A 134,699-nucleotide genomic window follows, 5' to 3' on the forward strand; every position below is an offset into this window, starting at 1 on the left:
TTTAGTGTGATCTCGTCGCTGAGTTTTTTCTTTGAAAGAAAACGTTGGGGCCTCCCCTGGTGGCACAGGCAGTTGAGTGCAGCGCTGTGAAGCTGCCCGCAGCCTCTGCAGCGTGGGTTCCATCCCAGCCGGCGGGCAAAGGTCCTACCCACATGGCGCTGGGCCCTCTCCTGCCTCCCCGCTGCTCCCCTCAGCAGTGTACTTCGTCAGTCTGCCTGTTCTGTTCCCCGCTGTGTCTCAGGTGAGTCCCACGCATCTGGCCTATACTCCAGTTCTTGTGTGGATAAATAAATAAATCTTAAAAAAAAAAATGTTTCTCTAAAAAAAAAAGAAAAGAAAAGTTTGGATTTTCAGACTCCCGTCTTGCCCAGCATCTGAAGGCCCTCCTGTACCCAGCACCAGTAGCGCAGCCGCAAGAGAAAACACTGTGCCTGATACACCCTACGAGCGCGTTTTAAAACAACCTGCTAGATTAGAAATTAGTCTCCATTCACCACAAATCGCCCGGACCAGATCTGCTCGAGGCGCTCAAACCCGCTTCTGCTGCATTTCTCACCACCTCTGCCGCGGTCACCCCTGGGAGGCCAAGAGGACAGGGTGAGGGGGACAGAAGCAGACGGTCCCTGTGCTCCTTTATACCGCATGGAGGGTCTCAGAACTGCAGCTTTCTCCATAGCTCCAGCAACAGTCTCAGATCCTAAAACACACGGAGTGTTGCTGGCAGAAATCCAAGCTGCGCTGGGCACCCTGCAAGCCTGAGGCTGGCAACAGGAAAGGTGAGTTCAGCCAGAGCAGCTGCACAGGAGGCCCAGGCTGAGCAGTCCGGGCTCAGCGTCCGGCCTTCGCGCCCTGGACGTCCTGCAAGATGCTGAAAGAACAAAATCAAAGTAAACATCCCATCTCCAGCCGGAGCCGGCACCCGAGCCCCAGGGTCTCACGGGACCCCCACACAGGCCCTCTTTGTGGGCGGAGGCCAGGTCTCAGCTTCTACCTAGTCAAACAGTTCTAAGAATGCAGACGGCAAATATGCCCCAAGCAGACGGTGTAGACAAAAACCCCAGCAGCAAACCTTTTCAAACTCAATCCAGATAAAAGCGCTCCAACAATTCTGACCCAGTCCTAAGGCCACCGGCAGTTACCGGTCGCTGATCAGCTTCTCCCCCTTGGCCCCAGGCCCAGCTTTGCTAACTGACACCATCCCTGCTCCAGGCTTGGCTGCACCCCCAGGTGGAGATCAGGGCCAGCCTGACGAGAAGCGTGAAGTGACTGGGGAACCCATCACTGCCATTAGAATTTCTAATTAGACCAGAACCAGCAGAACAAACAAAAGGCCAAAGTCCCAGAACTGAATTTAGCTATCAAAGGGCAGCGCACACAGGAAGAAAACCCTAGCAGGAAGCCGGAGAACAGACCATCCCGGCCAGGCCAGGCGCACCCCCCAAGGCACAGCCCTCCCGAGCGCAAGCCTGGCCAGCGGCAGGCCCAGCCCCGCGTCCAGCAGGCCCGGCCAGCGCTGCTTACAGGTGCGAATCCCGGGAGCCGCCTCCCGCCGGCTTGAGACAAGTCCCTCCTGTGTTGGGCGCCAGGTCTGTTCAGGGTAAGGTGAGGGGCACCCGGGACCCCCAAACCTGCCCGCTCAGAATCATTTCTGCCGCCGCTGCATCAAGACCAGTTGCGACCGCGGGCACGGCCGTCCTCGGAGGGGACGTCATGCGGTCAGAGGGCGCTGGAGAGAAGAGGAAGGATGTCGGTTAAAGTCATTTCCAACTAAACACCCGAAGTCGCGTCCCTCGTGGGTGAACACGCGGCCAAACAGGCCGGGCTGGAGCAGGGCCGCTGGGCCCAGAAGCTGCCCTGCTAAGGCGCCCCCTGGCGGGGGCCCACAGGGAAGGGGCAGGAGGGGCCGGCGGGCCTCGCAGGGAAAGAGCAAAGCCCAACGCCAAGGTAGGAGGAGGCTGTGCTGCCCCCCCCCCCCCCGGGCCTCTCGCTCACACTGGTCTCCTCACGTGGCTCCTTCTTGTCCCCACGGCCCTGGGGCCAGTCCGAGCAAGTGATCTTTCTCCGCCCGTGTCTGCCCAAGCGCATCCGGACCCTGGGCCTGGATCTCGCGGCCGTGTGGACAGCAGGGCGCAGAAGGGCGCCAGGGCTGGCCGTGTCGGGCAGATGTGGCACAGCCCCCAGAACCCGAACCCAGGGCCTCTCGGCAGGGCCTGGGGGAGCCCTGGGGCAGGGGCACCCTCGCCTGCCCGATCCAGGCCTGGGGTCGGCTCTGCGGACAGAAGCTGCACCAGCGGCTGAGGGGCCGGGGAGGAGAGGACCCGGACGCCACAGTCCGCCTGGGTGGCGCCGGTCCCTCCAGGCCGGGTTCTGGACGGCGGGTTCACGCTGGTCCTCCCGTGGGCTCCCCTTTGCCCAGCTTGGCGAGGCCTGGTCAGTGGAGCCACAGCCGCCCAGCGGCCCCAGGGCGGCGCCGGACCTGTTTGGAAAGCAGGCCTGGGTGGGTGTGACTGGTTGGGGAGAGGGCACGCTGGAGCGGGGGTCCCTAAAGTGTGCCCACCTTTTGTATAAAAACGGGAACCCTGACACCGTGTCCACAGCAGGCGCCCCTGTGGAGGGGGCGGGCAGCCGGCACGGGCCGGCCAGGGCGGAGGCCGCCGGGCACCAGCGCCTGGGGCGCTGCTCACGCGCCCTGCGCCCCCGAAGCCGCGGCCCGGCGGGCTGGCTGTGGCGGTTCTGGCGCGAGCGGACGAGCCCCCGGACCCGCGCAGCGCGAGGCCGGCCCGGCCGGGGCAGGGGGTCGGCGCGGGGCCCGGGCGCGGGGGCAGCGGCCGGGCGGCCCGGACGAGGCGGCTTCGCGGCCGAAGGGCTGATCTGCGGAGAGTGTCCAGGGAAGACGCCCGCGGAGGGGCCGGCGCAGGGCCACGTGCGCGGGGACAGCGCCCGGCACCGCCGCGGAGTTTCCGGCGGGTGAGGAACCTTCTGGAATGTCCCGTAACTCGGAGCCGGGCCCATCCCCGGCGGCGCGGGCTGCGGGGCAGGGGCCCCGCGCGGCACAGGGCCGGCTCCGGGGAGGGAGGCCGCGGTGGACGGGCCCCGGGGGCCGCGGGCGGGAGGCGCCTGGCAGGGGCGCGGGGAGCGGGCCAGGCCGCCCGAGGCCGTCCCCGCCCAGCGTGGCCCCGCGGGCCCCGCCGCTGGGCGTCCGCGGAGGCGCCGGCAGGAAAGCGGGGCCGGCGGACACGGGCCTTGGGTCCGGCGCGGGGCGCAGCGCGCGGCCTCGGGGCCTCGGAGCCGCCGGCAGCGGGCGCGCAGCTCTCCCGGGCCAGCTGCGGGCGGGAGGGGCGCGGCCAGCGCCATCAAGGCCTTTGTCCTCCCGGCCAGAAATGAATCCTGCATTTAAGCAGCTTCAAATCCTGGCATTAGGGGGACGGCGGAGGCGCGGCCCGAGCGTCCTTCCACAGTAAACTCCAAAGGGCCGAAGGATCTAGACGTGCGCGGCGGCCCGCGGGCTCAGGGGCTGGGCTCCCTGGGGCGGCGCCGAGACCTCGCCTCTCCTTGGGCCGCCTGAGCCCGGCGCGGACCGAGCGAGTGGCGGTGCAGGGGCCAGGCTGCGGCTGGGGGCGGGGTGGCTGGGCAGTGCCGGCCCGTCCCAGCCCCTCCCTCCCGGCTGGGGCTGTGCGGTGGCTGCGGGGCAGGCCTTCCCCAGGGCCAGCTCCCTGCCCTGGGCCTGCGGTCTGCGGAGAGGCCTCCAGGGCCTCAGGCTGGAGAGGTGGCCCTCGCTCCCCGGCCGGCCTGGATCCCGGTTCCCTCAGTCCCGGCGTCTGTGTGGGTTTCTTTGGAGAAAAGGGTCCAGCCTGGATCCAAGGCTGCTGGAGGCCTTGGGCCGCGGGGATGCAGCGGAGGGCTGAGTGGTCACGTGTGGGGTGCAGACATCCCTGGGGAGCCCCCTGCCTGCGCGGCGGGGACAGCTGGTGCAGGGTTCAGGGGCTGGACAGTCCCTGCACTGGGAAGCCCTGCGACCCATCCCCGGTGTGGGTGCTGCCCCCACCACGCAGCAGGGGGCACTGGCAGCCCAGGCGCGGGGGCTGAGCGGCCTGTGCGTGAGCCCTTTCCTCTGAGCCAGCCAGGGTCACGGGCAGGTCTCTGGAAAGGCCAGGCTCTGCCGCCCCAGGAGCCCGTGCTACAGAGGCAGGGGCGTCCCGGGGTCTGAGTGGGCATGGGCTGAGAGAGCGCGGCCTCCCCCTCAGCTCTGCTGCCCCCACTGGAGCGGCTGACCCCAGGACTCAGGGGGGACGGGAACGGGGGGCTGTGTGCAGCGTGCATCAGCCAGCAGGTGTTTGCTGGTCCCCTCACTGCTCCTGCCCCCAACTGAGCCCTCCTCCTGCCCTATCTTCCCGCCCCCCACTGCTTCCTTCTCCTGCCCCCTGCTTCTCCTGCACCCCCACCTCCAAGAACCAGGAGGCCGCCTCCTCAGGCAGCACTGCTGGGGCTTAGAGCTAGTGTTCACTTTCCAAGATTGACCGGGACAGCCCCACCCCAGGCAAGGCCTGGAACTGCCCGGCAGGGGTGAGGGGGTAGAGGTGGTGCTGGGCAGCTTGAACACTGGCTCCCTGGCTGAAGGGCAGCCGCCCTGCCTGGGGGGCACAGGACGCCTGGCCATGCTCCTCCCCTGTCTGACCACAGGGCACCTGGAGGAGTGCACAGCTGCCCGCACGTGTGTGACGGCCACTGGAGCTGTGGGGCTGGGACCCGGGCTGTCGCTCTCAGCCTGGCCGGGGCCTGCCGTACCACCTGCGGCCTGGGGAGTCTCACGGAGAGTGGGGGAGACGGCCTGGAAAGACGAGGCCGGGGCAGGGCTGGCCGCAGCCCCGATTCACCAGTTTCGAGGAAACTTAGTCACCCAGGGGTGAGCCCGGGCAGGCAGGAGCAGACTCGTCTGTGGACACAGCTGACCCAGATGACACAGGCTGTGCGCCCCGCTGGACAGGGCCTCCGCGCCCTAGAGGGAAGGTGGTGGGGAGGGCAGGCTTTGTGCAGTGCAGGCAGTGTCTGGTCAAGCTGAGTCCAGCAAGAAGCTGGCACCACGTGGACTCACTGCCAGGTCAGCACCACGTGGGTCATGGTCACTGCCGTGGTCATTCACTGCTGTGGTCACGACCATAGTCACTGCCATGGCCACTCACTGCCATGGCCACTCAGTGCCATCACTGCCGGGGTCACTGCCATGGTCGTTCACTGTCGTGGTTGCTGCCACAGTCCCTGTTGTGGTCACTCACTGTCGTGGTCACTGCCATGGTTACTGCCCGTGTCACTCGCTCCCGAGGGCGCTGCCATGGCCACCCCGGGCGGGCGCGCTGTCCTGAGTCTGCAGAGCCGGGTGGGGGGCGTCGGGGCCCGCTGCGGGCGGCGCGGGTGACCGGCCCGCGCTGAGCGACCCTGTTTCTGTCTTGCAGAGGAAGAGGGCGGGGACCTGGCCCAGCCGGGCATCAGCTTTCCGGGGCCGGCGGAGGAGGACCTAGGTAGGCGTGCGCGCCCTGGGGACGCCGCGAGGCTGCCGCGGCCCGCGCGAGTGTCCCGAGGACGCCGGGCCTCCGGGGCTCCGGGGCTCCGGGACGGACCGGGCGACGGTGCTGTGGGCGCAGCGTCCCCGCCGAGGGGCGCCGCCGCGGGCAGTCGGCCCCACGGCCGGTCAGCGAGGCCGGAATGAGCCGGGCGGGGAAGCGGCTGCGCCTCGGGGGCTCCCGGCCGGCGCGGGGTGAGCTGTGCGCGGAGCCGCGGGGACACGCGCCCACCTGCGCCCCCGGCCCCGCCCCCGCGGCCCCGCCCACCCCGGAAGCCCCGCCCACCGGTAGGCCCCGCCCCATCCGGCAGCTCCCCCCACCCGGCAGCCCCGCCCCCAACCGACAGCCCTGCCCCCACCCGGAAAGCCCCGCCCCACCCCGGAAGCCCCGCCCACCGGGCAGCCCCGCCCCATCCGGCAGCTCCTCCCACCCGGCAGCCCCGCCCCAACCGACAGCCCTGCCCCCACCCCGGAAGCCCCGCCCCCACTGCGGGCCCCGCCCCACCCCCGGAAACCACGCCCCACCTGGAAGCCACCCGCCACCGTGAGCCCCGCCCCACCCCGAAAGCCCGCCCCACCCCTGGAAGCCACACCCCCAGCCCGGAAGCCACACCCACCCGAAAGCACCGCCCACCCCGGAAGCCCCGCCTCCGCTGTGGCCCCGCCCCCGCCGGCAGCCGGGGGTCGCCCAGCCCCACGTTCAGCCTGACCGGCTGGGGTGTCCCTTCCGCCCGTCGCTGTCCTCGGGGGCAGCGTGGCCCGTTCCCCCTCGGCCCGAGCAGGCCCAGGACAAGTCTTCGGGCGCCGGTGTCCGCGCCTGTGCGAAGCGCCTCAGCTCCCGCTGTGGTGGGACCCGGGGGGCCGCGGGGGGCCGGGGGCGGGGGAGCTTTGGGGGTGCGCGGGGCAGGGCGGGGGTCGCCGCGGGCCTGTGGGCTCCGCCCCGCGGGGGGCGCCTGCGGAGGGGCGGGTCTGAACCGGGCGCCGGGCGCGTGCCGGGGGGTCCCCTGGTCACCCGCCGGCCTCGCCCGCGCCCCCGCGCAGGAGCACCCCGCAGGCGCCCCGCGTTGCGCAGACCCGGCGGCCCCTGGTTCCCCCCGCGGCCCCGGTTCCCCCGCGGCCCCGGTTCCCCCCGCGGCCCCGGTTCCCCCCGCGGCCCCTGGTTCCCCCCGCGGCCCCTGGTTCCCCCCCCCGCGGCCCCCGGTTCCCCCGCGGCCCCCAGTTCCCCCGCGGCCCCTGGTTCCCCCCCCCAGGCCCCTGGTTCCCCCCTCGGCCCCTGGTTCCCCCCCCCGCGGCCCCTGGTTCCCCCCGCGGCCCCTGGTTCCCCCCCCCCCGCGGCCCCTGGTTCCCCCCCCCCGCGGCCCCTGGTTTCCCCCGCGGCCCCTGGTTCCCCCCCCCCCCGCGGCCCCTGGTTCCCCCCGAGGCCCCTGGTTCCCCCGCGGCCCCTGGTTCTCCCCGAGGCCCCCGGTTCCCCCACCCCCCGCGGCCCCTGGTTCCCCCCGCGGCCCCTGGTTCCCCCCCCCCCCGCGGCCCCTGGTTCCCCCCTCGGCCCCTGGTTCCCCCCCCCCGCGGCCCTGGTTCCCCCCGCGGCCCCTGGTTCCCCCCGCGGCCCCTGGTTCCCCCCCCCCCCCGCGGCCCCTGGTTCCCCCCGCGGCCCCTGGTTCCCCCACCCCCCGCGGCCTCTGGTTCCCCCCGCGGCCCCTGGTTCCCCACCACGTCCTCCCGGCGAGCCGGAGCCCGGGGGTGGCCAGCGGGCCCAGCCTGCTCGGACCCGTGGCGGCGGCCGTGGGCTGCGGGGCTCACGGTCTCGCTGTGGCCTCGGGGCTCGGCCTCGGGCCTCGGGGCAGGGCGGCTCTCTGGGTGCCCGGGATGCTGGGGGGGGGAGCGCGGTCCCGCAACTGCTGAGGCTCCCGCGGGGGCTCGGCTGGTCAGGACGCTCCCTGCGCCCTGCTCTGCCGCCTCCGGCTGCCCGCGCGAGGCCCCGCCAGGGCCCGCCCAAGGGGCTCCCGCCCAGCCGAGGGGCAGCCTGCCGGGCCGCACTCCCCTCAGGCCCGCGCCCGGGGTGGGGGGTCCTGCCTGGCCTCGGGAACAGAGAACCATGTCCCTTTCTGGTCTTGTGTCCATGGCCTGCGGGGGCCTGCGGGCGCATCCCATCCGCCCGGGGCCCTGCACCCATCCTGCCGCAATCACCAAGACTGGCCGCTCCCCATGCCCACACTGCCCAGGGCTCGCCTGGACTTGCATGGTGGCCCGGTGGCTCGAGTGGGCGCGGGCTGGGTGGACGCAGGGAGGGAAGAGGGCAGAGCTGGTGTCGGGGGCGACTCGGAGGCCTCTGGGTGGATTGGCGAGTTGCACCTTGAGAATGTCCAGCCCCTGCCCTGGACGTCTCACCCTTGGACGTGAGGGGCCCACAGTGACCCTCCTCGGGGCTCCATGTGACTTGGGTCTGGGGTCACATGCAGTGACCCTTGGGCTCTCTCTGACTGAGCCTGCATCCCCTGGAGCGGGACCTTGGAGAAGACAGGAGAAGCACCCACTGGGAGCAGGGGGCGGGCTCGGGGACATGGCAGGAAACAGCGCAGAGGCCGAGGTGGCCGGAGGGCTGAGGGAGGGCTGGGCAGACAGGGAGCGTCCCTGCCCCTCCTGCTGCTGGCTCTGAGGGGGCAGTACAGCCCGCACGAGCGGAGCTGGCAGCCCGAGGCCCGTGGGGCTGCGCCGGGTGGTCGGGGCGTGTGTGGGGAGAGCCAGCATCCAGGCGGGTGGAGAGCAGCTGGCCCGGCCTGAGCCTGCTGCTGGGCTCCATGCAGATGTCACCCAGTGCTGACCCCTCTGCTTTCCCCGCAGACCCGCGTTATTCATGGTCCCCGACACGGCCCTACAGCGAGGACAGGTGCTCCCCAGCCCCCAGGAACATGAGGGGTTTGTCTGGGAGCCGCAACCCCCCGCAGCTATGTTCTGGGCACACGTGTGGCCTCACGCCCCCCGACGGCGGTGAGCTCGTGCCGGACCACCTGCACCATGGGCCGGAACCCCGGCCGCCCTACCTGCTCAGCCCGGTGGAGAGCTGCCCACGGGAGCACCGCTGCTCACCCCGCAGCTCCGTGCACTCGGAGTGCGTGGTGATGCCCATGGCGCTGGGCGAGCACATGTCCAGCAGCACCTTCCCACGCATGCACTACAGCGCCCACCACGACCCCCGGGACGACGGCACCATGGCACACGCCAGCGCCAAGGCCAACCGCATCCCGGCCAACCTGCTGGACCAGTTTGAGAAGCAGCTGCCGCTGCACCGGGACGGCTTCCACACGCTGCAGTACCAGCGGGCCTCAGCCGCTGAGCCGCGCAGCGAGAGCCCCGGCCGCATCCGGCACCTGGTGCACTCCGTGCAGAAGCTCTTCACCAAGTCCCACTCGCTGGAGGGCTCCTCCAAGAGCCACATCAATGGCACCAAGGGCGACAGCCGGCCGGACGACCCCCCACATGGGCACCACGCCAAGCACGGCAAGCGGAGCAAGAGCAAGGAGCGCAGGCCCGAGAGCAAGCCCCGGGCAGGCCTGAGCAGCTGGTGGAGCTCCGATGACAACCTGGACAGCGACAGCACCTACCGGGCCTCCAGCGTGATCAGCCGCCACCCCCTGGACCCCCTGGCCCACTGCTACCCCGAGCCGCTCCCGGGCCCCTTCGGGGAGCTCTCGCTGAAGACTTCCAAAAGCAACAGCGACGTCAAGTGCTCGGCCTGCGAGGGCTTCGCCCTGACACCGGATGCCAAGTACATGAAGCGCAGCTCCTGGTCCACGCTGACGGTCAGCCAGGCCAAGGAGGCCTACCGCAAGAGCTCTCTGAACCTGGACAAGCCCCTGGCCCACCCCGACATCAAGCCTTCCTTGAGGTCTTGCCATTACCTCCAGGTAAGGGCCAGGTGGGGTGGGCTGCGTCCACCCTGGCTCTGCCCCCACGGGGCCTGCAGCCCCCCAACTCTCCCTTTCAGTGGCAGGGGGAGCAGGGCTGCCCCTGCGTGCCAAGGCTGCAGAGCCTGCGGCAAAGCCTGCGCCCGGCAAGGTGACGCCTGCTCATCTGCAGAGTGGCCTGCATGTGGGTGCAGCCTGGGCCCTGGCCAGTCGTGGCCCAGCGGGGGGCCCAGCCAGCGGGCAGGAGGGGTGCCACCGCCCCTGGGGAGTGGGCGGTGACCTCTGCAACAGCTTGGCCGGGGGCGTGGCCTCAGGGGCAGCCGTTCGTGCCCAGGTCAACCTGCTGGACCAAGAGTCCTCCTGTTTCTCGTGCCTCCCGCTCCCTGGGCCCACCGGTGCCCCAGCGGCGAGGCCAGGGCCGCCCAGGAGCAGCGGTCACCGCCCGCCGGCCGCGCCCATTCCGCCGGGTCTGCGCCCCTGGCACGCTGCCCTGGCCACGCTGAGGGCAGATCTCCTCGGAGACAACAGCAGCGGCGCGGCGGGCTGTCCTTCCCCCAGGGAGGAGCTGACCATGCTCGCCAGGCGGCCGGGCACATGGCGCACGCCTCCCCCATGTGGGCGCCGCGGGCGGTCAGCCGTCCAGCTCGGCCCGAGCGCCCCAGACTCCACGGGCCCCACCACTGCTGCCTCTGCCCAGCGCCGGCAGGGAGAGGCCGCCCCTCACCTCCTGCCTCCCCCACTCCTTCCAGAGGGTCACAGCTCTGGGGGAGCCCAGAGAGGGGGCCCTGTCCACCACGCACACCCACGAGTGACCAGCGGGGGCGCTGCTGCTCTCACCTGGAGGCCCCCAGCCACAGCTCAGGGTTGGCCCCGCCGCGTCCCCTCCACCCGCCCGATGAGAAGAAACTGGCTGTGGCCTGAGGCCCGCGTTTGGGGTCCAGGGCGGCGTCCAGCAGGAAGAGGCTCAGCGCCCCCAGGGCCGTGTCCGCCTACCCCGGAGATGTGGCTGCCCCGCTGGGGCGGGCTGTGCATAGGCTTGGGGGGGCAGTGCGTGGGCCCGGGATGCCGCGGGCTGCGGTGCGCGGGGCTGGCCATGGGGGTCTCCACCCGCTGACCCAGCTCGAGGTCAGGCTGTCAGGAGCGTCGAGCCAACCAGGCGAGGACTCGTGGGCGCCTCACGTGCCCACGTTCTGGGGTCTGGGGAGGGGGAGCTTGGGCACAGCACCCCAGCTCCAGGGCCCACTCCGACCCCGGATGTTCAGAGGAACTGGGTGAGCAGCAATGAGGCAGCCGCGGCAGACCTTCCCTGGCCAGGGGCAGGCGCGGGTCCAAGTCCTGGGCAGCTTGTCCTGTGTCCACACGACCCCCAGCGTGCTCCAGGCACGGGTGGGGAGGGCAGGCCCTCACCTGCACGCCCTCCACACCCCGTGGTTAGCACGACGTCTGGCAAGGCTCAGGCCCAGAGCGGTGGTTCACACACCAGGCCGCGGGGTCCAGGCAGGGGCTGCAGGCAGCCAGGGTCCAGACAGGGGACAGCGTGGCTGCTCCTCGTGGGAGTCTCTGTGAGCCCAGGAGCCTGGCATCCCTGGGCCTGCGTGGCCGGCAGCTCCCAGGCCAATCCAGAGTGCCCGTGGAGCCCTCGAGGGGTTGCTGCCCACGTGCCAGGCCCTGCTCCGGGCCCACAGGCTGGTGGCTGTTCACTTAGACCAAGAGAGCCGCGTGGACAGGCGCTGGGCGCCCAGGTGTGCACAGGGGCTGTAAACACCACTCCCCTCGCCCAGGTGCTCGCGGGACAGGACCAGCAGAGGCCGGTGGCGCCAGTCCGGGGGACGCACTTCATCCACCGGGGGCCGCAGGGCCGCATGCTGACGGCCATCCCCTGCCAGCCGGCCCCTGCCGGCCCCTGCCGGCCCCTGCCAGCCCCTGCCGGCCCCGCGCGGGCACAGCTGTCTGCCCCTCCATGGCCGGCGCCTGTTTTGCCTTCTTCCTGTTGAAATCTCTTCTGTCAAAGCCCCAAAACTGGCTTCTTAAATCAGAAACAAAAGTACAAGCTGGTTGTATTTGTCAGTTCATCTGCAGGCTGCCGAAAAAAGAAATCTCTGTTTTTTGCAAAATCATGTTTTGAATTCACAAAAATTCCGAGGCTGCCAGTGAGAAAGTGGTCTTTCCTGGGAGGTGGGCTTGGGCTGTGTCCCACTCCCCTTAGCCAGCCCCCCGACGGCCCACTCCTACTTAGCCCCCACCCAGCCAGCACCCCCACTCTGCCCCCAGGCCCTGCGGCGTGGGGCTGGGCCTGTGTCTTGCTGCTGGGCAGACCCCAGACCCCTCCTCCAGGAAACCTTCCCCACTCACTCCCCGTGGACAGCCCCCCACCCTGCTCCATGCCCTGCCCAGCACCCTGGGCCCCTCTGACCAACACATGCCAGTCCCTACTCATGAGCCCGCCCAGGGGGGCAGCGTGCTTGCTGCAGGGGTGAGCTCCGCGTCCCACAGAGGCTGGGGCGACCCACACGCGGGCACTCTGGGCAGCGGCTCTCACACGGCAGGCTGAGGGCAGACAGGCCTGAGACACGGCCCCCAGGCCAACCCCCTCCTGCATCCCCCTCCCCCCCATGGCCACAGGTGCCCCAGCTTCAGCCCCTCCTCAGGGGGAGGTCACCGCGGCCTCTCAGCTTCTGTTTTCGGGGCCATCGCTCTGGACCGTGTCTGCAGGAGCCCCCCATGGGTGAGGCGGGTGCCCTCGAGGCGCCGGCAGGCTGCGGGGGGTGCACCCGCCTGACGCCCATCTGCTCTCCCCAGGTGCCGCAGGACGAGTGGGGCGGCTACCCCGTGGGGGGTAAGGACGAGGAGATCCCCTGCAGGAGGATGAGGAGCGGGAGCTACATCAAGGCCATGGGCGACGAGGAGAGCGGGGAGTCGGACTCCAGCCCCCGCACTTCGCCCACGGCCGCCGTCCGGCCGGAGCCTCTCCTGGTGTCCATGGGACCGAGGCCGCTCGGCGAGCTGCAGACGTAAGCGCCCGACCTGCTCCCTGCACCCTTCTCGGGGCCGCAGTCCTGCAGCCTGGGCGCCCGCCGGGGCCTCGCTCCTGCAGGCAGCCCGTCCGTGGGGCCCGCCTGGCTGGGGCCGGGGACGTGGGAAGGGGCGGCTGCAGCCTGGGGTGCCAAGCAGGACAGGCGTGGTCCCGGACTTTGGGGTCGCCTCTGTGGCTGTCAGGGGCGGTGTCCCGCAGCCACCACTGACAGCACAGGTCTGTTGACGCCCGCCAGGCCCACGGGATGGCTCTGCTGGCCGCCTCGGGCAGTGGGCGGCTGTGCACATGGGAGGCGGGGTCGCTGCGCCGTCCTCCCCACGGGACAGAGCTCCCGGCAGCGCAGATCAGACTCTGACTCGCAGCCCACCTGACTTGTGCATAGACGCACGTCCATCCTGTGGCCTGACCCCATTGGCCACGCGGTGTGGGAAGGCGTGTGCCCACGGCTGCCCTCGAGGGCTCCGGGGTCAGGTCAGGGAGGTTATTGACGAGGGGAGCAAAGCCGACATCTCATCCTGGGGAGTGGAGACTCTGGGGACATTAGGATGGGTAAGCGTAAGCGAGGAAACATGGGTGCAGCTACAGTTGGAAAGTTGGGGGGCCCAGGGCGGCCCCGGACCCAAGCTCCACCAGCAGGACTGGCCCCCACTTCAGGCTCCTCCTCTGGCTGCTGAGAATCGTGGGCTCCCCTGGCCCCTGAGCTTAGCAGGGCCTAACCCGGCGGGGCCAGGTCCAGCGCCTCATGGCCGAGGCGAGGTGTGCAGCAGCCGTGGCGGGTCAGGCGCGCTTTTGACAGCCACGGTCTCGCTTCTCCGCCCCTGCTGGCCCCTGCGTGCTGGTCCGTGGCCTCTGCCCCCACCCTTGGGTGCTCCTAGCCAGGCTGTGTGTCATTCCTCTCCTCATCCAGGGGCTGGCCCCAGATCTGGGCCAGAAATTCAGAAAAGAAGTTAGTGAGTACGTCTTGGAACCCTCGAAACCCAAGGGTGCCCGTGGGAGCCAAGTGGGAGCTAGACTTGGGGTTTAGCTTCCAGTTCTGACCCTGCCAGAGCCACAACCCCTCAGACCCGCTGAGTGGAGACAAGCCGGGGGGCCCTGGGCTCTGCCCTGCACTCTGGCTGCCCTCCACGGACCAGCTGGCCCCTCCTGCAGGTCACTCTCCCCAGCCTTTCCCTGCCTGTGCCAGCCCCACGGACCGGCCCCAGAGCTGGGAGCACAGAAGAAGGCGCCCTTCCAGTGCATATTTGGAGGACGGTGTGGGAACAGCACGTTGCTGGGGCCTGACCAGTCCCGCGCAGCCCACCCCGTCTAGGGTTGTGTAGACGCCGGCGCGGTTCACTGCTCTCACCCTGAAAGATGTAACAGACCCGGTCGCTGGCGGGGTCAGAGCGCCAGCCTTTGTCCAGTTGTGGTGGACACACCTAGGCTGCTCGAGTCCTAGCGGCCAAGCACCTGGGTCTGCGTGTCCCGTGGGTGAGTCCCCAGGGCAGCTCTCTGGGTCACAGCGCTTCTGTCTGGCTTAGCGCTGCGGCAGAAACATGCTTATTTGTCCCATTTGTGATTCTCCAAGCTCTCGATTACCTGAGGTCGCGCCGTCACTGGCGACGGCTGCAGCACACGTCCACGCACTCGGCCTGAGGCCCTCAGGGCCAGCAGCACCCAGACGGGGTGTCTGGCCGTTTATCTGGGACCACAGCCTGGTGGACGGGTGAAGGCAACCCCCATATCAGCAGCAGGAACCAGCAGATTGTCGGGGCGCCCCTCCCGCCTGGACACTGGGCTTCAGTTTTGAAACCAGCTTGGAATTGAAAATGGGCCAATCAAGTTTGAGCTTGCATGGCTGCCAATCAAGCAGAACGGACAGATGTGGGCAGGCCGCTGCCCTGGCGGGGTGTGCAGTTGGCGTGGGCAGAGAAGGCTCCCTCTCCCGGACAGGCCTGGAGACCTTCAGACCTCCACACCTGCTGACCTGAGCGCTGCCCTGCCTGGCCCTGCTCCCCACAGCACTGCTGGACGCCTGACCAGCCTCCCAGAGTCGTGGGCCGCTGGCCTCTAGCCGCATGTGTCCAGGAGCCGAGACTCCGGGCCTGACTGACGCTCCGCCCTCCCATGTCCACCTCCGTGCCCTGTGCAGGGACCCTGCTTTGCTGGCCCAAGCGAGCCTGCCTGCGGCTGCAGGTGTAAGGCCGTGGCCAGGCCCCGCTGTGTGCAGCTTCAGCGCCTGGAGCCCGAGGGCTGGTTTGCTGTTGGATTTTATTTCCTGGTCAAGATCGCCTAGTTTTTCCGCAAAGAACATGTGTGGGTGTGAGCAGATACAGAGGCTGTGGCTTCGCCGCTGCCCCCCACCCCAAGGACAGGCGCCTCCCTCCCACCTGTGCCACCTGTGCCTGGATCTGCACAGCACCCCCACCGCCGTGTCCCGCAGAGGCCGCGGGGCGCTGCCCACTCCTCTCTGTGACACTGCCTGCCCCTCCTGTGACGCGGGGGTCTCCCGTGGGGAGCCGTGGGGTGGGGTGGCCTCAGCGTCTGCTCTGGGACGCGGCTGTAGCCAGATCTGGGGGCGCAGGCGGGCGGCTAGTGCTGCTGGGCCTCGGTCCCCATTGAGGACGGGCTGTGGACACAGCGCAGGGTGGACGCGCGGCGCACGGGCTCTGGGACACTGAGCACACGGGGCGGGCGGAACAGGGAACACGCCCCCCTCTGCCCTCCGCAGAGTGTCCAGTCCCGGGGCAGGGCTGGGCTGTGGGCGGCGGCCAGGCCTGGCTCCAGCACCGGGGGCCCCTCGCGGGCAGAGGAGCGTCCGTCCTTCTCGGGGGAATCCGGGTCAGTCCCAGACACTCTCCTGATGGGAGCCGGCCTTGACCGCGGGCCTGGGCCGGGGCGGGGGCGGGCCGTAGGGTGGGGCCCCGGGGCGGGGGAGGGCGGTGGGCAGGGTCCAGGGGCGGGAGGACCATGGGGAGGGGCCGTCCAGGGGGTGGGGGAGGACGGGCAGGCGGGAGCCCGAATCCTCCCGGCAGCTGAGCCCGAGCGCCCGGCGCCCGGCCCCGCCCGCCCCGCCCGCCCCAGCCGCCCCCAGGCCACGGAGCCAGGGCCGCCTGCGCCCTCGGCGGCTGTTCCGAGGGGAGGGTGGCGTGGGGGGGAGTGTCAGCGCCAGTTTTAAAGCAAAATGGTCACATTTATTATCATTTATAAGTTATATTTTATTACTCTACAAAAATAACTTACTAATTTTAACAAAGTAATGATTATAAATCTACATAAATGAGTTTTGCTTAATCAGAATTTATAACTGAGCGAAGGTGTTTCCTCTGCTGCCCCATTTCTAACGGAGACGGTGAGGACGGGGACCACGGAGAAAGCCCCGCGCCCTAAGAGCTGCCTGGCAAAGCAGGGAACGGGCGGGGGCGGGGCTGTTCCCGGGGCCCCGCCCCGTGCCCGCCCCATCCCCTATGCCCCGCCCCTCGCCCTCCAGGCCCCGCCCCTCGTCCCTCCAGGCCCCGCCCCTCGTCCCTCCAGGCCCCGCCCCATCCCTCCAGGCCCTGCCCCATCCACCCCGGCCCCGCCTCTAGCCCCGCCCCTCACCCGGCCCCGCCCAGCCCGCGTCCCTGGGGCTCAGGCGGCCCCGGACCCGCGCGGGCCGTCGTGTTGGCCTCGTGGCGGCGCCGCGGGCGCTCCCGTTTGCGCGGCCGCCCGCCCCGTCCTCGCCCCCGCGCCTCAGCCCCGCGAGCCCCGCGGTCTGCAGGGCGGGGGCCGGGCGCGGCGCTCCCCCGTGGGGCGTGCGGGCCGGGAGGCCGGGTGGGCGCGGCGGCCGCCGAGAGGGGCGCAGCGTCGCCCCTGACGCCTCCGCCTGTCGCCTCCACAGCCCGAGCTTCCTGCCGGCGGCCGGCGACGGGCCCGGCGCCCACGGCCTGGACCCCTCCCCAAGTTCCGCTCGCGGAACCAGAGCTACATGCGCGCCGTCAGCACCCTGAGCCAGGCCAGCTGCGTGAGCCAGGTGGGTGCCCCCGCGCCCCAAGCCCCAAGCCCCAAGCCCCCCCCGCGCCCCCGCGCCCCGCGCGCCGCAGCCTGGGCGCCCGCCGCCCGCACACCCGGGCCCCTCCGCGCCACGTCTCTGGACACTCGGCGCCGCCCTCCCGCGCGCCCCCGCGTGTCCGGTTCCTGCCGGCCATCCTCCCGCTCCCCGGGGCTCCCGCACCCACGGGGGCGGCGGCCCGGGAGCCCAGGCCCGGCCCTCGGGATGGCCCTGCCCTCACAGGACGCCCCTCGCTGTGCCCCCTGCTGTCCCGGAGTGCCCCCGGCCTGCCCCACGAGGCCACTCCCTCCCGACCCCCGCCGGGCCCTCCCCGCTTCCCGCAAACCGCGGCTGCTGGGCTCGCCTGCTCCCCTGGTCACGCCCCTGCTGAGACCATCCTCGCGGCACATGGCCCCACGGAGCCCACCTGCCCAGAAGCCCCCCTCCCCGACCACCCCCCACCCCCGCAGGCCGCCCTCCACACCAGGCACAGGATGACCCAAGACTGTTGATAGAAATCCACGAAAGCACAGACTCAGAGCAAAGGACCTGGGTCCAGAAAAGGCTTTTGGGAAGCAGGAGGAGTGTTTCTGGGGCGAGTCCCTCCAGACAGGGAGTGTGGGGCCCTCGGGCTGGGGCTGTGACTGTCCCCCGGCGCCCCCACCCAGGCCTGCTGCCAGTCGGGCACTCCCACACCTGCCACCTTGAAGCAGGAAGGTGCAGGTGCCGAGGGGCCCTCACTGTCGGGGACTCCAGGACCCTCTACCACGTCCGGCCAGGCAGGGGCTTCCGGGCCGAGGGCTGCTCTCAGAAGCTGCTTCTCGAGCCTCGCGGCAGCCCGGAACCCAGCATGACTGGAGGAGGCTGTGAGGGTCCGTGGCCCCTGCAGCCTCTCATGCGCCGCTGTCCCCGCAGGTGAGCGAGGCCGAGGTCAACGGGCAGCTGGAGTCGGTGTGCGAGTCCGTCTTCAGCGAGGTGGAGTCTCAGGCCGTGGAGGCCCTGGGCCTGCCCGGATGCTTCCGGACGAGGAGCCACAGCTACCTCCGAGCCATTCAAGCTGGCTACTCCCAGGAGGACGAGTGTGTCCCCATGATGGTGCCCCCCAGCGTCACCTCCACCGTCCGCTCAGCTACAGGTGAGCACCCCCCGGCCCCAGCCCAGGCAGGCGTGTGGGGTCCCCAGGAGGCCTCACGCACACATGCGGGGCTCCCCAACCCCTCTGCCAGCCGCCACGGCATGCTGCTGTGGACATCACCTCTGTGGGTGACCTTTACCTTCCTTAGAGTAAACTCTTAGTCATCAAGGTTCTTTGAAATAATCAGTGGTAACTTTTATAAAGATTAGCGTAGGAAACATACTTTGTTGGGGGGCCCCAGGGGAGCCGGAATGTGGGGGGGGTGAGTCTCCCCTGCGCGACAAGGCCCCAAAGCAAGCGCACAGGGAAGTCCTTTGGAAGGTTACTCACCAGGAGAGTCAGGGGAGCACAGCAGAGAGTGAGGGCCAGGGCCCCAGGCGGCACCAGGCACACGTGTCCGCAGAAGCAGGAACCCAGGCCACCGCCTGCTCTGAGGCCTGCTGGCCGCTCAGCTCTGCCCTGGGTCCAGCAGCCCCAGCCCTGCTCGAGAGTCCAGCTGTGGCTCCTGGGACTGGCACCCTGGGGGACAACTCATAGGGGGCAGGGGATGTTGCTGTTCTCTGCCCCACCAGCGGAGATGCAGCTGGACACCTCTGTGTTGTGAGTGGACATTCAGTAGATGACAGTAGGGCAGTGACCCCGCCTTCCCGGCAGACCGGCCGGCCCGGCGCTTGGCGAGCAGACCCGCAGCCGGACTCGTGTCGGCACCCAGGGTGGGTGGCAGCATCACGAGGCCCTGGACGGCTGTCTGGACACCGACCTTAGCAGGTGCTGGCCACAATGGCACATCACTGCTGTCCAGGGCTGCTGCCACTCCCGCCGTCCGTGGCCGCCCCTTGCGGGGATGCGGGAATCAAGCAGGTTCAAGCTGCACTGCTCAACCCTCCTCCCGCTCTGAGATGCAGCGCCGCCCCCAGGCCTCTGCGTGTGCTGAGGGTGGCCACGGCGCGGGCCTCGGCGTGGCACCCAGCGAGGGCGGTGGCCCAGCCGAGGGGTCGCCACCTCACAGGTCCAGCCTTTGGCGGGTGGGCAGTGCCCAGCCCTGCTGCCCCAGACGGCGGCAGGTGGCCCCAGGCAGCAGGGGTGGCTGGGCTCACCCAGGCCTCTCAGGATATCCTGTTCGCGGCAGAGTCCTGGATGCGTCTCCTCCTCTGCCCTTCATGAAAGAGAAATGCGAGGCCAGAGCAGACGGCAGCTCAGGGACTACGGAGCTTTGCAACCGCGGCATTGCCATGCACCCCCCGGCGGCCAGTGAAGGGTCCTGTGCACATCATGGGTGAGAGTGAAACCCAAACAGACTTCATGGCAATGACCGGGACGGAACTGCCCATAGTTCTCATTCACACCTATCGTTTCACCAAGTGTGCTTTTGTGTCCCCCCAAAAGTGTATTTTTTCAGAGCTTCTACTGAATCTTGGCCTCGCTCTGGAGTCCAGTGCCCGAAGGCCAGGAGGAGGGCCCGGGCGGGCTGACCGAGAATCACCTCCGAGGAGAAAGCCCCCAGCGGGTTACCTGTGGGTGCCACGTTGCCACCTCACAGAAATGCAGCTGCTTCCACTGCTCCCTTTCTCAGTCCTGCCCAGGCGCTGGGCGTCACAGGCTGGTGATCTCCCTTTACCAACTGGCACGGAGACGCCGTCACCGTCTGCTTAATAAGACAGTGAAAAAGCACCAACAAAATGAAAAGATCCAGAGCTGGAAAAAAAGAAAAACAGAAGTCTGGAGGGTCACTCACCCCGCACACCCCGGGCTCCCGCCGGCGGGGCAGGATGACCATGACCTCACCCCGAGCCCCCCGATCCAGGTCCTTGGGGGATGAGCGCTGCTGGTCTGTGCGTGTGTGCGAGACACAGACGGACAGACAGCGGCGTCCCTTTGGACACATGGAACGTCTTTTATGGCTTTAAAACCAGCTCTTGACAATAATTCCCAAAAAGTCGTGTTCGGAAACACCGGCAGTGATTATTTTGAAGAATGAGATTAATTTCACTGCTTCTTTGGAGGACTTGAGAAACCATAGCTGGTGTCGGGGGCTTCGCCTCGCCAGCCGCAGCGTCCATCTAGTGATGAGATCCAAGCTAGGTCTGAAATGTGCTGAAGACTTTGGGATTCGCCAGGGAGTGGCCTCCTTGTCTGAGGGGCCCGAGCGCGTCTGTTTTGCAGGCACCCTGGGGGATGGCAGGACGTGGCCCCGGGCCCCTGCTGGACTCCTGCACAGGCCTGGACCCGCGGTCCCTCCCTCGCTGCCCGCGTGGCGGCCCCGTGAGTGGACGCCTGGTTCTGAGATCATCTCACGTCACTTCACACGTGGTTTCTTCCTCATCTGGGAAATGATTCTCAGACAGATGGACGTCTCTAAATATGCATCTCACCCGACGTTTCTGGGAAGGAAACATTATTGATGTCTTGGAGGAAAGGGCTATAAAATTAGATGGTAATGATTTTTCTCTGGGTCAGAAACTACCCCGCATGTGTCACGACTGAGTCTAGAAGCCATTAAAACAAGGGGAAAATCCACACCAAGCCTGGTCGACGAAAAGCCGGCTGTGCAAGGCCAGGCTCTCCGGGCACCAGCGTGCCACCCCCGGGGTGACCTGAAACAGTGTGGATGGGTGGCTGTGCCAGCTCTCCACTCTTGGGGGCCCAGGGCATTAGGGAGGCCCAGCGAGAGGCCTGGAGTGGCTGCCCCAGGGAGAGGTGCCAGCAGCCCACGCTCCCTCTGGTCTTGAGGGGAGGGGCAGGAGGCTGCGCCAGCTGTCGCTGCCCGAGGTCCAATGCACAGAAGGGGTGGAGGCTCCCGTGAATGCCCCCAGATGGCCTCAAGGGTCCTGGAGAGCGGGACAGGTAGCCTTGGGCTGGCACGCCCTTGGGGCTGTGTACCCCTGGGCATCAACACAAAACATAGGAGACTTTAATGGGAAGGAACTTTAATACAATTAGGAAACAACACAGGAAAGGCAAAGAATATAGTTTCTTTTTTTTTTTTTAAGATTTATTTATTTATACAAGAACTGCGGTACAGGCCAGAGGCACGGGAGGGTGAGAGGATTCACCAGAGACAGAGTGGAAAACACAACGGGCAGACTGACGAAGTACACTGCTGAGGGGAGCAGCGGGCGAGACAGGGGAGGTCTGCCGCGCCATGTGGGATTCTCGACGGCGGGCCGGGATTGAACCTGCGCTGCAGAGGCTGCAGACACCTTTACAGTGCTGCGCTCAACCACCTGTGCCACCGGGGAGGCCCAAAGAACACAGTTTCTAAATCAAGCACCCGGAGTCACCCGTCCCCTCAGGGGTAAAAGTCCACCCAAGCAGGATTGGCCTAGAGCAAGGCCCCAAAGCTGCCCCAAGTCTAAAGCACCTTCCAGTGAGGACCCACATAAAAGCATCAGAAACAACCAGAGAAGTCTGGGAAGAAAAGAGCAAAATCAAAATCAAGACAAAAACTGCCGTTGTCACCTCCTGAGTCACCCACGTCTGTGTCACCCAATCCCTGACCACAAGGCAGCACAATTTCTCCATGTGTCTCTCAGCTCCACGTGCCTCCTCCAGGTCTCCTTCCCGCTCTGTCCTGCTCTTTCCTTCCCAGTCTCCTCTGCAAGCTCCTACTCTCCCTGCTCAGCTCCACCCTCCCTTGGGTGGGGCAAGGAACCTGGAAACTCCCCCTTCCTGGGGACCCCTCTGTGACAGTATCTGGTCACTTGCGTCCCGGTGAGACTTGCACGGCTATCTGGGGGTGTCCGTGGGCTTGCAGACCTGGCACTCACGGAATCCAGCTGAGCTAGACATGGTGCCTGGGCGTGTGCCTGAAGCGCTTTGTGTGCAGGGGCGGGCCATGGGCCTGGACCGGCTGCCGTCGTGCATGGCCATGCCCTGACTGTGTCCACCTTGCACAGTTACCACCTCCCAGACGACCGGATGGAGCAGCTGGGGTCGCCCAGAGTGTGCTCCCGTCCCCTGGACCGCCAGCCTGTGGGCCGCAGCTCTCCAGGAAGCCTCTGCCTTCATGCGCTCAGGTTCTGCTCACCCAGGACGGACAACCGATGCTTAGTTCTTCCGTCATAAAATTCAGGCTCATTCAGCCGGCTGGGCAGCAGGCAGATCTGTTGTCTGCCTGGATAGCCTCCCTGGGGCGGGCCGATGCCTGGAGGCGACTGGCCTTGGTGCCCAGCTGGTGCCTGCGGTGTCTCCAAATCTGTTTCTCTCCCACGTGGAGTGTGTTATCCTCAAGACTTAGGTATTTATTGTTATTTGTTTCTCTTACATCTATGGTTGGGCTTTTGCGGACGTTACAGAGAGATCTGTGAAGAGATAAGGATTTCCGGGGCTTGACTGAGCACCTCCCCCTCAGATCCCGAGGGCAGGAACCCCTCAGAGATGCGGCCAGCACCCCTCAGCCCCTTCCAGATGTCCAGTGTCTTCGAGAGAGGTTGGCTGACCTGAAACGGTGTGGATGGGTGGCTGTGCCAGCTCTCCACTCTTGGGGGCCCAGGGCATTAGGGAGGCCCAGCGAGAGGCCTGGAGTGGCTGCCCCAGGGAGAGGTGCCAGCAGCCCACGCTCCCTCTGGTCTTGAGGGGAGGGGCAGGAGGCTGCGCCAGCTGTCGCTGCCCGAGGTCCAATGCACAGAAGGGGTGGAGGCTCCCGTGAATGCCCCCAGATGGCCTCAAGGGTCCTGGAGAGCGGGACAGGTAGCCTTGGGCTGGCACGCCCTTGGGGCTGTGTACCCCTGGGCACAGTGGTGGGGCAGGAGGGAGGAAAAGCAGGTGTGGCTCTGGCAGGGCACCAGGGTCATCACCCGCTCCTTGTGCATGAGCCCGCCCAGAAGGCACCGCCGTCCCGACTGGGCGGTCGCTGCGAGCTCTGTCCCTCAGTGTCAGCAGGTGCCCGCGAGGCTGCAGACGCCGCCGAGGCACCAGGCCTCCCGGTTCTCTCGGGCAGAGCCGGGCGACTGCGCTGGGCTGGGTGTCCGGGCGCGGGCAGGAGCGCTGGCTGACGAGGTTTTCTTTCCCCAGCTGTCCCGTATACAAACTACAAGAAGACGCCACCCCCCGTTCCTCCCCGGACCACCTCTAAGCCCCTGATCTCGGTGACCGCCCAGAGCAGCACCGAGTCCACGCAGGACGCCTACCAGGATGGCCGTGCCCAGCGGGGCACCCCTTGGGCCCAGGACGGCCGAGGCCTCTACGACTCCACAGAGAGCCTGGACAGCACCAAGGCCCTGAGCCTGGCCCTGGAGACGGCCGCGGCCCAGCGCCTGGAGGGTTCAGCCCGCACCAGCGACAAGGCCATGCTGGCCGCCAAGGCCGAGGCCTTCCTGCAGAGCCGGCACGCGTCGGTGGGCATCCAGGTACCGCCCTCCCGCCGGGCCCTCCCGCGCGCAGGCCAGGCCCCGCCCCGCCCGCCAGGCCCCGCCCCGGCCCCAGGCCCCGCCCCGCCAGCCAGGCCCCGCCCCGGCCCCAGGCCCGCCCTGCCCCCAGGCCCCGCCCCGCCCGCCAGGCCCCGCCCCGCCCGCCAGGCCCCGCCCTGCCCCCAGGCCCCGCCCCGCCCGCCAGGCCCCGCCCCGGCCCCAGGCCCCGCCCCGGCCCCAGGCCCCGCCCCGCCCCCAGGCCCCGCCCCGCCCCCAGGCCCCGCCCCGCCCGCCAGGCCCCGCCCTGCCCCCAGGCCCCGCCCCGGCCCCAGGCCCCGCCCCGGCCCCAGGCCCCGCCCCACCCGCCAGGCCCCGCCCCGCCCCCAGGCCCCGCCCCGCCCGGCCCCGCCCCGCCCCACCCGGCCGAGTCGCGGGGCTGCCCGGCGCAGGGCGGCTCTGGGCCGCGATCTGGTTTCTCAACACTTCTGAGTTCCAGGCCCAGCAGTTGAGGGGAGAGGCCCTGGGGGAAAGCGGTAGAGGAGAGGAAACCCTTTTCGCACAAAACGAGGGTCGCCATGGGCTCAGGCGCCGGGCAGAGGCGCTCCCAGCGGCCGGGGTGCGGCCGAGCGGCCACCCGCGCCGACCTCGAGCCTGAGCCCGGGGGGGACCCGCGGTCCCGCCCGGACTCGCCGGGGGCCTCCCCTGCCTCCACGCGGCCCGCCCGTCGGGGGCCAGAGGCGGACAGTGCCGGGCGGGCACACCCTCCTGCCAGGGACCCGGCCCTGCCTCCGCGCGCTCTGGCCAGGGCCGTGGGCGCCGCAGCCTGCAGACGCGGCCCTCCCTCCTGCACACCCTCGCCGCCCGTGTGGCTGGGAGTCTGACCCCGAACCCCAGGGCCCCGGGGGGGAGGGCGAGGAGCCAGCCGGGGCGCGGGGGCGCGGGGGCGCCGGGCTGCCGCGCCAGGCCCCCACACCGTGGCTCCGTTGTTTTGTCCAGGACTCTGAGCTCCCAGACCACCAGCCATACCCAAGGTCAGATGTAAGTACCAGAGCCACCGCGCCCGACCCGTCAGAGCCCACACGGCCTGTCTGTGCCCTCGCAAGCCTGCGGCCGGGGCCTGTGCTGGGCAGGCCACTGCGGTGGGGCCCGGCCTGCCCCTGGCCTACCCTGCGGACCAGCAGCAGCCCCGGCCCCATGCTGACGCTCCCACACACCAGGAGGGGTACCGGGCGGTGGGCCACACACCCTGCTGCTGCCCCTCGGGCCGCCCACCCGCCCAGATGGAGCAGGGTGCAGTGGGGCATGGCTGGACACCCCAACCGGGCTGCCACGGTGGGGAGCGCCACATCCTCCCGCAGTTCTCGCGGAGCCCGGCCCTGGGCTGACCAGACCTGCTGCCCTGCTGCCAGGCTCCCGCCACACCCAGCACCCCAGGCCCCAAAGCTCTCCCGACGCCACCCCACCTGTCCCCTGAATGCCGGGCTGCACGTTGCCCGGGGGCCTGCCGTGGCCGCTGTCAGGCATGGACGTGGGGAGGCTGTGTCCCCACCGCAAGGAGCTCGTCCCCTACACGGCCCAGTGGGCAAGAGGGCGTCGCCCCAGAAATGTTTGGAGGAAGCAGGGACTCAGGAGAGTGGGGACCCTTTAGGAGGCAAGTCAGGGCCAAGGAGAGGGCAGGGCAGGTGATGCACCCTCATGGGCAGCTCCACATCACGGCTCGTGTGTGCACATGGTGCGTGCCCCACCGGCCCCGGCTCAGTGTGTGCTGCCTGGCACACCTGCGCACACACCCTCCTCCCCTCCTGCCGTTTCCCTCGAGGGCGGGGGCACGGGCACCTCCTGGACGCAGGTCAGCGGCGAGTCTGGGAGAGGTGCAGTGATTGCAGCTCGGCCCTCGGGGTCTCTCCTGGAACCCACCTGTTTCTCTGAACTCTCAGTCCCCTTGGCCGCCCATCCCACGGGGACAGCCTGCAGTGCCCCCTACAGCACACTGCCCGTCCTGCACCCGCCTCCCTCCCGAACTTCATAAGTCACCAGGGCTGCGCACAGGGCGTAGAGTCCAGCATCCCCTGCCACGGAGACGCCCGTCCCCACAGACACATGGGGCCCCAGACACGGGGGGCCGAGCCCCACCAGGCAGGCCCGCCTGAGGGAGCAGGGAGCCCGCCGCCCAGCTAAGGCCTCATCGTTCTGTCCATTTTGTATTTTTTTAAAGATTTATTCATTTATTTATACAAGCACTGGGTACAGTCAGAAGCGCGGGAGGGTGAGAGAATCCACCAGAGCCAGAGCGGGGAGCAGAGCAGGCAGAAGGACCGAAGGACACTGCTGAGGGGAGCAGCGGGCGGCAGGAGAGGTCTGCGCGCCATGTGGGACCCTCGGTGGTGGCCGGGGATCGAACCAGCGCTGCAGAAGCTGCAGGAAGCTTCACAGCCCAGCGCTCAACCGCTGCGCCACCAGGGGAGGCCCGTTCCATCCATTTTGGACGTGGGGTGGGGTGGACTCGGGATGGCTCACTGACAGGCCCCTCGCGTGGCTTGGGCGCCATGGCTGTGCTGGCCCATGCCAGCTCCCCAGCACCGACACCATGTGAATGGGTGTCCGTGTCGGGGCGTGGCCCCGAGTGTGCCCTGCTCACTAGCCCCGTCCCCTCAGCTCCCCTGAGAACAGAGCCTGGAAAAGCCCCACACCATCGTCAGGATTCGGGGCCACCGCATCCAAGAAGTCCCAGTAAGAACCGTGACTGCCCTGGACTCCCCTGGGCGCCCTGTGGCTCCCTATCTGGCGCCCCTGCTAGGACTGGCCCGGCTGGTCGCAGCGACTGGCAGACGGGTCCAAGCGGCACCAGGGAATGGTGCGAGCCGTGCCAGGGCGTCCCTCCCCGGGGCGGGCAGCAGCTGGCCAAGTGCAGCTGACAGTTGGACAGGCAGGACTGGGCGGGTGGCCGTGAGTTGTCCGGGGCACGAGCCTTTAACTCTGCAGCCAGCGCATGGGGCACTTGAGCCGCAGCCTGAGACAGGGGTGGCTGACGCAGGCCGGATCCCTCCTTGGGTCCACCAGCTCCTCTTCAGCCCCAGCGCCGCAGGCACCCCAGCATGGCGCCTGCCGTGAGCCAGGAATGCTCCCGGCAACCACAAAGCCCCTCAACCCCAGCTGCCCGCCGCAGGGCCCAGCACCCTCCTGCCCCGGCCCCGCAGTCAGGTGGTCCTCAGGGCAGTCCCTAGGGCCTCTAAGGGCATCGGACCCTCCCCGTGGCTGTGCCATTTGGGGAGGGTCAGGCCCGGGTAAGACGCCGCCGGTGTTTTCTGTGGGTGATCCAGTGACTGACGGCCCTGCGGTGGCCGACTGGGGGCTCGAGGCTCTCGGGTGCACGTCACAGCGCTTACCACTGAGGCGATGCCACGGGTCCAGGAGACATGGGCCAGGCGCCGTCGCCAGGACGCGCACGTAGGTGGGGTGGGTCTGTGGGCTGCCGCGGCCAGCCCCGCCCGGGGCCAGGGTGGAGACCTGCCGGCGCACTGCCCCTCTCCGTGTCCCTGCCTTGGGCGGCCTGCCTGGCATGGCCGGCACCTTCCCTGTCCGCTGTGGTCGGGGTCCCTGGAAGGCGGCGCCAGCCAGGCCAGCTTCTGCCGGAGCTGAGGGGCGGCTGTGCCCACGAGGGGTTAAAGCCCAGTGCAGCGTGGGGCCCTGAGAGAGGCCAGGAGAGGCTGCGGAGGCCCCATACCCCCCCCACCCCTTCACCCTCCACGGCGGCGCTGCCCGGCCGCACCACGTCCCACCAGGCGTGTGTCGTGCTAATGCGCCTATTTGTGTTGTCCAGGTGGAGACGGCGACCGACTCGGACACGGAGAGCCGGGGCCTGCGGGAGTACCACTCGGTGGGCGTGCAGGTGGAGGACGAGAAGCGGTAACTCGCGGGCCCCGCGTCCTGCCTTCCCGGGCGGCCACGTGGCCGCTGCTGTGGCCCGGCCCGAGTCCGCACCCGCCCACGTCCTGCCTTAGAGCAAGGCGGTGCCCGCTGCGAAGGGACTCCCCACCGGGAGCACCGCGGCCCAAGGGGAGTGGACGCCAGGTGGGCGTCCGCACTCACACCAGGGCACAGCGGGCAGGGCCACTGCCGACAGCCAGCTGCACGGACGGACACTCAACTCACACACACGCACACACACACGCTCACATGTGTGCTCACACACATACACATATGCTCCCTCTCACAGTGTGCACACTCACATGTACATACGCACATCTACTCACGCATGTGCACACCCACATGCATACTCACACGTGTGCACACACATACACAGATATGCTCACAGTGTTCACATTCCACATATACACGTGCATATCCGCTCACACATGCACACCTCCACAGCACACACTAACACATATACACATGACCACATGTACACACGTGTGCACACTCACACACCTGCACACATCAGCTCACCTGCCCATACGTATACACACCCACACACACGTGTTCACACATATGTGCAACCCTCACGATACTCATGTGTACACAAGTGCTCACGCAGAGATGTACATCCCTGCTCACATGTGTGTGCATGTGTGCACTCAGAACATTCACATAACACACAGTCACACGCATATACATAAACACTTCACATGTAACACACGCCTATAACCAGGCACACTCACACCCACACTCAAACCCACAGGCCTCCCCCGAGACTATCCGGTCTCCACTGACAAGCTCATCCCCGCCAGTCCTCTCGGTAACGAACCCTGTGACGTCCAACAGACTGTGCCGATGTTCCAAACGCCTGCGGGGTCAAAATTTGGATTCACTACTTTGCCAAAAGACTTAGAAGGGATCCCAGGTTATTCAGAGAGGAATCCTGTGCTGCCTGTGATAGGCTCGTCCCAAGCTCCGCGGCGGGGACGGACGGTCACTCGGCAGCAGGCCTTACTTTACATGGGAGCAGCAGCCTCGCTTTACATAGGAGCAGCAGGCCGCAGCTTCCATAAGGAGCCACAGGCCTCGCTTTCCATAGGGGCAGCAGCCTCGCTGTTCATAAGGAGCCACAGACCTCGCTTTTACATGAGGAGGCGGCGGGCCTGCTTTACACAGGAGCAGCAGGCCTCGCATTACATAAGAAGCAGCAGCCTTGCTTTACATGAGGAGCAGCAGGCTTCGCTTTACATAGAAGCAGCAGCCTCGCTTTACATAGGAGCAGCCTCGCCTTACATGAGAGCAGCAGGCCTCACGTTGCATACGAGCAGCAGTCCTTGCCTTACATGAGGAGCAGCAGCCTCGCTTTACATAGCGGTAGCAGGCCTCGCTTTAATGAGGTGCAGCAGGTCTCACTTTACAGAAGGAGAAGCAGGCCCTGCTTCCAAGCAGATGGCAGTGGAGCTGCGGAAGGCTCAGGTTGTGCAGGAAGGTGGCCTTTCTGGACAGTCGCTGGGGTCCCGTCATTCATTGCCTCCCACAGTGACCCTAAATCTCTCGGGATTATTTGCACTGAGTTGCCCAAGTGCAACTCATCGGGATGAAAGCCTTCCTCTCCCCAGGTGTGGCGGCCGGGCAGGCGGCAGGGCCGGCGGGCGGCGGGGCCAGGGGATGGCAGGGCCGGGGGGTGGCAGGGTCGAGTGGGGGTGGCAGGGCCGGGGATGACGGGGCCCAGGCCGGCGGGAGCGGGGGGCTGCGGGCCGGCTCTGCATGTCTCCCCTGCTCTGCAGACACGGGCGCTTCAAGCGCTCCAACAGCGTGACGGCCGCCGTGCAGGCTGACCTGGAGCTGGAGGGCTTCCCGGGCCCGGTCCCCACGGAGGACAAGGGGCTGCAGTTCGGCTCCCCCTTCCAGCGGCGCTCGGAGCCCAGCACCCCCACCCAGTACGGGGCGGTGCGGACTGTGCGCACCCAGGGGCTCTTCAGCTACCGTGAGGACTACCGGGCGCCCGTGGACACCACCAGCCTCCCGGCGCCCGAGCCCTGGCTGGAGCCAGCCGTGGAGCCGGTGGACAGTGGCCGCATGTCCCCCTGCCGCCGGGACGGCGCCTGGTTCCTGCAGCTGCTGCACTCGGAGACCAAGCGGATGGAAGGCTGGTGCGCCGAGATGGAGCGGGAGGCGGAGGAGAAGGACCTCTCTGAGGAGAGTAAGCAGCTGCCTTGTGCGGGGTCAGGGCTGTCCAGGCGGGTACACGGCCAAGGCCTCCTGGCGACGGGGTCTGGGCCTCCCAGAGCGCCCTGCGTGGGCCCAGGCGAGCGTGTGGGCGAGCCGGGGCCCAAGGCTGTCCTGGTGGGCGCCGCTCCCTCCCTCCCTCGAGTTCTCTAGCGACTGGATATGTTGGTTTTCTAAAACCGCGTGGCCCCGCATTTGGGGGAGTCGCGCTGGCATCACGCCAGACACCCAGAGGGCGCGCAGCACTTCCGGCCCCGTGCATGGGTGCCCTGGCAGTGGGCCAGGCCCCCCTCGGCTGGAGCCCTATCGGCCAGCCCCTCCCGGCCCAGCGGCCCCTGCTCTCTGCCTGCAGGTCCAGGCAGGACACCGAGGCCCTCTGAGCCCCCCGCCGCCCGCTGAAGAGTCTGCTGCTGGGGGCGGCTCTGCAGGGGCGGCTGCCAGGCACCCGCACCCCACACGGGCCTCTGCCAGGCCTGGCGCTGCCCAGAGGAGCGGGCCCTGAGTGCGCACCCCTCAGGGCCTCTGGGGCCTGTCAAGGCTGCGAGCCATGTCCGACACGGTGCCGTGGGCTCAGCACAGACCCCAGGCAGGCTGGCCTCCCGGAGGGGCCGAGGCGCCGGGCCGGGCTAGCTCTCCCGCGCAGGCTGACGTGTCGCCTGTCCCCGCAGCCCTCGGCAAGATCAGGAGTGCGGTGGGGAGCGCCCAGCTGCTGATGTCCCAGAAGTTCCAGCAGTTTTACTGGCTCTGCCAGCAGAACATGGTGAGTCGCCTCCTGGGGCCTGCCGGGCTCAGCCAGACGAGGTGGCGCCCAGGGCTCCCAGCGGGGGCACGCCCCTACCTGGGGTGGGGAAGCCGCTGAGGGCTCCGGGGCTGGACGGGAGGGCAGGGTGGGCTGTTCCGACCCTGGGCGGGGAGTAAGCTGCTCCCAAGACTGACCAACGTACCCAGCAGCTCACGGCCTGCAGGGGACGTGACGGGCAGCGAGACCTGGCTCCGTGCCCCTGGGCGACTGGTGCTCTGGCCCAAATTCAGCCCTGGGGCCCAGACAGGAGCAAGAGGCCACACAGGTGTGCAGCTGCCTAGCCCTCTGCACACACCTGTCAACATCCATGTACACACACGAGCACAGACATGTATCTGCCTATTTACACGGACATGTGTGCACTGCAGCTGTGCTGGGTCCATGTGTAGATAGAGGTGCATGGCTTGTGTGCCCATACACCTGTGCGCAAATACACCTGTGCTCCCATACACCTGTGTGTATACACCTGTGAGCACACACACCTGTGCTCACATACACCTGTGCGTGCACACTGGCCTTCAGCCGACTGAAGCACGCCTTCATCTGGTATTTTTCCGGGAAATATCTAATCATGCTCACGTGGCTGGTGGTGCTCCGGTGCCGGCTGCCCTTCCCCATGGGGGTGGCCACTTGCCAGCACTTCGGGTCCCAGGAACGACTCTAACAAGTCCCTTCTCTTAGACACGTGGCCCTGCTCCTACTCCCCACATACAGACTCTGCGGTGGGGTCAAGCCCAGAGCCAGAGGCTGATGGTGCCTCCAGGCTGAGGCCGCCCGGGGCGGTGCGGGGAGGGGCTCGGGCGAGGAGGCCGGAGCCCCAGGAGGGACCAGCCCTCTCGGCAGGAGCCCTACCACTGCCCACCGAGGACCCAGGGAGGATGCATCTGTGACCCTCCCAGCCGTGTCCTCCTCCCAGCCCCGGGCCTGACAGGCGCTGCGCGGCGAGTGGACTAGACACGGGGGCGGCCCACAACGGGCTCCCAAGGCCCGGCCCTGCTCACGGGCCAGGCATGCCCCCACCGCTGGCCCAGGGACGCACTGGCCTGGCTGCCCAAGCCTGCTGCTGAGAGCAGTCTGGTGCACAGGAGGGGGAGCAGGGCGCCGCCCTGGGGCACTGACCGGCAGCCGAGGCCACAGTCCTGGGGGGCCCTGGGGGCTGGACGTCCGCGGACGACGTCACTGTCCTGCGGGCCAGGGCGCCCTCCAGCCCCGCCCTGACCTCCCTGCCCCAGCCGCGCCTTTCCTGGGACTGGCGGCGCCTGAGCACAAGGCCTCCTCACAGCGCCGTCAAGTGGACGCTGCTGGGTCCTGCGGGGACGGCACTGTCGGCCGCGGCGGCTCCCAGCCTCAGCCCCCTCTCACTGACCCGCGTGTGTCCCCAGGACCCCAGTGCCATGCCCAGGCCCACCTCCCAGGACCTGGCGGGCTACTGGGACATGCTGCAGTTGTCCGTGGAGGACGTCAGCATGAAGTTCGACGAGCTGCAGCGGCTGAAGCTCAACGACTGGAAGGCCGTCGAGTCCCCGGGGAGGAAGGTGAGCCCGGTGGCATCCCCCGTGGGCGTGAGGCCACGTGTGTCCGCGCGGCTGTGTGTGCTCCTGGCCGCGGGGCTCCACATGTGCGTCCATAAACTGCTGGCTCTGCACGTGTGTCCATAAACTGCTGGCGTGTGCATGCGGACTGTGCACACATGTGCTCACGTGTCTGTCTACACGGCATGGGTGTGTGCACTGTGCACGTGTTCACAAGTGTTCAGCGCACACATGTGTGTTGTCCCATTTGTGTTTCCTTGTTTCGTGTGTTTTCATGTGTGTGTTCATAGTATGTTCCTGTGTTGCCATGTGTGTGGTTCTGCATGTCTGTGTGTGGTGTGTACATGTTTATGCTGCATGTATGCATATGGGTGCGTTGTGTGAGTGCGCACATGCATGAGTGTGCATGTGCCTTGTGTGGTGAGTGCGTACACGTGTGAGCACGTGTGTGTGCACTTGTGAGCACACGTGTTTTGTGTAAGGGCCTTTAAGCTCTTAATGAAAAGCTGGCTGTGGCCCCTGTGTGTCCCGGAAGTTGGCTTGTGGCCTCCTGACCAGGGGAGTGCTGACCAGACCAGGGCCTGGGGGGACCACGGATGAAGGTGGGGGTCCCTGGCCTGCAGAGGCCAGCCAGGGTGCCCCGGCACCTGCCTCGCAGCCGCCGGGCGCCCTGACCCACCCTCGCCTGTGCTGCTTTTCAGGAAGAGCGGAAGATCCCCCCTCCGATACCAAAGAAGCCCCTCAAAGGGAGATTTCCTATCACGAGAGAGAAGTCTCTGGACCTGCCGGACAGACAGCGCCAGGAGGCCCGGAGACGGCTGATGGCGGCCAAGAGGGCTGCGTCCTTCCGCCAGAACTCCGCCACCGAGCGTGCGGACAGCATCGAGATCTACATCCCCGAGGCCCAGACCAGGCTCTGAGCTGCTGCCGCCAGCCCCGGAGCCACCCCATCCTGCCACCGCCCCCTCTGCTGTGTCCCCTGTGCCGCACATGTGCACGCGCGTGCACATGCACACACCACACACCTGTGCAAATACATCACATCTGCACATCACACAAGCACATGGCACACCCATGCACGCATGCCACACTACACCCACACCCACACAACACATACACACGTGTGCACACCACACACCATGCACAAGCCACACCTCCACACGCACAGCCTGTGTGCACACGCCACACGATGCCACTCACACACACAATGCACTGGCCACATGTGCACATACCTGTGCACATGCGTCATGCAGGCGTGCACACACCACACGCATGCACACTCCACACCACGCACACCCGCGAGCCGGTGCGCCCCCGCGCCCGCGCTCACACCACCGCGATCCCGCCCGGGCGCTGCAGGCGGGCGCGGACCCCGCTGCGAGCTCTGGCTCAGGGGACCGGAGCCCTCTGGACACGAGCCCGCCGACATTGGTTATTTATATTTTTATAAACGGTGTGACGCGCGGGGCGAGGACGGCAGCAGCTGCGGGGGGCCGGGCCGGAGCCCGGGCAGCCCTGGGCGCGGGGCGGCGCCGCGGTTTTTACTCCTTTGTCACTTCAGCGGTCGCGCGGCGCGTCCTTTCGCCTGACCGGCCACGCGCGCCCGGACCCGGCGGCGGCCCCAGGCCCCCCGCGGGACAGCGCTGCCCCCGGCCGCCGCCCGTCGGGGCTCACGACGCGACGTGGGCCGAGCAGCCCCTGCCGCGGGGGCGACGCCTCCCCGGGCGCACAGGCCCGGGCGCGGCCCTCGGACACGCATGACCCGCCGGCCGCGGGCCGCTCGCCCGGGCCCGACTCAGCCCCGCGCCCCCGCCCCGTCGCGGCCGCGGTGGACGCGCCTCGGGGCTCGCGGGGCAGCAGCGCGAGGCCGCGCCAGAGCATGTTCAGCTTCAGAGTCTACTTTTCTAAGCCGAGTAGGTAAGAGCCCCGCTAGGACACTGGACACGAGCCTCAGACCCGGTATATGTTTTACCAAACAGCCTTAAAATATATTTGGAAGCAAAAATCAGTACGAATGTATATCCTTGAAAAATGCAAAAAAAAGGCCCTGAACTATTCTTCTATCACGAGCCCCGCGCCCCGGAGTGTCCGAAGCATTTTTCTACCTGAATAAACACCTGAACCGAGTCGTGTCCGGCGCCGGCTGCTTCCCGCCCGCGCCGCGCCCCGGGAGTGGATGGGGGCGCCCCGGGCGCGGATGGGGGCGCCCCGGGCGTGGATGGGGGCGCCCCGGGAGTGGATGGGGGCGCCCCGGGCGTGGATGGGGGCGCCCCGGGAGTGGATGGGGGCGCCCCGGGCGCGGATGGGGCGCTCCGGGTGCGGATGGGGGCGCCCCGGGCGTGGATGGGGGCGCTGAGGGCGCGGATGGGGGCGCTGGGGGCGGCCGGGGGACCCGGGCCTCGCCCTCTGCGCCGCGCCCGGACCCCGCACCCCTTCCCCTCGACGCCCCGGAGACCCCGCGCCTGCAGGCCCGAGGCCGGCCGGGGCTGACGCGGCTCCAGCCCCACGCGGACCCCCGGCCTCGCGGTCCCGGTGCCGGCCGCGGGGCGACCTGCCCCCCCCACCCGGGGCCCCCAGCACAGACGCCGCGTGGCGACCCCGAGGCCGCGGCAGGGCCTGAGGCGGCCGCGGGGCGCGGGCTCAGCCCCTCGGGGTCCTCCTGAGGAGTCGCCGGGTGTGGCCGCGCCCTCCCAGCCGGACCGCGGAGCTGCGGGGCGGGGGCGGCCGGGGCGCGGCCGGGAGGGGGCGTGGGGGGCCTCTGAGCCTGGGCGGGGGGCGGGGGGCGGGGGTCCTCCGGGCCGGGGCGGGGGGCGCGGGGCTGCGCGCGGGGCGGCCTCCGCGTGGCCCCTTCCGTGGCCCGAGTCCGTGGCGGCCGCTGTCGTTTTCCCGGCACGTGCGCACCCCGCGCTGTGCGCAACGGATCCGACTCTCGCACGACCAAAGCGCGGCATTCTGCGGAGCAGGCGTCCGGCAGCCCCGCGCGCGGTCCCCCAAACCAGCCGGGGCCCGGCGCGCCCCACCCCCGCCGGCCCCCGCCGGGCGCCCCGAGCGCCGCCCCCCTCTGCGCCGGGACGGGGCCGCGGGCGGGCGCGCCGGGCCCTGACAGCGCGGGGCGCGGGGGCAGGCCTGGGGGGCGGGGGGCCCGGCCCACCGAAGCCGGGGCGACCCGCCGGGGGAGCACAGGGTGGGCACCGCGGCGTTGCCCGGGGAACGTGCCCAGCTGCGGGTCCTGCCCGCGGCGGCAGCCCCGGGGCCCGGGAGGAGGGGGGGGGGGAGGGGGCCGGGCGCGCCAGGAAGGCCGGGAGGGGCGAGGCCGGGCGTCCCTGCTGTTCGCCCCGGACCCCAGGGGCCTCCAGGTGACGGGAGAACAGAGCGGGGATCCCCAGCTCCCCCCAGGTGGGGCCTCATCGCTGCACCCCAGCTCAGCCTGAGGGGGACAGAGAGTGAACCTGAAGGTGACACGTCGGGAAATTATGGCCTGGAGACTGCGCCCCACGCCCCGCCAGCCCTGGGGAGGCTCCTCCCAGACCCCCTCCGGCCGCGGGGCTCCTCCCAGGCCCTCCAAGGCGGTGGGGACGGTGTTGGTGTCACTGGGGTGCACGGGCCTGAACAGAGGAGCAGCCTGGAGTGGGGCAGCGGACCCCAGGGACGACGGGCCGCGGGGCGGCTGCAGCTGGAGCACCGGGTGCAGGTGCACAGGTCCTGGCTGGAGGGCCCCGAGGCCAGAGGGGGCAGGAAGGCGAGAGGGGGCAGGGCCTGGTGCTCTGGGAGGGGCAGGGCCAGCCCGGGGAGCCCCACTGGGGTCGTCCCCAGAGCACCTCCCCATGGGCCAGGGGAGGCCCCGGGGGCCAGGGCGGTGTCCCGAGGGCACTGGAGGGGCCTGGGTGACAGCCCCTCTCTGGGTCCAGCTCCCTCCCAGAGGGGAGGCCGCTTGGCACCAGCTGGTGGCCAGGAGCCCAGGGACCCTGCCCAGACAGGCGCCGCCCGCCCCAGACCCCGAGTCCGCGCAGGGTGCAGGGGGCCCCAAGAGCCTTCCAGAGCAGCAGGCCTGCCGGGGGGCCCAGACCGCACCCCGGGTCCTGCAGGAAAACCTGAGTATGCTGGGCTCGCCCCGCCCAGCTGGGGGACCCACAGAGGCCAGGGCCCCGCGAGACCTGAGGCTCCAGAGCCCACCCCAGTGCGGCCGGGGCGTGGACGGCCGGACCCGCCTGTGAGCTCAGGGGCAGCCGAGCACCCAGCGCCTGTGCTGCGGGGCCTCCTCCTCACCCACTTTCACAGCTGCAGCCCCCCAGTACCTTCCACTGGGCCTCAAACCAGAACCCCCACCCCTACTCTGTTTCTTCGTTTATTTCAATGCTGCGTTTTATTTCCTGTCTGGTTTCCCTGGTTTTCGCTTGTGAGAGCCCACAAAGGCCTGCGGACTCCAGGGCGCCCTCCTCGGGCGTGGGCGGGGTGGTGCTGGCACGGGACGGTAGCAGTTGGGGCAGGTTGGGGGGGACACGGGTTGGGGGCGCCCAGCAGGGGTGCAGAGAGGTGGGGGTGCGGACAGAGAGCGCGGGTGCGGGGCAGGGAGCCTGGTGTGGGGCGGCGGCCCTGGTGTGTATCAGCGGGATCAGCTCCCGGGAAGGGGTCTCGGGGCCTCGCCCCCCACCAGGGGATCCCGCAGAAGCCTCTGCCAGGCCCGGAGGCTGATAAACAGCCCGAGGTCGGCCTGGCCTGGGGAGCGGAGAGCCTGGATCTGAAGGTCGCCTGCTGGGCCTCGGGCTCCTGGCCGGGGGCTGCTTCCAGGGGCCACGGAGGGAAGTCCAGGCCTGAGGTGTCCAGAACCATTGGGCCTGGTTCCCAGGAGAAGCCTAGTCCTGGGGAGACGTGCTGGTCAGGGAGAGTGCACAGGGCCTGGTCAGCACTTTCCTGGCCACCACGCCCCGGGCAGAGGGACTGCTTGGCCCCCCACGTTCAGAGGGCATCTGGGCTGGGAGTGTCCGCACTCGGGCGGGCCGACCCTGAGCCCCGCAGGCTGCTCTGGACGTGGAGGCCCAGCCCTACCGGGGAGGGGCAGCACGCGCCCACGAGGCTGGCTTCTGGGCTCCTGTGCCGGGCCTGTGTGACCGGCTGTCCGGCCAGGTCCCCCCAGTCAGGGGGGCAGGAAGCCCGCTCCTCCTGTCACCAGGCACTGATCCTTCTGCGGCCTCCCACACCCTCCATCCCCTCGGGTTTAGGGTCCAGCCTGTAGATTCTGGGGGGCGCAGAGTTGCCATCTGAGACTCCACCTGGGACAACATGGACACGGGTGCCGGTCCCGGACCGGGGTCACGGGAGATATTGCGTCATTTCCTGTTTCCATCCCAGTGGCAGTTACCATGGCATCTGACGAGCACGGCTGGAATGGACACGGGAGGCCCCGGGACTTGTGCACGTCCACGTGCGTCCACGTGCGCCCTCGTGCTGTTTTTTCCACCACGGGCACGCGCGGGCGCCTGGGTGCAGGCCTTCCGGAGCATGACGGGCAGGCCCCCATGCGCGGTAACTGAGCTCGGACTGACCAGCCCAAAGCCCTGACCAGCAGAGCTCAGCCGCTCCCTCCTGCTCTCTGCTGATGCCCTGCCTGCCTCCCTGGCAGGACCCGCCCCCCCGCAGGACCCGGCCCCCCGCAGGACCCACCTCCCCTCCAACTGCACCCACCTCCAGGTCAGCCTCTCAGGCTCCACAAGTAACTCCTGTTTTTCAGCAAAACCCTTTGATCACCTAGTGTCTGGCTCGGGCAGCCTCACTAAGACATTGAATAAAATGCCTGCATCTGAAATAGGCGGGAACGGCGCCTGCCGGCCTGGGTCCTGGGGTCCGGCCTCGATTCGCGGCAGGGACTTGCGGAGGCTCAGCGTGGATGGACAGGGGTGTTCCGCAGCAGGACAGAGACGCAGCCTCCCCGGCCTTCTCCACGCATCTTCCAATTAATGCTAATTACACGCTTCGGTTAAGAACTTAATCACTCCACGTGACCCTCCAGTCTGCTCCTTTAGCACAAAACAAAGACTGGGCAGTCCCAGCTTCTGTGAGAATGAAAGGACTGACCAGTGCAGGCCTGGACTGGCCAGCACTCTTGGGGGTCCCACAGGCCCCACGAGACAAAACAGGGACCCTTGAAGCAGCTGGGTCAGGGCAATGGGGAGCCTGGGCCTGGGCGCATCCCAGGCGGCTACGGGCCTGTGCAGCCTCCGCAGCAGCTTCAGGCAAGTCCAGTCACCACCGTCATTTTAAAGAAAAGGATATTGAGACACAGAGAAATTAAGCAACACCCCAGGGCCTCAAGAAGGCACATGCACGTGACAGGCAAGTGCCTGAGGGGGGCACACCCCGGTGGCGCATGAGCCCCAGTGACCGAGCCCAGAGCCCAGGCTGTCACACACCTGCTGGATGCGGCCTCAGCCAGGCCACTGGGCGTTGGCAGCGGTGTCCTTGGTGCCCACCGGGATGCCTATGCACACGTCCCTCCTTCCCGGCACCACTGCGGGGGGCGCAGCCACAGGCCACGGGCCGGCTACCCTCGGTGTCTGCGGCGTCCTGTGCACGGACAGGCTCCAGGCCGGACACTTGCCACGTGGATGCTGCTGCAGGAGCCGGACTGTCCAGACCACGAGGCGGACACTGCAGCCTGTGTCCAAACACGGCCATGATGGCAAAGGCGTGTCCCAAGACAGAGCAAGTTAAATTGTGGAATAAATGCGTGTCCCAGCCAAGCTCGCAGCCACGTGGGGCGCTGGTTCTTGTGTGACGCATGTTGTGTCCCTTCCCTGGCTCTGGGCACCAGTGCCCTCCTGCAGCACCCTGTTGGCGGCCCCTCTCGCCCGCAGAGTGCTCTGGGCAGCCCTTTGGGTTTGCAGGTCTGGCAGACGGGAACCACCTCCCGCAGCCCTGAGGAGCACGAGGGCCTCACACAGAAGCGTCTGCTCCGCGGCTCCCGGTGGCTGGGGGACGTCTGTGGCCAGGCTGGAGGATGGCTCCTTCTCCAGAGTTGCAGGCCTGATCTCCAGCTGTGTTTGGGGCGTGCCTGGGTGTGGGGAGACCAGCGTGGGAGGGACCGGCTTGCATCACACAGAAGCCCTAGGGGCGGGGCCACCCAGGTGGGGCAGGGAGTGAAATTGTTTGGGGTGTAGGAGCCCCTTCTTGTCAGTGCCTGGCCATTGGGGTGTGGGGCAGGGTGCTCTGGGTGCAGGACCCCTAAAGGAGGCCAGTTGGGGGCACGTGTGTCCCATCTGGAGGGGTCCTCCAGCCAGTAGGTCCAGTACAGAAGGTCAGTGGCCCCGTCTCTCCTTCTGGACCCCCCGGGGCGAGGAGGGCTGTCTGTGCTGGCGTTGCCGCTCTGGGGCCGCAGGGCCAGACATCTGTGGGGTAGGGCAGAGGCCGGGCTCTGCCCGTGCACCCTGAGACAAACCGGCTTCTCTGGGGGTCTGTGACACCCACACCCCCCTGTTACTTTGTGTGTTGATGGGGCTGGGCCGGGCTGGGGGGTCTGGAGGTGATGGTTTCACAGTCGATGTCAAGGGGGCACTGGGCCTGGAGCGCACTGTCCCTCTGCCCACAGGGGCCATTCAGGAAGAGGGGGGCTCACCGGCCGCCTCCTCGGAGTGTTGGGGGCTCTGGGCTATCTCCCTCAGGGCGAGGACTCCCCCACGCCAGGCCTGCCCGGCTCACCCGCCTCTCCCCTCCAACGGAGTCTCAAGGACTCAGGCGTCCCAGGGCAGCAATGCCGCGCCCTCCCCCTGGTGGGGGTCGGGGGGTGACTCAGCCTTGTTCATGGGGTTAGCCAGGCTCCTGCTGGGCGGGTGCCACAGCCCGAGCTCAGCACTCGAGGGCAGCGGGGGCAGTGGGGCAGCCTGTCCCCATTCCTCTGTGGCGTCTGCCAGCCGCTTTCACATCCTCCTCTCTGACCCTGAACCGGCCTGGCTGGGAGGTTCTGGTTCTGGGAGGAAGCAGGGCCGCTGGCTTCCCTGGGCTGGGTCACAGCTACGCCAAGTCCGTACACGCTTGGGGGCTGGTGCCTTGAGCCTCGACCGGACACAGCCCCCCGTTTCCCGGTCCCTGTGTCCTGTTTACGTGCACAGGCACTGAGGGGGGAGGGGGTTGAGCCTATAAACTTGTGCCTGAAATAGTCACTGAAGTGAGAGCTGGTGACAGGGACAAGCCCCTGTGGGGGCGGAAGCAGAGCCACCTCCTCAGCACCCCGCCCAGCAGCCCCTGCAGCCTCTGGCACCCCCCAGGCCATGTAGGTCATGGGTCCTCTCCTGAGGGCGCGGGCTTCCCTGCCTGGGGCTAGGGCAGCCGTGGGTGCCTTCTGTGCATGAGGGGGACTGGCCGGCCCCATCCCTGAAGTACAGCTGGAAGGTCCAGTCTGCCCCCAAGGGGTGACCATCCCAGAGGGGCTGACAGGGCCGGCCAGGGTGCCTCCGCAGGCCTGGATGCCCAGCTCAGGCTTGGGGGTCCTCGGGTGCCCCCGTAACTGCAGCCAGTAGCCCCGGCCCTCACTCCCGCAGAGAGAGCCCTGCGTGTCTGAGTGCTGGAGCAGCCTCGAGAGCGGGCCCTGGGGCTGGTGGCTTAAGTGTGTTTCCAGAGGACCCAGTGGACGGGTGTGGAGGCGCCGGGGCTGGGAGGGTCCGCTCTACCCGCTCTCAGATGCGTGTCTTCGCCTGGGTGAGGGGCCGCCGGCTGGGGGCCCTGCCCGCAGCTGCCCCCCACATGCGGGAGGTAGGCAGGGCCACGGCGGAGGGGACCAACAGGGAGCCGGACTCCCTAAGGCCACCCGCCCCGGCCCCTGCAGATTCAGCTGAGGGGAGGGGGCAGGTGAGGCGGGGAAGGTCACTTGGCCCAGGTGCTCCTGGACACGAGACCCGGCCCCAGTCCTGGGCCAGCAGACACTCAGGCTTGGGCCCCGGCCAGGGCCTGCTGCTGGCCGGCGGGGCGGCCTGCACGTCTCCCGGGACGCTGTGCCCTGAGGCGGCTGGGGGGGAGGCAGGGGCCTGACCCCAGGCCTGGCCCTCTCCCCACAAAGGGAGCTCCCGGGTCTCAGCAGCTTCTGCATCCCCGAAGCCTCTGGAAGGAGGACGCGGTGGCCAGGCCCACCACCCCACCATGATGCTCCCACCCGGAGGGCTGCTCTGGGCAGAGGGTCCCCCGGCATTGTGGACTGGGTCACCCCTCAGGAAGCGACTCCTGTCACCACACAGCGGGGCAAGGCTGGTGCCCGGCGCCGCCTTCTCCCCTGGGTGTGGGGCCCGCGGGTGTCCCAGGCCCAGTGTCACGGGAGCTCTGTGAATTTTGGGGCCTCCGTGAATGTCGGGAGCCTCCGTGGGTGTGGAGGGGGCTCCGTGAATGTCGGGGGGGCTCCGTGAATGTCGGGGGGCCCGTGGGCGTGGAGGGGGCTCCGTGAATGTCGGGGGCCCGTGGGCGTGGAGGGGGCTCCGTGAATGTCGGGGGGCCCTGTGGGCATGGAGGGGGCTCCGTGAATGTCGGGGGGCTCCGTGAATGTCGGGGGGCTCCGTGAATGTCGGGGGGCTCCATGGGCGTGGAGGGGGCTCCGTGAATGTCGGGGGGCTCCGTGAATGTCGGGGGGCCCGTGGGCGTGGAGGGGGCTCCGTGAATGTCGGGGGGCCCCGTGGGCGGCGTCCGGCCGGGTCTACGCCGCGGGCCCTGCGGGTCGGGGGCACAGAGGCTGGGTCGCGGCCCGTTTGCCCGCGGACTCTGGGGTCTCGGACTCCCGCGACTCTGGGGTCCGCCTGCCCCACCGCTTCTACCGGAGCCAAGCGTCCAGAGCCTCCCGTGTCCGCGCACCGGCACCCGCCCCGCACCCCTCCCGGCGCGCCCCGCCCGCCCCCCCTCCCGCGTCCCCCCTCCCGCGTCCCCCCTCCCGCGTCCCCCTCCGGCGTCCCCCTCCCGCGCCCTTGTAGCGGCCCGCGCCTGCGCACTAGGTGGCGCCGCCCCCACCTGGGCGTGCGCTTGCGCGGCGGCGGCGGGCCGGGTCAGGGGGCGGGGCCGGCGGGCGGGCCGGGTCAGGGGGCGGGCCGGCGGGCGGGCCGGGTCAGGGGGCGGGGCCTGCGGGCGGCGGCGGCGGGCCGGGGACGCGGACGCCGGCGGGCGCGGGGAGCGCGGGGTGAGCGGGGAGCGCGGGGAGCGCGGGGAGCGCGGGGAGCGCGGGGAGCGCGGGGTGAGCGGGCGCGGGCGCGGGGCCGGGCTCGTCTGGGGGCCGCGCGCGGCCCGGGCGGGCGCCGGGGCCTCCGAGTGAGCCGGGCTGGCGCCGGCCGGGGCGCGGGGCGCGGGGGCCGGGGGGGCCGGGGGGGCCGGAGCCCGGGCCGCTGGCGGGTCCGCGCGCGCCTCTCCGCGCCCTCGGGGTCCCGGGCCCCGCGGCAGCGCCGAGGGCCGCCCGCAGGCCTGGCCGCTCCCGGCCGAGCCCAGCGCCGGCGCCGGCCGCCGCCCCGTGGACAGACCCGCCGGGCGCGTCGGGGCCCCGCGCCTGACCCCGGGACGGGCCGCCCGGGCCCGGGGAGGCCGCCCAGCCGCGGGGCCGCTGAGCCCCGACGAGGGCCGGGGGCCCGGGGGCCCCGGGCTCGGGCTTCAGGGTGCGGGGCGCAGCCCCTGCGGCGCGGCCTCCGCGGTGACCACCAGCTTCTGGGGCGCGAGGAGTGCGTGGGGCCGGGGTGTGTCCCCCACAAGGACACTGCCGGCCTCGGAGGCCAGTAGCCGCCGCTGGGGGGTTGGGGGGGGGCTGGGCTGTCCTTGGTGTCCTGGGGAGAGAGAGGCCCGCCTTGTATGCAGGTGACTCAGGGACTCACCTGCATCCCGCGGCGGGGGCGGGGATGCTCTTGGCCTGCAGCACTGAGAGGCCCAGGACAGGTTGGACCAGAAGGCCCAGCAGTGGGCAGGGGTCAGGGGGGGGGGGGCGGGGGAGGCGGTTGCCCGGCTGGCTCTCCCTGTAGCTGCCTGCCTGGGCTGCCCCGAGCGGCTGTGAAGGCCGGTCTCTGAGGGTGAAAGGAGTGGGGTGCCCCTGCTCAGCACACAGGGGGAGCTTCATGGGACCAGTGCGTGCTGCCCCTCTGCGCCCCTCCCTCCCGCACTTGCTTCCGCACCTGCTGGTAGCGCGGCCCAGACCAGAGCCTGCCAGGCCGGCTGCCCCTGACCCGCTGCTGACCTGACCCACAGGACCGGCTGTACGGCCCACTCCCGCTGGACCAGGCTGTTGTCAGCCGGGGCAGGCTCCGCCCCTGCTGCAGTCCAGCAAAGGGGAACTGACCGGTCTTGTGATGGACTCGTGGGAGCAAAATTGAGGTCTGCGGGAGCAGCACTCATGGTTGCCCCCCTGCTTGGGAGGGAAGCGTCCTTCTCTCTGTGCCCCGGCCGGCCCAACACGCTCAGGGCTGGGTCAGCAGGTAACTCACTGCAGAGCCGGCCGGTCCTGGGTTCCTGATGCGCCAGCGGGGCTTGGCCACAAGGACATGCAGAGGCTGAGAGCCCACAGTCCAGGCCCTCACAGCCCAGGGTCGGGAGGCCTCACCGACCAGGGACTGCCATGGTGGTTGGTGGCAGATGCCTTCCCTGGGGCTCCCAGGAAGGGAGGGGGGCAGGGCGCAGGGCAGGATAGGCAGGTCAGGAAAGGGTGAGGCCTCCTGGGCTGCATAGGCGCGGGTCCTGGTGGTCTGTGGGCCTGCCTCTCGCTGTTGGCCTGCCTGGAGGGGCTGCTCCGTAGCCAGGACGGGTTGTCAGATATTAAGACGTCACAGTACCCGGGGTAGAGAGATGCCCGCGCACACATGTGTGCTTGCACATGCCCAGGTGCTCCCAGGTCCTCTGGTTCGGCCTGGTCTGTGTGCAGACAGGCCCGAAGGACAGCCGAGGGGTGTGAGCCGGGGCTGCAGGTCGTGGCCAGAGTGCACCTGGAGGCCCCGGGCAGAAACCCGCAGCCGCCAATGGACGGACGCCCAGGTGGGCCTGACCCAGACCTGCAGGCACTTGGAGTAGCCTGGGCCCAGCTCGGTGTGGCTGGGAGGCCTGGGAGGTGTGGCCCTTGGGTGTGTGGCACGTGGCCTCCCTCAACAGCCATGTTGTACCCACTGCTTGGACACTGGCCTCCCGGGGTTGCTTCGGTCAGTCCTCCACTACCCTCCGTGTCCTGGGGTGCGGCCCCGCCGAGCCTGGCTCAGAGCCCTCTCTGTGGGCATGGTGAGAGGACGGGGGGCTCGTGCTCCCCTGGCAGGCCGGGTCGGGAGCCTCAGGGGTGGACAGGAGCGAGACTCCGAGGCCGAGGGTCTACTGTGGCCTCGGGAGGGTGAGGGTGGTGGCCAGTGAGGGGAGGCTGGAGTGTGGCAGTGAGGGGCGGGCTGCCGGGCCTCAGCCGTGCTTTCCCCAACCCGTGGCCAATGGGCAGCCCCTGCTGTGTTTGTGCCAGGGCGCATGGGGCAGCCTGGAGGGGGCATGGCCGGGGCCTTGTGTCCCAGTGCCCAGCGAGCTGTCTGCCCCATGCAGGTTGGATGCAAGGCCCCGGGATACGCCGGTTTCTAGGCACCAGCAGCCACGTAGGCCTGAGTCCCTGCCTGCTCCCTTGGTGTGACCCCGGACATGAGCCCCGCCAGCACTGCAGGGGCATCGGGGAGCATCTTCGACCTGGACTACGCCTCCTGGGAGGTCCGCGCCACGTTGGTGGTCGCCGGCTTCGCCTTCTACCTGGGGGTCTTCCTGGTCTGCCACCAGCTTTCGTCCTCCCTGAACGCCACCTACCGCTCACTGGTGGCCAAGGAGAAGGTCTTCTGGAACTTGGCGGCCACGCGCGCCGTCTTCGGCCTGCAGGGCTCGGCCGCCGGCCTGTGGGCGATGCTGGCAGACCCCGTGCTGCAGGCAGACAAGGCGCTCGGCCAGCAGAGCTGGTGCTGGTTTCACGTGGCCACGGCCACCGGCTTCTTTTTCTTCGAAAATGTGGCCGTTCACCTGTCCAGCGCATTCTTCCGGACCTTTGATGTGTTTTTAGTCGCCCACCATCTCTTTGCCTTTCTTGGGTTTCTTGGCTCAGTGGTCAACCTCAGAGCTGGCCACTACCTAGCGATGACCACGCTGCTGCTGGAGATGAGCACGCCCTTCACCTGCATCTCCTGGATGCTGCTCAAGGTGAGTCTCCGCTGCCCCCGCCCCCTGCTCCCCTGCAGCAGCGCAAAGCAGGAGGGGGCCTGGGCCAGGGCTTGTGCCCTGTCGGGGTCTGGGGGGGTGTGCTTGGGAGTGGGGGGGTCATGGCCCTGTGGGGTAGGGGGGCCTAGGGGGAAACAGCCCCACGGAGGTGGGGGGGGCGCAGTGGGGGTGGATGTGGCCCCACCAGGGCTGGGGGTGGATGCGGGGCTGGGGGCTGGCCCCGGGCCGCCCACTGACGTCTCCTCCGTCTCACCACAGGCCGGCTGGTCTGACTCGGCCTGGTGGCGGCTGAACCAGTGGCTGATGATCCACATGTTCCACTGCCGCATGGTGCTCACCTACCACATGTGGTGGGTGTGCCTGTGGCACTGGGCCGCGCTGCGTGCCAGCCTGTACCCGCCGCACCTGGCACTCTTCCTGGTGGGCCTTGTTCTCCTCACCCTGGTCCTCAACCCCTACTGGACCCACAAGAAGACGCAGCAGCTCCTGCATCCTGTGGACTGGAACTTCGCCCAGCCTGAGCCTGGAGGCCGCCAGCCGGCCAAGGCCAACGGGCAGCCGTCCCCGCGGAAGGCGCAATAGGGCCGCGCGCCCCGAGCCCGGAGCCTCCCCTGCCATCGGTGTGACCCGTGGCTCCTCGGGCCTCCCAGCGGGTGGGCGGGGTTCGCATGGGGGCTGGAGTGACTGCAGTCTCCTTGCGCCGAGAGCCCAGCGCCCTCATGGGCCAGGAGGCCGTGGTGCCCAGTGCTGCGGGCAGGCCTGGACAGGACAGCGGCAAGGTGGGTGAGGCGCAGGCTCCCTCCGCAGCGCTGCCCCGGGGCCCCTAGAGGGAGACGTCTAGGCCAGCGGGGACCACTCCCCGCTCCACACCGGGTCTGGAGGGCCGGAGCAGCCGGGGAGGCCCCAGTCCCCGCCCGGGTTGGCCACTGGGCCGTGCTGAGAGCCCCGCAGAGACCCCCGCTTCGCTGCTCACAGAGGGGGCACCGCGGCTGCATTTGCAGGAGATGCTTGGGGGTCCCGGGAGCGGCACAGGCCCCGGAACCATGTTTTGGAGAAGATGCGCAGCTTGGGCCCGACCCACGGCTATACCCTGAGCCTTCCTTGCGCAGCAGGCGCCAGCCTCGTCCACGGAGCCCCGGCACAGGCCCAGCGTGGCCTCCTGGTCTCTGAGGGCCACTCCAGTCCTCGAGTTTCATGTGTTCCATGCCGGCCTGGAGCCCGAGGCGTCCCTGGCGCTGCACTGCGGTGCTTTCGGCCTGCGGAGGCGGGTGTCACTGTGTGTCCCCTGCTGTCTGTCCCGGCTTCTTCCTTCTTCGTCACCATGACCCTGGGGCTGCCCAGAGGCACGGTGACAGAGGAGCCACTTGAAGTGCCAGCGCGCCTGGGGTGCAGGAGCGCCCCTTGATCAGCCTGGAGGGCCTGGACTTGGGGCATCTGTGGCGGCCCCTCCAGCCAGCGCCTCGGCCCTCACCCTCTGGGCGTCTATCAGTCCTGCTGGTCCTGCCGACCCCTGTGGGTGCCTGGGGGGCGGTGCTGCTGTGGGACTGGGGCTGCTGTGGAGCCAGGGGGTTCTAGGGGGTGTCTCTTGTGCCCCTCGGGTTGCGAGCTCCGGTCAGCTCTGCGTCGAGGGGCATCCGTTCTAACTCAGCATCCACACAGAGAGTCCTTGCTTTCTTGACAGCTGACCACACTGGCCGTCCTGCCCCCATCCCGTGCGAGGTGACCTTTCCCATATCTTCTTGTGCCCCCCATGGCTCGGAAATGGACCCAGCACATCCTGGCAGGTGCCTCCCCCAGCCACACCCCTACTGCTACGGGACCCAGAGGCCCCCCTGCTGGGCTTATGCTGCCCAGGGACCTCCAGAGGGATGCCCCATTAGGCTCATGGCCTGCTCGGGTGCGGCGATTTCTGCCTGACACCACAATGGGTTGGGAACCCCAGGGGCTGCGGGCTTATGTTTGTGGTGCCCCAAGTTTGCCCCAACATGATGGGGGCACCTGGGGAGTCACCACAATGGGGCCAGTGACCTGGCGAGGAGACGCCCCCACCTCACCCAGGGAAGCAGACCAGGGGACACATCCGCCAGCCAGACTGTGCTAGCACTAACCAGCCCTCCCCGGCCATGGCTGCGGCCTCCAGTCCGTCTCTGGAAATGTGACGCCTGCATTTGTGGCCTGCAACCCCAAACTGGTGAAAAGATTCCAAAATGTAACTCCCCAGAGAAAGTTACTGAGGTCAAGTCTGCACCCGCAGCCCCCAGCCGCCGCTGTGTCGAGGCCACCCTCAGTTCTTCCCGGCACCTCCCCAGCACATCTGTCCACCCCAGAGATTTCACTCCCACGCTGAGCAGGAGCCCGGAGGTCGGCCCTGAGGGGGACCCTGTGTCTTGTCGGCTGCAAACACATTCACTAAGACAGACCTCCAGGCATTGACCCCAAGCCTGGCCGCTGGCTGGGAGCCACCTGCTCCCCTATGGCCCGCCTCCCCCACCCTGGGGTGCCCACAGGGCCAGTGGGAGGGGCCGTGTCCAGCAGGAGTCCTTCACCCCTCCCCAGCCTCCCTTTTCCTAAAAGCAGTCGGAAGCCCAGCAGTCACTGCCCCGACCTCGTGCTGAGAGGGCTAGCCCGAGGTCACCGCCAGGTTGGGCAGAAAATGGCCTCTTGGCCCAGGTGTGCTCTCCTGACCTGGGGAGCGGTGCAGGGAGGCCCGGGAGGAGCCTGGCTGGGATGTGCCCACCTACTGCCCGTCTCCCCGGCTCAGGAGCAGGATGGACGGTAGGCTTCCATGCTTCGCCTCCAGCTGGGGCCCCCTCCGGGCCCTGGTGGGGAAGGACTCTGCCGGCCCAGAGCCAGGGCCTCCCCATTTACTGTGTCATCTGCTCTATTTTGTCTATTTCCAGCTAATTTCAGACTTAAAGAAAAGCTGGGAAATAGTAAAACAAGCCCATGTCCTCTGTGCCCAGTTTCTGATTTGTGACCTTCGGCCCGTTCACTGCAGTGTCCCTGACCCCAAGTGCTTTGTGCTCCTACTTCAGGTTGAGAACGGGGTGTCCTCCACCACGGCCCTCGTGACCTGTCCATGGGCTGAGCACCGTGTCCCCGCTGTCCACAGACTGAGTGGGCCTGGGTGTCCATGTGGCGCTGCTGCTGCTTCCAGGCCAGGGCCACTGCTGGGACCCCCCGCCACCCCCACCCATCCTGGTCCCACGCCCCACCCCGGGGACACCGCATCCTCCGTGCCCCACCTGCCCTGGCCCCGCCCCACCCCACCCCAGCCTCCTGCCCTGGCTCCAGCCCTCCCTGTCCCATCCTTCGGCCCTGCCCCAGCCCTGCGCCGCCCTCACGCTCTAGCCCTCGCGGAAGGCTTGGTGAACACGGCCAGTCATGACACTGCCCCTCATGTGGGCTGCTCATCTGCTGAGATTGGACTCAGATTCACATGTTTGACTGGAGAACGGTGCAAATGTCACCTTTTTACAGGCTGTCAAATCCACGACTGCCTCCCACAGGGTCTTCTCATTGCCCAGCGCCAAACTGTAGCTCAGCCGGAACACCCCACATCTGCCCACCGTGGTCTCCGACTCCAGGGGTGTCTGAGAGGATGGCCTAGCGCGGTCCGGCTCCAGCCCAGAAGCCGGACTGGCTGAGGGTGCTGCGGGAGGGGCCTTTAGGGAGGAGTCCTGAGGCTGGGGCCCCCCAGTGGAGCAGCACCCTCTTAACAGAGAACCCCAGTGCCTGCCCTGCCTGGGTAAGGACCCCAAAGGGGACACATCTGTGAGCCAGGATGCATCCTCCCCAGACGCTGAACCTGACGTACCTTGTGCCGGGCCTGCTCCTGTCCATGAGTGCCCCCACCCTGGTGCCGGAGCAGACCCAGGCTCCCACCACCCCTGGCTGCCCAGCCACAACCCACCACCCACTCCTGCCAGGCAGCCCCCTGGGCCCTGGTTTGTGGGGGACTGAGCCCAAGCTCCCCCCATGACCCCACTGCAGTGTATGTTGAGGGGTCTCCACACCCTTTCCCTGTCCGGAGGGGTGCGGAGCTGTGGGTGCAGAACAAGCCTGGGAGAGCGGGCACAGGACCTGCTTCATGGCTCAGCCATGAGGAAAGAGAAGGAGGTGTGTTTGGGACAGGCTCCCCGCTGCCAGCAGCAGCAGGAGCGGTCAGGCAGTGGGCGCAGGCTGGGTCAGAGGCTGGCCACCTGGGGGCACATCCTCGAGGGCCTTATCTCCACAGGAGTGTGGGCTCACGGCTGACGTGAAGTCAAGAACCCATAGTGGTTGTCCAGGAAATCAGTGACTAGACTGACATCAATGTGGCTCTCAAGGGAACCACCATAACATCAAAAGCAGAAGAAACTTGGAGAAAAAGGGGGTGAAAGAGTGAAGGCCAGTGTGGGGTGAAAAAGCAGAGACCAGTCCTGGTAGACCCATAGGCAGAAGGAAGCCCATCAACGTGAAGACTCGGGTCCTACAACCAGATTCAACCTCTTTCTTACTAAAAGGTAAAGGCCACAAAAAAGTGGCAAGTAAAAAGTTAGAAAAATATGGGTCTGGCAAATCCAAACAAAAATAAACCTGGATAGCAATCTTGCTCTCGTCACGAAATTCCGGGCATGGTATCTCATAAAGGAAGGAAGACATGGTGCTGTGCCCTGTGAGACTCACCCTTGCAAACAAATGTACCTGATAACACGGCCTCCAAAATGCATAAAGCAAAGACTGACAGAACTAAGGGACAGAAACACAAGTGGGCAATTGTATGTGATTTCTTGGAGAAATACCCATTTTCTAAGCTTGAGCCATTAGGGTTACAGATACTCTCCAGCCGACACAGTGGTTTTTAAAGCATACATGGAATGTTTTTAAAACTTGATCATGTATCATAAAAAGTGTCCTTAGCAATAAAAGAAAACACAATAAATTCCAAAGTGGCAGTGTCTTCTCTAACAGAGCAATAACTTTCGAAACAAATACCAAAAGAACGGAATTTTTTTCTTACATATATTTTTGGAAAGAAAGAACATTACTAAATACACTTGGGCTTAAAAGTAAATCAGAAGGGGCTACAATTTCCAATATATTTTCCAGGAAACAAGAAAACAAAAAAACATTTTGGAAAGGGAACATTGAATAACCTCAAAACCAAGAAGGAAGGAAACGGTGAATCAAAGAACAGAGACAAAAGAAGTAGTTTATTGAAAAAAAGCCACAGACAAGAACCTCTGCTGCTTGCAGAGATTAATAACATAAACAGACCTGAGCAGGCGCGAGGAGGTGCAGATGAAATAAAAACCACCAAAACGAAGAACCGTTGTGGGGCTGCTAGACTTAAGCGGCCTGTTCAGCCACCAGCGTGGTCACCTGCAGTGCCGCGCTCCCATACAAAGGTCAGAACTGTCCAGGCACAGTCATAGGAGCCAAACCTTACAAGGCGCCTTCCATATCAATCGAGAGCAGAAAGCCGGAGCCCCCTGGGAAGGGTGTGCACCGCGAGGTATGACCGGGAACACCCAGGGGGCCGAGGACCGACGTATGCCAAGGGACCCCAGAGGTGATCAGTGGAAGGCCTTGTTGATAAGATCAGGTCCATGGCCGGGGGTCTGGGGTCTGTTTTCGATGACAACACTTGGTCTTCAAGCTGATAACATCGTCAGCAGACTCGTGTCCCCCGAGCCCTAGATGGCATTCCTGAGTGACCCCATCCTTTCTCCTTGTCCTCCTAGCGCACGTAGCTGATGCTCTATGATTCTTCCATCAATAAAACAGCCAGGATCTTGCTCTCAGCAGCATCCTCCCCTGTGCAGCCCGCTCCACGACTCCCGTGTCTTTGTCAGTGTGGTGCTGCAAGACGCAACAGTTTTTAAAATCTCACATTAATTGGGAAATGGAGATGGAAAACACCAATTCTTTGAAATGTAAGAGCTGAGGCTGCAACCAGGGGGAACGACACAGGAAGACTCACAGAGTCACAGGAGTGGAGACGTGGGGCCTGCCTGGTGGGGCTGCGGGCTGAGGGCTGTGGGGCTGTGGGGCTGTGGACTCTGGGGTGGGCTGAGGGCTGTGGGGCTGTGGGCTTGGGTGTGGGCTGCATGGATGCGGGCTGTGGGGCTGCGTGGCAGGTGGCTGCGGACTGTGGGGCTCGGGGCGGGGGGCTGTGTGGCTGCAGGCTCTGGGCTGTGGGCTGAGGGATGTGAGGCTGCGGGCTCCGGGCTGTGTGGCCACGGGCTGTGTACTGGCTGGGAGTGGGCTGGGTGAGCCAGAAAAACGGGCACAGTGGGGAGGCAGGTGGGGCAGTGGGGAAGATCCAGGCCTCAGCGCGTGAGAGTGCCGGCACAGGGTGGGGCACAGGCACGCGGTCGGGCTGCCCTGGCTCACCTAGCCCACTCCCAGGCAGCACGCAGCTGGCAGCCACGCAGCCCACAGCCTACGGTCCGCAGCCCCTCAGCACAGAGCCCGCAGTCCCACAGCCCGCAATCTACAACCTACAGCCCACAGCCTACAGCCCGCAGCCCCACAGCCTGCAATCTACAACCTACAGCCCACAGCCTACAGCCCGCAGCCCGCAGCCCCACAGCCCGCAGTTTGCAGCCCCACAGCCCGCAGCCCCGCAGCAACCGGCAGCCCCACATACCCAGCCCCGCAGCCCGCAGCCCCGCCTCCAGAGCCTCCCCTGCCACCCCCTCCCCTGCTGAGGACCAGGCCTGTCTTCAGCTGACCTTCCCCGTGCAGGGTCCAGTGGCCGGAAAGCCACGCCAGAGCGGTTGGAGGCCCGAGTGGGAAGGACGCGGAGACCTGTTAGCGGCCCGCGCCCCGGACGTGCTCACTCTGGGGACCCTCGCGGGTCGCGAGTGCCGGAGCCCGACCACATGCCTGCGCCCCACCCCGGGCCGACGCCCGACCCCGAGCCGGCGCTCTCACACGCTGAGGCCTGGACCTTGCCGACCGCCCCGCCGCTCCCGGACTGCGGCCGTTTTTCTGGTATTTTTCTCTCCCAGTGGGACGAGTCTTCCCAGGGTTCTGCGTGAGCGAGGCTGGAAGCCTCACCTGGACACTCCCTGCCTCCCCAGCCCCCGCAGACCCCCTCATGTCCTCCCCGGGGGCGGGACACCCCCTGCATGGACTCTTTACCCCAAGAGCCCCACCTTGGGGTCCCCTTGGGGTCAGGACCAAATGTGTGGAAGGGGGACGCAGACATTGCTGGGCAGAGAGGTGGAGAGACCGGAGGCCTGGGCTCCCCTCGCCAGCAGAGGCCTGTCAGTGGGCGCAGCTGGGGCAGCGGCCTGGGCCCTGCACAGACCTGCCAGGCTGGTGGGCTCACAGGTCAGGCACAGCCTCCTGAGCAGCGTGGGGCCAGCGCCCGCGGGTGTGGAGGGCCGGAGGCGTAGAGGCTGCAGGGCCGAGTCCCCGGGCTGGAGGCCCACGCTGCGGTCACTCGCCCGCCGCCACCCGGCTGCCCCGTCCACTCTGCTATGAGCGCATCTCAGCGGGTCTTTGTCTTCCTAGGGTTCTAAGCGAAGCAGGACTGCGAGACACCCACAGCCCCAGGCAGAATCGCTGAGGGCAGGTGGGCGGGATGCGCAGCCAGCTGTGGCCTCCTGGGCTGCCCTGAGCTCCAACCCCGCGGCTGGGCTTTCCTGCAGCCTGCTGGTCAGCCGCAAGGCAGGGCCCATGCCCAAGCACGCACGGGGCCCTGGGGTGGGTAGGGGGTCAGGGTGCAGCCTGGACTCGGCTGGTCTAGGGCCAGGACTGCGGCCCCTCCCCTGCTCGGCCCGCACCAGCCCGGCCTCCTGCTCTCCCTGGCTCAGCCCTCCAGGGCACGACCTTGCCTGCGGAGGCTGGCGGACACTGGATCTCCTGCCCACCACTCTGGGGGCTCTCCCTGGAGAGGGTGGGGCTACTCTGCAGCCACTCCTCACTCCACGCCAGCACCCACACAGCCGCCCCGGGGGGCTGGGGCGCCCTCCTCATGGAAGAGCTAGAGCAAATTCTTTTGCCCCAAATACCAGTTGTCAAGTGCAGGACTGGCTGGGGGCGGCCAGGGAGGGCAGAGGAGGGAGGCGGATGGGGGAGGGGAGATAAGCCTGTGGGGTGTGCTGGGAGATAAGGCAGCAGTGCCCTGGGCAGCAGCGGGGGAGCAGAACGGGCAGGGAGGGCAGGGAGGGCTGCAGAGGGAGGCATTGTTCCTGGCACACTGGGCTCTTGTTCCCCCATTTGCAACAACTAAGCTGTTTTCCTGCCTCCTTGTCTCTGTGCCGGGCAGGAGCCAAGGAAGAGAAGGCCACTCTGTGGGCAGGCCTGGGGGGCTCCCCTCACCGGGCCTCAGCTGCCCGCAAAGACAGAATTCTCTGCCCTGGAAGACATTATCTCAATTGAAATTCTCTTTTCCTTGAATCTCTGACAAAACTGGTCACGAGAAACTGGAGTTTCTGTCTTGCTGGGAAATGTCCTATCTGCCATCGGGCACGTGTCCTGGGTGCCAGGGCTCCTGCATTCTCTCCACTCTGCACCCACAGCCTGGCGACCCCCAGGCACTGGCGCCGTCCTGCCCTCGGGCTGCAGAGGCTGGCCAGGTCTCCTTTACCCTGGGGCTCCGCAGGGCACACCCCGGGCCTGCACCCCTCCTGCCACACAGACCTTAGGCCACATCTTGTGGCCAGCGAGGTCCTCACTGCACCAGAGTCAAGACCTCAAAACCCCCAGCCCCAGGACACCCTCCTGGATGTGGCAGGACTGGCTCCTTCAGCTCTGCCCTGAGCCCCTGGGGAGAGGCCTCCCTTCCACCTCCCCTGGGGGACACAGAGCACGCCCCACACCACCCCACGACCCAGGTGCCCACCACCTCAGGCCTGGCCCGGCCACCCCCGTCAGGCTCTGCCTGGAGCTCTGAGTCCCTGGCCTGGGGCAGAGGTCAGATGTGGACATTCGGGGAGACTGCTGCCCAGTGTCTGAGGGGAGGAAGGAAGAGGGGGTCGTGCCCTCCCCCCCTCCCTCCCCTTTCCTCCTCCCACCCCCCCCCCAGAGGTTCCAGAGCTTCCCAGTGGCTGAGTCTTCTCAGACCCACTTTGTATGTCATCTGTGTGGGGCGCTCCCCCTCCCCTGTTAGCTTCTGCCACATTTTCTCCCTCTGTGACTTCTGGGGTGTCAACTATTCTATTTCTAAGTTCCTCCGGAGCAGATCCGATCATCTTGAGCCATTTTCTTTTCTGATTATAGCATTTAAAACCATAAATTTCTCTTCAAGCACTTTAGTCACGTTTCCTGCTTTTTAAAAATCAACCTTCACTTCTCAGTATGATGTAATTTCAAAGAATGATTTACTCTTTTGACCTATAAGTTTTGATGAGTATATATTTTAAAATTTTCTTTCTATACATATATATTTTTAAGTTACCTTTGTTGATTTCTAAATTAATTGAATTGCGCAGAGAATATGTTGACATAAGACATTTTCTTTAGGATACGTTATCTCAACAGTTGTTTAAAATACCTTTAAACACTGCGTTCTGTGATTGTGGGGGTGTGCTCATGTTGCTACAATCCCAGTGTTGATATGTTGGTTCACTTAGATATTTTGTCATTTCGACTTTTCATTACCAAGAGAAGCTATGAACACCCCAACAGTAGGATTAGCATTCATTTGTTTAGCTTTTTATTTAGTTTTTATTTAAAAAAATATTTATTCATACAAGAACTGGGGTACAGACCATATGTGCAGGGGGTGAGAGGACTCCCAGAGACAGAGCGGGGAGCAGAGCAGGCGGATCCGCTGAGACCCACTGCGGAGGGAGCAGCGGGCGGTCAGGAGAGTCCGCTGGGCCGCGTGGGTCGCCCCCTGGCCGGGGAGGGGACTCAGGTGACAGCCTGAGACTTAACTCCGGGCCACGGGGAGGCCCCACCACCCGCGCCCCTTGTTAGCTGCGTTGACATGAGTCCCTCTGACCAGGAAAGACCGACAGCGCCTCCGGGCAGGCCTGTCCACGCGCTGAGTGCCGCCGGCCTGGGCACCCAGGGCCCTTGTGTTCCTGCCTGGGACTCGGCTGGGGCCCCCCCGGGGCCGTCCGCAGGCGTGGGGCTCCCCGGGGCCGTCCGGCAGAGCCAAGCACGGCGCAAAAGCGTTTGGGCCAGGAAGGAGCCCCGCGTCCCGTAGCAAGGTCCACTCCGGGCAGGCCGGGGCCGGCGGGCTTCGCGGCCCGGGTTTTGGGCTTGGGCAGCCCGCGGCGGCCGGAGCTCCCGCGCGGGGCAGGGTCCCCGCTGCGCCCGCGGGCGGCCGGGGCGGGGCGAGTCCGAGGAAGGCCGGGCCGGCGGGTGGTCGGCCAGGTGCCCCGCCGCCGGAGCTCAGTTTCGGGGTCCGCAGGGAAGGGCCAGCGCCGGGGCCCGTCCCAGAGCCCCCCGCACGGCGCGCACCCGGGACTCCGCGCCGGGGCCGGGCCGGGTCGGGGGGCGCGGCCGGCGGGCGGGGCGCGGGCGGGGCGCGGGGCGCGGGGCGCGGGTGGGGGGCGGGCGGCCACGTGGCTCCGCAGGAATGCGCGGGCGCGGGGCGGGGCGCGGCCGGGGGCGGGGCGCGGCCGGGGAGAGGCAGGCGCGCCCGCCAATGGGCTCCCGCCGCGGCCGGGCCGGCCAATCGCGGCGCGGGGGCGGGGCCGCCTCCCCGTGGGCGGGGCCGGCGCGTCCCGGGACGAGCGAGCCGGGGCGGCGTCGGGGTCCCGGCGGCGTCGGGGTCCCCGCGGCTTCGGGTGAGCGCGCCGGGGCGGTCCCGGCGGCCTCGGGGTGAGCGCGGGCCGGGCGCGGGGCGGGTGCGCGCGGGGCCGGGGGCGCGGGCGGGAGCAGTTTTCTCCTTTCGCGTAGAAGTTGCGCTTCGGCCCGGCGGCCCCTGGGGACCCCCGCCCCGGCTGCGGGCTTGCGGGGGGCTGCGGGGCTGCGGGCTTGCGGGGGGCTGCGGGGCTGCGGGGGGTCCTGCGAGGTTGCGGGGCTGCGGGGGGTCCTGCGGGGCTGCAGGGGGGCCGCGGGGCGGCGGGGGGCTGCGGGGCTGCGCGCCCCGGGACCCTGCGCGCCGGCCGGGCGGGCGGGCCCCGGTTCCGCGGGGCGCCCGGCCGAGGACAGCGGCCGTGCCGGCACCCCGGGCCTCCCGGGGCCGCAGGGGACCCCAGCCTCGGCGGCGGGCGGCGGGCGGCCGCCCGCTCAGGGTGCCGGGGCGGCCGGGGCGTCGCGTGCGGCCCGGTGGGGTGCGGTGGGGTGCGGTGGGGACAGGACAGCGGTCCCGGCGGACACGCGCCTCCCGCCGCGGGCGCGCCCCGTCGCCGTCGCCCGCACCTGCCGCCCGCCGCCCCCAGGGCCGGCCTCGCCGCCGTAACGGCCGGACCCGCGGGCCCCGTCGCGCGCCCCGCCCCGCCCCGCCCCGCCCCGCCCCGCCCCGCCGGCGCCCGCCAGGTGCGAGCGGTCCAGGTGGTTCCGCCCGCGAGCGCGTCCCGAGCCGCGGCCCAGGGCGGCTCCCGGAGGACGTCGGGCTCCCCCGCCGGCCGCCGGGGCGGGACCTGCTGCCCAGCCGGCTGCCCGCGGCCCGACTGCCCGGCGGACACGGTTGGGGGCGCGAGGCGCCAGGTCGCCCCGACTCGGCCCACCCCTTGAGCTTAATTGTGACTTTCTAATTTGACCAAATGTGTCATGTGCTGCGTTGACCGCGGGCGCTTCTCTGCAGCGGGGGGCGGGGGGCGGGGGAAGAGCCCCCCGGCCCTCCTGGGGGAGGCCGAGCTCGGCTGGGAGCGCGGCACGGCCCGAGCAAGCTTGAAAGCGCCCCACGGAACTCAGAGCACAGCAGAAATGCGGTCCTTTGGTCGGACTCATCTGTGAATAATCATCTGAAAGGCAGGGCGCAGGCAGTCAGGGCCCTGCCCCGCCCAGGTGTGCAGCCCCAGGCCCGAGAGGGCCCCCAGCTGACGGGGCGCACCGCGGCCCAGGACAGGCAGGGGGACCCTGGGCTCCCAGGGTGCCGGGGGGCTGAGGGGCGGGTGGGGCTGGGGTGCCTCGGAGCAGGAGGCCTGGAGGAGGCGGCCCCCTGAGTGACAGGGGCTGGCGGGCCGGGGCGTCCCCCCCCCCCTCGGAGGCCGGGCCCTGCAGACGGGCGTCTGCCCTCCCGTCTGCCGTGAACTCTGCTCCGGCCTGGCCTGGCCTGGCCTGGCCTCCCCGGCCGTGCCCCGGGCCTTGGCGATTCGTGTGTACTGAGCAGCGTTTAGAAGATTTAGAAGAGATCTGAAACCATCTTAGGTTCAAGGCTTTTCTCTTCCCGGACCCGCCCTCTGAGGGTGGAAACTGTTTGCCGGTGAAAGCCGCCAGGGATCACGGCTGCGGCCACTCCGGCACGGGCTTGGGGGGCGGGTCCCCGCTCGGCCAGCGCCTGCCTTCCTCAGCTTCCTTTTACTTAACGTTGCTTAATGTCCTCGCTTCAGGCGAGGGCTGTGTCCACGCACAGGTCCCGCAGGTGGGTGCCAGGGACAGCTTGGGGTTCACCAGCCCTGTCATCTGGGCGCCCTCCTCAGCACTGCGGTGGTGGCCTTGCCCCGGTCGCTGGCAGCGTGGTCTCCGAGGAGGGGCCGCAGCCTCCTGGAGTGTGGACGTCCTGCGGAGGCAGCGTCGTGCCCTGGGTGCCCAGAGCTCTTGGGGTGGGCGCTGCCAGTGCACAGGGCCGGAGGCCATTTCGGGGTGCCCTGGACGTCATTTTGTCACAGCGCGGAGGACATTCACTTTGAGGTCTAAACACCAAAAGGAGAAATCCACGACGGAGCTGCCCGTGGCTTCTGAGTCTGGTCCCCGCGCAGGGTCAGGGCGGGGGTGGAGGGGCTGCCCGAGCTGGGGAGGAGCCGCCTGTGTCACCCCAGCTCTCCTTCTTCTGAGGGGAGAGTTGGGGTCTCTGACGTGAGGGGCTGAGCAGTGGGGCCGCTGCAGCCGATGCGGGAGGGGTCTGTGCCAGCGGGCTGGCCGCCAGCCCCACTCCCCCAGTGCGGAAGGGCTGTGCAGCCAGGGCGGTGGGGCTGCCCCCCATGGGATCCCCTGTGCCATGCAGACCCTGCCTGAGAATTCCAGAGATTTCAGAGGCTGTGGAGCCCCAGGCTGCTGGGGCGCAGCCATGTCTTGCAGGGGCACCGTCAGCCAGCCTGGTGGACAGGGGCCGTGTGTGGGCTGTGCTCCCTGGCCCCCCACTCCCCCTTCACGCACCCCCACCCCCAGCCCTGGCATGCGAGAGATCATGCGAGCGTGGATTCTCGAGCAGCACCAGGAGCCTGCCTGGCAGCCCATGGGCAGTGCCGACCTGGTCCATGCTGCGCTGTGGAGACCTGGCCTAGGCCACCCCCACGCACCCGGGGCCCTGCCCGCACCCCTGCCCACCCTCTGAAGCCAAGAGCCTCGCCCTGGGGTGGGAAAGATCACTTTTCAGCTGGATCTGAAATCTGAGCAGAGACGGCCGGCCTGTGCGATGCCGGGTCTGAGGCGCACGGCGGAGGGCAGGGGTGGGCGGTGGAGCGGCTCTCTGCACCGCGTCGTCGGGCTGGACGTGGCACTGTCTGGGCAGTGAGCCCGGGGGGTGCTGGCAGGGGAGCCTCTGGCGACCCATCTGCTGGCCCAGGTCACTGCCAGCAGCAGCACCAGCAGGTCTGGCTGGAGACGTGGCCCTGGGGGGAACCGCCCCTTGGGACATGCTGGTAGGGGGAAGGGAGGGGTGTGGGGCCCCGGGGTGCCCAGGGGGCGTGCGGGCACCAGACAGGACTGCTGTGTGGAGCAGGCGGTGGGGCGGGGCTTTCTCGGCCCCCTGGGTGTGCCGGGCAGGTGCAGAGCTGGACATGCGCTTCAGGCGCCACCGGGGTCCTGGGACCCAGCCTCAGGGCTGCGGAGCGTGGGGGGTGGGGGCAGGGCCTCAGGCTGGGCCCTGGCCCCGGGGCGTGGATGGGGACGCCACCCAGAGGCGCCACTTTACCCGTCACTCAGAAAACCAGCTCTTCTTGAGGCGCATCATCTTGAGGGGCTTTTAGGTTTGTTTCATTTGTTTCTGCTCTGAGCTTTATCATTTGCTTCCTCCTGCCTGTTAACGGGGCAGGGGCCCCCAGGACCCCAAACCTGCCAGCTCTGAATGGGCTCTGCGTCCGCACGTCCGACCGCCCTGCTGGGAGGGAGCATCTTACAACTCGAGCGCGACACAGAGAAGGGAAGGGCGGGGTTCCCATGAAGCGCCCCAGGCCCCAAGCCTGCCCCGGGGCACGGCCCGCTGTCTGTGCCCTCGAGGGCCTCCTCCCCACCCGAGCCCCTGGTGCCCGCGCCAGGCCGCGGGCTGCTGCACCTGGGTTGCTGCACGGTGCCCCCAGGCCCCTCCTGATCCCCCGCCCCCCAGTCTCCCCCAGCTCCCCCTCCCTTGGGCGCCGGGAACCTGGGACCACCCCTTTCCCCGGGGACCCCCAGGTACCTGCCAGCTATAGGAAAGGAATACCTGGAGAGAGGCAGGAGGAACGGGACAGGGACGGGGGGGGGGCCCACATACAGAGACAGACAGACAGTGAGGCTGGGGGGGGGTGCCTGGGGCCCCAGCAGAGGGTGGTGTGTCCTTGCCCCCCTCAGGTGAGGGGCAGGTGGGCCGGGCAGGTGGGCTGGGCTCCCAGGGGTGTGGGAGCTGTGCAGGGTGGCCGGCGAGCCCTTGCTGTCGGGGAGACCCCACAGCTCTGTCCGCTGGACTGGTGGCGCCCGGAGGCCAGGCTGCGGGACGTGGGTCTTCTCTCTGCTCCTGTGAGCTGCAGGCGCGCCCGCCAGGCTGGCCGTGGCCTTGTGTCCAGATGGACAAAGTGTCCCCACAGGCAGGCCCTGAGGCGCAGCCCTCGTGGTCTTCATGCTGCACCTCTGGTCTGGGGGAGGAGGTGGCCCTGTCCCCAACTCTCCTGTGGTGGCCCTGGAGACCCTGCTCAGCTGGGCCTAGTGTTGGGGTCCCTGGTACTCGGGCTTGGAGGGGCTGGTGCAGCCTCATTCCCCCACCTTCTGTGACCTGACCTCCCGGCCAGGCTGGTGGGGAGTGTGGGGGGTGCCTGAGATGCAGGAGGCCCTGGGGAGCCCTGCTCACAGCCCTCCAGGGGCGGCCACAACCTTGGGTCACAGCCAGGACCCAGGCACTGAGCCCCGGCCACCGGGTGGGCCCCCAGCCCAGGCCAGCCCCGGATGTTCTGCTGCTCATGGGAGGGCAGACTCTCCTGGGGACTCTCCTGGGCCCCTGTGCTGGGTGCAGGCCGAGCCCTGGGGTATGGGGAGGGCCCACCCCAGCAGGTCTTGAAAATGGCCCCATTTTCAGGGAGCCTCAGTGCCTCCCTGGAGCCACCCTCCATGCACCTTGCCGGTCCCGGACCTGGCTCTGCCGTCAGACAGGCCCCGGCACAAGGAGGGTGTGTGGGGGGATGTGGGGGGGGTACACAGCTGCTTCCTGCTACCCTGGACGCCCAGAAATAGCTTGCTCTCCCCTGTTTCCTCTGGAGACTGAGGACCCTGATTGTCTTGGCTTCCTGCGGATACCTCTTCTCCTTCCTGCCCGCGGGCCAGGCCCGGGAGCTGGGGCTCCTGGCTGCTGCGGGGTGGGGCGGGCACCTCAGTCTGGGATCAGCCCAAGCTGGCGGTCTGCCGAGCATGCTGGGCAATTCAGCTTCCTCTTTCGGGAATGGCAGATCAGCCCAGCCCCGTCCGTGCAGCGCGCTGGGGTCTTGCCGGCCCCTCTCCAGCCTGGCCTTCCTGCAGGCTGGCCCAGAACACGTGCCTGCAGGAGGCCCGCTGTGCCGGGCGTGTGTGAGGAGAGCATGGGTGTGTGCGGGGTGTGGTGCCCTGTGGCACACGGGACATGTGGGGGTGCCCTGGGGCCACTCCCTCCACCCTCGTGGCCGCGTCTGTCAGGGCAGGGAGCGTGGATGCTCTGCTGCCCACCTCGCCGCCCCCCCCCTTGCGGGCTGGGCATGAGCGCGTGTAACCAGAGAGTGGGTATGCCCCGGTCCCCAGTGGGCCTGCTCCTGCCGTGTCCCCATCAGGCGGGGGCTGCGGGGTGAGCGGGGTCTGCATCCCTAGGTGCGGCCCCGGGCAGAGTCTGTGCTCGGTCTCGCTGTGGGCAGAGGCTGCCTCGCCCACGGGCCGTGCTGGGGACCATGCTGCTGCGCAGCAGGTCGGGCCCCCAGGTGTGCGTGCCTGTGAGCACGCTTGCATGTAAGCGTGTGTGTGCACTGTGTGGTGAGTGCATGCTCCTGTGCGTGTGGCGCTGGCAGCAGGCAATCGGGGGTCCTGGGCCTGAGACTCCCGGGGTGGTGTCTGTGCACGCGCGTGTGCGAGCACATGTGTGGGGGAAGGCCCCAGCATGCTGCCGGCCCCTGGGCCGCCCTGACTGGTCATCCTGGGCGGAAGGGCAGGTGCTGGCTCGCGGGGACTTGGGCAGCGGGACACGGGCCTGCCGTGGCTTATTGGCACCGGCTTGTGGTCAGATGTGGCTCCTGTCCGCTCGTATGGAAGCGAGAAACGCAGCAAAGCAGAAGTGCATCTGGCCGCGGGGACCTGGCCGACCCCGGAGCCCCGTCCCATGGCCTGGCCCTGTGCCTGGCAGTCCCCTCTCCCGGGCCGAGGCAGGGAAGACTCTGTGCCGTGTCCCGTCTCCCCTTGGGGCTGGCGAGAGGCGATGGCTGCACGGGGGGTGGGGGCTGGGCGGTCGCTGCTGTGTCTGGTGCAGGCCTGGCCGGGGCCCCTCCTGGCGGCATGGCCCGAGGCCCGCTTGCTGCTCGCTCCCTGGCGCCTGTCCAGGGGGAGCACCCCTGGGCTCAGGCGCAGGTCCTGAAGGCAGCTGCTGTGCAGGGGCCTGATGGTGACCGCTGTCTCCTCCGCAGGTACGTCCAATCCTATGCCCGAGGGGCGCCGGATGCTCCATGGACGCGCGGGAGCCGCCCGCTGCGCTGGCAGGTGAGGCCGGGCCTCTGGGGCCTTCCGGCAGGGCTGGGGCTGTTCTTCCCGTGTCCAGGCGCTCGAGTTGCCAAACTGCAGGGGACGTGGGTGGCTTGGAGTGAGCACAGGAGTGGGGCTCTGCCGCCCCCACCCTCCGGGGCACTCCCAGGCCCCACATGCTGACCAGTGCCCAGAGCCCCTGCTCCCTGGCGCTTTCCTGGGGGCTGTGGCTTTGAGTCTGGGGGGCAGCCATGAGCGAGCAGCCTGGTGGACACAATCACTCTCCCTGGGACAGCAGTGGGCACGCGCTGTGTCCCCTGTGGCCGTCCACCGCGGTCTGACCAGTGGCCCTGCTGCACGGCCATCACACCCTCCTGCCCCGCGTGGGGTTGTGCCACGGTGCTGAGGGCCACACCCCCTCGGCCTGGCCAGCCCTGCCCTCCTGGACGGGGCGCGGGGGGAGGGTGGCAGTGTGTCTTGCTCACCTTGTGGGGCAGCGCCCGGGGTCTGGGCCTCGCGCCACAGGGTCCAGGCTGAGGCTGGGTGGCTGGGCAGCTATTGGTCTCCCTACGGGGTGGGGGGCACAGTGGCCGTGGCTGTGCCTCGATGCTGACTTCGTGACCCCACCCAGACCCTGCCCAGCAGCAGGGAGCCGGCCACAGCCTGGAGAAGGCGGGGGCGCTGCTCGGCCCCGACTGTGGACACAGCGCTCCGGAGGCAGACAGGCTGGACGCAGACAGGCCGGCCGCGGGCTGCCCCGGGACAGGGGATGCTGGTGAGTCCCGCTGTCCCCACAGGGCGGGTGTGGGGAGGGCCGGTGACTTGGCCACGCTGGGCGCCTGTGCTGCCCTGGTCAGGGCCCCCGGGGCCACCAGACACGAATTCCCCTCAGGCGGGGGTCTCTGAGGTGAGTCAGGCAGGAGGGCTCCAGACACATCTGCACAGGTGCGGTGGCCTCTCTGACCCCCAATCGCTGGGCCGGCTGGGCCAAGCCCGGTCTGTCCCCGAGGAGCCGTCCACTTTGGAGCTTCCGAGGTGCTGGTCTTGGGGAGCCCCTGCCCTGAGGATGTGCTGAACCCCATGCCCGAAGCCGCATACCCAGCACAGGCTCCAGGGCCCTGGCCAGCCACGCCCTGTGTCTGCAGTGGTGTCCTCTCCTCCCCAGCAGGTGGACATGAGGCAGGCACAGACCCGGTGGCACCTGTGGAACCCACCAAACTTGGGGCTCCCGCTAGAGTGAACCCCTACTCTGTCATCGACATCACGCCCTTCCAGGAAGACCAGCCCGCAGCTCTGGACCTGGACGCCCAGGAGGAGAGCGGGAGCCCACCAGTGCCCAGCGGCTACGCGGTGCCTGTGCCCTGCGGCTACGCGGTGCCCTCCGGCCTGCCCGCACTGCTGCCCGCCTACTCCAGCCCCGTCCTCATCCGCACCGCCTCCCTGGACGAGGAAGGTAGCCGCACCCCCTGCCGGGAAGGACACACTGTGGTCAGGGGGGCAGGGCGTGGGGGCTGCCTGGGTGTGTCGGGACCCCACATCCCTACTGCGTGTGTCCACGTTGACGGGCCGTGGCCTGCCCTCCTGTTCCCCGCTGAGGAGGGAGCCCGAGTGCCCGAGTCTGCCCACTGCCCACGCTCACCCTCGGGCGCCCTGTCCTTGCTGAGAGGGGACGGCGAGAGGTGCGTTGTCCCTGCACGCCAGGCACACACAGTCCGGCCTCTGCTCTCCCGCAGATGCGCAGGAGGCAGCAGAAATCAGCCCGTGCCACTCTCCAAGCTCCGAGGTCCCGACAAACAGGTACCTGCTCGGCCTGCCCACACCCTGCCTTCAGCCCGGCGCTGCCCACCCTCAGGGCCCCAGGCAGCTCTGCTGACCAGCCCCGGCTCTGCCTCCCTGCCCCCACCCCCCCGCCCCCCGGGTGTGGAGGCTGAGCCAGGGCCGGGTCCCGGAGGTCAGGTGCTCGGCCTCCTGCTGGGAGACACCCGCCAAGGGGAAGGCAAGAGGCCCCAGCCATGTCTCTGGTGCTCATCCTGACCGCACCTTGTCCTTCAGGGAAGAGCAGGCCGCCCTGGAGGACAGTGCCCTGGCCCGCTGGGTCGCAGACCCGGCCAACACCGCCTGGATGGAGGGTGCGTAGCCCTGCCCGGGGGCCCCTCGCCTCCACCCCACCCCGCCCTGTCCCCATGCTGCTGGGAACGTGCCTCTGCTGGGATGCGATGGAGCGGGAGCCAGGCTCAGTGCACTCGGCGAGCTGCCGCTCGGGTGGCATCCCTCCCGCAGGGCTGGCTATGCAGAGGATGGGCGGGCGGCGCCTGTGCCCCCGGGCCCTGAGGGCCGTCTCTAGCAGACGGGCCTGTGAAGTGGCAGCCTCACCCCCCACCAGGGGCCGCTCCCCAGGTGGAAGCTGCGGGCAGCCCTGGCAGCGGCTCCTCTCACCTCTCTGGCTGCTGGGCGCCTGCCATCTGGCGCTTGCAGGGGCAAGGCCATTGGCTGGTGGGGCTTAGGTGGGGTGAGGCTCCCGAGTGTCTGCGCTGGGGCGCTGCGCTCCCCTGGGGCTGTGGGCAGAGCCCCCACCTTCGTGAGCGGAAGCACGTGTGACTCGTGGAATGGCAGCATCTGAGCAGCTTGGTCTGGAGTCGGAGTTTCTTGCCGCACCGGCGGAGACCGGCTGTCACGTGGCGGCCTCTCCCTTCCCGCAGCACCGGCCCAGCTGCCCCTTGGAGCCCCACTGGCCTCTGCGCACCTGCATGGGAGCGCCTGGGCAGCCAGCGTGGGACTGGAGGCGGCGGCGGCCTGGATGGGCTGCCCTGTGGACAGCACCTCCCAGGCTGCCCCGGGTAGGTCCGGGCCGACTCATCCAGTGTCCCTTCCTTATGCTCCAGGTCCGGAGGAGGCCATCTACGACGACGTCCCAAGAGAGAACTCAGACTCCGAACCAGGTTTGGTTTGGCCTGGGCCCTGCAGCAGCCTCTCCCCAAGGTTATGGCCCGAGGCCCTCGCTGGCATTGGCGGTTGGTGTGTGTGCGTGTGCTTGCGTGTGTGCACCACCACCTTGACATGGGAATCGTCTGTTTCCCTAAAGCAGCGCCGCGGTGGGAGGTGGGATGAGGCTTGTGCTGGGTGGGTCCAGCAGAGGACATGGAGGACGGGACGTGGGGACCAGACTCCCCGGAGGTAAATACTTAAACTCTGGGTGGACACCAGTGGGAGCCACGGGGGACCGGCGGGCAGCAGCGCCCTTGCCTGCAGGAGCCAGGGTGCCCGGGGCCGGGGCTGGGCAGCAGGAGCTTCTGCAGGAGACGTGGCATCAGGCAGATGGGCAGGTCCAAACTCAGACCCCGCAGGGAGGTTTCCTGTTCTACGCCAAGGAGGAGACCACCGGGCCTGACAGGAAGCAGGAAGACAGCGTGCGGGTCCACCTCTCAGCCTGAAGCGAGCGTGGGCAAGATGCATGCAGCCTCAGCTCATCTCCGGGTGACTGTGGACAGGGGCCTTGCGGCCACAGCTACACATTGGGCAGCACCAGGCCCAAGAACTGGGAGTCTCCATGCCCACCCCGGAGGGCGCGGGGAGGGGCTATGGTTTCACGCGATGGGCCAGGTCTGCATTTTACGCAGAGCCAGTAAGAGAACAGAAACAGGGTGGCCGAAGCCTGTCTGGTAGAAAGCAAGAAAATGTAACGTTAGGAAGCGTGCCCAAGAATACCAAAAATGACAGGAAATGTCGTTCAAATGCAGCAGTCCTTATAGTCAGAGTAAACCAGGTGAGTGAAATTCCGGGCGGGCTAAGACCACAGAGCCGGCCTGTCCTACTGAGAGAGCATTTGTGAGCGAGTGGATGGAAAGAAATAGAAGGTCAATTCCATCAGAAATACTACAGTGTGATCATAACGTCAACACGGGCTGGAACACATCACTGAACGCAGAGACCCCGTGAGGACAGCCCACCCCACAGCTGCAAACCTGTACGACCCTGATAACATCCCCTCAAACACGGAAAGCAGCGTGAGACGGAGCCAGGCCGGGCAGGCCTCTCTGCCAGCTGCCTGGGTGCAGCCAGTGCAGGGCCAGGGCACGGAGATCACGGCATCAGGCGACCCCCCCGCCCAACCTGGCCCCGGTGAGCTCGTCTCCCCTACAGGGGCTGTTCCTGGGTGCTGGCTCTGTGTTGAACCTCAAGGGAGACAAGTGTCACTGGTCCTCAGGACCCATTCCCTGAGGAAAGACCAACAAAGTCAATAAAAATCAGTACACTTGAAAATAGAAAAAAAAACTACTTCCTTACTCCTGGCCAAGAATGAAGATGGGAAGAAAATTGGAAACTTGCAGTTTGAATAAGGAAGCATTGCCCTCGACTGTGGGGTTTAAACCAACAAGGCACTGCGATGTTGGGCCAAGCCCACAGGAGGAAGCCCTGAGACGCGGGAGCTGCAGGGCGGAGGTGAGGGTAAGAGCAAGGCGTGGGAGAGGCCCTTTGAGTTTGCTGCACATGCCTGCGGCCCACCAGTTTCCACGCCGGGGATCTGGTGCCCGTTGGTAAACGCCCTCAGTTGTGGTGAGTGGTGGATGGTGAGACTGCGGCCAGTTTTTTTTAAAAAAAGATTTATTTAGTCATTTATACAAGAACCGGGATACAGGCCAGAGGCGTGGGAGGGTGAGAGGATTCACCGGAGCCAGAGCGGGGAACAGAACAGGCAGAAGGACCGAGGTACACTGCTGAGGGGAGCAGCGGGCGGCAGGAGAGGTCTGTGTGCCATGTGCGACGCTCGCCGGCCGGCTGCGGGCAGCTTCACAGCGCGGTGCTCAACCACCTCGCCACCAGGGGAGGCTCTATGGCCAGTTTTTGTGAGGCGACTTGGAAGCACATGTCTGGGTGTGAACTCGGGGGGCCCTGCCCACACAGCCTTCGCTTATGGCCCCCCAGTGCCCCCAGCGCCTGCGCTCAGGTCCCAGCCTGGCACAGGACCAGGAGAGGCAACCCCTCCTGGGCAGGGGGCGGAGCCCTGGGGTACCAGCCTGGACTGGCCTTCCAAACCCTGCCGTGCCACACTCCCACCGAGTGCTGGGGCCGCCAGCTGTGGGCTCTGCCTGGAGAGCTCAGTCTCCTCGGATGCTCGGCCAGCACCCAGTCTGCGGCGGCCTGGGAATCCTCCCCAGGCCCCCCCTGCACATCCTTCGGTGCCGGCCTCTTGTTCTTGGAGACCAGTCTCTGCTCGGGGAAGCCCTGCTTTGATGGCCTGGAGACGCCTTATGTGCTGCTTGCCCACCCACCCGCCCGCTTGTTGGCGTCGCCCAGGCCTGAAGCTCAGCTCGTGGCCTGCAGGGAGGGCTGTCGGTTCTCTGTGTCCTGCTGCCACAGCGCAGCCCGGGAGGACACAGCTGCTGGCCCTCCACTCCCGCCTCTACGGCTGCCCCTATGGCCGCCACTTCTGCGGGGGTGTGGCGAGCCCCAGCCGGGCCACGCGGTGCAGACACCCCCAGGTGAGGGCCTCAGTGCCCAGCACTGGCCGCTTCTCAGTCTGGGGCAGGCGCGGCGCGGCCACCAAGTGGCAGGTCGTCTGTTTCCTTAAGGCATCTTAAGCCCTGAAACAAAACTCACAGCGGCTGGAGATGGCACCTCTGCGTCCTCCCTATGTGGGCGCTGCCCGGTGGGCGCGGCTGTCACAGTCCATGGCCCCCGCCGCCCACCGTGGTCTCCCTCTCCCCTGTGCATGTGCCCTTGGGTGGGGCTGCTGCCCTGTGGGGGTGGGGGGGTCCCTGCACCGCGCCCCTGGCAGATGGGGGGGGTCAGCGGTGGCCCCCTGCAGAGCCCCCACTGTAGCCCCGTGCGCCCCGCGTGGCCGGCTCACCTCGCCTTTGTGCCTGCAGATGAGATGATCTACGACGACGTTGAGAACGGAGAGGAGGGCGGGAACAGCTCTCTCGAGTGCGGCTGGAGCTCGAGCGAGTTCGAGAGCTACGAGGAGCAGAGCGACCCCGAGTGCAGGGGCGGCGCCCCCCGGACCTTCCTGCGCAGCGGCCACAAGAAGCACGTAGGTGCCCAGCCCGGCAGTGGCCGTGGCTCTGCAAGTTCAGAACTTCCCTTAACCTCTGAGCCTTGGGACAGGTTTGGGGGGAAGCAGGTGCCGTCTGCTGGGCAGAGAGAATGTGAGCCCAGGACAGTGGGCCGACTGACCAGCAGCCTGGGGGGTGTGGACATGCATATGTGGGTGTGGACAGGCATGTGGGTGTGGACATGTGGCACGTGGGTGGGTGTGCACACGGGTGGGTGTGTGTACGTGTGGACATGTGCACGAGTCTGGGGCTCTTGGGCCGGCACGGTGTGGGGGCCAAAGGTGACTCCGACTGACACTCTACAGAGGTCGCCCCTGCTGGGGGGCGGCCCGCTCTGTTGGGGGTGCTGGCCTTCGGAGGGGGCGCCGCTCTGGCCGCTCCGGTCCTGTCCTTGGCATCTCCTTCCCGACCCACACGTGTGCCCTGACACAGGTGACATGCACCGGGCTCCTTGGGTCTGCCTTGTGGTGTCTGGCCGCTGAGCCCAGGGCTTGGGAGGATGGGCCTCTCCGGCGTCTGCCTGCCCCTCAGCCTTGTCAACCAGCCTCCGGGGGGCCAGTGGCGTGGGGGTGTCTGGGATGCGCAGGCATGGCGGCCTGCGCCCCAGCGTGGGTGAGGAGCCGGGCTGTGCCGAGCGCCGCTGTGGGTCGCAGCCTCTGCCTCGGCCGGGGCAGGGGGCTGGGTGCGCGCCTCCAGCACCCGAGAAGGGCCGGTGCGGGCCGCCGGCTGGAGCGCGGGCGGGCACAGTGTCCTGGGCGGGGTGGGTCACGCCCGTCGCAGCAGGAGGCCGCTAGGAGCCCTGGCCCGCACCACCCACGTCCTGCCTGCGGAGCAGCTGAGCCCAGGCGTGGGGCTGGCGAGTGGTGCCAAGTGCGTGTCCGGGGCGGCGGCGGCAGGCAGGGCGGGCGGTGACCCGTGTCTCTGCCGTAGCTGGCCCGCGACCTCGCCCGCCTAAAGGAGCGCTATGAGCGGAGGATGAGACGCCTGGTGGCCGGCGCGGTGGGGGCCGTAGAGCTGCAGCAGCTAAGGCACAAGCACGACCTGAAGGTAGAGCCCCCGCCGGGTCGCCGGAACCGCTAGAGCCAGGCCGCGGGGGCCTGGGCCGGTGCTCTCGGCCCTAAGTGCGCGCTAGAGGCTCTCTCAGCCTCAACTCCCGCGCCAGAGCGGGAGACCCCGGGCTCCTGGGCTCGCCTGGTTTTCAGGAGCCGGTGGGAGGTGGGAGGTGGGAGGTGGGGAGCAGGCCTCACCGTCAGCAGCGGGTTAAGGAGGACACTGCCAAGTGCCCCGCCCAGTCTGGCCTCCGCCCCAGCTGCTCTGTGTTTGGTGCTGAGGGCCCCACCCCAGGGGGTCTCTGTGCCGCCCGGCTCCAGGTCCTCACGGGCCGCTGCCCCCAGGCAGCCGCAGGCCCCTTCGCCCAGCGTGCAGCTGCTCTGGTTCCCAGGGCCAGGAAGCCCAGAGGGGGAGGCCGTGTGGCCCCTGGCACGGGGACCCCTTGCTCTAGTAGGGGTTTTCAGGACCCGTCGCCCCACAGGCTTCCCCAGGGCCCTCTGTTCCCCATCTCTGATCTTCCCTTCAGGGGACCCTGAAGCGCACCAGGTGACCGTTCCTTAGGCCGGCCAGTCTGGGTTTGGGTTGAGAAAGTGTGATTTGGCGAGTGCGGGAAGGTAGTTGCTCATAGGGGTCTGCGGCTAAGTGTGGGGCTTGGGCAGGTCTGGGGGGCCCAGGGCAGACCCGGCTGGGGTTGTTTGGGCTCAGGGGCAGGGGCGGGACGAGAGGGCCCGTAGGTCTGGCCTGCTGGACGGGGTGGCCGCCCACGGGGGGGACGGGGTGGGGCCCCGGCGGCCGTGCTCATCCCCAGGGTCTCGTGGACGCCTCGGGAACCCAGCGGGGTGGGGGGAAGAGCAGGTGCAGGAACGCAGGTGAACGCAGGTGAGGCCAGGCCGCCCCACCACGGCCACCGCCTATGGCCGGGTGAGGGGCAGGGGGCTCCGGCCAGGCGCCCCGGGGTGTGAGGGGATGGGCTTGGCACCGCTGTGGGCTGCGCCATCCCCGCAGGCCTTGGCTGGGGAGCCCAGGGCCCGAGTGCGGACGCTGGGTCTTGGAGAGCGAGGACCATGAGTCTGGGAGGCGTGGAGCAAGGCTCGGCGTGGGCAGCGGAGGCCCGGCCAGCCCGTGGGCCCAGTGAGCCGGCCGTGGCCCCGCAGCGGCCATGCCGCCTCCCTGGGTGCCTGGGGCTGCAGCCCGCTCTCCGTGGGCTCTGGCCTGCCCTGGCCAGCCGTGGCTTGGCGTGTGGTGTGCGTGGTGCGAGGCAGCTTCCCCGGGCAGGCCTGGGCCCCGGCCCCTCTGTCCATTGGGGCCCCTTCTGCCTTCAGGAAGGGCACAGGCAGCCGCCCCGACCGCACAGACGGGCTCTGGAGCGCAGGGGTGATGCGGCCAGAGCGTGAGCCCATTTCCTTTAAAACAGCGCAGGAGCCGCGCGGCCCCGGCCCGTCTCACAGCCCCTCCCCGCAGGTGCAGAGGCTGGTCAAGGCCGCCAAGGAGGGCACCAGGGACGGGCTGCAGAGGACCAGGGCCGCCGTCCGGAGGGGCCGCTCCTTCATCCGCACCAAGTCCTTCCTCGCCCAAGGTGTGTGCCGGCGTCCCTCGGGGCTGGGCAGTGGGGTGTCCACTGGGGCGCTCGCGCGGCTCCTCCCCGTGAGAACACCATCCTCTGGGCGCCCGAGGGCGTCCCGCGCAGCCCTCAAGGGCTCCGGCCTCCAGCTGGGGCGACGCACAGCCTTTGTGTGGGGCGGGCCCGGCGCCTCCGGGGGGAGCAGGGCCTGGTCCTGTTGCATCACCCGTAAGGGTGGACTGTGGCCCTGGAGGCAGCGCAGGCGGTCCCCACCCCAGGCGTGCCCTCCCCCGCCCTCCGCTCGCCCCCGGCCCGCTTGGATCTCTGCGGGCAGGAGCTGAGATGTGTTTCTAGTGCCGACTCCTTTGCCTTCTGAGGTTACACTTCAGATGTTGGGCATTTCAGATGTGGGGGGATGTCCGCGGCCTGGGGCTGTCCGCGTCTGTGAGGTCTCCAGGCCGTCCTCGCTGGCTGGGAGCGCGCGGTCACCGGCCTGACCTGCCTCCAGACCACAGGTCCTGCCCAGAGGAGGAGCCGAGCGTGTTCATTGAGGTGGACTGCAGGCACGCGGACGCCGTCCTCACCCCCATGCCCGAGGGGCTGTCTCAGCAGCAGGTGGGCGCTGGTGGGCCGGGGGCCCGGTGGGCCGGCGCTGGGGTCCCTGCGCTGGCAGCCCTGTGGGCGTCTTTGCCGGGGGCTGCCTCCGCAACAAGGGGGCGGGGCGCGCAGCTCCAGGGACCCTCTGCTTGGGGTGGCTCCGTATCGCGGGCCGGGCTGCACCCGGTCCTGCCTCAGCCGCCAGGGGCTTGGCTTCTTGTGCAATGGGGGTGCAGCTGCCCTGTTCCCGCCCTGTCCCCGCCCTGCCCCGCAGCCGGGCTCTGCTGCTGCACTGGGGCTGCCCCCCACACCCGCCCTTGGCCCCCTCGCTGCTGCAGGGAGCTGCATCTGTATGGAATCCCATGGGGGTGCTGGGGGGCTGCCTGCGCTGTCCTGCTGGCACCACCCCCTTGGGGTTTGGCTACCTAGAGGGCAGCGCCGTGCAGCCCCGGAGCCTGAGGGTGTCCGGCTTCCACACCGTGTGTTGGCATCGGCTCACCCCACGCCCAGGCCCTGCTGGCGGCTGGCGGCATGGAAGCCCTTGTAAAGAGCGGACAGGGCGGGGCGGCCTGTCGGGAAGGGAAGACCCTTAGTCTCGGGCCTGCCCCTGGCATCCTGTCCACGTGTCCATCAGGTGGTGGTGCTGGGCTTTGGCCACCTCGTGCCCGGGGCGACGGGGAGAAAGCGCCAGGGGCTTGCAGTGGGCCCAGGCAGGCAGCCGTCTGCCTTTGGAGCGAGGACGCGCTTGTGCCGTGGTCTCAAGAGCCAGTGTGTCCTCCCGCTCGTGGTTGGGGCCGGCCGCCCGGCGTGGGCTGCGGGAGCACGGGTCTGGCTGTCGTGCAGCTGGGCTGACGTGCCTGTGCGGACGGTCCAGAGACCCCGAGGGTCCTGCACCGGCCACCTTGGGGCAGGCGGCACCCATAGGGCTCTGGCGGCAACCCCAGCTCGGGGCCTGCCTGACAGCCGCTGCCTGTAGGTGGTGCGGAGGTGCATCCTGGCCTCGGTGGTGGACAGTGAGAGGAGCTACGTGGACGCCCTGCAGCGGATCCTGGAGGTGCCTGGCTGCTGCCACCTGGCTGTTGCCCGCCTGCCCTGCCCTGGTTGCTGGGCGGGGAGGAGCCGGGCACCCGGGCCTGGGTGTGTCTGGCCAGGCCGCGCCCCGCGCTCACCGCCTGCCCCCGCAGCAGTACGAGCGGCCACTGTCCGAGATGGAGCCCAAGCTGCTGAGCGAGCGGAAGCTGCGGACCGTGTTCCACCGGGTCCGGGAGGTGCTGCAGTGCCACCGCCTGTTCCAGATGGCGCTGGCCAGCCGCGTGGCCGAGTGGGACTCCGTGGAGACGATCGGCGACGTCTTCGTGGCTTCGGTAATGAGCACAGGGCCGCGCCTGGACCGGTGTCGGGGGGCTGCCCCCCGCCTGGGCGTCCCGGCTTCGGGAGGGACAGGTGTCCCCGCAGGTCCCTTGGGTGCACCCTAGGTGGCCGTAGGAGCTCTGGTGTGGCCCTGGGGGCGGGCAGTGCCGGCCCCGCACACGGCATCTGGTCTGTCCGCCACGGCCAGAGTCCTGGAGACTGCTGCGGCCCCCACTTTGCCGGCCGGCTGGGAGGCAGGACAGACCGCGCCGGCCTCTGCCATGGGGTCCACTCCTCCCCGCATGACCCTCTTGTGGCTGAGGGTGGGGAGCGCGACGTGGGCCTCTCGCTGGGACGCTGTGGGGCCCCTTCCGGGGCCACACTCCCCTTTCTGCTCCACTCCCCGACTACGTGTGGACTTGACCCCGGCGTCGCCTTCTCAGTGAAGCGCTTAACCTGGGGACGTTTCTTAGGCAGGAGCTCGGTGTGTGGAGAACTGTGCACTAGGGCGCCCGTGTCTGGGGTGGGGACAGAGGGCTCCGCTGCTGAGAGCCGCGGCTGGCGGGCGCTCCCGCCTCTTGAAGTCATCTCAAGGACACGGGGGCTCCCGGGGCGCCCTTGGCCACCCACCGTGCACAGGGGTCCGGAGGAAGCGGGTGCGTGGCCGTGGCCTGGAGGCCGCCCCAGCGCCGGCCCTTGGGGCCGATGCCTGTGAGGTCAGCTTGTGTCTCCCTGGGGACGAGCCAGCGCTGGCCGAGCAGGACGGGCCCAGTGGGCCAGCCGGCCCTCCCGGTCCCTAATGGTTTCCTTGAAGAGGAAGCAGCGGCCCCTCCCCGTGAGGCGTGTGCTGAGCCAGGCAGCCGCGTGGGGCAGCGGGGAGCGTGCTCACGCCGCCCGCCTCGCAGTTCTCCAAGTCCATGGTGCTGGACGCCTACAGCGAGTACGTCAACAACTTCGGCTCGGCAGTGACTGTCCTCAAGCGCGCCTGCGTGGCCAAGCCCGCCTTCCTGGAGTTCCTGAAGGTGAGCACGCGCCCGCCGCCCGCTCACTGGTGACCTGCCGCAAAGCTCAGCGGTGGATCTTGCCATTGCCCCTCTGCCCCGTGGGCTGCGGCCCTGCTGGCTGGGCACTGCAGGGCAGCGGTTGGGAGGGACACTGACTGCAGGGGTCGATGGGGGTGGCCGCTCCGGGGCCTGGGAATGGTCAGCTGGGGGCAGGGTCTGGCGCTGCTGTGAGTGGGCAGGAGAGCTGGCCACACGGCAGCCACACTGAAACCTCTGATAGACTGACCGTGGAACGTTGTGGGAGGCTCCCGCTGGCCCCTGTCACTGCAGCTTCTGCTTGTGAAGAGCCGGGACATGTTCTCGGGGCACAGCGTGATCCGCGGGGGTCCTCCCCACTTGCCCCTCCCTTGTGAGACCGGTTCCTGCTGCCCAGGGTGGCGGGGGACTTGGCATCCGTTTGGAGAGGGCAGGCGGGGGCTCTGGGGGAGGGGCCCGAGTTGTGGTCAGTTCCCCTCTGGAGGAGGGTCCCATTGCTGCTGGTGGTCCTGGGAGACAGGGCCGCCCGCCTGAGCCCATCCTCAGTCCAGCCAGGCAGCCGGAAAGAGAGCCTGTCACCTCCCTCATCTGGCCAGAGCTGGACACTGGCCCCTCGGGGTGACCTGGCTGCTCAGGGGCCCCCTGCCTTCTGCCCAAGCCTCTGCAGGAGACACCAAGGCATGCTGGACCCACCAGTGCCCCCGCTCCCTGGCTGGCCCGTGGGGTGCGGCTGGTGGGGGTGGGCCCAGCCTGGGGCTGAGTGGGTTTGGCACCTGCACCTGCTCCATGGAGAGGTCTCAGCACCCTGGCCCCAGAGGGTGACGCTGACCCCTAAGTGGACACAGCTGGGCAGTGTCTCTGTGAAGCGGGGATCACAAATAGGAGATACTGACTCAGGAGGGACGGTGTACCTGGCGGGCAAGCAGTGAGGGGCTGGGGCAGGGGCTCCTTCCTCCCTCCGTGTGGCGTCTGTGGTGCAGTAGTCTGGAACCTTCTCTCAGCAGTGCCAGGAGGCCAGTCCTGACCGGACCACGCTCTACAGCCTGATGACCAAGCCCATCCAGCGGTTCCCGCAGTTCATCCTGTTGCTGCAGGTCAGCCCCGGGGGTCTGCCGGCTGTCCCACCGTCCGGTTGACTCTGACCTCACCTGCGGTTCAGGCTTGGGCCCACAGGGCACAGGTGGCCCCACCTTGGACACCAGTCAGGCTTGGGGGCCCCGACACCCATGCTTCTGTGGAACTCGGCTGCGAAGTTGGGGGTCTGCAGCCCATCCTCAGGCCCAGCAACTTGCAGGAGTACCTTTCTGGCCTTCCAGCCTGTGGTGGAGGCCATGGCTCTGCAGTGGGCAGAGGGGGCGCTGCAGGAGCCCCTTGGAGGTCCCTTTGCCCTCGCCCACCCCTCAGAGGTGGGCGCCTCCCTTGCCGGGGTGATGATCGCTGTCACCATGGTGTAGGGGGCAGGCGCTCTGGGGGCTCCGGCTTCCCTAGGAAGGTGTGCTTCCCACAGCGAGGCCGGGGAATACTGGGGCTTGACTTTGCAAAGGGAGCAGCCGAGTGGCGCGGGGCCCGGCGTGCCTGCCACGGTTCCCGCCTGGGGCTGCGCAGCACCCTGGGGCCTGGGAAGGGTCCACGGTCACTGACGCACCTGCTTTGGGGCTCCAGCCCCACGCGCCGCCCACTCCCCGTCTCTCTGAAAGGACATGCTGAAGCACACGCCCCGGGGCCACCCCGACAGGCTGCCCCTGCAGATGGCGCTGACGGAGCTGGGCACGCTGGCCGAGAAGCTCAACGAGAGGAAGAGGGAGGCGGACCAGCTCTGCGAGATCAGGCACCTGGCCAAGGCCATCAACGAGCGCTACCTGAACAAGGTGGGCGGCCGCAGCCCCGCCTGCCCCCAATGTCCGGAGACAGTGGTATCCCCCGGCTTACGGCATTTTATTATTTTTGTCGTTTGAATGAGGCAACGTTTGATGGCCCCATTTATGGTTTAGGGGCGCGGTGCACACCCTTGAGAGGCACGTCAGCGCCCCACCAAGGCCACATCATCCTCCGCACTGCCCATCTCCCTGCTCCCCAGCCCTTTGGGAGCCCCAGCCCTGCAGTCAGGTTTTGGGGTGCTGGCGCTGTCTGGCTGGCCCTCTGTGTGTCTCCCTGCTCCGTAGAAAGCCCCTCGCCGGGGCCGCCCGCCTGATGCCGGGCCCCGGGCCGCACTGGTGAGCCGCCTCTGCTGGTGGGTCGGACCTCGCCACCCCACGTGTGCGCAGGGCTCCCCGGAAGGTCAGGGCGACCCGCGGCTTGATTTCGCTGTCAGAAGGCAGCGCCCCCGCCCCTCTCGCTGTGGCAGCAGGAGCCTCGGGCTGTTCTTGCCGGCGTCCAGGTCTGGGCTTGCTGCGCCCACCCTTGGGGTGCGGCTGCCTGTGCAGGGGTTCCCGCAGCCGCCGGTGCCCGGGGCTGCCCTGTGTCTTTGAGGCTGTTCTCAGGAGAGCTGAGCGGTCGCGGGTGACACCCGCCCGCCGTCTGCTGGTGCCGCCCCGGGGTGGCTGCGGGACTTGGCGCATTTAGGCCGCCGGGTACAGCAGGGTCGGGCCGCGGGGCCAAGGAGGTGGGCGCTGGTCCCTGAGCCCCCGGTGCGCAGAGCCCCTCGCTCCCGCAGGGCTGCTGGGGCGGGGCCGGGAGGTGACCTTGGAAAGGACGCGGCGCTTCTGCCGGGCCTGCCCGGTGCCGGCCCCGCGCCGTCTGGGCGCCCCCCACGCGGCGCCAGGGCGGGGAGACGCGCCAGGAGCGCCCCGAGGCCGGCGGCCCCGCCCCTGCCGCCCCCCGCCCTCCCGGGGGCGCCGCCGGACGCGTCCAGCCTCCGTGGCCCGCAGGTGCTGAGCCGCGGGGACCGCCGCCTGGTGCGCTGCGACGACGTGCTGGAGACCGCGTTCGGCGACCGCGGGGAGGTGGCCAAGACCAAGGAGCGCCGGCTCTTCCTGCTCAGCGACATGCTGCTCTGCGCCACCGTCAGCCCGCGGTACGGCCCGCGCGCCCCGCCCGCGCCTCCGGGCCCGCCCGCAGCTCCCGCCCCGCCGCGCCCCGCCCCGCGCGCCCCGCCCCGCCCCGGCCTCCCGCAGCTCCCGCCCCGCCCCGCCACGCCCCGGCCGCCCCGCCCCGCGCGCCCCGCCCTCCCGCAGCTCCCGCCCCGGCCCGCCCCGCCCCGCGCGCCCCGCCCCGGCCTCCCGCAGCTCCCGCCCCGCCCCGCCCCGCGCGCCCCGCCCCGCCCCGGCCTCCCCGCCCCGCCCCGCCCCGCCCGCCCGCAGCTCCCGCCCCGCCCCGCCCCGCCGGCTTCGCGCGCGCCCCCGTGAGAGGCCGAGGCCGCGCTGGCGGCCCAGCCGGGTCGGGCCCCCGGGTGGCGCCGGGCTCCCCGGGGCTCCCGCGCGGTGGGGCCGCGAGCCGGCCCCGCAGCCCCCCAGGCCGCCCGCGGGCTGTCCGCGCTGTTTCGCGCCCGCAGAGCCCCGCGTGCCAGGCGGCGTTCTCGGGAGGGCCGGGCACCCCGGGCACCACCTCCCGGACTCCCCAGGCGGCGGTGAGCCCTCCCGGCTCGGGGCTGGCGGCCGAGGCGGCCCGCCGGAGACCCGTGCACCGGTCTCCCCCGGGTGCAGAGCCGGGGGCGCAGCCCCGCACCCCGGCGGCTCGTGGGCCTGTCCCTGCCGGCCTTGGGCCCGTCCGTAAAGCGGGGCCAGCGGAGATACGGCGACCGCGAGGACGCCAGCCAGGCCTGGGCCCGGGGCTCCCGCACCTGGGCCTCCCCGGTGGCAGCCAGGCCCTGACCCCTCTGTACGGGGCGCTGCCCTGCCTAGGGCCGGGCTTGCTGTGGCCACGGCCTCCCCGCCCCCTGGGCAGCCGGGCACAGGCGCCCGCACACCTGCTCCCGAGAGCGCTCGGGGGCGGCTCTCAAGCGGGTGGATGCGACCCTTTGCCGACTTGAATGAAAGTTATCTCTGGGCTAACTGGGCGCCCCACACTCTGGCCTGTTTCCAGGGGACCCCAGGACACGGGGTGGGCTGATGACACGTGAGAATAGCCCCGGGCCCTGGGGACGTCTCACCCCAGCCCCTGTGGGGTAACAGGAGCGTTTTCTTTCCTCCGGACGCCCCCAGCCTGGGCCATCCCCACCCCCAGTGCTGACCTGGGCGTGGACTAGAGGCTGAAGGGGCTGCAGCCCCAGTCCCGGGGGCTCCCCGAGCCTCTTGAGGACGAGCAGCCTGACTGTCGCCAGTGGGCGGGCTGGCACTGCTGTCATAGGGCACGTTGCCCCGAGCTTCCCGGTGACTGGGGCAACCCCACGGGGTGCTCTCAACCCCTGAGGCGGCTACACTGTGGCCAGAGCTGAGGGAGCCCTGGCCACCCAAGTCTGCGGGCAAAGCTGCCCGCCCCCGGGGCCCCGCCACCTGGGGGACCTCTGTCTCTCACTCAGGCCAGGGAGCCAACAGGCTGGGTGGGCACCCCTGGCCTCTGCCCTACCTGCCCTCTGTTTCAGTGCCCCCCACGACAGCAGCACCGGGGTGACCCCTAGCCAGCGGTACCTGTTAAAGTGGAGCGTCCCACTTGGACCCGTGGACGTGATTGAGTACGGCAGCAGCGGGGCAGAGGGTGGCCGATGCCCCCCAGGGCCCCCTCCAGAGAGCCTGGCCACATGTGCCAATGGCAAGTCTAGTAAGTGGCCCTGTCCGGTGCTGGGCACGTGGGCGGCATGGCTGGCGTCCTGGGGAGGGTGGCGGTGGACGACATGCTGGGGGACAGGCGGTGCTGGCTGCTGCGTGCCCCGGGGTGCTGGCCCCCCACGTGGCTGTCTTTGGGATGGGTTCGGGGCTGGCAGCAAGGGCGGGGCGCCCTGTCCTGCGCTTGTCCCCTGACCTGCAGGCTCAGCTCTGCGACCTGCTGGAGGGCTGAGCTGCTGCTCCAGTGTCTTGTGTCTGCGGGGAGGGGTGCCTGTGGTGGACATCACGAGGAGCCGGGGCTCCACTGTGGGGCTCACACCGTGGCCGCCGTGAAGTTCTGCGTGGATCCTGGCTGGGCTGCCCATTCTCCGGGCGCCGCCGACGTGTGGGGAGGCTTGGGGCGCAAGTCCCAGCAGCCGTGTTTCAGGCGAGCCTGCGTCTAGCGTCAGCGACATTGTCTCTAAGTCACGGCATCAAGGACAAGGGCGAGGGCTCTGAGGGTGCCCCAAGGGGCAGCTTCACTGTCCGGTCTGACGGCCGCGAGCCTCCAGAGCCGCCTGGTGCTCCCGTGCGCTTGGAGCCCATCTGCTCTGCTGCTCAGCAGTTCTGCGCCTGTCCCGATGGGAATCGCCCACTCTATACTGGACTCCGGGTGACCTGCAGGCCCCTCAGCTGTCCCAGAGGGACACAGGGGGTTGTTTTCAAATTGATGTGGCTTGTTAGCATTCCACTTGGGCGTCTTGAGAGCTCCTTCCCTCGGCCTGCGCCAGCCTGGCACCTGCCCCAGTGCTGTGCGGGCCCAGGGACACCGCCCGCTGCCAGGAGGACTCCGGGTCTTTGCAGCTCTCCCTGGTCCCGGAGAGAGCAGGGTCCCCCAGTCAGGGAGCTGGGACTCCTGGCACAGAGGAAGTTGTGGGGGAGGGGCATCGCCAGGGCCCCTCTCTGTGCGTGGTGGACGGCCTGTAGGTACAGCCAGCCTGAGGACGTAGCCCTTGCCTGCGCCCCCATGTCCCCTGGCCCACCCCATGCCCCCCCCCCCCGTGGCCCGTGAGCAGGGCCAGGGGAGGCTGGCGAGGCTACGGCAGGCGGGTGGTGTGTGAGGGCACACGTGGCCAGGTCTGGTGGGCAGCGTGAGGGCTGTGTGTCCCGAGTGTGACTCAGGGGAGCACACAGGACACGAAAGTGCTGACAACCCGCCCGTGGCGGGCGTCCAGACTCGGCCAGCCACTGACCCCCCGCCAGCCCGCCGTGGGGGACTCTCATGCTCGGTGCCCCTGCAGGTGGCATGTATCTGGGCCCAGACCGGCTGCACCGGGACCTGCAGGACCTGCTGCATGATCTGGGAGTGGTTGGGCGTGTTGCCCAGCTGGTCGGGACCCTCCGGGGTGACTACCAGGTGAGCAAGCCCGCCGCGGAGTGTGTGCGTGACTGCGTGTGTGCGTGTGTGTACCCTCAGGCCCCACTGCGCCCCCTCCCTCAGGGCGGGTCTGGCTCCTGGGCGGCCGGGCCTCCTGCGCTGCATCCCTCCGTTCTTCTCACACCCGTGTCCAGTCTGGCGCTTGTGGTGTCCTGGCTTGGCCTGGCCACTGAGCGCTGTGTCCCCCACCCTCACCACCCAGGGACATGGCCTCCCACCCCTGTGGTCCTGCCTGACTGGCCCGCGGCCACCATGTTTCCCGGCAGAACCTGAACCCGTCGGTGGCACAGGACTGGGCATCAGGCCTGCAGAGGCTCATCCTGCAGAAGGAGGAAGATATCCGTGCAGCTGACTGCTGCCGCATCCAGCTGCAGCTCCCGGGCAAGCAGGACAGGTGCGTGGGGGAGGCCGCGGGTGGTGCTGCCTCCCACCGGGGTGGCTGCAGGGTGAACCATGCCCTCTGCTCCCTGCAGGTCGGGGCGGCCGACCTTCTTCACCGCCGTGTTCAGCACGTCCACCCCGGCCATCAAGGAGTCCTGGGTCCACGACCTGCACATGGCCAAGCTGGGCCTGGGTGAGAAGCCACACTGGCCCTTGTGGGCGAGGTGGCCCGGGCGGGCCTGGTCGGCTGCCCTGTGGGGGCTCATCTCCATGTGGGGCGAGCGTGAGGAGGTGCAGTTGTCACTGGGGCGCATCTGGGCCTGCAAGGGAGCTGCCTGTCGCCGAGGCTGGGGCTGCACCTGCGGGCCCATGCGGCTGCCCCGACCCCACTACTGTGGGATGACAGCCGGGTGGTTCCGGGGCCCCAGAGATCCGCAGAGTCGGGGGCAGAGGCGCAGCTGTGACCTGGGCGCCCTGCCCGTCCGGCCTGCTTGTGCACAAGGGGGAGCTGGCAAGCCGGCAGCCACGTGGGTGTAGGTCGGGAGTGGGGGGCTGGTGGCCATGAGGGTACAGGTTCCCATGTAACGTGGTCACGTGTGCGTGGCCTACCGTGGTGACATGGGAGGGTGTGTGGGTGTGGGCATGCACGCGTGTGGGTGTGCATGGGGCGGGGGCACGCGTGTGGGGCCCTTGCTCACACACTCTGCATGTGCTGGCGGGGCTGCTCCCTTAGCAGTGCCCTAGTCCTGTCGGGGTGGGGCAGAGGCAGCTCCCTGCTCCCCGGGATCTCCTGGGGGAGCCAGTCAAGGCCCCAGCCCCACACGACGGGCGGCCGCTCTCGGCAAGGGCTGCTGCTGCTGCGGGCTCGACCCAGGCAGCTCCGTGGGGAGCCCTGCCCCTGCAGCAAGGCCTGGCCTCCGGCATCCGGGCACGCTCAGGAGTGGGCCCTCCGTGGCTGGGCACAGAGGCGGGAGTCTGGAGAGGGGAGCGGGCGTGCAGGGAGGCCTGGCAGGGGCTGGGCAGGCGGCCCGGCCTGCTCACTCGCAGGGTGTCCGCAGAGGAGGACAACCACATGGGCTGGTTCTGCGTGGAGGACGAGGGCAACCAGATCCCGAAGGAAAGGCACCCGCTCCTGGTGGGCCGCGTGCCGGTGGCCGTGGCCAAGCAGCAGGAGTTCAAGGTGAGGAGCGTCCCGGGGCGGCAGCTGCTTGCTAGGGCCCCCCCACCCCTGCTCCCGCCTGCCCGCCCGGAGCAGCCTCCGCCTCCCCCCCCCCCGGGGCGGGCTCCCGGTCCTGCCGCCCCTGCCCGGGCTGCCCATGACTGGGCCGCGCCTGCTGAGTGGACGCGACCAGCGCCCTCGCGGCCGCCCTGCGGCCGGGTGCTGTGGTGCCCCCGGGGCTGGTCCACGCCGCCTGCTGCCCTGCAGGCCCGCCCAGGAGCGCCCTGGGGCAGCGGTACCCGGGCTCCTCGGGCCCGGCTGACCCGTCCTGCCCGCGGCTGCCCAGGCCGGAGCCCGGGGCGGGAGCGCGCGCTGGCCCGGGAAGCTCGCGGCGCCCCGGCCTCCGGCTAACCGCGGCGCTGGCTTTGTCCGCTGCAGATCGAGTGCGCGGCCTACAACCCCGAGCCCGCGCTGGGCGAGGGGCTCCCGGACGCGGGCCCCGGCGGCGGCGCGCGCGGCTTCCTGTGGGTGAGCGGCCGGCGGGCGGGCGGGCGGGGCGGGGCCGGGGGGGGGCGGGGCCGGGGCGGGGCCGGGGCGGGGCTGGCGGGGCGTGGGGGGGCGGGGCGGGGCCTGGCGGGCGGGGCGGTGGCGGGGCCGGGGCGGGGCCGGGGCGGGGCCGGGCGGGCGTGGGCGGGGCCGGGAGGGGCGGGGCGGGGCTGGCCGAGAGCGCGGCCCCTGCCGTCCTGCGCGTGCGCGGACAGGATGCGGTGCCTGATGGTGCTGGGCCGGATCCACGAACTCGCGTATTAAACCATGTCACTCCTACCCCAGTTTTCCAGATTAAATTCAGGCTGAAAGTAGCTCAGCCTCAGGGTTCCATCCGTGGGGTGAAGCGGCATCTCTCTGGCCCGCCCACGTGCTCGCGGGGGGCCGAGTCCGCCCGGCTGTCGGGGTTCATCGTCCCGCGGGAGGCGCCGGGACGGCGGCCGCGGCCTCAGCGGCGCGTGTGGCCGGTGCAGACCCGGGACTCGCTCGCGGGCCCCTCGCCACCCCTGCCCGCCTCGGGCCCGGCCCCCGGGCTGCTCCAGACCCCGCAGCCTGTTGCCGAGTTGCGCGCGGGGAGTGGCTCGCTCCCCGCCGGCGCTCGGTGCTGATGGGCGCGCTGAAGACAACCTCCCCGTGGGCCGGCCCGGCGCCCCCACTCCTCCTGTGACGGGCGGGCCGGCTGCTGTCCTCGCCCGGGAGCGCAAGGCGCGCTTGCTTGTGTCTTGGAAGGGCTGCAGCGGGGAGCCTGGGCGTCAGCGTGCGGCGGGGGCAGGCTCCTCCCTCAGGAGGCCTCTGCCGCTCGTCCTGCCTCATTCCTGCTCGGGAACAGCCGACTCAGCCAGGATGTGGCTGTGTGAGGCTGAGTGAGCAGCAGGGTCTCGTAGTGGCTGGCCAGCGCGGGGTCATCCCGGTTGGGCCACTGCCCACCCACGCTGCCCCCGCTCCGGCGGTTCTGCCCGCGTTAGGTGGCTGCTGAGGGCCAGAGCCGCCGCGAGATGTCTGCGAGTGGGGGCTGTTGTCGGAACAGGGCGTCACCGGGGTGGGCAGGGCCAGGCTGGCACCTGCGGCCTGACCGTCAGGCATCCACGCTGACTCCTGCCCTCTGCCCCCCAGATCGGGAGCTGCGCCAGCCAGATGGGGCAGATTGCCATCGTGTCCTTCCAGGACACCAGCCCCAAGGTCATCGAGTGCTTCAACGTGGAGTCCCGGGTCCTGTGCATGGCCTACATCCCGCCCAGGGGCGCGCTTCGCGCCCACCCTGAGGGCCCCGCCGCCAGGGCCTCCGCTGTGCCCACCATCTGCCTGGGCACTGAGGAGGGCAGGTAGGTGCCCCCGCCCAGGCGCACCCGCGGGTGGGCGCGAGGAGTGAGGGAGCCGGCCCCGGGGCCTGCAGTCCAGCCCAGATCACAGGGGCCCTCCTGGCCCGCTGGTCACGGTGGAGCTTGCTCTGGGCATCATGTGCCAGCCATGGGTCAGAGGGCCTTGTCCGGCTCCTCTCGGGGTACGGTGTCTACAGGCAGAGTTGAATTTTTTATGACTCAGAATTGATTTATTTCAAAATAAGTTTACTTAAATGACCAGCTCTAAATAAAATTCTTTAAAATACAAGGCATTCTTGGTGACAAAGAGAAAGCAAATTAAAGAAGGTGATCGATCACGGGTGATGTCATCTCAGTCCCCGCAGGAGCTGAGGGGGTGGGGCGGGGCTGCGGCCAGGGGCGGGGCCTGGAGCGCCAGGGCCAAGTGTGTGCTCATGCTCCTTCTTGCTTGGAAGCATCTCTGTCTACAAGAGCAGCCAAGGTGCCAAGAAGGTGAGGCTGCAGCACTTCTTCACCCCGGACAAGGCCTCGGTCCTGAGCCTGGCAGGCACCCCGCAGCGGCTATACGCAGGCCTGGTGGACGGCACGGTTGCGGTCTATGCCAAAGCAGAAGGTGAGGGTCCCCCGCCGCCCGCCTGCCAGCCGTCCCCCAGTGCTGCTCACTCCATCTGGAGCAGGAGCGCGGCAGGGGGCCTGGCGGTCTCCATGCCTGCAGGTGCTGCTCTGACCCTGTGAGGTTTTCCTTGAAAGAAGTACTTTCTCTCCAGATGGGTCCTGGGCCTCAGAGCCTCAGAAGGTGGTCAAGCTGGGCGTGCTGCCGGTCCGAGGCCTGCTGGTGGCGGAGGACATGCTGTGGGCTGCCTCAGGGGGCCAGGTGTCTGTGATCAGCGCCGACACCCACGCCGTGCAGGTGAGCCCCCGCTGGCCTGTGCTGAGGGACCGTCCTCCCGGGTTTGACTCAGAGACACACACTGGCTGGGATGTGTAAGTTCCCCGTAGCCACTTACACCGTCCACCTGCTAACTGGCCCCGACAGTCGTTGTGAAGGTGCACTGGACCAGGGACCCAGAGCAGTCACGCAGGGCGGTGCCTAGAGCCAGCACAGCCCTGGCCCTTCACCTCCTGGCCGTCCCGGGCGGGCAGTGACGGTAGCGGAGCTGACCCCGGGCTGCCCAGGCAGTGCCCAGGCAGGGGACCATGTGGAGAGGCCTCCCGAGCCATCCAGACCTAGAAGCTGTGTTCAGATTTTTAAAATGAAAAATTGGGAAAGTATTCGCTGCATCTGTGACCAAGAATTAACGTTTCTAACATAAAGGGAATTTGTACTGAGTTTTAAGAAAAAAAAAATCAGCCTCACGGAGAAAGTCCAAAGGGCTTGGGAAGGCCTCTCCTGGGCCGCCCAGGGCGCCACCGAGCGCAGGCACACGCGAGGCACACGAGCCAGTGCAGGCAGGCAGCGTTCACGCGCACACGGGGCATCCAGGGGCACACAGCCAGGAGCACAGGACCCTTGACTGAACGAGTCTGCGGCCCCTGGTGCCCGGTGCCTGCTGGCACCAGCGTCCCCGGGCCGCTGCTGCTTGGCAGGAATTCTGGACCTCTGAGCAGAGGATGAGGCAAGCAGGTGTCTCTCCTTGAGAGACAAGGAGAAAGGGGATGAATCTGGTTGGGGAGGAAGAAGCTCCGAGGCCTATTTGCATGTCCACGGCCTCGTGTCCAGGACGCCCTCAGGCACGGCAGCGCTGGGGACCGGGCCACAAGGCCAGGGCTGGCCTCTGCCTGTGCGCTAGCCTGAGCGACCTCATTTGAGGTGAAGACAGGGGTCCTCACAGGGGCCTCAGGAGGGACAGAAGGGGGAGTGCATGTGCAGGGGCCCAGGGCTGCCCGGCGGCCCGCAGGGACCTTCTCTGTAGGGTGGAGCTGTGGCCTGGCACAGTCTCTGGTGCGTCCCAAAGGCCGCATGGGAATTGAAGGGACCTACAACAGCCAAGACAACCTAGACACGGCCCTCGGGAGACCCCCATCTCGACGCCCGCTCCCGCCGCGGCGCACGGGCCGGCAAGGGCAGGTGAGGACAGGCAGCGGAGGAGTGCAGAGGAGAGTGGTGGGCACAGGGCTCTGACTCTCACGGGGTGCCCAGCCCACCGTGGAGAGGGCGGGAGCCTGAACAGGGGTGCTGGGCAGCGGGGCGTTCACACCTCCGGACAGAAGGAACTGAAACAGGTTCAGCCTCACGTGACAGTCTCAGCCAAAGCAGCTCAGCGATCAGGCGGGTCCCCGGGCCGAGCGGAGGCCTCGTCCATAGAGGGCAGCCCAAGGCACCTGGCGGACACAGGCGACTCGGGCCTCAGCGACGGCGGCGCATCTCAAGCCGCAGGGATCAGGAGAGACTCCTTCATGGAGATGAGGCTGCGTTGCCTGTGCGGTCGTTTCTTGCCGTCCATCGCCGGGGAGCTGCAGGGGCCAGCGTCTCAGCCCAGGGCACGGCTGACCACGACCGTGGAAACGGACTTCGGGGAGGAGGTGGGAAATGAAATGAGGCCAGCTCCGGGCGCAGCCCCCTCGCTGCCCACCTGGTCTCAGGGCAGCGGTCCTGCTGGGCTCACTCCCCTGCCTGTAGGTGGGGCCGGCGGGGGCGGGCGTGGGGTGTGCTGGGGTGCAGCTGTCCTGAGGGCTGGGCCCCGTGTACTCCCAAGCACTTCGCCTGTGAGCAGTGGCCTGGCCTGTCAAGGCCTCAGGCGCTGGCGGTCACCAAGCTGAGGGGAGCGCAGTGGTGTCGGGATGGGGGGCCTTGGGCAACCAGCAGCCCTGTCAATGGCTGGCGGGGGATGGCAGTGAGGTGCCGGCTCGGTGGGCACCTGAAACCACGCCGGCACCGGGGCCTGTCAGAGAGGAGCCCTTGGCTCAGGCCGAAGGCGCACTGTGGAGTCACCTGGCATCTAGGAGGCCCCTGGCTGGCTGCAGGGCGGGCTGCTCTGGACTAGGCTTGGCCCCAGACCCTGCCCTGCTGGTGCTACCCTCAGCCTGGCAGGTGCGAGGCCACGGTGGCCCCTCCCACGCCCTCGCTGGAGGTGGACGTGTCCCCAGGCAGCATGGGCCGGCCTGGGTGGGGAGTGCGGCCGCTGGTGCCGGGACCCTGCCCTCAGGACGCCCCCCCCCTTCCCTGAGGAGCTATAAGTGATGTCAGCTTGGTTTGGGGGCACCCTGGGTGGCAAGTGCTGGTGGCCTGGCTGGCCTTCGTCTCCCTGCATGCCTGCAGCACTTTGCGGGGTGGCCACCCCGGACCCTGTTCCTCCTTCCGGGTCGCCCATGGGGATGCAGCGGGCTCCGAGGGGCAGGCGGGCCACCCTGGGCCTGGTTGCTTCACACATCTGCTGCTGGGGCTGGGGGGTCTGCTGGAGGCAGCGGGGTTGGCCACTCTCTCTCCGGGCTGGGGTCCCTCTGTGGGGTGCCCTGCTCCAGGTCCCACCATCTGCATCTGGCCACAGCTGCCCAGCTGGCATGGGAATGAGGCCTTGCGCTGTGCCGTGTCCGGCCCACGGGCGGCCTGGTCAGAGGGCAGTCTGGCCAGCCCAGGTCTGCGAGGGTCACGGAGAGGCCTAGGACCCTGGGCAGGGCCTTGCTGGGTGGGCGGCCCCTCACCCACCCGCTTTCCAGAGCCAGCTGGACGCCCACCAGGAGGAGGGCATGGTGGTTGCCCACATGGCCGTCGCAGGCGTGGGCGTCTGGATCGCCTTCACCACCGGCTCCACGCTGCGCCTCTTCCACACCGAGACCCTCCGGCACCTGCAGGACATCAACATCGCCACGCCTGTGCACAGCCTGCTGCCTGGGGCGGGGGCGCCAGGTGGGGCCCCCAAGGACGAGGGGCTGAGCCCCGCCCCCCCATCCTGCCCCGCCCTGCACTCCCCCGCAACCCACCCCGCCCCACTCCCCACCTGAAACACCATCTCCAAAGCCCAGAGCTTTCAGGGCGTTCCCGCACTCCCCGGAGGCGGCTGGCCTTTCCTTGCGTCAGGTAGAGTGGGGTGCGGCTGTGGCTGTCGTCACCCCGAGCAGGTGTGGCTGCAGGGGCGTCTTGGCTGGCTCGGCTTTTGCATTTTAAAAGGGAAGATCCGTCCAGTCCAGACTGGACGTACTGGCCAAGTAGCCTTCCCTTCGCCTGGGTGGTGGCTGGGGGCGCTGCCCCCGCTCCCGCAGGCTGAGGCTGTGCTGTGGCCACTGGCCCACCAGGCGGCTTAGGGCCCTTTGCTCATGGGCAGTGTCCACCTGCTTCTGTCGCTGTCTATGATCTCACGCCCCCTTTCCCCTGAGCGCCTGGGAGGGAACAGGTGTCTCCTTGCTTCAGCAAGCCCAGGGCACCTGGTGCAGCCCCAAGGCCCAGGCCCGCGGGCCTGGTGTGGGCCTGGCTGGAAGGAAATGGCTTCCTCACAGCATGGGGCTATCGTGGGCCCTGGGGCAGTGGGCAGTGCAGAGCGGTCAGTGCCCCTGCAGCGGCCTCATGGCTGCTGCACAGGCCACTCTAGGCCTTGTTCTTCCCTGTCCACTGGTGGCAACCCAGTGACCAGTGACCGGCGCCCAGAGCCCCAGGCGCCAGGTCCCCAGTCCCCACGGGGTGCGGACTACTTCTCTGTCCGTCCTCTGTGCAGGGCAGCAGCGGCTCTCCGTGACCTGCCTGCTCCTTTGCCATGGCCTGCTGATGGTTGGCACCAGCCTGGGTGTCGTGGTGGCCCTGCCTGTCCCGCGCCTGCAGGGGATTCCCAAAGTGACCGGTGAGTGGCCTGTGCAGGGCCTCTGTGCACCACCGCCCTCTCCCCACAGTGTGGACTCCAGCCCTGCCCATGGGTGGGTGAGGTCTTAGAGTTCGCATCACGTTGCCCCACCTGAGGGGAAGGCACAGAACCCGCTGTTCCGGCCACAGCAGCCTTGTGTTGCGAGCCCGAGGCACTGCACGGCTGGGGCCTGGTCAGCAGCCGGGCTTTCCCCAGCTCTTGCAGGTGGTGGGCGGCAGAGAGCAGTGCCAGCTCCTGGGAACACGAGGGTGAGATGGCAGGTGGGCTGTGCCGTGCTCGGGTATCTTGGATGCCTTTCGGCTGACCCATCCTGCCGACCCACCGGCGGCCCAGGCATGGGCAGCACTGGCCCGCCCTGGCGCCTGCCTCACAGCCCTGTCGGTTCCCTTGCAGGGAGAGGCCTGGTCTCCTACCACGCGCACAGCGGGCCCGTCAAGTTCCTGGTCCTGGCCACTGCTGCCCCCATGATAGACGCGGACCAGCCCCAGGACAGCCCAGCATCCGAGGAGCCGCAGGACCTGGCGCAGCCCGAGGGCACCCCCAGCACACCCATCTGGCTGGGGGGCTCGCTGGGCTCCAGGGCTGACCGCAGTGATGCCTCATCCTCCTCGGGGTCCCTGGCGCCCCACGCAGAGGACAGTGGCCTCTGTGACCTGCTGCGGCCGCCCCCTCTGGCACCCGGTGGTGGGCGGCGGGCCCGGAGGCCACGGGCCGGGTCGGTGCTGGTGGCCTGTGGGGCCAGGGCCACCGGCGGGTGAGCAGGAGGCCACGAACACCACCGCGCCCCGAGGACCTGGCCTCCTCTCTCATGGTCTGGCAGGTGCCCCTGCTGCCTGTGTGAGTCCAGGCGTCTGGCTGTGTCTACACAGCGGGGCCCTCGGGCAGGCAGGTGCCGCCCAGCCCGCGCAGCAGCGCAGGAGCTCACCGCCCTGCCTGGGCGTCCGCCCTGCCCGCTGCCCTCCGCTCTACTCTCAGGACGGTGGGCAGCTGGAACCTGCCGGGGCGAGGAGGCTGTGCCCACGTCTGTGCCTCCGGAGCCACTGCTGGCATTTCAGCGGAGCAGCGTTTATTGCACTTTTCTATTAAAAATTAACAGTTAACGTTTCACTTGATGCGTTACCTGTAACTGGTCCCAAGTAACACCTGCCTGACGCGTGGCCTGGCCATCTCTGCCCTCGGACGCAGGACGATGCCCAGGCCCCTGCCCCCCTGGTCGCCTCGCCATGCGGGGGACGCTTCTGGGTCCTCGAGCCACCTCTCCTGCGCCCAGGCCCGGTGTCTGCTGCCTGCCCACGTCGTGCCTGGTGGGAGATGGGCGGACAGGCCGTCGCGGTGTCCTGGGCAGAGCTGCTCAGCACTGGAGCAGTGACGACGGTGCTGACTGGGCCACTCAGCCCAGCGTCTCCCAGGCGCCCTTCCCACCCGCGGGAGCAACGCTGCCCCCCATGCTGCCAGCTGCCCTCTTGTTTTGTCAGTAAAGTCCTTTTATTTAAAAAGATGCGGCTGCCCGTTGCCTTTTTCCCCCCTAAAATGAAGGCAGTGCCACCGGGGCCTGGGACCCCTGGAGGAAGTTCAGGGGGAACTTGGGGGACCTGTCGGCCCTGGCCGACCATGGGGTGCTGGGCGCAGGGGCACTGAGGGTGCGGAGAGCGTGCCAACCAGCTAGTGTGGCTTGTGGGTCCTTCTGGGGGCACATGACTAGGTGGACACAGCCCGGCTGGGGCCTGGGTCATGGCCAGAATTGCTTCTGGTGGCCCCAAGGTGCCGCCGAGGGTGGGGCCCTGTCCTGGGGTTGGTGACAGAGGCTGAGTCTCCGGCTCCCAGGCAGGTGCAGGCCAGGACTTGGGAGCTGGGTGGGAGGGACCCGCCCCTGTGTCGGGCCTCCTGGCTGTGGTGGGCAGCAGCCCTCGGCCCTGGGCCACCTGGGTGCCTGGAGACAGCAGGGCAGGCAGCTGGGTGTGTGGGCTCCGCCTTCCATGCTGCCACCCCCCCACCCGTGGTCAGAGTCAGCGTGTGGTGCCGTGGCCGAGGCTGTGGCTGATGTCCGTGTTCCCCAGCACGTTGACCTGGCCCTTGGAGGGCAGTGAGGACTCCATGAGGGCTCAGGGTGGGCCTCAGGGGAGGAGCAGGAGCAGACCAGCAGTGAGCTGGACACGCCCTCCCCTGGGGTCCCTGGGCCTCAGCCCCTCCAGTGGACACTGGACTCTGTGGCCCCAGCCCTGCAGGTCAGGCCCTGCCTCCAGAGGGCGGGAGTCACAGGGACAGGGGTGCCATCTCCAGGCCATGGCTGATCACTGGGGTGGAGGGGCACAGAGGGGTCCTTGAGGCCAGCCCCCAAAAGACCCAGGATGACCCTGTGGCCCCAGGTCTGAGATGCTTGGGGGTCTGAGTGGGGCCAGAGCCTGCTCTCCCCACCTGCTGTGCTTTCTGCCCCCCACCAGGATGAGTGGATGTGGGGGAGCCACGGTCTAGGATGAACCAGAGAGGCCGTGGGGTTGGTCTGAAACGGGGGGGGGGTGTCTCTTCTCATGAATTATTCAGCACGTGGGTGGGACCGTGGGCTGGAGGCCAGGGCTGCTCAGCTGCCAGCGCATCCTGGTGACGCTCCCCGGATGCCTCCCTGGCGACCGTCGCAGCATCTGGAGCCTGGGGTGGGGGTCAGCCCGGGGGGTGCCTAGACCAGGGCCGCGTGAGCCGGCCAGAGGCTCGGGGGCAGCTGGCACGCAGGTGCCCGCGCGCCCGTCCACGCAGCACGCAGAGGCGCCCCGCCCGCGTCCTGCGCCCGGCGCTCTCCTGGAGGGGCCGCGTCCGCGTCCGCGGGGAGAGGAGAGCCGCCCCGGGCTGGCCGGCTCTGTCCGTGGAGCCGGTGAGTGGCCCGGGGAGCCGCGGCCGGTGCGTGTGCCCGGCGGGGCGGGGCGGGGCGCGGCCTGCGCGGGGACATACCAGCTGTCCTGGCGAGCAGAGACAGTCCGGCTGGCAAAGCAGCCAGAGCCGGAGCACACCTCAGCACCCGCTGGGAACAGGGTTCCAGCCCGCCTGCCTCACCCAGGGGCTGGCCGCAGAGGTGAGCCCGGGGCCTGCAGCCTCTGCGTCTGGATGGCGGGGCCTCCGCTGCCTCCAGCGGCAGACCCCAGGCAGAGGCACCCTGGTTGGGGAAGCAGCGCGGTGCAGGCCTTCAGGCTGCCCCCGGAGCCAGGCGGGCGCTGGCAGGCCTGTGGGCACCGAGAAGGGGTGAGTTGCTGGACCTCCCTGTGGGGTGGTGGGGCTGCAGCGCTGGGTCTGGCCGGTGGGCCTGAGCTCCGAGCCCCTCAGCAGCGGGCTGGAGCCGCGCCCGGCACACGCAGCCGACAGACCCGCGGGGCAGGGCCGGGAAGGCTGCCACTGCCCGGCAGTGCAGCCAGGGCTTTTCACGGGCTTCTTGGAAATCACTGGTGACAACTAAGCCCCCAGAGAGGCTCGTGGCTGCAACGGCCAGCAGAGGTCAGCGTGTGCCCCAAGCCCCACCTGCGCCCCTCATGGCACCGGGAGTGCCTGCGGGGGCTGCTCTGCTCAGAGGCCGCTGTGGCAGCGAGAAGCCAGCGGTGAGTGAGGCTGGAGGGCAGGCGGGCAGGCCGGACGTGGTGGCGGAGGGTGAGGGTAGAGCCAGCTGAGAAGCGGGGTGCAAGTAGCCTGGGCTTACCGGCCACCCACTGGCCCCAGCCACCCCGCTAGCCAGGTCCTCCCACGGACACCAGCACCTGCTCCCTTCTCGGATGCTCCCACTGGGCCCGCAGCCCCTCTGGCTGTGCTCAGGAGACTCAGCGCACAGCTGCAGCAGGACATGGGGGTCCCCCGGGTGCGGGTGGGCCTGGTCTGGGCCTCTCGTGGTTGCAGGCGCATCAGGCCCTGGGCAGCAGGAGGGGCTGGCTTCGCCCCTGCTCGTGCCTCCACCCTTGGCCACTGATGGCGTTCCCTGGAGTCTCCCAGGCCTGTCTAGTCTTGGCCCTGGGGACCTGCCTGTGCTCTAACCCTCGGCACAGAGGCAGAGAACCGTGGCTTGAGGCCTCTCTCGTCATGGGCAGTTGGCCTGGCAGCCACAGGGGGCAGCTATTCCGCAGTCTGCTCCGTGTGCCTCCTCCGCAGACCCCTGGAGCAAGGGGTCTGTGCCACAGGCCTCAGTGTCCCTTTCAGAGCCAGGCCTGGAAGCTGGGGCAGGAGCTGCCTCCACTCTCCCCTGCTCCTCCAGGCAGCCGCCGGGTTGCTCGAGTAAGGATTGCACATGTGTTCATCCGTCCCCGCGCCCCTGACCCAGCAGCCCCAGTGGCCACAGCTGGTGTCAAGGGCACCAAGCTGGCGTACCTGTGTGCTCTGGAGCCAGGACCGCAGCTCCTGAGGCGAGTGTGAGAGAGAAGGTGCTGGGGCGGCGGGTGGCGAGGAGGGGCCCCATGTTCTGGGCAGCTTCTGAGAGACATGGAGACAGCAGGCACTCCTGGGTGGGGGATGCTGGTTCACAGTGCGCATGGCCGTGGGCGCACAGCTCCTCACCTGGTGGGGTGCACGCCCATGGGCTCCATGGGCCAGCCACGCCCGCTGCCCACCCGTGGCCTCCGGCCTCGTCAGAAGCCGAGGGCTGCCTCGTCTGCGCCTCTGCTGTGTTCTTTGTGTCCCACAAGCGAGGAGATCACATCTTTCTCGGAGCCCCACGCAGTGGCCTCCTGCCCACCCACGCTGCTGCTGCGGTGAGACACCGGCCCTCCTGCAGCCGAGTGGTGTCCACGGTGGGCACTGGCCACCACCCAAGCGGGATGTCGCCTGCATTTAAGCCAGAGATGATCAAGAAGTGGTTTGTGTCACTCCATAAAGAACTATCATCTCTTAGAAAAGAGACCGTGTACATCTCAGAGGACTTTAAAAATTGCCGGATTTGCAGGATGTTCTCGTGCACTGCACGGTGCCTGCCTCGGCTGCACGGCTGTCCCCTGTCACTGTGCCAGGGGGGTTTTGGTGCTGGATGACCGCGATAAACGCGGCAGTGGGCATGGGCGCCTGCCTCTTCTCACACATCAGCTCTTGTTTTCGTGTCCTGCAGACAAACACCCGGAGCTGTGGTGCCGGCTTAGCTGGCGGAGCCTGTATTTAATTGTGTGGGGACCTTCCCGTCTCCATAGCGCCTGTACCGCGTGTCCCGCCAGTTCCCACCGCGCTGGGGCCAGGGCGGGCTCAGAGAACAGGGACTGCTGTCTCCGTGCCAGCACACATCCTAATTAATTCTTCCTGCCAAGAAACTCTGAGTGCTTCGTAGGGGCCGTGTCCATCCCTGGCCACTGCTGGGACTGCTTGGTGTGTGTTTTGAAGCGAGGGGGATGTGGCTCAGGCTGCCAGGGCATGGGGCCCTGGTGCTGGCCAGACAGTGCCCAGCCCCCCCAGCAGCACCACGCCCCTCTGCTCCCAGGCTGGAGGGGAGCTCAGCCCGGAGGGGTACAATGCCCAGAGAGTGTCCCTGGGCCAGGCGAGGGGGGAGGGGACCCTGGGCTCGGGCCCACCGCACCAGCGCGGTGCCCAGGGGCCCCACAGCAGCGCCGCAGCGACAAGCCAGCGCCGTCCAGCTCTCTGGGACCTGGCAGGGAGGCGGCAGCCGCTGAGCGTTCAGCCTGGCCCGGCTCCTCGGGAACAGAGCGGCTTGGTGGGGACCTCTGGCTGTCAGGTGGGGGTGTGCGGGGGCGTGGGGTGTGCGAGGCAGCCAGGCGCGCAGCAGGGAGCCGGGCCTGAGTGACGAGCCCCTCGGGCCCTCGAGCCGAGTCTTCGTAGTCCTGGGACCTTCAGGACGAGGCGACGGGCTGGTGACCACGGAGCCTCCCTCTCGGGAGAGCAGCCGCCGCCCCGTGCCCCCAGGTCGCGGTTCTCGGGAGCCGGCGGGCACACGGCGTGGGCTTTGTTGGGGCGCGGCCCTGCACCCCGCAGCCGTCCCGGGCCGAGGCCGGGAACCTGTTTCTGCGCCCGGCAGGGCCTGGGGAGGGGGCGCGAGCCCGCGGCGGTGAGGCGCCCCTCGCAGCCAGGCCCTCCCCCGGGCTCGGCGTCCCCGACGGGCTCCGCGGGCGCCCCCGCCCCCGGGACCCGGGGCCTGGCGACGCCTCCGCGGCGCGTGCGCGTGCGCGCCCCCGTCCGCCGCGCGCCCCCGTCCCCGCCGCGCGCTCCTGCCGCCTGGGCCGCGCGGCCGCCGCGGTCGCCGTGGTCGCCGCCGGTGCTGGCCGGGACGCCCCGGCGGCGGCGGCTCCCGGGCGGGGCGCGAGGACCCGGCCCAGCGGCGCGGGCTGCACAGGTGCGCGCGGCTCCCACAGGTGTGCGCGGAGCGGGCGCCGCGCAGGGAGAGCCCGGCCAGGTAGGGGCGGCCGCGGGGGCGGCAGGCCAGGGCGCACGTCCCGAGCCCGCGGGGGGGGGCGCCGGGTCTGGGGCGACCGCGTCGGGAGACGCGCCGGGCCGCGCGGGGGCGGGGTGCGCGGGGGCGGGGTGCGCGGGGGCGGGGGGGGGCGGCGCTGAGCCGGGGGCCGAGCCCCTGTCCAGGCCGAGCGAGCGCGGGCCGGGCCGGAGCCTGGGGCGCGGGGCGCTGGCCGAGGCCGCTTCCGTGGTCGGGGGCGCAGGAAGGGAGCGCCGCGGGTGGGCGCGCTCTCCAGGAGGGGGAGCAGCGCGGGGAGCAGTGCTGGAGGGGGGCACGCAGGCCCGAGACGGGGACTCAGCTCTGCACTGTTCACTGCCTCCGTCATTGCTCCTGTGTGTGCAGCTGGGGACCCCGGGGCACCCCAGGGCGCCCGCCCCACGCTCGCACCCCCATCCTGTCACTCCCGCACCCCACCCCGCCCGCCGCGCCCCTTCTCCCCACCCCCGCGTCGGGCTGCCAGGCAGGCTGGGGCTCTTCCACCCAGCCTTTGCCGGCTGACCAGGCCAGACACCCGGTTCTGTCCTGGGGTCCGAGGGCGCCTGACTGCGGGGGGCTGGGGCGGTCCGCAGTCCGAAGTTAGGTTGGAGTTTAAATTCCTTTCCCGGGGACCCTCCTCCCACGGGCCTGGGCAGCGTCCCCCCTCACGGCAGGTCACACTACAGGGGGAGGTTCCGGCAGAGCCGGGCTCTGGGGCCGCGTCTGTGCTCAGAGGGAAGGAAACCAGTGGCCATGGCAGGCGCCCCCCACCCCGCCGGCTCCTGGGAGCCCTGGCACCTTGCCCCACCGAGCGCCCACGGGCAGGCCGCCCTCAGCGCGGCAGGGTTGCCGGGTGGGCTGGCGCGAGCCCCTGCAGTAAGGCTTCGCAGCCTTTATGATCAGGGCCTTGCTGGTGACAGGCGGCCGGGCACGGCGGGGGCTCTCAGGCGCTAGGCCCCCAGGCTGCAGAGGGGGCGGGAGACCTCCCCCGGTCGCCCCTCTCCATCCAGGATGAGGCTGCCCGGCCCTGGCGCTCTATGCAGACGCCTTGCCTTGGACAGCACGCCTCATCCCCCGGTGCCGCGGCCGGGGTGAGGGGCGAGTCTGGAGTGGACGGCCCTTCTCCCCAGCCTCCCAGATGGCCGGCTTCCATTGGCCGTGGGCAGCCAAGGGTCTTTCTTGACAGACCCCAGGCGTCTGCCTTATGCTCTGTGAAGCCCCTGGGGACCCGGTCCCAGTGGTTTCTGAATGCCAAGCCCATGTCCCTGTGGCCAGACTGCGGCCATGCCTGAGCCGCCCACGCTGAGCCCTGGTGAGCCGGACCCTCGGCGGCGCCTGCAGCTGGCTGGCAGCTCAGAGCCAGCGTCTCCCCGCAGGGCCCTGACCTGGGCGTTCTCCCCAAGTCACTGGGCTTACGCGGAACGACAGCCCAGCCCGCAGCGTGCCGTGGCACATGACGGGCACATCTTTCATGGGATAGAAAGCACATTCCAGGGAGCTGGCCTTTTGCTGATAGCCAGTTCCTGCTAGAAGGACGTCAGACCCGAAGGCCCTGGCCCTGCTGCCGGCCAGGCCCCGGCCCCGGGAGAGGCACAGGTGCAGTGGCGAGGAGCGGCCCGGCCGCCTGGACTCGGCATGGAGGGGGCATCGCACCGGTGCGTGTGTGACTCGCTTGCTGAGCTTCAGCAGGCCCAGGGGTGGCGGGGAGCGAGCGGGGCCGCACAGAGGCCAGCGGCCAGGCGGGTGCGCGCTGTGGCTTGTGTCTTGAGTCCTCGGGGTGTCGCCGAGACGGGCTAGCAGGGCTCTGCCGCCCAGGCCTGGTGGAGCAGCTGGGGTGAGCCCCGGATGCAGGCGGGAGGCGCAGGCTCCCCACGGTCCACCCAGACAGGGTGCCCTGGTCTCCTGGGCCCTCCCCTGTGCTGGGCCCTCCTGGCTCTGGACCCCCTGCCCAGGCCTCCTGCCCCAGGGGCAGCTGGTGGCCTCTGACCCCATCCACCCTCGCGCGGGGACGCAGCCGCTTCCCCCGGGCCTGGGCCCTGCCTTGCCGTCCGTTCTCATCAGAAGAGCCTGTTCCGAGCCGTTTCTGCCCATTTCTTCCAAATTGGCAAGTTTCCTGAGCTGTTGTCTTAACGCCGTGGGTTTGCTGTGGGTCTGCTGGGATTGTGCCGCCAGACGAGCACCCCGTCCGCAGACCCTCCGTCCTCTCGCCCTGGGCTTCCCACGGGTGCCCGGGTCCCCAAAAGCCGAGGGCTCCTGGCCGGCGCCTGCAGGCGGCCTGTTCTCGGCGGCGGCCTCTGCCCTCTCCTGCCTCAGCAGTCAGAGCTGTCAGGACTGGCGTCCACCACGGCTTCTGGCGGCGGCGGCCTGAGCCGGGGCTGAGGGAGAGGCTGGGGCGGCCACCCAGCCCCAGGCAGCGCGGCCGGGTCCTCGTGCCCTCTGGGTCTGGGCAGGCCTCGCCTCGTTTCATCAGCCCACAGGGAAGGGGTGGGAAGGTCCCGTTGGGAGCTGCATGGCCATGCCACCATTCAGAGCTCCGTCCCCGGGGCCTGTCTCATCCCTCAGGTGAGTAGCCCAGTGCTCGCTGGGCCCTTGGTCTTGGTTTCCACCCAGAAGCAGAAGCTGGAAGAGCAGCACTGGTGGGCGACCAGACAGCCCCGCCACCCCCACGCAGGGGTACCTGGGGGGTGCCCCCATGCAGGGGCAAGCGGGGCGGCGCCCAGCAGAGGCAGTCGAGGGCAGCCCTCCGGCCTCTGATACCCCGTGTCTGTTGGCCCCACCCGCCAGGACGTCTGGCCACTGCAGGCTCCCTGCCCGCCGTGGGGTGTGGAGCGAGTGCTCATTAAGCGCATCCTGTTTTCCACACTGTGGTGACTGGGCGAGGGGGTGGGTGCGGAAGGGGGAGCAGGGACTGGTCATCCGGCACAGTGCCACCGCCATGTCACCCACCAGCTGGGCCAGTGGGCAGCGGCCACGGGGGGCTCATCTGACCCTCCGTGGCTCAATTGGCTGGGGAGCCTGGGGCCGCGGGTCTCACCCAGTGTGTGGGCCCAGCTGAGCGGCCACTTGGGCCGTGCCGAGGAGGCCAGTGACTCCAAGGACACATGGCTGGGTCCACCGTCATGTGGAGGCTGCGAGCCCACGTGCAGGCCAGGCTGTTAACGCTGGAAGCGTCTCAGACATGGCAGAGCACTTGGCGAGATGCCCCAGGTGTCCCGAACACGGCAGGAGGGAGCATGAGTCCCCACCAGGTCTAATGGGGGCTGTTGCTTCTCTGTCTCTGCGTGGACTCTCCAAGAAACAAGGGACTCGGGGTGCTGCCTCCATTGCCCCTGCCAGGGCCCCCAGGCTGCCCCCGCTCCCAGAACATTCCCCCCGGCCCTGGTCAGGGCTCCTCAGCCCCCCTGGGCTGCCCCTACTCCCAGGGACCCAAGCGGCCGTGCAGCCTGGTCGAGCAGCCCCACGGGGCCTTTCTGCAAACCGCGCCCCTTCGTGTCTGGAGGGACGCAGCGCGGCTCACCCGCTCACTCGTGCCTCTAGCAGACCTGCCTCTGTTCTCTCTGTGGGAGGCCACGACCATCTCAGACAGCGCGCTGCCTGATGGCACTGCCCGCGGGGAGCGGCTCCAGAGGAACTGGGTCGTGGCACCATGGCCTGAACAGTCAGGCCAGCGGGGTGGCCCCTGGCCCAGCACCCACCGGCAGGGGTTATAGCATGTGCCCGGCACAGTGAGCTCGGGGCGTCTGCCCACCTTGCTCAGGAGGGCTTGAGGTGGGCCCAGGGTGGTTTGTCACCTCTGCCTGCCTCTTTGGGGTTTTGGGGATCAGGCCTTCTGTTTGGCTGAGCCATAAAGATCCTGAGCCCCGGGGAGCCCTCCAGGCCCGCTGGCCGAGACTTCCCAGCGATAGGCATCTGGCCCCCCGTGCTGCCCTGTCCCCCAGGGCATCGGGTCACGCTGTGCTCCACAGCCCCAGGGTGGCCCTCAGGGCTGAGGAACTGCCTGGCTGGATCACGGTCCTTCTGCTTGACTTAGGAATAAAACAGACTCTCAGCCTGACCCTAGGGCTTTAAACAGTTTCAACTTAAAAAACTTTAAAACACACCGTCCTAGCTGTAGCACACAGCTTTCACCCTTTCCTGGCTGAAAAAGCAAAGGAAAAAACCCAGTGGGTTTCCTGAGGCTGGGGCATCTGCACCATCCATCCTGGAGCCCCATGGGTCAGAGTCGCTGTGTCCGCCTGGCTTCCCACGGGGGACACTGGTGGACGTGCGTGGCCTGCAGGCTGTGGCCGATGTGACCTTCGTTCCCGTGGTCCTGCTCCTGGCGGAACAGGGTGGCAGCAGCAGGCCCACCCACACGCCTGTGTGGGGCCATGTCCCGACCCGCGGGATTCGTAGGCACGAAAAGAGAAGGGCTGAGGATTGAAATGAGGGGCTTGAGACAACTTGACGCTGGCGGTTGCTTCTTTATTTTTCCCTTTCCTTTCTTTTCCTTTTCCCTGTCTTTCTACCTTCCCTGACCTTCTCTGCTCCTCTCGCGGTGACCTCTCTCGCAATGACCTCTCTGGCAATGACCTCTCGACCTTCTCGTGGTTCTCTTCTTATCTCCTGGGAGCTCCTCCCATCGTCCCTCCCAGTCTCATTTGATTAATAGGAAACACCTGTGGTTTCTCAGCAGGCAAACGGTAAAGCGAAAACTAATTAATGGCACGTGTGTTGCGCAACACGGCGCATGCTCCAGGCGGCTCCGGACAGGGCCAGGAAACGCTGGCCTGCTAATGGGGGTCCGCACGTCGGGGCCTGCAAGGGTGCAGGGCGGAGAGAGACGGAACGTCTTCAGTTTCCAAGTCTAGCACGTTTATTTCTGAAAAGCCAGGAAAGCATCTGGTGACATGGCCACAGAGGGAGGGGCAAGCTCGGGCCCCCAGCCAGGCACTGCCCCAAGCGGGCGCAGGGGGCCCGGAGAGGCCAGCCCCAGTGCCTGCCACCGTCGCTCTAGACAGCGGGGACACACCTCCTGTCTGGGTGACCTCCATGGCCGGAGGGGGGGTGGGGGAGGGATGCTGTTGGCTTCCAGGAGCCTCCGTTTCTCCCTGACCTGCGACCTCAGAGGCGGGCTCCCGGGCTGTCCAGAGATGGGGGACCCAGAGTGAGCAGTGCAGACAAGTTCTGGACGGGGGCCCCGAGCCCATCGCAGAGGGTGGTCCCGGCACCTGGGTTTGGCTTCCGGGCCGGACGGCCTCATGTGAGCACAGGGCGTGCCGAGGCTGCAGGTTCTTCCCTTCAGCCTGTATCTCACCAGCTTGCAGGCAGGAAACAGATGAGGCCCTTTTGACCCACAAAACCAGCAAGAGTGCCTGGCCCGCGGCCCGGAGAGCCCTTGCAGGCCTCACGCCAGCGGGGCGGGGCTGGTGGGGGAGCCTGGCAGTGTGGCCCTGCCCCAGGCCTTGCCCTCTGGCCCGCCTCCTTCTACAGGAGAGTTGGGGGTGCTGGAGCCCCGCAAACCTTCCCAGGGAAAAATGCAAACTGAACGTCCTCTCTTCCTCTGCCACAGGGACGTGGGCACGTGGCGCCCCTGCCGACGGAGCAGCAGGCCCCGGCGTGGCCCTCAGCAGTTCCCCACCGGACACGGGTTGCAGCTCCCGCAGCGGCGGGCAGGAGCCACCCCGGGCGCTAGCCTTGGCAGCAGCAGTCGCCGGAAGGAAGCCCGGGCGCTCTTTACAAGCCCGGGGCGCAGTGGGTTCCCGTCCTCCGCAGCTTGGACGTTGGGTGACTGGGCGGCCGGCAGGACCCCGGGAGGACAGTCTCCGCGCGCCCTGTGCTGTGCTCTGCAGGGGCCCAGGGGCCCAGGGACTGCCCGGTGCTCCCACCCAAGCAGCGCCGCGGGCAGGAGGACCGGGTGAAGCCCGGGGGCGCGGCTGGCAGGCGGAGCGGGGCGCAGGGCAGCTGAAGGGCTGCCGGAGCCGCCCTCGGGGACCTGATCGCCTGCAAGGCCGAGAGCCAGAGGAAAGGGCGCGGGCGGCCGGGCTGCCGAGCAGGAGCCCGCCGCCCATGGCGAGCCCGGCGCCCCCCTGCGTCCTCTACGAGGTGGACGACCGCGGCCGCGCGGACCCCGGAGGCGGCCGGGCGGGGGGCGAGGGCGGCGCCGCGCGGGCCCCGGGAGAGGACGGGCCGCCGCGGGGGGAGGCCGCGGGGGCGGGCGCTGCGTCGCCGTCGCCGGCGCAGACACCCTGCAGCCTCCGCGCGTCCCTGTGCTTCAGCTCCGGCGACGACTCTCCGCCGCGCTCTCCCGGCTCGGCGGCTGAGGGCGCAGCGGGGTCCCCGCCCTCGCGGCGCCGCGGCCCGCGGGTGGTGCAGACGCAGCGGGAGGTGGGCAGCGGCGCCGCGTCCCCCGAGGAGGAGCCCGAGGAGCCCGCGCCGGTGCCCCCCGGCGTCGGGGCGGCGCACGGGGAGCCGGACCTGGTGCTCGAGGTGTCGGGCCGCCGGCTGCGGGCGCACAAGGCGGTGCTGGCGGCGCGCAGCGACTACTTCCGCGCGCGCGCGTCCCGGGACGTGCTGCGGGTGCAGGGCGTGAGCCTCGCGGCGCTGCGGCTGCTGCTGGCGGACGCCTACAGCGGGCGCATGGCGGGCGTGCGCCCCGACAACGTGGCCGAGGTGGTGGCCGGCGCGCGCCGCCTGCAGCTCCCGGGCGCCGCGCAGCGCGCCACGGACGCGGTGGCCCCGCAGCTGAGCCTGGCCAACTGCTTCGACGTGCTGAGCGCGGCCCAGCGGCAGCGGCTGAGCGAGCTGCGCGACGCCGCGCTCCGCTTCATGAGCGACCACTACCTGGAGGTGCTGCGCGAGCCCGCCGTCTTCGGGCGCCTGTCGGGCGCCGAGCGCGACCTGCTGCTGCGCCGCCGCCTGCGCGCCGGCCGGGCCTGCCTGCTGGCCGCCGCGCTCGGGCCGGGCGCGGAGCTCGCGGGCAGCCGCCCGCAGAGCCCGTCGGGGGACGCGGACGGCCGCGGGGACCCGGCCGTCTACTGCTACCGCGCGGCGGAGGGCGAGTGGCGCGAGCTGACGCGGCTGCCCGAGGGCGCCCCGGCGCGCGGCTGCGGCCTGTGCGTCCTCTACAACTACCTCTTCGTGGCGGGCGGCCTGGGGCCCGCGGGGCCCGATGGCCGCGCGCGCCCGTCCGACCAGGTCTTCTGCTACAACCCGGCCACGGGCCGCTGGAGCGCGGTGCGGCCGCTGCGCCAGGCGCGCTCGCAGCTGCAGCTGCTGGCCCTGGACGGCCACCTGTACGCCGTGGGCGGCGAGTGCCTGCGGAGCGTGGAGCGCTACGACCCGCGCGCCGACCGCTGGAGCGCCGCGGCCCCCCTCCCGCGGGGCGCCTTCGCCGTGGCGCACGAGGCCGCCGCCTGCCACGGCGCCATCTACGTGTCGGGCGGCTCGCTCTTCCACCGCCTGCTCAAGTACGACCCGCGGCGCGACGAGTGGCAGGAGTGCCCGAGCAGCAGCAGCCGCGAGCGCTCCGCCGCCCTGGTGGCGCTGGGCGGCTCCCTCTACCGCTTCGACCTGCCCGGCGGCCGCGGGGACGCGGGGGGCGCGCCGGCGGGCGACATCCGCGTGCTCCGCTACCACTGCCTCGCCAAGCGCTGGAGCCCGTGCGCCTCGCACCTGCGGCCGCCCGGCGCGCCCGCGGGCCTGCAGCCCTTCCGCTGCGCCGCCCTGGACGGCGCCATCGTCTGCGTGAGCCGCGCGGGCACCTGGCGCTTCCTGCCGGCGCCCGACGGCCCGCCCGGCGGGGAGGCGGGCGCGGGGGGCGCCTTCCACCCGGAGCCGCTCGGAGCCCCGCTGGACGCCCGCGGCCTGCTCGTCCCCTTCGTGCTCAACCTGCCCGAGGAGAAGCAGAGCAGAGGGGACGAGGCCGCCATGTAGGCCGGGCGGGCGGGGCCCGGCGCGGCAGCCCCTGGGCAGCCCGGGGCCGGCGCGCGGCCGAGGTCCCGCGGGGAGGGCAGCGCAGCCGGCAGAGCGCGCTGGGGGCGGGGCGGGGGCCTCGGCGACGGCCGGCGCTGCGGTGAGGCCCGTCCTCACCCTGCGGTCCTTTTTGCTTCGCTGAGGCGAACGGGTCGATGGAGCATGCGCATCAGTGGACGGGCGCCGGGGCCGGGGTGCAGGGGGGGTCCGTGGAATCAAAGGGTGCGGCTTGGAGGTAAGGGGTGGGTCCCAGGGAGCGTGGGGTCCTGGGCGTCTTCGGGTGCACCTGGGAGGTGCAGTGCTCTGGCCAAGCGTGCAGGACCAGGCCAGGGGATGGGCAGCCCCGGGGGCAGAGCCGGCCCCTGCGGTGGGCAGTGTGGCCTGTGCTACCATCCCCGGGGAGGGTCACCGTTTTTTTGGCTCAATGTTTAGATCGCTGCCTATCTGGGAAGGGAGGCTCTTGAAGGCTTTGCCACTTGGCTCAGCCTGGCGCGAGTCTGGGTTCAGCGGGCACAGCGGCCAAGTACTTGCCCTGGTGGCCCTGCCCCCGTGCCAGGTGGTCCTCTCGCTCCCCCCAGCACAGACGCCTCCACCTGAACCGAGTCAGTGTTTTCAAGGGAAGGACAGTGGCACGTTTGTGGGCGCAGGGCCGAGATGCTCTGGGGTGTTGTGCTTGGAGACCCCACGCTAGCCAGGGAGCACGGGATGGGGGGACAGGAGGGAGCATGGCCGGGAGAGAGGGGGCTGCGTCAGAGGCGCCTTCCCAGCTGCTCCGTGCACAGCCACCGCTGCAAGTCAGGCGGGGTGGGAGACGCAGTGGCCCTGGCAGGCTCCAGGCAGCTTCCAGAGGCAAACGCGGGCAGGTCTGGAGCGCACACGGCGCTTAGACAGGCGAGGGGGCATCTGAGGAGGGCGTTTACTTGTACAAACTTTAGAAGAAAACATGGCCAAGGGCGACCAGCAAGTGGACGTAGGAGGTGGCGTCCTGCAGCATATCCGCAGCGAGCCTGCAGGCCTCTCGCCCACGAGGAGCCAGCACCTGGTGGCCTCCCGCGGTGCATACGCAACCCCCGCTGCCTCTCCTGCCAGACAGCGCCTCCTCTGCCCCACCCCACGTCAGGCGGGTTCGCGCTCGGCTGAGCTTTCTGGGAGCTGTTGCTAACAGGGCAAACTGACTCAGATTCCGAATCCAGTCCATCTGCAGGTTGTGCCGGGACGGGCACAGGCTGGAAGTTACTGGAAGCCCGTCGGGGCCGCGCACGCCCCTTCTGCAGGTGCCCTCCCTGGCAGTAAGCGCGTCAGAGCCTGTGACTTGCCCGCTGCCGCCCGCCTCCAGGACCGCCAGCCCGGGAGCAGGGGTGGGGGGTGGGGTGCGTGGTGAGGAGGCAGCTGAAGTGCATGGCGCTCTGTTGAGGGCCTGGTGCTCGCTCTAGGAGGTAGTGTTTATGCACAGCCTTTGGTGTAAGACGGACCAGACCCATGTTCTCCTCCCTCACCTGCCCAGCCCGCAGGACAGTGCCACCGTGGTCTCCGTGGGAGGCACCCCTCAGCCTTCACCAACAGCTCAGCCCAGCCGAGGCCAGCTCGGTGTGCCGCTGACGCTTCGCCCCGGCTGCAGCCGGGGTGCCATCCGGCGCTCCCCTGCGTGGGACCTGCCGTGAGGGCTGCCTGGAGCCTGCGAGCTGAGCTGAGCCGGCCGGACCAGGACGCTGCGTGTTCTGCGTCGCGCGGGAGGGCCAACGCGTCCACGTGGGGCCAGGGCCTGGGCCTGCTCCCAGCCATCAAGCAGGATGGCCCCACGTGAGGCCCTGAGACTGGCCCCGCTGGTGCCCTGCACCCTCTCCGTGTCTGGGGCGCCGCGTTCCAGGGAAGAGGAGGGTGCGGGGGCTGGGGCCAGGCGCGGGCAAGCGTGGCCTGGTGCGTTGGGAGCCGCAGGGAGCACTTGAGACAGGTTCCTTTTCTCCCTTGTTCTGGGTCTGGAACAGCCCAGCCCGGGCTGGTAGACGGGCCTCCCGCGCCTGCCTCCCTCCCCTGGGCAGCGTGGCTGCTGTGGAGATGCTTCTGCCAGGACTTCAGTTCTTACCTGTGTCGGTTTTGCTACAAATACCTGAGTAAGGCTCTCCGTGTCGGCTCTGTTCATTTCCCCTGTCCCCTGCGCAGTCCGGGATGGCGGCGCGGCTGCCTGTGGGCGCTCTCCTGGGGCGTGAGCAACAGCACTCTGGCCTGGTGTGTCCCCCAGAGACGGGCGAGAGGGGTGGGGTGCGAGCCCCGCGCCCCTGCTGTGTCAGGCTGGATCCCGCACCTCAGGCCCCTCGCCCGCCACCGCCACAGAGCAGCTCACGCCAAGGCCGCGCAGCTGCACACCAGCCGTGGAAGCTGTCCCGTCATGCCCTGCAGGCAGTGTGGGAGACCCCTCGTGGGCTCGCAGGTCCCTGGGGTCCCCACCTGCAGTTCTCAGGAAGAGGGGCTCTTCGTGCCCCCAGGGGTGCCCCTTGCCCCGCATCCTGCCCTCATGGGGCCTTGTTCTGGGTGTGACGGTGGCCATGGGAGCCGGGCGGTCTCAGAAGGCAGAGCCCCCATTCCTGGCAGACAGCGCCCCAGCCCAGGCGGGAGCCAAGGCTGCACTGGGCCCCACTGTGATGGGCAGCTGCCCCTGTGTGGTGCGGTCAGGGCAAGGGCCCCTGAGTGTGCACCCTGTTCTGTGGTTGAGGCACCTGAGCTCCCCCACACCGAGGGGGCCAGGGGCGAACACCTCCCTTTCCCCGTGTGACCCCGAGTGCAGGCCCACTCCTCAGCCAAGGGCTTGTCGCCTGCTCTGGACCAGGTACCTTCAAAGTCGGCAGTTGGGGAGCAGGCCCAGGTGTGGGGTGCAGCAGGTCCCGGGCACCTCAGCAGTGTGAGTGCCTTTTGGAGCTGTTCCCAGTGGTGTCACCTGCCTCCCTGGGCTGCTAGAAGAGGACCCCACCCCCGCACTGTGTGCCTGTGCAGACAGGACTCCAGGTGAGGGTGGGGTGAAGGAGGCCTGGGGCACTGGTGGGGGGCAGGTCTGCTCCCATCTTAGGGCCAAGGGAGAAGACGGGGTGGGAGGCTCTTCATGCCCCCAGGGGTGCCCCCTGGGCAGTCCCTGGTGGGGCTTCGGTGCAGAGGGCTGGACCACCCCCTCCCTCTCCCCTCCCCCCTCCAGGCCTGTGGGCCTTCCAGTCCACCCGATGGCCTGCGGGCCTGCACCCCACAACAGGGGTGGGGCTGAGACACATGGAGAGTCAGATCTGAATCCACTTGGCTTTCTGCAATTCCGTGTTAGCCTTTCCTGAGCACAATCCCGAAGCGTGAGGGCTGCCTGACCGGTGGGGGCGGGCGGGGCCTGCAAGGAGCCCTCCTGCTCGGCACCCGCTGTGACTCCAGCTTCAGCCCTGGCTTGGCCTCATGATGGCGCCGCGTCCTGGGCTGCCCAAGCCGGTCTGGGCGGGTGGTGTGTTTCCACGGGATTTCTGCTCACTCGGGTCACTCCTCTTGGATCCTCTGGGTGCGGCCACTTGCTCAGTCTGGCTGGTCACAGCCACCCCCCCCACCCCAGGACCGGGACAGAAGTGCCATTGTCTGGGCCCCAGGGTGACTGTGGGAACTGGGGCTGCGCCAGGGACGCAGGCACCGGCTCTTCTCCCCGCCCCCCGCCCCATGGGGGGAGGGCTGTCCAGCTGCAGCGGTGGGAGGGCAGAGGCAGGGTGGCCAGCAGCACTGCTAGCTCCGACGTCTCCTAACAACAGACGGCCTTCACATGGCCGCCCTGTTCGTCCCTGAGGCCGGGGCAGCTGGGCGACCTGGGCTGCTCCAGGGCTCCTGTGGCCGTGGAGCGGTGGCCGCCTCCGTCCCAGGCACCCTCTGCCTCCAGCCCAGATGCCCTCTGAACGTGGGGGGCCAAGCAGTCCCTCTGCCCGGGGCGTGGTGGCCAGGAAAGTGCTGACCAGGCCCTGTGCGCTCTCCCTGACCAGCACGTCTCCCCAGGACTAGGCTTCTCCTGGGAACCAGGCCCAATGGTTCTGGACACCTCAGGCCTGGACTTCCCTCCGTGGCCCCTGGAAGCAGCCCCCGGCCAGGAGCCCGAGGCCCAGCAGGCGACCTTCAGATCCAGGCTCTCCGCTCCCCAGGCCAGGCCGACCTCGGGCTGTTTATCAGCCTCCGGGCCTGGCAGAGGCTCCTGCGGGATCCCCTGGTGGGGGGCGAGGCCCCGAGACCCCTTCCCGGGAGCTGATCCCGCTGACACACACCAGGGCCGCCGCCCCACACCAGGCTCCCTGCCCCGCACCCGCGCTCTCTGTCCGCACCCCCACCTCTCTGCACCCCTGCTGGGCGCCCCCAACCCGTGTCCCCCCCCTGCCCCAACTGCTACCGTCCCGTGCCAGCACCACCCCGCCCACGCCCGAGGAGGGCGCCCTGGAGTCCGCAGGCCTTTGTGGGCTCTCACAAGCGAAAACCAGGGAAACCAGACAGGAAATAAAACGCAGCATTGAAATAAACGAAGAAACAGAGTAGGGGTGGGGGTTCTGGTTTGAGGCCCAGTGGAAGGTACTGGGGGGCTGCAGCTGTGAAAGTGGGTGAGGAGGTGGCCCCGCAGCACAGGCGCTGGGTGCTCGGCTGCCCCTGAGCTCACAGGCGGGTCCGGCCGTCCACGCCCCGGCCGCACTGGGGTGGGCTCTGGAGCCTCAGGTCTCGCGGGGCCCTGGCCTCTGTGGGTCCCCCAGCTGGGCGGGGCGAGCCCAGCATCCTCAGGTTTTCCTGCAGGACCCGGGGTGCGGTCTGGGCCCCCCGGCAGGCCTGCTGCTCTGGAAGGCTCTTGGGGCCCCCTGCACCCTGCGCGGACTCGGGGTCTGGGGCGGGCGGCGCCTGTCTGGGCAGGGTCCCTGGGCTCCTGGCCACCAGCTGGTGCCAAGCGGCCTCCCCTCTGGGAGGGAGCTGGACCCAGAGAGGGGCTGTCACCCAGGCCCCTCCAGGGCCCTCGGGACACCGCCCTGGCCCCCGGGGCCTCCCCTGGCCCATGGGGAGGTGCTCTGGGGACGACCCCAGTGGGGCTCCCCGGGCTGGCCCTGCCCCTTCCAGGGTGCCAGGCCCTGCCCCCTCTCGCCTTCCTGCCCTCTCTGGCCTCGGAGCCCTCCAGCCAGGACCTGTGCACCTGTGCACCTGCACCCGGTGCAGCCGCCCCGCGGCCCGTCGTCCCTGGGGCCATCCCTGGGTTGGCTGGGAGTGGGCCCCAGGCTCCCCGGGTGGTCTCGGGCTCCCCAAGTGGTCTCCGCCTCCTCAGGTGGACAGGTCCTCCTGGGGAGAGACGCCTGAGGCTGGAGGCCCGTCCAGCTCGTCGGCAGCACTGTCCTGGGTGTGGCCGTGGCCCACGCTCCGTGAGGGCAGGACCCTCACACGAGGACACCCTCATGCTCACTGGCACCCACTCATGCACATGCTCATACCCACACCAGGAGGGACAGGGTTGCCCAGGGGCCCTGCGTGCTGGCCTGTCCCCCCACCCCCCACTGCCCTGTTACCTTCATGACCCTCTTGGCCACTGGCCAGCGAGGCCTGTTTAGGCTCCTGCTTCGCCTCACAAAGGTCGGACAAAGGTTTTGGGGCCTTCTGGGAATGCCACTGGCTCCAGGGCACACAACAGAGCATGGGGCCACGTAGCTCTGGGCGGTGGGGCTATGGGCTCGGTCAGAACGGGGCTGCCGGTGACCAGGGTCCGGCTTCCGTGAGGCTTGTGGAGGGACGTGCGGTCACTTCCTGGGTCCTCTGGCCTGGATGTCCTCCTCTGACAAGACCTGGGCCCTTGGGCTGCAGCCTGCTCCCCTCTCCAGGCCCGTCCACCCCAGTGACACTAACACCATCCCCACGGCCCGGGAGGCCGGGTGCAGCCAGGGCACAGCTGGGGGTTGGGGGAGCTGGGTGTTGGGGAGCTGGGGACTCAGAGAGCTGGGGCTTGGGGGATCTAGGGGCGAGAAATCTGGGGGCCAGGGGAAGACCTGGTCCTGTCTTCCCCCAGGATGAGACCCTTTACAGCCCTGTGCCCTCGGGCCCTGTCTCCCCCATGCCTCAGGCGTGGTCTAGCACCTGTCCCTGGGGAAGTCACCACCCATCCCTGGTGCCCCTGCCCCAGGCCTGCCCCCTGGGGCTCAGGCTCAGATTGACAGGAGGGTCCCATGGGGGCACCATCCAGCACAGGCCTCGAGCTGGCCTGGTCTGCTCTCCTGGGACCAGCAGCCCCCTCCTGCCTGAGACCGAGGCCCCTGAGAGCTGGAACAGGCTGCATTCAGACCCGGGCCCCCCCGGACGCCCTTCCAGGACTGCGTGGGCTAGAATCGGGTGCCGCCTCAGGACCCAGGGCTCCTTCCTGCTCACAAGATCTGGTTGTCCTGCCTGGGGCTTGCTCATGGTGGCCATGGGCCAGGGCCACGTTGGAGGGCAAGTCCATGCCTTCTGTCTGCCCCATGTCCTTTCTGTCCTCCGCCCCCTGCCGTCGCTGATACAAGCCAGGATGGAACTTGCTGGTGCCGGCCCCGGATCCGAGTCTCAGTGGCTGCTGGTCCCCTTCCATGCCGTGCCTCTGTGCCTGGCACGGCCCCGGGACCCAAGTCACAGCGTCTTGGGATTCAAGCAGGATCCCCTAATCCGGCACTCGATTCACGGCCAGGCCGCCAAGGCCGGGCGTGGACGGCGTCCCAGGGCGCCCGCAACTTCAGCAACAGATTAGCTGCACGAGGAGCGGCGCGCCCTGACCCCTGGCGCTGGCTCAGCCCTGCTGCCTCGTGATGCAGCAGTGACATTGTGTAGAGAGCCCGTCGGTGGAGGGCGAGTCTGTAAATAGCCTCCCATAAACAGGGGCGATGACAGCATGCTGCATGCCAGGCACTTGCACGCGTGACCAGCCCCCACAGCCCCAGGGCCAAAGGCGCAGCAGGTGGTGAGGCTGGATCTCGGCTCCCCCCCGAGCCGGGGCCCATGTGGGACCCTTGGGCGAAGCTGCGTCTGCCTCTGACCTCTGAGCCGGGCAGTGGGGCAGCTGCCGACCTTCACACGCGGGCCTCAGCCAGCTGCGGGCTCCCCACCTACCTGCACGGGGAGGGGGCCATGGCCAGGACCCGGGGTTCCCAGAGCATGGGGTGTGGAGGCCGAGAGCTGTGAACGCTGAGGATCGCCAGACGCCAGGCACCGGATGGAGAACCAGAGTCGGCATGTCCCTGGCCTCCAGCGCCAAAGGCCACGGGCGCCCCCAGCTGGCCTCCATGCCCAGCTTGCTTGCTGGGGGAGACTGCTCAGATTTGCCCTCTGGACAGGCCCCTGGTCCAGGTGGGACGCGAGAAGGAGCATGTGAGGGGCACCGCTGCCAGGCCAGCTGCTCTGGCGAGATGGTGGACGGCAGCTCAGAAGGGAATTTCCCAGGGGCCCTCTGGTCTGCGCTGCAGCCACTGGGAAAGGCAGGAGGCAGAGGGCAGCTCTGGGCACTGCCGTCGGGGTGGCACTTGCCTGCCCAGCGGGGGGCCAGTGTGGGGGCACAGGGCGTGAGGCTGGGGCACGCGGCAGCTGCAGACCAAGCGGGAGAAGGGATAGAGCTCAGGGACGTGGGAGCAGTTACCACCAAGGGCTTCCTGGGGACGGCTTCGGACTCCCCCAGATATGAGGTGCAGGATGTGGCGGGACCTCCCTCTGGGGCGATGGCTGTGTGTGTCCGGGCCCTCTAGGACAGCAGGGGCCGCAGTCGGGCCGGGCCTTGGGGCTGGGCTCCCAGCACCTAGGGCTGCACTGGCTCTGCCGTGGGGCAGACTCTGGTGGGGGAGGGCGCCCCGGTTGCAGCAGTGGAACACTGACACGAGCCCCAGGTTTCTGGGGTACACTGCAGTTGGCTGCTCCTGCCGCTCCCGGTCGGGACCTGCCCCTCCCCCGCGGGGTCAAGACACAACGGGGGTAGCCTGGTGCCAGGAGCGGCCCTGTGCCCTGGCCCCTCGCTCTTTCCAGAGCCCTCTCTGACCTCAATTGGCCATGGTTGGAGCCCGGATGCCCCTTTGGGACCCACAGACCTACTGACCAGCCCTTGGAATTGGGTTTTGATCACGTGTGATCAGAGAAGCCCAGTGGGCGCAGAGGAAAAGCTTGGGGGTTCACTTCCAAGCCCACGGCGGGGCTTGCTGCAAGCTCCAGGACCCGCAGTTGTGCGAGGCCACCAGGTGACCGAGGGAGGCCAGAGACTGGGGCAGGCTTCCCACAGCCCTGGACTAGATGAGGGTGGGTGCCCCCAGGCCCTGGAGGGGCCTGACCTGGGTGTGGGGCCGGCTGGGGTGCCTGCCCCTGCTGACGTCCATAAGATAGAAGGTCAGCCTATGGGAATGTAGGGGGCCAGAGCCAGGGGCGCCTTCAGGGGCCTGAGCAGAAGCCCGCAGAGGTGAGGTGGGGCCTCTGCCCGTGTCTGTAAATCCCATCATGCCCCCACCTGGTCAGTGGCAGGGGGCAGGGTGCTTAGGCCCTCAGGCAGTGTCCCCTCCAGTGTCTGTAGCAAACTGAAAGCACAGAGGTCATCACGTGTGTCCTGGGGTGGGGGGCACAAGACCTCAAGGCCTGGTCCGGCCAGGGGCCAGCCTCAGGCGCCTGTGGGCTGTGGCGGGGCCAGGACAGGTGGCTGCCGGCCAGGCGTGCCAGCCATGTTATTTATACTTGGACACATGCTGTGCCGGGCCAGGCACCTGGCCTGGAGTGCCACTGCCGCTGTGGTAATAGCTATAAATAAGGCCCGGTTCCTGCTCAGTCAGCCAGGAGCAGCCCCTGGAGCCCAAGGGTGACGAGGTGAAGGCAAACCTGACTCCATGGGAGCCCCGGGCTGAGGCCACACTCCCTCCGCTCCAGAACCCCCTGCTCCCCGCGGGTGGGAGCTCCTGCTGCCCCGCCTCCCAGACCCTGCCAGGTGCCAGCAGGGCGGTGGCCTCCTCGGCCAGTGGCTGCAGGTCTCCCCACCCCCCCCAGCAGAGCCTGGTCCTGAGCCTCCCCTCAACTTCCCTCCCACAGACGTCAGGCCTGATTTACGATGCCCCCACAAGCTGGGGGTGGACGCCTTGTCCATAAATAGCGCGGCCAGCAGGCGAGCTGGCCTGAACGCAGCTGCAGCTGGTGCCCTCACTGCCGCCTCTGCTCTGCGGTAGGCCCCGGGTCGGGCTCTGCCCTGGGTTGATGGGCTTCGGAGGGAGGGGGCTGGCCAGGCAGGGCTGGTGGCACTGAGCTCCTGCTGGGCTGACCGGGCCAGGGACGCGGGCCAGGACACCGGCAGATGCAGAGAGCCCGCGAGCCCTTGGGCCTGAGCCGCTCCGGCCGGACGGTGTCCCAGCCGCCACGTTCTCCGTTCCCGCAGCCCTGCCTTTGCTGTTAGAATATTCCAGAACCTGCTGGAGGATTTGCATCTCTCATTTCTGGGTTTGAAGTGTTTCCTGAAGGTCCCTGACTCAGGGGCGGGAGGCGTGACTTTCGCTGGGATCCAGGCCGCTGTGGGGTCAGGCCAGAGAGTGGGCGGCAGTGGGGTCTTTCCTGGGCGAGACCAGTCACCCTGCGGGGGCTGGGGGGGCGCCTCTGCTCCCCATTCCCACAGCGACATCGTCTCAGACTTGTTTCCTTGCTGGCTTTTTGGAGTATCCGGCCCCCGTAGTCCTCAAGTTGCCCCTCTGACAGCCTGACCCGCTGTGGCGCCACTGGCCCGGGCTGGACGCGAGCCTGCTGGGTGGGGGCAGCGAGCCCAGGAGACCCCACCCGCAGCTGGGCCTGAGCCGGCAGCTGGCCAGGGACAGTGCTGCTCTCGGGGGAACCGGGCGAAGGAGAGTCCGATGGAGCAGTAGCGTCTCCTGCCACTGCCGCTCTGTCGCGGGCTCTCTGCATCTGCCGGTGTCCTGGCCCGCGTCCCTGGCCCGGTCAGCCCAGCAGGAGCTCAGTGCCAGGCCGGGGAGAGGCGGCCGGTCTCTGGCTCTCCCTCCGAGCCCCACTCTGAGCCGACTGCTCGCTGTGTCACCGACGACGCTGTCACGGGTGCGTCTGCTCCCGGTCTCTTTGGGGAAACGTTGGCGCCGGTGAGAGGGAGCTGGGCCGAAGCCACCCAGGGCCCAGCTGCTCTGGGTCCAGCCAGCAGCTGCGGGTGGCCATCCAGACCCCCGGCCCGTCTGCATGGCCACCGCAGCTTCTATATGAAATGGACTAAATGCTTTGTGCTTTGCGTGACGCGTGTCACGAGCCAGAATTCTTGCTGGCATGGAAGCCGGGGCTGAGCTGTCACGGATGTGCGGCGGTCCCGGTGGGGGCCGGGTCCCCGGCTGCGGGCTTGGGGCGCCTTGGTGTCACCTGTCCTCCCGAGCATGTCCCGTGAGGACAGTGGGCTGGGGGCTGAGTCAGCGGGGGTCCCTGTTCCTGGGCGAGGGGTTTTGTCAACCAGGACAGAATGACACACACTTGTGTGTGCAAATCTGACCACACCTGTGGGGAAAACCCACGTGTACGTGCAAAGCTGGCCACACTCTGTCCCGGGAAAGTCCCGTTGCAGAGGCGAGACCCTGGTCCCGGGGTGGCCGCAGCCAAGGGCGGCCTGCACGGGCGTCTTGGGGAAGCCGGGCTTTGCCCTGCGGCTGCCGGGTCGCCTCCAGGTGACAGGCCCTGCTGAGGACGGCCGTGGCTCTGCTGCTGAGACGGGAGCGGCCCCGGACACCGCTTGGAGGTGACGTCCCTGGACAGGAGTGCAGGCTGGGTTCCTCGGCGAGGGCCAGCCCCTCCTGGTGGGCGGGGCCCTGCGCGGGGCTGGAGCAGAGCTGGTGCTGGCACCAAGCATGTGGACGCACTCGGGGCTTCAAGATGGCCTGTCGCCGGCCGCCGCTCAGTCTTGCGCCCTCGCCCTGGCAGGCGCAGCACCTGGGCCCATGTGTGCTCGTCTGCACTGCTACCCCAGGTCTCGGGGTTCCAGGGCTTTTCGGGGCAGTGGCTGTGGGCGGGGCCTTCACGGCCTCCTCCAGGGGAAGACCCCTGGGGCGGCGCGGGCTCTAGGCCCTGTCTCTGCAGAGCAGCAGGCGAGGGGCAGGGTGTGCCAGGGAGGCTGGTCCCAGCACAGAGCTGGCTGCCGGGGACCAGAGTGGGCCCCAGTGGGACAGGACAGAGGGTAGCCAAGGCCACGGTGATGCGGGCCAGAGTCCAGCCCCTTGCTGTCGACGGGAGCCCTTTGCTCTTGAGTGTGGGTGGGTGACAGTCGTGACGGTGGGTACTGGTTTTATCTACAGCTGTGTCTCTGCCGGACCCCCAGTGGGCCCGTGATTCTTAGCAGACATGTCGAGATGAGCCTTTTGGCGAGGTCTGGAGGCCCAGGTCTGGAGCCCAGTGACTGCTGTGCTGGTCCTTCCCAAGCCCTCCTTGTCTGTGTCCCCGCCCAGGACTGTGTCCCCGCCCAGGGGACTGTGTCCCCTCCCTGTCTCTGCCCCGCCAGGGTTCTGGTGAATGAGGGAATCTGACCGCGAGGACAGGATGGCTGTGGCTGTGTATTTGTGGGGCTTGCTGACTCCGGGGCCTGGTGGGCGGTGAGGGGCATGTCTCGCACAGCCCTGGCTGCCCTGTGTTCCTCCCAGCGCCTCCCTGAAGGCCGTGCAGGTTCTCTAGCCCAGGCACAGCTGGCCAGGCCTGGAGGAGCTCCCTCATGCCTTTGGGACATTTATGGTGGGGCTTTAGGGGTGCTGTCTTCATTAGGGCATTTTGGGGATAGCCCGGTCACCCAGCAGGTTAGCATTTTTCTAATATGGGGGAAATAGATGCCACAGGTGACCTTGGTGGTGCCTGACCCCCTGGCTGAGGTGGAGGTCAATCCCTCCTGGTCTGGGGAACTAGACCCAGGCCTCTCCACGTGGCCGGGGCCCCCACAAAGCCCTCCCAGAGGAGGCAGCGGGCCCTGGTGCCCAGCCCACCCAGCCTCGCCCTGCAGGGCTGGGTTTTGTGAGCTGGAGCTGCCGTGCCCTGTGGGAGCTGGGGCACGGGGCGGGGAGCTCAGCCCCTCTCCTGGCTCCCAGGTGGACTCCAGGATGTCGCTCCTCACCATGCCCTTCCACCAGCGGAGGCACAGGCACTTCGACCAGTCCTACCGCAACATCCAGACGCGCTACCTTCTGGATGAATACACAGCGAAAAGGTGAGTGGACTCAGGAGCAGACCCAGAGCCCATGACACAGGAACCCTCCGCATCCCCGCGGGCCAGGCCTGCTGCCTGGTCGCCCAAGCTCACCCACCCTTGTGAGTGCCAGGGCTGTGGATCTCCCAGAGCTGATCTAAAAAGTTCCCTGAGCAAGGGCTCGGGAAGGGGCTGAGGAGAAGGTGGTGGCGGGAGTCGGCGGCCGGGCAAGACTGTCCGTGGCACTCTGCAGCTATGCTGGTGCGGGACTCACGGCCTGGCGGCTGGCTTGGCCACCCCATGGGGTTCTGGCGCACAGCCCCGCCTCACGCGGGGAGCTGCGGCCACAGGGTGAGGGGCCCAGGACACGCTGTGAGGGCATGCGGCGGCCTGGGGCGCTTGGCAGGGGTCCCTGGAACCCTATATTTAGAACGGCCTTCGGTGCTGTGTCCCGTTGCCATCCCTGCAATAAACAAAGCCAAACACGGCCCCTCCCGGTCCCAGGGAGCTCCAGATCATGCAGACAGGCGTCGTGGCCCGGGGCCAGGGCTGCGGGGGCCACTGGGGCTCACGGTCTGCAAAGCCGCTAAGGATGGCTCATGCTGACAGGCACATGTGTTCACTGCCAGTGGGTGTGCATGTGTGTGTGCACAGGAGGGGGACACCCTTTTTGGTGTAAGGAGAGGGGAGTGGGTCCCTCCTAAGCATGCACACATGTGTACCCGTGTTTGAGCACGCAAAAGGCAGTGCACAGATAGTGGGTGCACATGCACACACGCATGTGTGCATACACGCACTGTGCACACATGTGTGAGGCAGCTTCCATGTATGCACGTACGTGCACATGTCTGTTTGCCAGCACACACGTGCATCTGCGTGTGCATGCAGGGGATTGTGTGCAGTCCATGTGCACAGGTGGTCACGTGCACACTACTTGCATGTGTGCTAGCCAGTGCGTGTGCATGGCGTGTGCTCGCTTCCTTCACCGCCTGCTGCGTCCCCTGTCTGCCAGGCGGGCTTCCACCCAGTCGTCCTCCCAGAAGTCCTCCTCGGGGGCGTGGTCCTCCCAGAGAGCCTCCCCACTGCTGCCGCTGGGGGGCGCCACCTGCAGGGTCTGCAAGAAGCGGCTGGACACCTCCTGGGCGGGGGAGGAGCCGGAGAAGCCAGAGGAGCCGGAGGAGAGGGGCAGGTGGGCGCCTGGGGACCCTGCCTGGGCCGTGGGCGGGCGGCCGCTGGGCGGCTGGTGACAAGAAGGCGCTCTCGCCGCGGTCCGCTGCCCTTCCTTCTCCCGCGAGCGCCCTCGGCCCAGTTCTTCCAGGGGGAAAGCGCTGCGGGCGTGGCTCCCTCTGTGGGGTGGACGAGCCCAGGGTCGCCAGGTCCTGTGGGCTGGGCGCTGCCCCGCTGCCCTCCTGCCAGTGTCCAGCCCCAGTGCCCAGCCCTCATGGTGAGTGTGGGGGCGCTGGGGTGTGCTCACCCCGCTGGGGGGCGTCTGCGGCCTGGGAGCGGTCCTCTGGGCCTGCGTGTGTCCAGCACCTGCTGCTTGTCTGTGAGGACCCGCACCTGAAGGGCACCCCAACTCCAGCAAATAGTGGAGCCCTGACACCCAGGGGAGCCCAGGCCGGGACCCCCTTTTTGGTGTAAGGAGAGAGTGGGTCCCTCCTAAGCAGGTCTTGTACAGGCCCTGCCCACCCTCCCTCTGGAATGGGCGTGCTCTGGAGAGGGGTGCTCTGGAGGGGAGGCACACTGGGAGGGGGCGCTCTGGGAGGGGGCGCTCTGGGAGGGGGCGCTCTGGGAGGGGGGAGCTCTGGGAAGGGGGCGCTCTGGAAGGGGCGCTGTGGGAGGAGGGAGCTCTGGGAGGGGACGCTCTGGGAGGGGCCTCCCTCCCTTGTTCCGGCCCGCGGGGTCCGCCTCAGGCCCCCCCTGCGCCCCCCCGCCCCTCCCCCCCCACACGCTCAGGGGCTGTGCTTGCAGGTTCCGGTCGGCGGCGGCGGCCTACGGCGAGGCCAAGCGGCGGCGCTTCCTGGGCGAGCTGGCCCGCATGGAGGACAGCGTGCACCTGGCGCGCGCCCAGGCCCGGGACAAGCTGGACCAGTACAGCTTCCAGCGGCTGGTAGGCCCCGCGCGGGGCTGGGGCGCCCGCGCCCCCGCTGCGCACCGACCCGCTGCTCCCGCAGGTGGAGGACGCGGGCTCCTGGGACCGGCGCGTGTCGGACATGGCCATGCGCAGGGCCCCCGAGATCCTGGTGGGCCTGCGCGCGCACACGGTGTGGGAGCGGATGTCCGTGACGCTCTGCTTCACCGTGCAGGGCTTCCCCACGCCCGTGGTGCAGTGGTGAGCGGCGCGGGTCCGCGGGGCGGGGGATGCAGGGCCGGGGTGCAGGGGTGGCGGGGTGCTCAGGGGTCGTGGGGTGCACGGACCCGATGGGCGAGGCCGTCAGGGACCCAGGCCTTCCATTTCGGTGTCGAGGGCGCGAGTCAGTGTCGCGGGCTGCGCTGCCCATGCTGCTGCCCGAGGCGCCTCTGGAGAGCTGGGCGGCCGCCCCCGTGGCCCCGCTTGCCCCCCGCTGCTGCCGCTTCCACAGCGCGCCCGGGCCTCACTGCGAAACCGGCGCCCGGGCAGGGCCGCCTGCTCTCCCCGGCGGGCCAGGCTGCCCTCAACCTCGGCGCTCCGTCGGGGCCCTGAGCCGCCGCCCGCGGTCTCCGCGCCCTGTTCAGACGGTCTTCAAGGCTGACCTGTCCGGGGCGTTTCCGTTTCTGCACGTGGCGCGCTCCCGGCACCTGCGCCCCCACACCCGGCGCGACGGCAAAGCCCGGGTCGGGCCGAGGGGTGTCGCCGGGCGGCAGGACCGGGGCGGCCGACGCCGGCCACACCCTCCGGGGCCGCCGCGGTCAGGCCGAGCGGGCCTTCCCCGCGCCTCCCCTCCCGGGGCCCCGCGCCCGCCTGGCCTGGGAAGGCGCTGGCCCAGGGGTGCGCGGGCTCCCGAACGCCGCTCGCCCCCAGGTACAAAGACGGCAGCCTCATCTGCCAGGCGGGGGAGCCGGGCCGGTACCGCATCGACAGCAAGTACGGGGTGCACACGCTGGAGATCAACAGGTGAGGCACCCCGGCCCCGGCCCGCCCTCCCTGCACGAGGGCGCTCCCCGACGCTGGGCGGGGTCCCCGGGGCTGCGCCCCACTGCGGGGACTTGGACGCGGTGAGGGGTCCTTAGGATTTGCGGGGGGGGGGGAATGGGGGTGCCGCACGAGGAGGGCCCGGGTGGGCGGGGCCTGGGCGGGGCCGGGCAGGTGGGGCCTGGGCGGGCGGGTCTCGCTCCCGCGGGCTGGCCTCTCCCAGGCCTGCTCCTGGGGGGCGGGGGGCGGCTGCCCGCGGGAGCGTGTTCTCGGGGCTGCTCTCCGTCGCTGACCCGCGGTCAGTGCGGGCCGGAGTCGGCTGCCCCGAGGCCTGGGAGCGAGTCAGCCGGTGCCGAGGGGCTCAGACGGGGTGCGCGCCGCGCCACAGCTCAGGGGACTTGGGGGACTTGGGGAAGGGACCCCGAGATTGGCCTCTCTCTGGCTCTCGTCCACCGGGGTGTCTGTGGGGGGAACGCCAGCCCGTCGGGCTGGGGCCGCGGGCGCAGCACCTGTCGGCCCGGAGTCCAAGTGCTGAGTCCTGGTCACCCGACCCCGCCGGTGCGCCCCGCCCCCAGCGCGCTCGCGGGCACCGCCGGGCAGGCCCTGCGGCCTCTGCTGCCAAATTCTTGACGTTCCCGCGGCAGCTCTCGGCCCTTTGCATGGACTGTGATCCGCGCTCCTTCCCACGCTCATGAGGTGCTCATGGATCCCCTGCTGGGATCCGGACGGTGGGCTCTGCCTCCCCAGGAGCCCGGCTGGGCCTGAGTGGCGGGCGCTGCCCTCTGTGCCCCGCGACCCCTCAGGCCCCTCACCCCCTGCCCGCGGACCTTGCCCACACTTTGTTTTTAGACTTTGATATTCAAATTCCTATTCAAGGTAAATCTTCAATCCAGAGTCGGCACCACTTCCCTGGAGGTCGCGCAGGTGGAGCCCCGAGGTGCTGGCCCCCCTTGCCCGCCCTCTGCCACTTCACCAGACCGGGTGGGGTGTCCCCCTCAGCAGTCTGAGTGGGGCTGCAAACCAGACTCTGGGGCTGCAGGTGCCCCAGGGACATTTGTGCCAGTTGAGACCAAGGAAACTCTCCTTTGCTGGGAACAGGTCCAGGCAGAAAGCAACACCCTGGGCCCTGGGGAGGGGGGGGCAGTGAGGTGGGGGCTGGGGGCAGGCGTGTGGGTCAAAGGTCACAACCTCAGTTCCCGAGGAGGTTGTCTTGAGTTGGGCACGACCCTCACGCGCTCCCCTGTCCACACTGTCCAGCGCCCCCTTGTGGCCCCTCCCCCCTCCCCAGACACCCCCAAGGCGTCTGCATGCTGCGGGCTCCCAGGCACCTTCTGCAGTAGAAACGTGGGACAGAGAAGAGAGGGAGCAGCAAGGTTGGGCTTCCCCCCTGAGACCCCCACCTTTCCCTCTCCCCTGCCCTAGGGACTTCCCAGAAGGTCAGCGGGTGGGTCTGGATATTTTAGGGGCTCAGCTTTCTTCACCAGCTGGGTGAGGCGCAGGTCCCTCTCTGGAAGAGGCATGGAGCCCAGATGTGGGGGTTGGTATCTCTGGGTGGAGTCTGGGTCCCCTGCGTGCTGGGCCCCGTGTATGCTGCTGCGCTAAGCCCTCAGAGGAACTGGCACTCACAGGCTCATTAGTGCTAATGTGTCAGGCCGCCCTCCCTGAGGCCCTAATGTGGTAAGTCCCTGAAAACCCAGCTGGGAATCCAGAGGCCTGGCGCTGTGCCTCCTCACCAGCCTCATCTCTCCCCTCTACCGCACGCCTGTTTCCTCCTGACTCCCCTCAGCCGTCCCAGCTAAGGGACCCCATAATAGCAGCAACGGAAACACTCCAATCCTGCGCGGTTCAGGTGGACCAGAAGGCCAAACAGGCCACTGGTGGGGAGGGAAAGGGAGGTGACTGGTCCTGGGGCCCCAGCCCGGCCAGCACACAACCTCAGTGGTCAGTTCGTCAGCCACCAGGCCTGAGCGAGGTGCAGTGGGGGACGGCACCTGGGAGAGCCAGGAGACCTCTCAGAGTAGGCCGGAACCCCTGGTGCTCAGCAGCGTCTTCCAGGTCTCCTCTGGTCACTGCACCCACCGGAGACATAGCTGCGTGAGGCCCTGACTGTGCCTGGCACCCTAAGAAAACCCAGCCCATCACCCTGTTAACTAGGTGAGGGCAGTGCTGGCTGGGTCTTCGGCGTGGAGCCCGGCGGGCGTCCTCGGGGCTGGGACACGGAGCCCATCCTGAGCTCAGGTGCCTGCAGCCCCTGACACGCAGTTTTCCAGAACACTGGCCTCTCCCATTTGCTGCAGCTTCTGGGGGCCCCAGCTGCACCTTCGGGGTGCCAGCGCGCCTTCTCCAGCCTGGTGTGGCCTCGCTAGTGGGGGTTATTGCTGAGTAAAGTGTGGAGGCCTACAGGGAAAGAAGGGGCCTCACTGTTAGAAGAGATGCACCCCTGTAGGATGAGCCAGGAATAAAGCTCAGCACTGCGGGGGAGAGGCCCTTGTGGCCGGCTGAGGCAGCGCTGTCCCCCGTGGGTTTCTGCGTCACACCCCCCACGCCCTGGGCGCCCGGGAATCGCAGGGGGAGGGCGGGACATGGTCAGGCTGTTCCAGCCGCCTAAACAGGCAGCCCTGCGCTCGACAGAAGCCTGGTGTCCCTGCTGCTCCTTGCATCCCTGCCGGCCGGTTCTCTGTGAGGACGGGGCACATCAGGGAGAACAGGGTCTGCCCACCTGGGCTGCCGCTGGTGCAGGCAGAGGGCGCCTGGAGAGGCTGCCAGCCAGGCCCTTCCTGGTTCCTTCGGATGTGCCCAGCGGTGGGGGCAGGGCACCTTCCCATGGTGTTTGGGGTTCTGACACAGCCCCACCGTCTGGGAAGGCAGGACAGACACTGCTTGTCTCCAAGCCATGTGCCTGGCCGTGCCAGAATGTTTGGTTCCTGGCGCTGCTCTGGTTCTGTGGGACTTGGGGAGTCCTCACCCCTCTTCCTGGGTAGGAGAGCCCCAGGGGCACTGAGGGATGGGTGCAGTAGTCTGTGGGCGGGGTGACCTCTAGGTGAAGAGGTGTGCGGGATTCAGACCTGCCTGTGGGGCCTCAGCTGCTGGGCCATCCCAGTGAGGCAGATGCTTCCGGCTCACTCCAAGCGCCCCACCCATTCCTTGGCCACCAGAGTCACCCTGGAGGTCTGGGAACAGGAGGCCCTAGGGAGGGTCCTGCGAGGTCCAGGGGCAGCATCCTGGACCTCTGCTCTTCCCTCCTGCTGTGCCCCCATCCCCCTGTGGGGGGCCGCCTGCCCCCACCTCTGCCAGGGCCTGCGCCTCACAGTGCAACCCCCTCCCCCAGCCGCACCTGCCCTACTGCATGGGCCCCACGTCCCCCTCTGCGTGTCCCCCTCCGCTCCCCCGCATGCGCCGCACCCCTGGCGCACCCCGCCCCCGTGGCACCAGCTGGCTCTCCCTCCAGGGCGAGCTTCGACGACACCGCGACCTACTCGGCAGTGGCCACCAACGCGCACGGCCAGGTGTCCACTAGTGCGGCGGTGGTGGTGAGAAGTGAGTGAGGGCCAGGGTGCCGCCCGCCCCGTGCCCGCCTGCCCTGCGCCCGCCCACGCCCGCCCACTGCCGTGTCTTGCAGGGTTCCATGGGGACGAGGACCCGCTCCACTCCGTGGGACTCCCCATCACGTGTGCGTCCTGTGTTAAAAGAATCATGTTTCGGAGGCCTTGGGGACATGCACAGGGACGCACAGGCCTTTTCAGAGCCCGAGGTGTGGCCTGAGCGTGCCAGGCCCAGTCCCCGCCCTGGACGTGCGCCCCGTTTCCTGCTCCCCCTGCGCATTCCCAGGCGACGTCCTTGAGCAAGGGTGCGCGCCGGTGCCCTCCCTCCCACCGCGCGGCGTCGGAGCAGCGCCGCGCCCGCCGGTCCACAGGCTGACGGGTCAGCACGAGGTCCCTGTGTGCGAGGCCCCTGCCCGCGGGAGGCCAGGCCAGTCTCCTCCGGGCCCAGGGGCGCCTAGCCCGGACAGGAAGGTCTGGGTCCACTGAGGTGGCCCCGGCCAGGGCGGCCGCGGAGTCCCGAGGCCCGTGCGTCCCCGCGCGTGTCCCCACGTGTCCCCTGTGCCGCGGTGCCCCGGCGGGTGTGCCCGGCCTCCCGTGAGGGTGCGCTTTCTCCGCACAGTGCCGCTGTCTTCTGTGGTTCCCCACACCCACTTCGACGTCCAGTTTCTGGAGAAGTTCGGGGTCACCTTCCGCAGGGAAGGCGAGACGGTCACCCTCAAGTGCAAGCTGCTGGTGACGCCGGATCTGAAGCGGGTGCGGCCGCGGGCCGAGTGGTACCGGGACGGTGAGCGGGCCGGGGGGCGGCGTCCGGGCACGGGGACCCCGAGTCGGTGTGGGCGTGGCGTCCTCGCGGCCCCCAGGCCAGGCAGGGGCGGCTGAGGGGCGCCTGGGGCGGGGCCTGGTCCGGATGTCCGGGCGGCCAGGGCCCCAGGGGCGGGCGGGGCAGGCAGGGGCGGGCGGGGCGGGGCGGCCAGCGCCCGGCCGCGTGGGGGCCGTGACCGGCCTCTCGGGCGCGCTGGCGGCGGCTCCCCGGGCGGGGCCCCCGGCGCCGACCCCCGGGCCTCGCGGGCTCAGCGCCGCCGCCCGCCCCGCAGACGTGCTGCTGCGGGAGTCCAAGTGGACCAGCATGTTCTTCGGGGAGGGCCAGGCCTCGCTGAGCTTCAGCCACCTGCACAAGGACGACGAGGGCCTGTACACGCTGCGCATCGAGTCCCGGGGCGGCGTCAGCGAGCACAGCGCCTTCCTCTTCGTGAGAGGTGCGGGCGGCGGGCAGGGGCGGGGCCTGGGCGTGGGGCGGGGCCTGGGCGTGGGGCGGGGCCTGGGCGTGGGGCGGGGCCTGGACGTGAGGGGCGGGGCCTGGACTGAGGGAGGGGCCTGGGCGTGGGGGCGGGGCCTGGGCGTGGGGCGGGGCCTGGGCGTGAGGGGCGGGGCAGGGTGTCAGCAGGAGGTGCCCGGCCCAAGTCAGGACCCGCACCCCCCCTCCCCGCCCCGGCACCGCGGGGTGCAGGCTTGCCAAGGGGGGCAGTGGGCGCCATCCCCCCTCCGCGTGGGCACCGCTGGCGCCGCTGGGTCCCTGGCGCCGGCCCTCGGCGCAGCCCGGAGGCCCCTCCGCAGCCGCCCCCCCCCCCCCCCCCCCCGTGGGCGCGCCTGTGCGCGGGCCGGCCCCGTGCGAGCCTACCTGCGTGTAGGTGTGCTCCTGCCACACACGCGCCGCGCGATGCACGCACGCGCACAGCGCAGCGCAGTCGGGCGCACGCGCACGTGGGGTGCGGCGCCCTCGAGGCCGCGTGAGGCGAGCGCGCTGCAGCCCCGGAGGCGGCGCGAGGCCGGCGTCTTGGGCCCTCTGGGCGCGGTGGGGCTGGGCCTCGTGCTCCCGGCGTTCCGGGGTGGCGGCTCTGGGGGCTCTTCTCCTCTCGGCCCCCGACCCTCCTGCTTCTGCCCAGGACACCGCTGCCCCGGCTCGGCGGGCACAGGTGGAGGCCGCCAGGCGGGGCCCCTTCCATCGGCTGGCGCTGCGGCGTGGCTCCCACCCCCCAGTGCCTCGCCCAGCCCCATCACCGCACCCCTGCGCTGCTGTGTGGCTCCCCCCACCCCTGTCACCGCATCCCTGCAGTAGCTGGTGGCTGCTCCCCTCAGGTCACCCGGGGCTCTGGGACTCTGCTCCCCCACACGTCCCCATCCCCAGTGCAGGTGACTGAATACCCCCCTATAAATATGTCTCCCCAGAGCAGACCCGTCATCTCACAGCATGAAGCAGGTGGGGGGGCTGCATTGTCAGGGGATTTTCTGCTTAAAAAGAAGCTTAAATAGACCCGCCTGCGCCCCACCCACCAGCAACTCTGGGGGTGTGAACTTCAGGCTGGGACTTCAGACGCCTGCCCCCCATTTCTGTCAGCTCGTGGGCCCTGGTGACAAGCTTCCACTGAGGACGTGGTGTGCCCTGTGGGCTCCAGCTGCTGACTCAGCGCAGCTTGGTAGCGCAGCTTGGTCGCCCAGACTGCTCTGCGGACTGCTCTGGTGTCCAGGCGAGAGGGACATGGCCAGTGGTCAGGGAGTCCTCGGCTTCTCACTGGGGCACTTGAGCAAGAAGTTGCAGGAAGCAAGAACCTGAAGAAGTGCAGCCGCTGGACAGGACCGCCCACTTTCAGCAGGCCGGCCTTCCAGAAGGTTCTGCAGCTAAAATCTGGGTGCAGCACCCCACAGTGCTGACATCACGGCACACTGGAGGGCAGGAGCAAGGATGGCTGATCGCATGCTTGCAGCTAGTGGAGAAGAAAATTATCCTCAGAGTTTCTAAGAATTTGAAATGGTAGTTTTTAAGGTGCCGTTTCTCGGCTGCTGAAAAGGCCACGTTTTCTTCTCATTATTAAGCTTTGACAACCTGAGCTGAGGTGACACAGGCATCGAGACGGGGGCTCCACGTTTGGGTCCAATCTTGGGGACTCTCAGAGCTGGGCCCAGGCCCAGCCTGCACCTGCCCGTCAGTGCCCCCTGGTGGCAGCTGAGAGGACTGGATGGACCGTGTCCCCTCGCTGTCCCCAGACGCTGACCCGCTGGTCACAGGCGCCCCCGGCGCCCCCATGGACCTGCAGTGTCTTGACGCCAACCGGGACTACGTCATCGTGGCCTGGAAGCCGCCCAACACCACCAGCCAGAGCCCGGTCATCGGCTACTTCGTCGACCGGTAAGGGTGCCGGCGTGGGCAGGAGGGTTGCCGGCGTGGGCGGCTCCTGAGAGGGGCTGGCGCCTTCCTGGGGGTGGGCCCGGCCCTGGTCAGTGCTCGGCAGAAATGGATCCCCAGCTGCAAGTCGGCGGCTTAGGGCCGGCAGCCAGTTCCTGAGAGGGCTGCAGGTTACACTTGTGCACACACAGTGTACACACTGAACGCACGGTGACGATGGTGCACGCAGCGCGTAAGCACCACATGTAGGCTTGCACCATCCATGTGCAACGATGTGCACACATGCCTTCGTGGACACTGAATACGTCTTGCACACGTGTGTGCATGCCATGTGTGCAGTCACTGTATACACGCCACACGCATACACACCACATATGTATGTGCACATCCGTGTGCACATGCTGCGTGCAGCCTCTCCCCACGAGCTGCCTGACTCCCTGCACCCCGCCTTCTCCCTGATCGCAGCTGCGAGGTAGGGACTGACAACTGGGTGCAGTGCAACGACGCCCCGGTGAAAGTCTGCAAGTACCCTGTGACTGGGCTCTGTGAAGGCCGTTCCTACCTGTTCCGAGTGCGGGCGGTCAACAGTGCGGGCGTCAGCAGGCCCTCCAGAGCCTCGGGGGCTGTGGCCGCCCTGGACCCCGCCGACCTCAGACGGCTGCAAGGTGGGTGGCCCGCTTGGCTGATGGCATTGCTGGGGTGCTTCCCTTGCCCCACCCCTGGAGCACAGCCCGGCCCGGTGCGGGGTCCTCTCGGCGTCCCTCCAGGAGCCTCCAGGCTGCTGTTCACCTCAGAGGCCACGCCGGTCACCCTCGCGGTCCCTACTGCCTCCGTGGCACCTCATCAGCCTGGCTCAGGGGTGGCTGATCTGAGTGCAGCAGGACACAGATGGGGTCAGGCCTCAGCCCTGGGCTTTCAGTTCACCTAGCACAGGCTCCTGCAAGGCCCGCCCTTGCCTTGTGGTCCAAGTGGCCACCCTACCTTCCCCACTGGCCAGGCTGGGATGTCGTTCAGAAGGGAGGCCGAGGGGCACTGTGTGGGCTGCTCCAGCCCAGGGTGAGCGCAGCGCCCACCGCACAGTGGTGACTCGGCCTCTCCTACAGGCCATGCCCGCTCTTGGGAAAACTTTGGTGCTGACTTGGCATGTCTTTCTCTCCGCAGCGGTCCATCTGGAGGGGGACAAAGACATCGTCATCTATGAGGATGAGCTGGAAGGTAAGGGGCTACTGCTTGCATCACTGCCCACACCCGGGGTGGGGCTGTGGGGGGAGAGGGGCGACAAGAGGGGGGCAGGGCTGGGTGTGGGGTGGAGACCCCACCCTGTGGGGGCAGGGCTGGGCCTGGTGTGGAGACCCGCCCCTTAGGAAGCCTGTGTAGGCGGCCCCCACTTGGTGTTCCATCCGGAAAAGACAGGCGCGGGAGCACCTCGGACGGCAGACAGTCTCAACGCTCCTTGCAGGAGGCTGTGGCCCCTGCTCCAGGGTCCCAACTATTTATTCAGCAGAGGTTTCAGAGCTTTGAACGTGGTTGCATGATCCAGGGTGGCAAAACGCAGGGGCTTTGCAGGTCTCCGAGCGTGAGTGGTCGTGGTCAGCCGGGAGATGAGGCAAGGGCCTGGGGTCTGAAGCCTGGCCCTCCGTGCCTGCCCCGCTTGTCCTGGCTGCAGGCGACTCTGGTCTGCTTCAAGGCCCTGTTTCTCTGGGCGAGTCTCCCCCTTCCGCTGAAGCTCCACTAGCTTCTGGGTTAGTCTTTCCCGATGCTGGCTGTGGCCCTGACCGCTGCTCCGGGGACAGCCTTGCGAGTTGTTTGCCTTGGGCTCACCTGGGCTCACCTGGGCTCTCCTGGGCTCACTGGGCTCTCCTGGGCTCACCTGGGCTCACTGGGCTCACCTGGGCTCTTTGGGCTCTCCTGGGCTCACTGGGCTCACCCGGGCTCTCCTGGGCTCACCTGGGCTCACCTGGGCTCACTGGGCTCACCTGGGCTCTGGACTCTGTTGTTTCCCAGGCGACGTGCAGATCCCAGGTCCTCCCACCAACGTGCACGCCTCAGAAACCAGCCAAACCTACGTGGTCCTGAGCTGGGAGCCCCCGGTCCCCCGGGGCAAGGAGTCCTTGACGTATTTCATCGAGAAGGTTGCCTGGCCTTGCTGAGACCCTGTGACTGCGCCATGCTCTAAGAGGGTGGCGGGTCCCCGGGATTTCACCAGACATCACCCGCTGCCTTCTGGGGAGCAACTCTCTGACCACACCCCGGGACATGCTCCACCGCCCACATTCCCGCCATGCTGGGGGGGCTGGCTGAGGGGCAGGAGTGGGTGGGTCTCCGAGGGAGGTGGGCGCTGGGAAGCATGTCCAGGTCCCTGCTGCAGCCATCCAGCAGGCCCCTCGTCTCTGCGTCCCAGAAGCTCAGTGAAGGGTGGGGCTGAGGCCCTCCCTGGGGGAACACTCTGGCTCCCAGGCTGAGCCTTCTCTGGGGAGCCACGAATCCTGCTGTGCTCTCAGCCCTGTGGTCTCTGCTGGGGGCGACTTCGGACAGGGCAGGGCCGAGGCTGCTGGTCACAGCTGATTCCTGGACAGAGACAAGTAGATGGTGTGTATGGCCCTGTGTGCACACTCACACTCAGACACACTCACGGACACTCAGCACAATCAGACTCACACTCAGACTCGCACTCATAGACACACACTCAGACACACTCACAGACTCACATCCACACACACACATACAGACACACTCACAGCCACTCAGACACACTCACACTCAGACTCACGCACTCACAGACTCACTCAGACACACAGACTTACATGCACACACTCATATACAGATACACTCAGTCACACACTCAGACACACTCACACTCAGACTTGCACTCACAGATTCCCACTCACAGATACTCGGACACACTCACATACTCACGCTCAGACTTGCACAGACACGCTCACAGGAACGGCTGCCAGCTTACCCTGCAGAGTTGGGCGAGGGGCGGCTCCTGCAGAGCTGGGGTGTCAGCGGAGCCGTATGCAGCGCGCGGCACGCTGAGCAGAACATGTGGCCCCTGGTCCCTCAGAGCTGGCCGCTCAGTGACCGGGGCGGCCTGGCTGACCCGGCATGTGGCTGGGCGGCCTTGTCAGCCGCCAGGGCGAGCAGCACAGCTGGGAACAGTCCCTCTTGGGCCACGTAGGGCTCCCCTGGAATGGCCTCCATTGCCCGAAGTTCTCCCATGTTACTGAAACGATGGCTCTGGTGCTGGCCCCTTGGGTTCTGGCAGCCGATTGTCCGCTTCTGTCGGGACAGCGCCCGTGTCCTTTCCTGGCTGGAAGCCCTCCCTTGCCCGCTTGTCTGCTTGGCTTCACTGCCCGTCAAATTCAGCGGAGCTCTCCAAATTCAGTGGGCGGGGCCTGGGGCGTCCCCTGCCCAGTGCCCTAGAGGGGGTGGGCGGGCCCCGGGGTGTCCCCTGGCCACTGGCCCGCGCCAGCCGGTCCTTCCGTCCCCCGCAGTCGGTGGTGGGCAGCGGCAGCTGGCAGCGGGTCAACCCCAAGACGGCCGTGCGCTCGCCCCGCTACGCCGTCTTCGACCTGGCCGAGGGGAAGCCCTACGTATTCCGGGTCCTGTGTGCTAACAAGCATGGCCTGAGCGAGCCCTCGGAGGTCACGGCCCCCATCCAGGTGCAGGACGCCATGGGTGAGTGGCCCTGGAAGCCGCCCAGAGGGGTTTCTCTGCCACATCTGCTCCCAGACCTTTCCCCAAGTGTGGCGTTTTGTTATGAAACCGGGAAATAGGTGGGAATATTTAAAACCCTGGCCCCAAGCCCAGGAGCTTCCTGTGGGGTGGCCGAAGGCCCTTCGGGGCGTCAAACATGAAGCTGCACGAGAAACCCTGGGGCAGCTCAGGCCCCGCCTCTCGCGCCCCCATGCATCTGGGGGACTGGCAGTGCCCACGACACTGCCCAGGGCTCAAGCCACAGTGCCTGTCAGTCCCCGGCAGGGCGCACGGTCTTCCCCTCCCCCACACGCAGGCCCTTTGCCGGCCTGACCTGGTGACTTGAGGTGTTAAAGTTTTTCTTCTTTCACTTTGTCACCTGATTGTTTTTTTTCCCTCTGTCTGCCCCGAGGGTGCTTGCTCGAGTCTGAGGTCTGACTTTGTGATCAGCAGTTGCAGATGCCCCTCAGTGGCTCCCCTGTCCTGAGGCTTGCACGTCTCGCCAGGGCTTTGTGCCGTGGTGGGGTGGCCGCTGTCCCTCCTGTGACTGGCTTTCTCACCTGGGAGCTGGCAGGGACTGGTGGAACAGAGGCAGGGACAGGCAGGGACTGCCCAGCACCAGCACCCACTCTGTCCACTCTGGGGCCAGCTCACCCTGCTTCTCCCTTCCTTCTGCCTGCTCATGTTTCACTGCAAGCCCCACACCTGGGTGTCCACCCTGTGGAGAAAGGCTGGGCGGTCGGGGTGTGCCTCCCAAGCTCTAGCCCGTCTCCATGTGTCCTGTCTCCTCCCAGCCGTCCCCTCTGCCCCTGGCCGGGTGCTGGCCTCGAGGAACACCAAGACCTCAGTGGTGGTGCAGTGGGACCGGCCCAAGCAGGAGGGTGACCTGCTGGGCTACTATGTGGACTGCTGCATGGCGGGGGGCAGCCTCTGGGAGCCCTGCAACCACAAGCCCATCGGCTACAACAGGTGCGTATGCCAGCGGCGGCCCCTGTGGGTAGGGCAGAGAAAGGAAAACCGGGACCCATAGAGCAGCGGGACCCCCAGAGTACTGCGATCTGCAGAGCACTGCGGGCAGGGGGGCTGCGCAGGGCCCTGCTGTGCTGGGGAGCCATGCAGGTTCTGCTGGGGACCCTGTCCCCTTGCTGCCCGCAGGGCGTGGGGCTCCTGCTGGCCACTTGGCTGAAGAGACGAGTCTGTTGAAAGAAGAGCTAGAACCGGCCAGCTCTGAGAGTCAGGCTCGATCAATTAACTAAAGCTGAAGTGGCCGCCCGCAAATGCCGGCACTCCGAGCGTGAGCTGCCCTTTGCCCACGTGGTCTTTTGTAGGGGGCACTCAGGATGCTGTGCCTGGGCGGAAAGGCCACCAGCACCTGCCCTGCGCCCCCTGATCTCTGCCGTTCCCCAGGTTCGTGGTGCATGGCCTGACCCCCGGGGAGCAGTACATCTTCCGTGTGAAGGCTGTGAACGCCGTGGGCTCCAGCGAGAACTCCCAGGAGTCGGAGCCCATCAGGGTGCAAGCCCCCCTCAGTGAGTAGCCCTCCCCCTCCTTGGGCAGAGCTGGCACCTGGAAGTCACACAGGCAGTGAGTGGGCGTTGTGCTGGGCAGGAGCAGCGGTTCCTGGGGACCTGGTCCTCCACTGTGCCTGGGGGTGTACGTTGGGGTGTGCGCACTGGGGGGGTGCATGCTGGGTGTCATGGGGATACACTAGGAGAGTGGGGGTGCTGGGTGTGCCAGGTGGGGCTGGGGGGCAAGCACTGGGAGAGTGGGGGGCACTGGGGGGCATTGGAATTATGGGGTGCTGGAGGGGCACTGGGGATCACTGGGGGCACTGGGAGAATAGGGGCACTGGGGGTGCTGGGGAGGCACCAGGAGAGTGGGGGCCACTGGGGGGTGCCAGGGGGCACTGGGGGGGTGCTGGGAGCACCAGGAGTATGGGGGCGCTGGGGGTGCTGGGAGAGCAGGGGTGCTGGGGGGCAATGGGAGAGTGGGGCATGGGGGTGCTGGGGGTGCCACGAGAGCGGGGGTGCCTGGGGACACCAGGGGGCATAGGGGATGACTGATGCGGGAGGCGGCCAGGACCCCAGTAATGCCCCCCACAGCTGTGCCGTCGCCCCCCTATGGGATCACGCTCCTCAGCTGCGACGGCCAGTCCATGACCCTGGGCTGGAAGGTACCCAAGTTCAGCGGCGGCGCGGCCATCCTTGGCTACTACCTGGACCAGCGCGAGGCCCTACAGGACCGCTGGCATGAGGTCAACCCGGCGCCGGTCAGCGAGTGCATCCTCACGGTGGGTGTCCACTGCTCTCCCCAGACTGCTCGGCTGCTTCCCGGGGGCAGGTCCTCAGCAGCATCGGGCCCCAGGGCGGGGCAGGGGAGGGCTGGGCCGACACCCCGAGTCCATGTCCCCGCATCTGCTCAGGCCACCTGGCTCTCCCACCCCCACTCCCCAGGAGCATGTGTCCCTCACGGAGCCGCCCCCTGCCAGTTCTGGGCTCGCAAGGCCATGGGCAGTGAACGCTGTGGCCGCGGGGCACCTGGGCTGGCGTGCGAGGACTGTCCTCCACCTGCTCCTTGCCCTTTCCACGCTGAGCCTCATTTTCCCCACCTGCCAGAGGTGCGTGGGTGGGCGTGTGGCAGGGAGTGGGTGGGGTGCTCACAGGCGCCATCCGCAGGTGGGGGGCCTGGCCGAAGGCTCACAGTATGAGTTCAGGATTGCAGCCGCCAACATGGCGGGCATTGGGCAGCCCTCGGAGCCCAGCGAGGCCTTCAGGTGTGAGGCCTGGACAGCACCGGAACCAGGTAATGCCCTGCGGAGCCGTGGGCTGCTGGGTTGGGGGGGCTGCGGGGGCTGTGGCCAGGCCTGCCAGCGGGACCAGTGACCCAGTCCACATTCCAGGTCCCGCCTACGACTTGACCTTCTGTGAGGTCAGGGACTCCTCTCTGGTCCTGCTCTGGAAAGCCCCCATCTACGCGGGCAGCAGCCCTGTCTCCGGCTACTTCGTGGACTACAAGGAGGAGGGCTCGGGAGAGTGGCTGACCGCGACCCCGGCGCCAACAGCCAGTCGCTACTTGAAGGTGGGCCCCTCTCTCCCTCCTGGGGGGCGCTGTGACCGCAGCCTGCTCAGGGCACCCAGGTGCGCTAGCTGGAGGACCTGGCCCTGCTGGGCCTCACCGCCGGGTGGGGCCTGCTGTGGATGGCCTCGGAGCTGGGGGTGCAGCCCACAGGGGCAACATCGCGTTATTCCAACCAAGACCCCCACCACCCAGGAGGGGCTGGGTCCCCTCCCGTTCCCAGCTCCTGAGGGACAGACCCCGGGGCTCTGTGCTGGGCCAGCGTCCATTTGGTCAGAAGTGATGGACAGACAGACACACCTTACAGGCAGGCTCGGCTTTCTGAAGTACATGCACTGCACACGTGCAGATGAGTGGGGTGCTCCCACGAACACATGCCCCACCCCACCCCCGCCCGCACACACCCCACACGCCTGCACACACACCTGCACACGCCCCACCCACCGCACATGCCCCCATACCCACCTGTGCACACACATACCTGCACACGCCCCACATGCCCCCACACATGCCCGCCCTTGGGCTCTGGCCCCCGGCTGCTGGCGTGCAGCTCAGGCCACCTCCTCCTGCTCCCGCCCTCGGCAAATCCCCGTGCTGTGACACACATCCTGGCCAGATGCTTCGCTTAGCCAGGCGGCCCAGAGCAGCTGCCCCTCCCTGCCTGCTCATGGAGCCCCGTCCCCCAGGTCAGCGACCTGCGCCAGGGCGGCACCTATGTCTTCCGCGTGCGGGCGGTGAACGCCAGTGGGGAGGGCAGGCCCTCAGACACGTCGGAGCCAGTGCTGGTGGAGGCCAGGCCAGGTGAGTGGGCAGGCGGGCGGGCATCCCGCTGGGGCCAGAGCGGCGGCTTGGCAGAGCGCAGAGAAAAGGTCTTTCTGGCCCATCAGCGGCCCCAGGAGGCAGCGTGGCACTGCCTGCCCAGCGGCCGAGGCCCACGGTCGAGGACCCAACCAGAAGCCAGGCCCGTCTCCCTGCTCCGGGGTGTGCCCCCCACCCCGCCGGCGCCAGCCAGTCTCTGCCTCCCGGGGGCCTGAGCGCTCCCCATGCCTCCCCGCAGGGACCAAGGAGATCAGCGCGGGTGTGGACGAGGAGGGCAACATCTTCCTGGCCTTCGACTGCCCTGAGATGACAGACGCCTCCCACTTCACCTGGTGCAAGTCCTACGAGGAGCTGAACCCCGAGGACCAGAGGCTCCGCGTGGAGACCGTGGGGGACCAGTGAGTGCCCATGGGCCCTGCCCGCCTCCCCACCCGCACCCCCGCCCGCCGGCCTCACTGCACGCCCGCCTTCCAGCTCCAAGCTGTACCTGCAGGACCCCGACAAGGAGGCGCTGGGGACCTACTCCGTGTCGGTGAGCGACACAGACGGCGTGTCCTCCAGCTTCGTCCTGGACGCCACGGGTAAGGCCGCTCCGCCTGGCCTGGGGCGGACAGGCTGGGGGCGCCCCTGGGGGAGAAGCCGGTAGGGGTGCCCGCCCACCCATTGGGTGGGGGCTGCTGGGGGCCGCGGGGGCGCCCTGGGGCAGGGGGCTGGCTGCTCAGGGATGGGGGGGGCCCGGTGCTTATGTTAAAAAAAAAGTGGACTGGGTGACGATGCCCAGCGCGTGAGGCAGGACTCCTCGGGCGTGTCCACACGGTCCCGCCACTCAGCCTGGCCCTCGGCCCCGCCGGCCGCACTCGGGAGCCTGGGTGCTGCGTTCGTGGGGGTGGCGGGGGCGTGGCTGTCCGGTGCCTTGTTTTTCTGCGTCCTCATGGGAGAGAAGCCCCTGCAGCCTTGGTCCTCCAGCCTCTCACCGGCGGGTCAGCCACGCTGTCACAACGGCAAGAGTCGTCTCTCCACAGCTGAGCACGCTCCGCAGCGTGTCCAGGCCACGGCCTTTGCTGGCCCCACCTCAGTGATCACAGAGGCTCTCAGCACAGCCCCTCCCCATGCACAGGGGCGGCCCCTGGAGGGCTGGTTGTATTGCCCTCCCTGCTGGCTGCCTCCTGTGCAGCACGGCCTGGCCGCAGGGCAGTGCCCAGCGTGGGGCTTCCTGACAAGGGCCCAGCCCTCCCGTGCCAAGTGTGGTCCTGTGGCCCTCGCTGTGGTAGGGAAAGCCTGGCTCACCTTCCAGTCCAGGCCACCGTGGGCCTCCCGGCCACTGCCAGTGCTGGAGGGTCAGATGGAAAGAAAGAAAAAAGGAAGGAAAAGTCAGGGAGGGGGGAGGCAAGGAAAGAGGATTTGTTGAATCTGCTGACCAGTCGTTATGAACCTGTCAGGGCAAAACCTCCGACGCCTTTTTTGATTTCAGAGCTGGAGCGTTTGATGGCGCTGAGCAATGAGATCAAAAACCCCAGTGAGTAGCCCAGGGGGTGGGGTGGTGCCAGAGTCGAGGGGTGGGCCTGGGCGGGGTGTCCCGGGCGGAGGGCTCCCCATGGTCAGTGTGGACGGGTTCCCTCCCTCTGTGCCTGCCTACGAGCTGCCGCCCAAGCGTGTGTCATCACCGCAGGCTTGTCACTGTGGCGAGTCCTGCGTCTGGGCCGAGCATGGCTGTCCAGTTGCAACGAGATGCGGCCCCGGCTGTGAGGAGCCTGGAGCCTGCACCCCGTGCTGCACAGGGCCCACGGCCAGCCGGGCCCACCTTGTGCCCAGCTTCAGGCCCCATCCCATCCCGGGGGCTGTGCTCTCCACGCATTTCATGGTCCCACTGGGGCTGTGGGTGCAGCCGGCCTCGGGGCGGGTACAAGCTGACCGGTCTCCCCGCAGCCATCCCCCTGAAGTCCGAGCTGGCCTATGAGGTCCTGGAGCATGGGCAGGTGCGCTTCTGGCTGCAGGCCGAGCACTTGTCCCCGGACGCCAGCTTCCGCTTCGTTGTCAACGACAGGGAGGTCTCTGATGGCGAGGTGAGCGCCTGCCCACCTGCACTGCCCCTCCCTCAACCCCCCTCTGCTCACCTCCACCCCACTGAGCCCCCAACTTGGGAGCAGAAGGATGAGGAGGCGGAGCGAGTGGCTGATCCCTGCCGTGCGCGGAGAGGTGGCCCGGCCGCCCTGGCCAGGGGTCATGCTTGGCCGGGGCAGAGCTTCCGCTGTGTGGAGGGGCAGCCCGGTGGCGGGGTGGGGGGGCGGCCCCCTTCTTAGCATGCTGGCCCGCCTGGGCGGTGCCCCTCCCCCGCCTCTGCTTCGGCAGCTGGTCAGTGGGTGGAAGCACTGGGCCTTACGCTGGGATCCCTGGGACCCGGCGGCCACAGGGGGCTGTGAGTGCAGAGGGGAGCCGGGCAGCGTCTCAGTGGAATCCGCCCTCCTGCCCCCAGACATACAGAATCAAGTGTGACAAGGCCAGCGGGCTGATCGAGATGACCATGGACCGCTTCACCATCGACAACGAGGGCACCTACACCGTGCAGGTCCAGGACGGGAAGGCCAAGAGCCAGTCCTCACTGGTCCTCATCGGCGACGGTAGGTCCGGGGGGGCTTCGCAGCGCCAAGCCGCGCAGGAGCCTCTGCGGGACGCCGAGTCCTGTCTCCTTCCTGCATCCAGCGTTCAAGGCTGTCCTGGACGAGGCCGAGTTTCAGAGAAAAGAATTCCTCAGGAAGCAGGGTAAGCGGGTGCCCCCCACAGGCCCCAGGGACGCGCTGTGGCTGCCAGCACCCCCAGAGCTGTCTGAGCGCTCAGGGCGCCCCCCCAGATGGAGGTGCCCAGCATGGCCGGGCAAGGCCGCTGCGCCCACCCGACCGCGCCCCCGCGCCCCTCGCCGGCCGCCCCGCCCCGCGCCTCCCTCCGCGCGCCCGGCCTTCACCCCGCTCCCCGTCGGCTTCTCTCCCCCAGACGGCGCTGCCCGGTGGGGGCTCCCGCGCGGGCTGCCTGCGCCCCGGCCCCTCGGCGCTGCGCCCCTACCGTGACCTTGCGACCTCGGCCCCAGCGGGCAGCTGCCCCTCCTGGGCTCCTGCGGCGTCAGGGCGCTCGCGGGCGGCGCTTGCGTGGCACCACCCCGGGCTGGGCTGCGGCTGCGGCTGCGGTGTGGGGGCGGGGCCGGGGCGGGGCCGGGCGGGGTGCGGGCCCGGGGCTTGGGCGGGGTT

At 68.5% G+C, this 134,699-nt stretch overlaps 5 protein-coding genes across 6 annotated transcripts in view; all 5 read left to right on the forward strand.

Annotated features, from left to right (window-relative positions):
• The first annotated feature begins 1,710 nt into the window (after positions 1-1,710).
• On the forward strand, positions 1,711-32,763 carry DLGAP2 (DLG associated protein 2). Its single transcript, XM_054701138.1, is given in 16 exon segments — positions 1,711-1,746; positions 2,417-2,967; positions 4,681-4,814; positions 5,451-5,516; positions 8,399-9,462; positions 12,262-12,473; positions 16,356-16,408; positions 16,411-16,487; positions 17,421-17,640; positions 22,654-22,988; positions 23,985-24,026; positions 26,809-26,894; positions 28,691-29,106; positions 29,801-29,892; positions 31,317-31,469; positions 32,168-32,763. Coding segments are annotated over 16 exon segments (3,756 nt in total). The 3' UTR covers positions 32,387-32,763.
• Positions 32,764-41,572: 8,809 nt separating this feature from the next.
• On the forward strand, positions 41,573-47,877 carry CLN8 (CLN8 transmembrane ER and ERGIC protein). 2 transcript variants are annotated; one of them, XM_037526742.2, is made up of 3 exons: positions 41,573-41,610; positions 43,977-44,612; positions 44,889-47,877. In XM_037526742.2, exons 2-3 carry the CDS (start codon positions 44,070-44,072, stop codon positions 45,210-45,212), a joined length of 867 nt encoding a protein of 288 aa, XP_037382639.1. In that variant the 5' UTR covers positions 41,573-41,610; positions 43,977-44,069; the 3' UTR covers positions 45,213-47,877. The 2 variants fall into 2 exon arrangements, with proteins under 2 accessions (XP_037382639.1, XP_054557080.1); XM_054701105.1 differs by lacking the exon at positions 41,573-41,610 and adding an exon at positions 41,650-41,664.
• Positions 47,878-55,339: 7,462 nt separating this feature from the next.
• Positions 55,340-89,024, forward strand: ARHGEF10 (Rho guanine nucleotide exchange factor 10). Its single transcript, XM_037526743.1, is given in 30 exon segments — positions 55,340-55,366; positions 61,514-61,586; positions 62,200-62,343; positions 62,734-63,021; positions 63,302-63,365; positions 63,621-63,697; positions 64,451-64,507; positions 67,436-67,599; positions 68,552-68,668; positions 70,133-70,247; positions 70,741-70,847; positions 71,806-71,883; positions 72,014-72,193; positions 73,085-73,201; positions 74,221-74,313; positions 74,917-75,087; positions 76,087-76,232; positions 77,739-77,914; positions 79,200-79,315; positions 79,603-79,730; positions 79,810-79,910; positions 80,776-80,897; positions 81,315-81,404; positions 82,536-82,744; positions 83,197-83,354; positions 83,509-83,651; positions 86,399-86,588; positions 87,391-87,513; positions 87,928-88,266; positions 88,269-89,024. Coding segments are annotated over 29 exon segments (3,954 nt in total). The 5' UTR covers positions 55,340-55,366; positions 61,514-61,552; the 3' UTR covers positions 88,376-89,024.
• A 10,949-nt stretch (positions 89,025-99,973) lies between these two features.
• Positions 99,974-101,839, forward strand: KBTBD11 (kelch repeat and BTB domain containing 11). The gene has a single exon (XM_037526735.1). The coding sequence runs from the start codon at positions 99,974-99,976 to the stop codon at positions 101,837-101,839; it is 1,866 nt and encodes a 621-aa protein (XP_037382632.1).
• Positions 101,840-113,935: 12,096 nt separating this feature from the next.
• Positions 113,936-134,699, forward strand: part of MYOM2 (myomesin 2) — a 27,200-nt gene continuing 6,436 nt past the window's right edge. The window contains exons 1-26 of the mRNA XM_037526744.1: positions 113,936-114,053; positions 115,045-115,221; positions 116,004-116,142; positions 116,207-116,364; positions 117,034-117,126; positions 120,593-120,681; positions 120,764-120,814; positions 121,306-121,470; positions 121,781-121,942; positions 123,729-123,870; positions 124,333-124,532; positions 125,029-125,082; positions 125,872-125,999; positions 127,365-127,548; positions 128,361-128,535; positions 128,974-129,095; positions 129,669-129,856; positions 130,242-130,368; positions 130,466-130,644; positions 131,328-131,442; positions 131,699-131,858; positions 131,935-132,041; positions 132,932-132,976; positions 133,387-133,523; positions 133,934-134,078; positions 134,161-134,220. Coding sequence (XP_037382641.1) covers positions 113,947-114,053; positions 115,045-115,221; positions 116,004-116,142; positions 116,207-116,364; positions 117,034-117,126; positions 120,593-120,681; positions 120,764-120,814; positions 121,306-121,470; positions 121,781-121,942; positions 123,729-123,870; positions 124,333-124,532; positions 125,029-125,082; positions 125,872-125,999; positions 127,365-127,548; positions 128,361-128,535; positions 128,974-129,095; positions 129,669-129,856; positions 130,242-130,368; positions 130,466-130,644; positions 131,328-131,442; positions 131,699-131,858; positions 131,935-132,041; positions 132,932-132,976; positions 133,387-133,523; positions 133,934-134,078; positions 134,161-134,220 — 3,409 coding nt within the window. The 5' untranslated portion in view covers positions 113,936-113,946. The remainder of the gene's footprint in view (positions 114,054-115,044; positions 115,222-116,003; positions 116,143-116,206; positions 116,365-117,033; positions 117,127-120,592; positions 120,682-120,763; positions 120,815-121,305; positions 121,471-121,780; positions 121,943-123,728; positions 123,871-124,332; positions 124,533-125,028; positions 125,083-125,871; positions 126,000-127,364; positions 127,549-128,360; positions 128,536-128,973; positions 129,096-129,668; positions 129,857-130,241; positions 130,369-130,465; positions 130,645-131,327; positions 131,443-131,698; positions 131,859-131,934; positions 132,042-132,931; positions 132,977-133,386; positions 133,524-133,933; positions 134,079-134,160; positions 134,221-134,699) is intronic.

This window comes from Talpa occidentalis, unplaced genomic scaffold, assembly GCF_014898055.3.
Source record: "Talpa occidentalis isolate TD23 unplaced genomic scaffold, MPIMG_talOcc4v2.1 talOcc4.4, whole genome shotgun sequence".
Classification (NCBI taxonomy): Eukaryota; Metazoa; Chordata; class Mammalia; order Eulipotyphla; family Talpidae; genus Talpa; species Talpa occidentalis.

What these genes read in the sequence shown, in the direction of transcription:
- CLN8 (XM_037526742.2), top strand. Translation starts at nt 44,070, where the DNA reads ATGAGCCCCGCCAGCACTGCAGGGGCATCGGGGAGCATCTTCGACCTG. An exon ending in TCTCCTGGATGCTGCTCAAG is followed by an intron (nt 44,613 to 44,888) that starts GTGAGTCTCCGC and finishes GTCTCACCACAG; the next exon opens with GCCGGCTGGTCTGACTCGGC.
- KBTBD11 (XM_037526735.1), top strand. Translation starts at nt 99,974, where the DNA reads ATGGCGAGCCCGGCGCCCCCCTGCGTCCTCTACGAGGTGGACGACCGC.